At 38.6% G+C, this 127,067-nt stretch overlaps 5 protein-coding genes and 1 pseudogene across 8 annotated transcripts; 4 read left to right on the top strand and 2 right to left on the bottom strand.

The window, feature by feature from the left end:
- Positions 1–1,548: 1,548 nt before the first annotated feature.
- Positions 1,549–3,157, bottom strand: foxg1d (forkhead box G1d). Its single transcript, XM_027174563.2, has one exon. The coding sequence runs from the start codon at positions 2,882–2,884 to the stop codon at positions 1,820–1,822; it is 1,065 nt and encodes a 354-aa protein (XP_027030364.1). The 5' UTR covers positions 2,885–3,157; the 3' UTR covers positions 1,549–1,819.
- Positions 3,158–7,358: 4,201 nt separating this feature from the next.
- Positions 7,359–12,286, top strand: LOC113660765 (acylphosphatase-2-like). Its single transcript, XM_027174551.2, has 4 exons — positions 7,359–7,475; positions 7,850–7,866; positions 9,573–9,682; positions 12,050–12,286. Exons 1-4 carry the CDS (start codon positions 7,403–7,405, stop codon positions 12,162–12,164), a joined length of 315 nt encoding a protein of 104 aa, XP_027030352.1. The 5' UTR covers positions 7,359–7,402; the 3' UTR covers positions 12,165–12,286.
- A 1,089-nt stretch (positions 12,287–13,375) lies between these two features.
- Positions 13,376–14,362, top strand: LOC113660764 (annotated as a pseudogene).
- Positions 14,363–15,157: 795 nt separating this feature from the next.
- LOC113660663 lies at positions 15,158–20,587 on the top strand. 2 transcript variants are annotated; one of them, XM_027174333.2, is made up of 15 exons: positions 15,158–15,503; positions 16,210–16,253; positions 16,351–16,416; positions 16,537–16,626; positions 16,715–16,813; positions 16,920–16,967; positions 17,043–17,108; positions 17,307–17,420; positions 17,536–17,579; positions 17,659–17,728; positions 17,817–17,903; positions 18,078–18,176; positions 18,301–18,381; positions 18,512–18,610; positions 18,714–20,587. In XM_027174333.2, the coding sequence occupies exons 1-15, from the start codon at positions 15,344–15,346 to the stop codon at positions 18,852–18,854; spliced, it is 1,308 nt and encodes a 435-aa protein (XP_027030134.2). In that variant the 5' UTR covers positions 15,158–15,343; the 3' UTR covers positions 18,855–20,587. The 2 variants fall into 2 exon arrangements, with proteins under 2 accessions (XP_027030134.2, XP_047671605.1); XM_047815649.1 differs by lacking the exon at positions 16,210–16,253 and having other exon boundaries at positions 15,372–15,503.
- A 16,447-nt stretch (positions 20,588–37,034) lies between these two features.
- On the top strand, positions 37,035–113,286 carry LOC113660715 (spectrin beta chain, non-erythrocytic 1-like). Of its 2 annotated transcripts, XM_027174436.2 has the most exons (36): positions 37,035–37,205; positions 57,802–57,998; positions 78,983–79,134; positions 83,890–84,063; positions 84,323–84,414; positions 84,665–84,745; positions 85,429–85,544; positions 86,675–86,787; positions 87,584–87,771; positions 88,920–89,037; positions 89,212–89,370; positions 89,628–89,930; positions 90,038–90,191; positions 90,728–91,598; positions 91,912–92,049; positions 92,553–93,309; positions 94,065–94,267; positions 94,355–94,445; positions 94,670–94,816; positions 95,953–96,216; positions 97,086–97,310; positions 98,515–98,604; positions 98,776–99,054; positions 100,399–100,529; positions 100,777–100,981; positions 101,462–101,836; positions 101,927–102,171; positions 103,232–103,370; positions 104,016–104,100; positions 104,184–104,380; positions 105,999–106,102; positions 106,399–106,453; positions 109,866–110,065; positions 110,910–111,083; positions 111,176–111,218; positions 111,904–113,286. In XM_027174436.2, the coding sequence occupies exons 2-36, from the start codon at positions 57,854–57,856 to the stop codon at positions 112,087–112,089; spliced, it is 6,999 nt and encodes a 2,332-aa protein (XP_027030237.1). In that variant the 5' UTR covers positions 37,035–37,205; positions 57,802–57,853; the 3' UTR covers positions 112,090–113,286. The 2 variants fall into 2 exon arrangements, with proteins under 2 accessions (XP_027030237.1, XP_027030236.1); XM_027174435.2 differs by lacking the exons at positions 37,035–37,205; positions 57,802–57,998 and adding an exon at positions 63,168–63,613.
- A 1,118-nt stretch (positions 113,287–114,404) lies between these two features.
- On the bottom strand, positions 114,405–124,266 carry LOC113660674 (kelch-like protein 33). Of its 2 annotated transcripts, none has more exons than XM_047815683.1 (8): positions 124,130–124,266; positions 123,041–123,827; positions 122,215–122,657; positions 121,618–121,740; positions 120,232–120,351; positions 118,600–118,850; positions 117,740–117,910; positions 114,405–116,813 (listed from the first exon to the last, which is right to left on the bottom strand). In XM_047815683.1, the coding sequence occupies exons 1-8, from the start codon at positions 124,130–124,132 to the stop codon at positions 116,288–116,290; spliced, it is 2,424 nt and encodes an 807-aa protein (XP_047671639.1). In that variant the 5' UTR covers positions 124,133–124,266; the 3' UTR covers positions 114,405–116,287. The 2 variants fall into 2 exon arrangements, with proteins under 2 accessions (XP_047671639.1, XP_047671640.1); XM_047815684.1 differs by having other exon boundaries at positions 116,681–116,813; positions 117,593–117,910.
- Positions 124,267–127,067: the final 2,801 nt, after the last annotated feature.

The following is a 127,067-nucleotide window of genomic DNA, read 5'->3' as shown; positions in this document are numbered from 1 at the left end:
TTTTAGTATTTTTATAACTGCTGATATTCTGGGATTTTCACACACAACCATTTTTTTAGGGTTTACTCAGAATTGTGTAATTAAAAAAGTTAGTCCAGTTAGACTAATGTCCAGTTAGCAGCAGTTCTGCAGCTGAAAATTCCTTGTTGATGACAGAGCTCAGCAGAGAATGACCAGACTGATTTGAGCTTATGGAAAAGCTACAGTGATTCAGATAATTACTCGGTATAATTGTGTTGTTCAGTAAGCATAATGGACAACATGTCGAACGTTGTACAGAAGACTTCTGTCAGCGAAGGCTGCAGTGGGTACAGGTTCACTGAATCTGAATTGCTAAAGACTGGAAAACTAGAAAGCTTGGTCTGATTAATCTCAATTTCTGCCAAAGCACACAGATGGTATAGACAGAATTTTGCACTAAAAGCACGAATCCATGAGCCCAAACTACTTTGTGTCAACAGTCCAGTCTGATGAAGGTATTGTTACTGCCTATCTGCATTCTTTGCCACAATTTTCCCATTTTCTAACCACTACTTCCAATATGATAATGCACCATATCATAAAGCTAATGTCACCTCAAGCTGGTTTTATGAACAGGGCAATGAGTTCAGTGTTCTTCAGTGGCCTGCAGTCACCAGACATGAACCTAATAGAACACCTATGGGATGTGGTAGAACAGGAGATTCGCTGCATGAAAGTGCATATTGAATTTTCAACATGGACCATAATCTCAAAGCAATATTTTCAAAATCTTGTGAAATCCATGCCTTTATGAATTGAGCCTGTTTTGAAAGTAAAGCCCGGTCCAATCCAGTATTTTTGTAGTGTTCCTAAAGATGTTCTCAGTTTTCTTTGCAAAAAAGGGAGGTTCTGGTGTAATACTATTATTGTTTACAACTGTTACTACACTTAGGTAGAATTAACACAATTGTTTACTCAAATCCAACTAACAAGCCAGTATTTATCCCATGTAAAATATGAAATAAATTGATAATTTATAGGCATTTAAGTCATTAAACAAATTATAGGTCTAGATTTGCATAAAACTATAACCCAATATATACAAATGTCTAATACTGTTTAATAACAACAACTAAACAAATATTCAGGGTTTCTAATTTATATATACATGTATATATAAATTAGAAACCCTGAATTTGTTTAGTTGTTGTTATTAAACAGTATTACACATTTGTATTTATTGGGTTTTATATATATATATATATATATATATATATATATATATATATATATATATATATATATATATATATATATATATATATATATATAACTTTAATATATTTTAATATCTCTTTATATATCAAATCTCAGTTGCTGTTGTTGTTATTCTACAAAAAAATCGACTAAGGCCACAAGTCATATTTACATAAATAATTTATATTTTCATAGGATGCCTTATAATGCCAGGTTAATACAACGATTTAATCATTGAAATTGAAATACAATTTTACATAAATATAAGACCTCAATTGAACTTAAAAGTGTTTGAATTATTTGAACATGATATAAATAACATATGCGATATAGAATTTACCTTTGGCAAATCTAGATACAGGCTTTGAAACAAAGGTTTTTTTTAAAAAAAGGCAAACAGTCTGTGATTGAAAGGTTAAAACTGGACTTTTGGGATCCTACTTTTTTCCTGCGCATTTTGCTTGAATGGTCATTTGTGGAGCTGAAGTTCAGTTTCAGAAACAATTCAGTGACATTTTTTGGTTAGGTGAAAACTCCAGGAGCTCGGTGAAGTCTTTCGTGTGCGTAATTTCGTTATAATTCCTACAAAATTGCGCAGTTATCAGTTTAAATATGAATGAGGAAGGCCCCTTTTGTGCTGAGATAAAACTCCGGGGAAGTCGCTTGATCCTACGGGGCTGAAAGAAGGTAACGTGGCTCTGAGAGTGTCCGAGATCAGCGATCGCGCCGAAGTGGCGGAGACGCCGAACGGTGACGCGCTTTGGTGTAGGGGTGCGGGCTGCTGCCGCTGCTGCGGGCTTCCTAAGTAACTATGCTGACTCTGTATTAACCCGACCGGAGACGAACTCATCCCATAAGTGTTCGTGAAACCGAGAGGACCACCGGAGGAGCTGAGAATGGGCCGCGCAAGCTCACCGTTTCCAAGCTGATCCACTCCGGGGATGAGTGAACCATAAGCATGGCCGTGATTTAGAAATCCGGATGCTGGAGCGTTGTAAGACGGAGGCTGTAGGGATAAAAAGGGGGATATTTGCCAGTACAGAGGATTGCTCGATCTGTCGTTTATTCCAAACCCGAGCGGTGCAAATCGCAGACCCCGTTTCATGGCCAGCTTGCCTCGTGAAGTAGCTGAACGCCGGCGGAGTTTTCCAGTCGTCCCTCCTATAAATACCTCGTCACTTGAAGGATCCAGCATCCAGTAGTTCCCTTTCCCAGGGTCATCGTAATGCCTTGGGACTTTAACAAAGCATTTGTTTAGGCTCAGGTTGTGTCGGATGGAGTTCTGCCATCCTTGTTTATGCTCCCGGTAATACGGAAAGTTCTGCATGATGAACTCGTAGATGCCGTTCAGGGTTAGTCGCTTCTCAGGACTCTGGCGGATGGCCATCATAATCAGCGCGTTGTAGCTGAACGGAGGCTTGTCGAGTTTGCCGGTTTTACCGGATTCCCCTTTATCACTCACTTTATCATCCGCCTTCTTTGACTTTTCCGTTTGCTCCATGTCTCTTGTCTGATCTCTTGGTTTTTCTGAATCAGATCCTGCTGAAAACGCGCTTCTCTCGCACAGCTCCGCAGGACGCGCCTCGCTTTTAGACGGGAGCAGCAGACTCTTGATGCTGAATGAAGTGGATCTCTGGACCATGGTCACTTCCTTCTGATCCCCCATACTATTTTTTTACACGGTTTTGGTTGTCTATTTTTTAAAGAGGAGATCGGATCAGGGTATAACTCTCATGACTTCTCAGAGAAGAGCTTGCAGAGGAAGCACCAAGAATATGGACAGCAGTAATTGAAGGTGGATCTGATTTTTCACGACATCACCGGGGGAGGAGTTTGACACTGATATTCCCAGTATTCGGTCCTGCATCGCTTTGTTTTTTTGTGACATGCTGTGAAGTAAATATGCACAGGTAAAGTGTGCTAATATGAACGAAGGATTAACCGCAGTATAACTCTGTGTGTGTGTGTGTGTGTGTGTGTGTGTGTGTGTGTGTGTGTGTGTGTGTGTGTGTGTGTGTGTGTGTGTGTGTGTGTGTGTGTGTGTGTGTGTGTGTGTGTGTGTGTGAGAGAGAGAGAGAGAGAGAGAGAGAGAGAGAGAGAGAGAGAGAGAGAGAGAGAGAGATAGTGTTATATGCAGCTGTAAGCAATATATTTCAGTTAAACTTGATATATCTTCTACCTCACAGTGATGTGTAATAAGAAATCTTTCAGGTTTTAAGATATTAAGTTACAGTTAGAAACAAATAATATAATTCAGTTTATTTACAAAATGTTTTTAATAATATTTTAATATCATTTATTGTAATTTATTGAATAGAATTAATAAATTAATTAATTTAACTTAAGTAATAACATGGGGGGGGGTGTTAAGTGTTATTTCTGGTGTCTTTTAAAGTCTTTACAACCAATTTCTGGATTTCTCCTGATCTTTAAAATAGCATTACAAACACAACATTAGCAAATCGTGAATTTATATTGAGCAATCTTGTGAAATCCACATATGCTTTTATTATTGATAAATTATCAGATGAGGGTACACCAAAATGATCATCTTGCAAATTGCATTAAGGATTGGGGGGGGGGACGACATTCTTAACTCTTGTAAAATAGGTTTCCATGTTTCTTATCTACTGTCAGTAGTTGTCATTGCTGTACAGTATGCCCTGGTGAATGGAAGATTTTTACAAACATAAGATATGGCAGGAATTCAGCATTGAATAACCTCTTGTAAAACCCTGAAGGGATTCTCCTTCATCACCTGCAAACAGGATCATAAAAATGTCTCAGTGATGACAAGCATGCTTCAAAGTCAAGCCTAGCATATTCATGGTCTATCAAAGACATTACAGTTTCTTGTGGAGGAAATTGTGGATGGTGCAGAGCGAGGAAGCGTGTCAAAACATTATCCATGTCTCTGACTGCTTACTACAGTAAACAGTATATCACAATAAAATCAAATCAAAATGCATTTTAGGAAAATTAAAATGATGCATACATCTGAGTGCAAACATTTATTTGGTTTTTCTTTTCTTTCCTTTTTTTAAAGAAAAAAATAGCATTATACAATACATATAAGTATATAGTGTACAGAAGGGAAATTAATAATAATAATAATAATAATAATAATAATAATAATAATAATAATAATAATATGTATTATTGTTGTTGTTGTTGTTGTTGTTGTTGTTGTTGTTGTCAACAACAACAACAACAACAACAATAATAATAATAATAATAATAATAATAATAATAATAATAATAATAATAATAATAACAATAATAATAATTGCACTCTCCAGTGTCACCAAATATAAGGATGAGTTTCCTTTTATCAAGGTTTCTTCCTAGCATCACCTCATTCTTGTTCATTATGGATAAATTACAATTTTAATTTGAAACGTTATCATTTATATTCTGAATTTTTTTATTCCTCTAAAGCTGCTTTTCAACAATGCCCATTGTTAGAAGTGCTAAAAAAATAAAATTAAGTAGAATTTAAATAAGAATTTAAGAAATAATTTAGAACTATTTAACACATTTGACTATTTCTTTTATTTGTTAAATCGAACACACTAAATAATCTTAAGGAACTGTAAAAAAAATAGATATTTGATTGCAGTGCTAGAAAAGTGGATATTTCTTTAATGTGTTAAATTATCAACACAATTTTTATATAGCTTTCATATAGAGTCTTCTTTCAAAATGAGGTTAAATTACATGGATTTTCTTGTGGTTTCTAGACATGCATACACATTATTGTATATACACATTGTATATACAACGTGTTCATAGTCATCTGACCGTTATCTGTTAAACACTGCCCCCCGCAGGACGATGTCTGTCACCGCAGCGAGTTCAGGCACTTAAACCCCATCCCCAGAAATAATACTATTAAGTATATAAAATTAAGTTTAGATAACGTTTCAATTTTATTCAAAAGTGGAAGTAGCTAGCTTAAATTGTTGTGAAGTGAAAAAAATGTTGCTACTATTGAATATACTAAAGTATAAAAATGAGCAAGGATTTGAAGTTTTCTAAAAAATTTGTCATTAGATTAAAGCAGAAGCCTCTTCTTGGTCGTTTTGTTGACTTTAGCATAGTGAAAGATTTTTTTACTGAGGTAGGGCCAGAATGTTAATTCTCAAGTTCCACACACTAGCTTAATCGCCTTCAGATACATAGATGCTCTAACTACACTGTTTAGCATGAGAAGGTCACAACGATGATGAAGTGGCAAATTGTCAATAGCTTTTCTACACTGATGAACTTGTTCTAAACTGAGTCCATTTAATTGGCATATACAGTAGCATACAGTAAAAAAAAATTAACCTGTAAATGTAATTATGAGCATATATTAAATTAAGAGCATATATTTTCTCAGTGTATTATTGATAAACACAGCAAAATAATAGCTTATCTTTAAAATTAACAGTGCAATACTGTAAATTTTGTGCAATTTATGTATATATTATTTACACAGTTTAGCTAATCTGGGATTTTTCTTTTGTTCTCTCAAATGAATTGAAAAAAAAACTAGGCAAGGGATTGTTTAATAACAAAAGAATGTGCAAATTAAACTAACACAACATATTTTTTTAAGGTGAATAGCAAGGTTTTTTGTAATCAGGCACTTAACTGTTCCTGCCATATTTTTCTGCTTTCAAAGGGCTTGCCCACAGTTTACGTTTCTGTTCATATTGTGTACGGGTGCTTTAGTTACATGTGAGCCTCGAAGCAAGCACAGAAGTTTCTGGTAGCCTTGCTCTCTGTGTGAGATGACAATTACCCTAGGCAGAAACAAACCTGTGCACCTGAAGAGGTTTTCGAATTAGAAACAGTTAAGAACAGTGCACCATTCTTGTACAGTATGTCCTTCAACCTCGTGCTAAAATAAGATATTGTATAAGATTCATCACATCACATTATTTCCTCCTCCCAAACATTCTGTTAAGAGGTCTACTTTAGTCTTTCTGATGTTTTTAATTCACCCATAATTGTGAACACAACAGAATTCTTTAATGATGCCATCTGTGTTGTCTGAACAGTTATGAGTTAGCACTTTCCTCTGTTTGGTACCTTTTTTGGCTGATGATATCTAAAGTGAATGAATATGTTAATTTTATGACGCATCATTTCTGATATCTAATTAATATAATGAATAAACAAACAAACAAATAAATAAATAAAGTAAGTAAGTAAGTCATGGTAACAGTGTGCCAATAACAACCTTTATCTCTCATCATGGTCTACAAGATGTCATTGAGGAGCCAGACACCCCACATGTCTTTATTACATGTATGACCTCAGTACCTCATCTTTCATCAAAAAAAAGCCATGACAGTGCTTGTACTTTTGGAAGAGACCTTGTTCCTCAGGTCATACTGAACATCTACTGCAGTTCCAATGAAAGAACCCATACAAACTGCATTGAAGTATGGTGCAACAGGTAGAACACCACTCAACACATCACTTTTGCACAGCTGCCCAACTGGTATTTAATCTTGTTGCTTGCAGCAGGCAAGTGGTACAGTACCATCAAGAACACCTCCCATCCCCAACATGCAGAGTTCCTATCTGCTCTGTCAGACAAAATAACTCAAACAGCTTTTCCATTCTGTAATTTTCTCTGAAAATATTTCCCATAGTAGAAAAGGTATATTGTTAAGTTCTGAGTGTCTGCTGTAGACACCTCAAATAGCATTTAGAGCCTTTTCTGGTAATGTATTGTGTGAGTTGCACACAAACCTTCAGCACATAAACTTATCCTGATTCATTTCTGTAACAGTGAATGAATGAAAGGATATTTGGGTAAAGTTTAGTTTCCTATGTATACTGTACCCTTTTATGGACAACATAGGCCATCATTTCTATAATATAATTAAATGTACATTAAAATATTTAACTATTTTTCTCTGTATTCTCATGTATGAAATCAGCAACTATATCATGTTTATGAGCATGGAGAGAAAATATCTACAGTACACACACTGAACCAAGCAACCGACATCACTTGCCTGAAATGATATATGAAAGATGTCATGCATCACAAGGATCTTAAATACAACAACAATATCAGATGGGAGCTTTAAGTGTGGGACTTGCCCTTTAAATATGTTCAGTAATCCAGTCCAAGTTTTGATGTAACTTGATTCCAGAGCCTTCACAAGTCCAGTTGGCATTCACAATGTCTGAAGAAACTGGTTCAAGTGGCAGCGATCTCTGCTCTGTGGATTTTGAGATATTTGGCAATGTCCAGGGTACTGACTAACTTTTTTTTTCTTGCTATTGACTGCTGCATAACTGGCCAAGCTTAATTTTTGTACAGATTAGTTTAGAGCAGCCAATGTTCATTTTACATAAGAACAACATTTAGAATCTTTGCTTAGTTAAAATAGATCACTGTTCTTTGGCTTTGAGTAAAGTTATATATCTTAGAACAGAGAGGTTTGTTGATCTTTATATTTAGCTTAGTTGGCATGATATAATCCTGATTAATGGCAGGTGGCAAATTATTACTCCAATGATAAACTTACTAAACATGATTAACAATATACTCTATATTATGTAATAGCAAATTATGCTCATATTGTCTGCTGCTCCCTGATTTCTTTGTCTTTCTCTTTGGGCACAGGTGTCTGCTTTCGTATGGTAAGTAAACATCAGGATCCTTCATTTTTTTTTCACCCTATGTAGACTTACTGCATGTGAGTATTATATAAGTATTAAATTGCTCATCGCTGTCTGTATTAGGGCTGCCAACCCGTGTTACCAGAGAACTAAGCATGGGGCTTTCAGCTTCGTCCAATCCCATCAACCACAGCCCAGTCAGTGTACAAAGAAATGGATGTTTTATTTTAATGTATTTGTATTTTAAAGTTCAGCTGTTTTGAGTAGGAGTATGAAATACCACCCTATAATTATCAGTGGTTTTGGAGGGTTGTCGGAAAGAAGCCTTTTTTAAAATCATCCCAGAAAATAAAACTAAATTGGTGTTGTTGTTAAATGTCAATCTGAACAAGTGGCAGCAGCACGATGTATAAAATCATACAGATACAAGTCATGAGCTTCAGTTAGTGTTCGTGTACTCTATCAGCACTGCACGACTGGTCCCACCAACTCTTAAGTCTGTTCTGGCACTGAGGTGGTGGAATGAACTTCCCCCTGACTTCAGAGCATCTTCCAGTTGCTGTAAATTTAAATGCAAATGTTCACATCAAACATCAGAATGAAGAAAAATTCTGATATATGTGACTTTAACCATGGCATGGATCTTTATTTAGTTTTTCAGAACTAGAGGATCTGCAGGCTGAAACACCTTGTTGCTAAGAGAGATTGCCTCATATTCATGTTCGTAGCTGACAGGAGCCGAACCTGATGTGGCCTGCTGTTGTAGCCATCCATCTGAAGGTTGACATATTGTGCATGCTGAGATGATTTTATGAGGACCACGGGTGGAAAGAGTGAATAGTGTGGGTCATAGTGTTTGACCCACAGAACTGACACTCACTCATTGTTGTTTTCTACTCCATTCTGTGTAAAGTCTAGAAACTGTTGTGTGTTAAAATCCCAGAAGATCAGCAGTTTCTAAAATACTGAAACCAGCCCATCTGGTATCAAGGACCATGTGGTAGGGCATGTGGTAGCCTAGTGGTTAAGGTCTTGGGCTACCAATCAGAAGGTTGTGAGTTTCGATCCCAGGTCCACTAAGATGCCACTGTTGGGCCCCAGAGCAAGGCCCCTAACCCTCAATTGCTCAGTTGTATCAATATAAAATAATGTAAGTTGCTCTGGATAAGGGTGTCTGCCAAATGATGGAAATGTACTGTAAATGTAAAGGACCATGCTATGTTTAAAGTCACAGAGATCAGACATTTTCTTAATTCTGGTGTTTGATGTGACATTAACTGAATCTCTTGATCGGTATCTGTATGATATTATGCACTGACAATTGTTTGACTGATTGGATAAGTGCATGAATGTGTAAACACAAACACACACACACACACACACACACACACATACTTGTGTACTTTATTGCGCTCATTCCTACAAATATCCAATCAGCCAATAAAATGCATTCATGCAGTTACAGATGATTTCATGTTCGCATGAACCATCAGAATGAGAGAAATGTGATCTCAGTGACTTTGACCAAGGTGGATTTGTTGGTGCCAAATAGGCTGGTTTGAGTATTTAAAAAATGTTGATCTCATCGTATGTTCATAGGTCCATTGAGTTTACAATGATAATTTAAAAAAAATCCAGCAAGAAGCAATTCTGTGGATGATGGATCATTTCTTTGCTCAAACATCTACATAACATTGCCTTCAGAAAGTTCTTCCTGTGTCTGTCAGTATACAGAGAGGAAGGGACTCAACCTTGGTCTGGTTGGCTGGGTGAAGAACACAAACAAGGGGACAGTTGTGGGACAGGTTCAGGGACCACGTAATCTGGTCAAAGAAATGTGAGTGCTATAACCAACCCAAACCACCCCCCACACCCAAATACACACACATACACACAGATCTTACATAACACTATTACCGAGACATAATTTCAATTAAATTTTATTTGTATAGAGATTTTAACAATGGACACTGTCTTTAAAAAGTAGATTTACAGAAATATTAGGAAGAAACCTTGTGATTAATAAAGTGATTTGTTGATTAACTCAATTTTGACTCAGTTTGAACATGTTTATGAAAATGATTGTGAAATTACTAATATTTTAGGCATGAATTATAATTTTTTTTGCAAATAACATATAAATAACAACATAAAACAAATACAGGAATAAAACAAGACTTGGTTAACATGAGGTATGTGGCAAGTTAACTTGAAGTAATTTAACTAAAAGTACTGTCAAAATAATGCCGTAATACAATAGCATCCATGGTATGAAGTTCTCAAAACCCGGTATGAGTTCCATAAACTCACGACCAAACTACCACCTGAAAACATACGAATCATCAGTCATTATTGTTGTTCTCTTAGTAAACAGGGGAATAGATTTAAACAGTTTCTGTCTTTATTTCACCCCATTCACCTAACCACCAAGGAGGGTTAATTTAATCTCCTTATTTTCATTATGTATGTATGTTCAGTATGTATATATCTTTAGCTCAGACTGTATATACAGTTTTGTACCAGCAGGTGGCAGAATAAAACAAACTATAACCTATTTATGGGCGATGGACTTCCACCAAATAGATGAGGATTACTAGTCTAAATTATTTTATTTTTTTTAAACGAGGAAAAAAAATACATCTATAATTTCACAATAACAAGTTAAATTCTGTCTGTATTACTTCAGTCAAATAGAAAAAAAATAATTTTAATTTTAAAATTCGAATGAATTTAGCATGTCTATAATAATAATAGAAAATAATAGAACATTGCCGTTTTAGATGACTGTAAATAGAGCTTTTTTTTTATTTTATTATTATTATTATTATTATTTTACAAATATACACGTTTGTAATAGATTGAACGTAAAACCAGCAGGGGTTGATGGGTAATGTAGTTAAACATTGTATGGTATTTGGTAACATTTATTTGAAGTTATCTTCAATAGACTGTTAGAACTGATATCATATACGATAAAGAAGTACATTTTACTCTATTGATACGAAACCTCCTCGAAACTAGGATGATAAACACAATAATATAAGGTTTAGCACTGGGTGTTGTAGTCCGAGGCAGCCATAACTGTATGCCGTGGTGATTTCTGGGAGACTGAGTTCACAGATGGAGTTTGTATTATGATAAAAAATATGATTCAATGCTCTCAGTATTGAAATCTAAATAAAATACAAGACTGTATTTCACCTTGGAACAAAGGAATTGCTAATTAATACTTAAGTTCAAGCACAATTGCTTGTTATTCAGTATTTTCGAGCTCAGTGTATGTGCTTCTTCTTTTTCTCTGCCTTTCTGTGGTATCAAAACAAAACTTTTCAGGATGCAACCTGCTCAACTTTAACTTACTTTAGCATTGCCATATTCAGAGAGGTCCTGTGACCCACATTGGGCAGCAAATATACCGAAAAACGCAAGCGCTTGAGCAGAGAATACATAACCTTAATAGAAGGTATATTGTGCAAAACTGCAAGACATATACAAAACAACAACAACAACAATTATCCAGTTTTTAAAGTTAAATCTGTTTAGTTTTAACAGCCAGAATAACACGTTTATTGACATTTTTTTGGTTCGTTCATACACGAATATGCAGAATAGTTTACCACTAGATCATGAAACTATCGCTTTCCTCATGCTCTCGGTCTTACCCCAGGAAATGGGCAAGTTTTTCCTTGCCACCATCACCTCCGGCTTGATCATTAGGGATAGATATTAGAGATGTGAGATGTCTATTTGCTATTCATTTATATAATAATTAAACTTTAACATTTTTTAATTTTTAATTCTGTTTTTATACTTATGTAAAGCTGCTTTGAGACAATGTGAATTGTTAAATGCACCATACAAACATAAAATAATATTATATTTTATATAACACTTTATATAATACTATAAAAATTACAAATTGAATTTTAAACACATATCACTCTGAAAGCCAACAGAGTCCTGACTCATTGTAGATCAGACTCATTCATTTGTTTATTCTTTGATTTAAAATATTAGAGAATTTGATAGTTTAGGAGTTTGATGTAAAGTTCCAGTGCCAGTATGGAAGTTCTTGGATTTAAACACAAATCTTATCTGTTCTAAACCATTGGACTACTATCATATATCTTTTATTTAAATTTAAAACTTTTTTTATAAAATGTTTTATTTATTTATTTTTATTTTTTTTTGCTCTTTTTCACAGGAAGGTATGGCTAAGTAAGGAGGGAAGCCCCAGCAGTCGTATCACTCGGGCTGTTTTCAAGAATGAGAAGTCCATCCCCAAGCTGGAGCTCTCTGGCTTCTCCACTCGGTTCTGATGTACAACCTAACCTTTTGCTGGACTACAATATCTCACACTGTACACCTACTAATACTAATCCCACAACCAAAAAAACATCACTACATCCTCATTTATAACAAATAAAGCCATAAAAATAAATTCCTCGTTTTTGTTAATTCCTCTTGTGCTCTAAACAGATTTCTTAGACCACATATGGGATTGGAAATATCGTTTTGTACTAGCAGTTACTGTAGGGTGTAGCTTCTGACTGTAAATCTTTACAAACCAAACACAAAAATATATCATACTTCATAGGCACTGTAAATATTAGGTTATATTTTACTTTTTATATATATCCTGCAGAATCCTCAAGCCGTATGTAAACATTTGACAACCGTATATTTTAGTGCCAACAGTAATTTGTTACCATGAACTAATATTGCTTGATGTTCATAGCTTCAGGGTGGATTTGTGTTTTTGCCTGAAAAAGCCTGTGTCCCGTTTTGTTTAATGTTTGTAGCCAGTGTGCCTTTTTACTAAATAATGTGCATACATGCATACAATATGGTTAAATATGAATTTGAAGCCATGACAGAGGATCTGCTACAGACACATTACAAATTGGATAATATTCAGAAAACTGGAGTCTCTAATCCAAAAATTTGTAAAATAATTGGCTAGGTGTACATATGGACTATGGCACATCAGCTGCCCACTGTTACAATCTATCACACAAACTCACTTCATTTCAACTAGTTATGTTGTTTAGGCCAAAAGAAAAAATGAACAGTAAGTCAGTATACAGTAAAGAGCAAGAGCAAGTGTCCTGGAAACAGCATCTGTCCTTTCCACCCTAAAAGTTGTATTACTGTCCCGTCACTTGCTTTCCACTTAGTGTCCAATTAGTCCAGATGTGGCTATGTGGACAAAGTGACAGGTATTGCATGTAGCATTGGATGAGGACTGGACAGAGATACTGTATTTTAAGGCAGTACACACAGTGTGGAGGAGGGAAGAGGTGAAGGTTCATTCTGGCTCTGCCTGTCATTATAATGGACAAAATAAGTAGCTTGCAATATGCATTTTTTTTCTTCTAATGGGTTCTTAGTATAGACATTAACAGAGACTCCCTCAAAATGATCAATGGTTCAGGTAGTCTGCTCTGCTTATTTGAGGCCACAGAGACCCACAACTTGAGTCTCGAGGTAATAACAGACTTTGTTACTCCAAAGAAGGAAATAATAATGCTGTCTGCTCATCATCAGCTATCCCTTCACCTCCTTCTCCACCTCCATGGCTGAACACCTGGTGGAGTGCAGCATCGAGCTTGCAGAAAAAAATGACCTGTTCTTTGTGGAGTCTGTTTACAAGGTCCTGTGTGATCTCTGCAGTTACAAATCAAGTTGATCAAGCATATATTCCTGTAGATCGGTTTCACCAAAAGAAAGCTCTCTCTTCTATGCAACATCATCGGCTTTGTCCTGTACAAACACAAACAGCTCACTAAAGGCTCTACGTCTGTTGGTCTGCTGAGAAAGAGGCAGCTCTCTTGCAACGACTCAAAAACTGTGGATTATTCACCTGAGAGTCCCAGAAGACACCAAGCCAGAAAATCGTTCCGAGCCAGTCACTGGTGGAAAGGCACCCAAGTCTAAAGAGATCTCCAGCACACGGCAGCTTCTCCTCAGTTCAGGATGAGAACGAGGAGCAAAGGCATACACCTCACAGCCGAGATGTTCCTCAACCTGCTGCTCACACAGAGTGTGTGTCGGAGAGCAGGTTGCGAGCTGTGGAGGCCGGTCTGCAGCAGTGTGTGTAGGCTGGAGCAGCAGCTGAGCAAGCTGGACACCAGAGTGCAGGCACTGTAGAAGAGCACAGCTGAAAAGATCTGTATAGAGCGCAGTGCATGGGAGGAGCTGGATAACCGGGTACTGCTGCAGGAGACCGGACTGACGTTAACGCGAGCTCAGGGCCCGATAAAACGGGTGGGGTTAAGAGTGTGGAAGGGAGCCCACATAATGATGAGAGCGTTATGGAGAGGGTTAAAGAGCACCAGACCTCACCAGCCAACCAAATGTCATCATCTTCAGAGGAGAATATTAAAGAGAGACTGGAGAGAATAGCCAGTATGATGAAGGACACATCCAGCCTTCTGAAGAGTATTGAGTCGTCAATATAAGTTTAAAATCATCAGGTGTTTAAGACGTGCGTTAAAAATGAATGTAGAGGTGCATAGGGAAGGAAAAGCTCCTCAGGGGAAGTTTATCATTGTGCTATTTATGCTGAACAAGATTTAAGCTGCTTTAGAGTTTATTTCCATTTTCTAAGCTTGTATGCTGTTTTTTATGGCAATGTGACTGTTTTTATTCTCCGTTACGTTTCTGGTGGCTGAGGTTAAGTGCCACTGAAGTTTCTTGTCCAGTAGATGTCCCTGTAACCCTGTACCTCACATGAACGTGTCTCTGCTGCCCTCTATCGTCTATGATGTGCATGACCACTATGTTCTCTCAGCGCAGAGCTGCAAACATGCGTTCAGTTTGTATTATTTCTATCACCCAGGCTTTTAGATCAAAACCACACAAGTGATGAATGATGGCGTGTTAAAGTCTGTGTGTGTTTATATATTCAGGTTCCCGTGTAACATTTCCCAGTTAATTTGTTATAAATCTTTTCTTAAAAGAAGTTACTGGACTGATGGACGTTATTCGAGTTCAAATCACGCTCAGAAACAGAAAGGAAGAAAAATACTGACTGATATTTATATTATATAAAATACATCGTGTTATTTTTTTATTATTTGTTATTATTATCTATATTTATTATTATTATTATTATTATTATTACTACTACTATTTATTAGTATTTAAATATTTAATATTATATTTTTATTATTATTTATTATTTACATATTTATTGTTATTTTTACTATTATTATTATTATTATTAAAATATAAACATGAATATTCTTTGTTTTTCTTTCATTATTATTAAATAAATACAGTTTCTATGCAGGGACCCCAATCAGCATCTCAGACAATCCCACGTGGGTCGCGAGCCCCGGTTGGAGAACCTGTACTTATTTGTGTTTAAACTGTTGCCGTGGTCCTGCAAACGATTTTAAATCAAAACGCAACATTGAGTTCCTGCTTGACAACGGATCAACAACCAACATCGTCTATCAAGCTCTCAAGGAAAGAAAAAAAAGAAGAAAACACGATGGATTTCAGAAGATTTCTACCTGGACTGAAGACCTGGAATGTGCACGAGATCGCCTGCGCTGCGGGGCTGATTGCTGTGTGTGCGCGTGCAGGATACCTTGTTTACCGGCACTTGCGGAGACAGCGCGCTCCTCCCGACCACCCACAGCTTCGTCCCGGTAGGAGGATGTGACTTTAATCTGTAACTGTTTTTACAATAAATCACGGTGAAGTTACAGTGTTACAGTCTAATGTTATCCAGTTAATCAGAGATATCGTCTATTGGCGCTTATTAGCCTAATGCTAGTTACTATGCTAGCGGACTAGCGTAGAGCTACAAATTACAGCAAAAATACTAAACCGAATTGATGAGTTTGACTTAAGAATTTATTTTATTTCATTTTTAATTCATTTACTTTATTAGTAGGTCACTTTTAAAAACTTGTCTACTGTTTTTTTTAATTATGATCATGTTTATCTTAATGATTATCCTAATGATTATCTTAATAATTATCTAAATGATTAGCCTAATGGTTAGCCTAACGATTATCCCAATGATTAGCTTATTGATTTGCTTGATGATTTACCAGCTCTCGCACTACGGTCTTTTTATTACAAATGTGTTATCTGCCTATATAATGTATTGTATGGAGTAAAACATTAAAATGAGTAGATAGTAAAATAAAGCAACCTTTTCCCTGTTTAATCTTTTACATGTATTATACACTAATAATTCACTTAATGCTAGTGCTTCTGAAAACATGGCTATCCATTTTAAGATCGCAACGCAGTATTTTTTTTCCCTACTTTTACTTTATAAACTTTGTTGTTGGGTTTAAATTAAAAAGTTGTAACTGTGAGTCACATAAAAGTCATTTATTGCAGAGTCTGTTAACGTAGTGAGAGATCCTCCTCCCTCTGTCCTGCAGGTGTGTGTCTGTAAAATAATATCGATATATATATTTTTTTCATTTTATTTTATTTTAAAATTCAAAAATATGTGTGTGTGTTTGTGTGTGTGTTAAGGTCATCGAACCAAAAGTACAGCTGCCGCCCACCGAATCTCATCACGACACTTCATCTGTCGCTCTGGTAACTAATCTAATCATTTATTTGCTTAAAATGATCTCTGGATTTTTCAAGTGACAGAACATTAGTGTGTTCTTGTTTAACTGCTACGATAAAAAGCACTCATGATTTTTTTTGCTTTAGATTTCACAGCATCCCAGTGCTTGTGAGCTGAACAGAGCCTGTGGCGATGATCAGCTTTTGTCTACAAACTCCTTCAGCTCCCAGTCTGAGGTATTCTACAGTGCTGCAATTGAGACACACACACATATACACACACACACACACTTTCTAATATTTATTTTTGTTTCTTTGTTTGCAGTCAGTGGACATTAACAGAGACTTCCTCGAGATGATCAGTGGTCCAGGGAGTCGGCTCTGCCTATTTGAGGCCACAGAGACCCACAGCTTGAGTCTCGAGGTAATCACAGACTCTGTTACTCCGACGAAGTTAACTGACATCAAGGGTTATTACACAAGCACTTTAATCAAATAAATCTTGAGTTTTTTCTAATTGTTATTTTCAGGAATTCTTTCACATCCCTGACACTGAGGACTGTCTTCCTGACATACAGGTAAGGGATTATTCGTTGTGGCGTTACAAAATGTTGTCAACTGCAGTGACTCATTGTGTGTGTGCGCGTGTGAAGGTCCATGAGCCGTACCTTCAGCTGCCTCCCGCCGCATCGCACAGCGACCCTTCAGCCGCCGTTCCGGTAAGCAAACCACCCATTTATTTATTACTTAAGGCATTCACTGGATTTACAATTTTTTTTGTAAGTAAAGGACTTTAGAGATGTCCGTCATCCTGACACTCGATGATTACCTGGTAAATATATTACACTGGAATGAAGTGTGTATTGTAGATTGTAACTTTCTGAATTTTGTCTGTTGTACATTTATTCTTTAAAAAGGTGACCTGCACGTACCTTCATGCTGCCGCAGATGGTCAGCTGGACACCTGCACTTGGGAGAGCAAAGATCTTCGGTCTCCCCACGGTGATGCACAGAGTCAGTCTGACTCTGAGGTAATTCTGTGTTTCAGAACTGATGTGTGTCTACATACGCTGTTATTCCTCTGACTGAGAGGCTGTACAATTTACTGTATGAGTTTTAATGATGTGTTGCTAATTTGTCTTGCAGGAATGTGAGGAGACCCCAGAGGAGGTGGAGGTGCCCTTTATTAGGTAAAATTCTCTCTACAGTTTAACGGTGTAACGGTATCGTTGGTGTTTGACGTACACTAAGCTTTTCCGTTTTTCTTAGCTGCCATCTTTCCCAGAGAGGGGTGACTGAGGTCGGCGTGAAGCTGCCTGCTCTCCGCCAGGCATTTGCGGTGAGTAAAACCTCTGTGTAACCGCTGTTGTAGTGCAGGTGAAGTTTGCCCCGTTTTAATTTGTACCCTGTGTCGTCCCACATTACAGACGCTGCTTGCCAGCACTCACAATCAAAACTTCTTGATTGTGGCTGGGAAAAAGATTGTGATGCGACTGGCAGCAGCTAACAACAAGGTGACTTTATTTTTTACCCCCCCAAAATACTATCGGTCATGCCACGTATGTATCTTTAACGGAGAACTGGACGCTCTTCGGATTACATGCCGCTTCTTGTTAGAGTTTAAAACAAGTAGCTATGTTGAACACCGTGGCCGAAGTGAGTCATAAGAGATTTGCTTTGTTTAACAGGAAGCACGTCACGTGCGGCTGGCCTACGAGGCTCTGATCCAATTCCTGAGGACTCCATCTAACCAGGAATCCATTGCAGCGGAGCTCTCCGCGGCCAAAGTTAGTTTGCAGATGCCTCTGTAAACATAAAAGATTTTGATAACCCAGAAATCAGGACTCCGACATGTAAAATAACGTATTCATCATGTGAATTTCTTTTTAAAATTTGTTCTCCTTTGTGCAGATCCACCACTACAACTTTGTGGATGTGTTTTACGAGCTGCTCGTCTTCGGATATGTTATAAACGGCTCAGAACCTCAAACAGTAAGTGTCTCATGTAGAGATTTGAACATGAGAAGTGATGGTTATGAAGTGATGCTTGAACGTTTTCCCATATTGTTCACCCCGATTAGACGTGGCGTTAACGAAGCTTGTTTTCTTTGTTTTCTGAAAGTTTGCAGGAGCATTTTTGGAGCAACTGATTGCACTCGTCAACATGTGGGACTCAGATGTGTGGGAGCCTGCAGCAGCGCTTTGTTTCGCAGAGGTTATCGTAAGTGTCTAACGTCTTCTGATGCCAGGATACACAAATGCTCAGTGTTGTATCTTTACATCAGTGACACTTGGATGTGTGTGTGTGTGTGATTTGTTAATAGGACCAGCTGAAGGAGCTTTTTGACGATCTGTTTGCTCTGCCCCGGGACCTGTACTCCGACCCAGCAGCTTTAGCCCCTGCAGTTCGTCAGCTTCTCCTGCAGCATGTCCAGCTGTTGAAGGACACTTTGGAGACGCTTTGAGCTACGTGTTGCCCTCCCCTTAACACTTCCCCATTCCCTGCCACCCCTCACTTCAAACACATGTACAAAAAAAAAAAACACACGCGTACACACACACACACGCGTTTATTAATTATTACATTGTTAGATGACAAAATTATTTACCGTCCACAAACAGAAACACCTGTACACCTGCTCATTGGTGTATTTACCCTATCAATCATGTGGCAGCAGCACGGTACAAAAAAAATCCTGCAGACATTTTCAAGAGCTTCAATTAATGATTACTTCATACATCAGTATGTGAAAAAGTGTAATCTCTGTATTAATCTGAAGGATTTTCACACACCAACCCACCTGGTACCATCTTCCATGCCATGATTAGTCACAGAGATCAGACCTTTCCCCATTCTGATGTGTTATGTGAACATCATAACTGAAGCTCTTGATATGTCTGCATGACGGTATGCATTGTGCTGCTGCCACATAATTGGTTGATTTAGATAACTGCATAAATGTGCAGGTTTACACGTGTTTCTATTAACGTGGACAGTGAGTGTAAGTAATATTACTCTCGCAAGACATTTCAGGCTTTTTTTTAAAAAATTATTTTGGGACACTACTACACCACCACCACCCCCCACCACCACCCCCCCCCCCCCCCACACACACATTGCTGAAACACTCCACAGGTAAGTATAAATACATTTTGTTAGATTTTGAAAATGAATAACATTAAGAAGCAGATTTTGTCACCCCCTAATCCCTCATTGTAGAACTCCTCTGTAAAGAGTTCTGTGTCTGTAAATAGTTTTCATTTAGTGTAGTGCTTATAGAGTTCAATTAAGTTTATTTACTTCAATAAAATTTCATTTATTTACTTCAATAAAGAAGTTTATTTACTTCAATAAAATTTATTGAAGCCTCATTCTGTTTATATAGTTTTCCTTTGAAAAGCAAGTCAAACACAAAAAATGATTTTCTCACTAATATACAAGCTGTAGATTAAAAAAATCACCAAAGTAAGGAACATGAAAAAAATCAAACATATGGTCTTCGATAATTTGTTGAGAAACCGGGTCTGTAGAAAACTGATGGTAGACTTCAATTCTCATTGTAGATGAGCAAAATTCAGTCGGCTAAAAATCCATTGTCATAGCAGAATATCTTTATAGGATGCCATCATTTTGTTACTTTTTAAGAAGAAATGTGTTTTATTCGGCAATCATTAAGATGTTTCGCGAAACAGTGTTTCATCGATAACAACTTAAAATTCACGGTCTTTGCTCAACACTTTGTTGAAGCACCTTCTCCAGTAATTCCGGTCTCGGGTCGTTTTGAGTCTGATGCTACAATCTTGGCACAACCTATTTTTTTGCAGTTTCTCTCATTCTTCTTTGCAGGACCTCCCGAGCTCCGTCAGGTTGGATGGGAAGCTTCGGGGCACAGAAACATTTAGGTCTCTTCAGGGTTCAGGCCAGGCCGCTCAAGGACTTTCACAGTGTTGTACCAGAGCCACACCTTTATCATCTTGGCTGTGTGCTTGAGGTCGTGGTCCTGTCGGAAGATGAACCTTCGCCCCGGTCTGAGATCCAGGGCGCTCTGGAGCAAGTTTTCATCAAGGATGTCTCAATTTAACAATAACAATTTTATTACTCATGGTCTGAGCAGTCCAGGTTTTAGCTAAACTGTACTTGAACTCACCACCAGTAACGTACTGTATATTCAAATAAAATCTCACGGCATTGTGTGAACTCTGCCCTGTCTGGTGTCGTAAATATTCTCATTCAGCCATGTGGGATAAAAGTGATTGCCACAGCTAGTTTTCAGATGTTGCTGAGTCCGGAGTTGAACATGGTCATTGTATATGTTTACTTCTGAAATATGATATGTAAAGGGTCTACAGATTGGTTTATTTATATCCATTTGATATAAATAATGTGTGTGATAGAAAGAGAGAGAGAGAGTGGGTGTAGGAGCTATGTGGATATAAATTTCCACCAGGTGGCAGCATATAAACTGCAAATTGACATCGGCTCCAGAAGTATTGGCACGCTTAAAAATTGACAGAAATGTGCGTCTTTTGTCAATATTCTGTAGGTGGTACCTGGGTAAAGATCAAGATTCAAGAAGTACAGGTCTTCACAGATATCAATGCAATAGACAACAACATTGCTCACCAGGGGACAACAGGTTGGCTTTCCTGGACTGAATAAGCTTATTAAAATGCACTCAGGATTTTTACTTATTTTAATTACAAAAGCAGCTTCCTGAAAGTTGTGGATCTCTATACCTATACAGCAGCAGTGCATCATGGGAAGTATTGTACTCCTTTGTGTAGAAAAAAGTCCATGGGGCTTGATATGTAATAAATGTCATTGTCTTTTTTTGCAGCACATTTAAAAACATGTTTGTTCGCTCTTCCAGCTTATCAACAACAGAGGTAATGTTTCACACTGTGTTCCAGTGCTTTTGAGAGGGATGTCATCTTCAGTTATACAGTAGCCTGCTGAAATACGCCTTTAATGCATTAACCATAGTGTTAGCCTGGTAATAATGAACTTTAATGCTGAATGTTTTCTTATTAAATGTCATGCAGAAATGAAAAGAGGCATGTCGAAGGCCAAATTTAAATGGACAGTTTAAGCCAAAGTATAAAAGCTGCGTTGGTGAAAAGCCCTCTTTAAGGACAATGTTTATGCAGTGGCGTTTCTGAAATTTTATGTGAATTCATTATATACTGCAGGAAGGTGCCTAAAGTCAATGAGCTTAGGAGGCAGTTCAATGGTAAAATTGTGTGTGTGTGTGTGTGTGTGTGTGTGTGTGTATAAATTAGTATGCAAGGTCTCACCTTTTTTGTTCATCTTTTTCAAGCTAGCATAATGAGATAAGACAGAAAAGACAGAGACTCATAAATCAAATTAACATGGTGAGTGGTAAAATGTTTTCTACTTAATTTAATCAAATATAACATCAAATATTATAACAGTGGTATAACAAGTGAAACCTAACACTGATTTGTCCTGAACTGACCACACTGTCATGCTCACTAAGGGCAGATTTGCATATCTGCAGTGTGATTGGTCTACAGTCAGGTGGTGGATGTAGACTTTCAACCAATGATTACAGCAGAGTCTCTACAGTGGTGACCAATAATATTGTATAAACTGTCTACATTAAATGTAGTTTACTGAAGAACTGTAGAATTCCCCAAATGTGAGAACCTCCTCATGTGGTAGTGGGGGACTATGTTCACACTCTTCACTTATTTTTCTGTAGATTAGACAGCTAAACTTTCTTCTAGCCAATTTACTTCATGATAGTGTTAGGGTTTACTCTTTTAGCAGCACGTTGTTATCTTTGTTTAAAATGTGCATCCATTTATTCCACAGAGCAGCTGATTTTCTCTTTACTAAATGAATAAAAACGTTTATAATCCTTAACCTTTTTAAAGTTTTATGCAAAAAGCCGTTTATTTATTGTTAGTGTGGAAAATACTTGTGTCTGCGCTTTGTAACTGGCCCCTAAACACATCATATAATGCCTGCCAGTCAGGTACCTCCTCACATTACTGGTCCAGCCACATCACTGTTTTCAGCAGTGCCCATGTTACCTGCCAGTCAGACCACTTGCACATCACACAGTACTGGCACATCTGCAATCTTGAAAAGATCCACACGTTACAAGTGTCAGCTGAAACTGTCCAGAATATCCTATTCTGTACACTCTGGTAGCCAACCAGGCCTGGGACATAAAAAATGCAAAAAGAAAACACTACTGTATCTGCCCTGTAAAAATTGTCACCAACAAAAGGACTGAGACAAAGAGTGTACTGTATGAAATTTATGAAAACGTTACCTCTTTAAAAGCTGGAGAACTGTACAAACTAATGTTTTTAGGTGCACGTGTGTGTGTTCCCCAATATTTATTATATTGATGTGGAGAAATAAAATGACCTCTATTCTGCTGTACACAAATTTCGGTTTGCAAAGCAAATTTATTTGTTTGTTTCTTATGTGAATTTTTAAATTATAAATGCAGATTCTTTGATTTCATTTTAATGCTGAAATGATTGGATACAATAAGTGGAACACCACAGATTTGAAATACACACATTTGGAGAAAATACAATAAAAAAAAAAACTTTCTGCTTTTGGCCAATATAAACAAATGAGATCTGGCACATAATTATAGATGGTTATGAAGTCATGATATTTTTATTGTGGCTGCCATTCAAAGCCTTTATTTTAAAAGACCTGCATAATAAAAGATACCCACTGAACCACTTGATGAACTGGGATAAACACACTGCTAAAGTAACACTTCATTGGTTTAGGAAGAAACATTTAAATGTGTTGTGATGGCCAACCAGTAGAGAATCTGTGGTCTGACTTAGAGTGCTAAACTCATACAGACATACCCAAAGAGACAAAGGTGGCTCTTCAAAGTATTAACTACTTTGACGGGATGAATAGTTATGCACACCCAAGTTTTCTGTATTTTTTGGTCTTATTTTTTGTTTGCTTTACAATAAAAAATATTTTGCATCTTTGAAATTGTAAGAAATTGAATTACTAATGTGCTGTTGCGCTCTCTCCTGGACAGATTTGCTTCCATAGGACACGCTGCCTGCCTGCTGAGCCTGAGCCATGTTCCTGTAGAGAGTTGCTTCCCCTCGCTACTGCCGTCCACCCTAATGCTGCCTAGGCTGGGACCCTGGATCCCTGCACAAGAACCACTATCACCCTGGTAAAGGAGGGACATTTTCCCTGCTGTTTTCACCTTATCAGGGGTTTTGGTGGCACTAAAATTGCACCTTTACCTTAAAGTACAATAAAGCCACCTTTACTCCAGTCTCTGTGCTTGTTCTTCCGTGTCCCATCGCACTGAGTGCACTACACTGGTGGAGAATGCAGGCACCGGACACGGAGGAACATCCAGGACCTACAGTGGGGTAGTTCTTACAACATATTCTGCAGACCAGACTCCATCAGCACCAGAGATGAGGGCTGCAGATGGCCTCTCTTGGCACCACACCCTTTGGGGACAACTGCAGCCAGACAGGGGCAAGTGATGTTGCACACAAGTGATGAATGATGGCGTTAAAGTCTGTGTGTGTTTATATATTCAGGTTCCCGTGTAACATTTCCCAGTTAATTTGTTATAAAACATTTCTTAAAAGAAGCTACTGGACTGATGGACGTTATTTGACGTGGGTCGCGAGCCCCGGTTGGAGAACCTGTGCACGTGTCATCTGGTGCGTGTTTGTACTTCCTATAATTATTTGTGTTTAAACTGTTGCCGTGGTCCTGCAAACGATTTTAAATCAAAACGCAACATTGAGTTCCTGCTTGACAACGGATCAACAACCAACATCGTCTATCAAGCTCTCAAGGAAAGAAAAAAAGGAAGAAAACACAATGGATTTCAGAAGATTTCTACCTGGACTGAAGACCTGGAATGTGCGCGAGATCACCTGTGCTGCGGAGCTGATTGCTGTGTGTGCGCGTGCAGGATACCTTGTTTACCGGCATGTGCAGAGAGCGCAAGCTCCTCCCGACCACTATCCATCACTGTATGGTACAGAGGCTCCACTGTGTGTGAACATATAAAGCTATGCAAAGGGTGATCAAAATCACCCAACGCATCACTGACACCCAACTACCTGCCATTGAGCACCTTGACCACAGCAGATGTCTGTGCAGAGCTCACATCATCATCAAGGACACTTCACATCCCAGTCACAAACTGTTTAACATCCTTCCATCAAGAAGGAGATACAGGAAGATACGCACCAGAACCAGCAGGTTCAGGGACAGCTTTTTTCCATCCACCATCACACTACTGAACTCTACACCACACCATTAGAACACTGTAAAAAATACTGTATATAACTTCTGTACAATTATACACACAATGTACATATTGTATTTTTTATACTCCTCATTCTCTACAGATATTGTGACTTACATACATCTGCAAATTTTATTTATGTGTATCTATATATACTCTTTATATAATCTATATATACATTTTTTAAATGACATAACCTTGTACTTGTTCCTTTACAACAGTGTCTGCACATTTTTTTCAATGCCATAGCCTCAGAACCATTTACTTGTACTTTTCAACAATGTCCACATATCTCTGTACTGCTTTTGCCCAGTACTGTAAGGGCAATAACGCGTTACTAGTACTTTTTAAATAAATTAACTCAGTTACCATTACCATATGGTGCGTTATCCGTTACTTTTTAAATTAATTCATTTTGGCTGAAGTGTAGCCTACAGCCTAACCTGTTTACAGCAGCGACGCACTGTAAACCACTGTGGACGTGTTTCCGTTTATTCCAGTATGTGCGTCAGTGAGCGGTGTCTTTCTGGTTCGAAGGTCCCATCTTCTGCAATAAACAGCAACTCCAATCTGTCGAAGCACCTCTAGAAGCTACATGCCTCGACGAAGCTAGAATCTAACCCGGTGTCAGTGGACACACTCGAAGTGAGTCAAGCCCCTCCAGCCAAACAACAGTGACTAGATTTTAACCAGACTGTTAGCCAGGGACAGATCAACAAACAGTTTTGTGTTTGTATAGACCATAACACATAAAAGGGTATTAAAGAACGTTCTTTAAAAAAGTAACTAAAAATCATTCATTAATTGGATCAAAATTCTGTATACATTACCTTCAGCCACTGTCATCACCAATGGACTAACATCACATATCTTCACGCTGCAACGGGGGACTAGACAAGGATGCCCACTCTCCCCTTTATTATTTACCATTTTCATTGAACTATTAGCAGCAGCTATCCGTCAAAACAGCTACATTAAAGGAATTCAAACACTAAACGTGCACCACAAAATTAGTCTTTACGCTGATGATATATTACTATATTTACAAGACCCCTCATCATCATTACAAGAAGCGATTAAACTCATTGATTCATTCTCGAATATCTCTGACTACTGGAGTAAATCAGCCATACTTTCATTACATTCCAACAGCTCGGATGTGACATCCCAGGCATCACCTATTCCTTTGTGCACTAACTATATCACATACTTGGGCATTAATGTTTCCCCCAGGCTGTCAGAGCTGTTTGGACTCAATTTTACTCCCATTACTTAAAACAATAAATGATGACCTTCACCGCTGGATGAATTTACCACTATCCATTATGGGCAGAATATCAGTAATTAAAATGACTATACTCCCTAAATTAAACTATTTATTTACAATGACTCCAGCACTACCCACCCTCACCTGGTTTAAATCACTATATTCAATCGTCACTAAATTCTATTGGAAAAATAAGACTCAAAGGAATTAAACTGACTAAACTACAGAAACCAAAAACACAAGGAGGACTGGAAGCACCACATTTCTACCACTACTTTTTGGCCAATCAGCTCCAAAACATATACAAATGGATTCATCCTAACCCATCAGAAAGCACATGGCTAGATGTTGAACAGTCAATTTGTAAAGAGACTAACATTTCAGAATTACCTTTCTATAGTCAGGCAATCAAAAAGCACCACTGTTTTAAATCACCAACAATAGCCACAGCTCTGACAGCCTGGTGGAAATTTAATCAAATCACAAACACCCCTCTTGCATCATCTAAATACACCCCGATCTGGAATAACCCAGATTTTATAGTTAATAAGAAGCCACTCAACTTACGCACATGGGTAGATAAGGGCATCACACAACTTCAACACATCCTCCTTAATAACAACTTGGCACCATCTTCCCACTTGGTCCAGAAATAAGGCATTGGGAGTAATTGTTTTTTGGAATATTTACAAATCAAATCTCGATGGTCAGAGAACTAATCTAGACCTTTCGCCTCCAATTTCAGAACTAATTAATATAACCACCCCAAAAAAAATTACTCTCCAAAATATATAAAATAATATCCAAATCAGACAACACATTAAGCCTACCCAATACTAAATGGGAATCAGACTTATCTATTGCTCCCAATGCCACTTTCTGGACACAAATCTGCAAAAATATTTCATAGATTTCACCTAACTGGACAGAAATTATTTAAAATGGGTTTTACTTCAGAAACATGCTCACACTGCACACAAAACACCCCAGACACATATTTACACGCTATTTGGCAATGCACAGCAGTTAAAAAATTCTGGGAAAACGTTACTGACTCACTATCCAACCTTATGGGTTGTCACATCCCGCTGTCTCCCTCACTCTGTATATTAGGTGACATATCCATAATCAATTTAAACAGTACAAACAGTCAATTACTCCTAGTGGCTCTAACTATCACCAAGAAAACTATCCTCATGAACTGGAAATCGACTAACGCCCTATAGAGGACTGGAAAAGCAACAGTATATTAACAGCTCCACTACAGTCCCCACCTGGCATATTTTTTAAAATACCATAATAACATGACTACATAAACTAATCCTTTGGAGACAGAAGAAGGATACAGTCCAAAATTGGCCTAAAGAAGGTCTTTGTAGTCTTGTCACATGTCATTTTGACCATTTTGTCTTCCTGACAACAACGTCCTTACTTGTGAGAGTTTTCATGACGATTCCCATTGGCCATTCATTATTTTTAAGCTGCTTCTCCTTTAGAAGAATGATATCTACTTCCTTCAAGTTTGGCTTGCTGAGTTGCCACTTCTGCAAGTGTCAGCAAGGACTTGAACTCTCTTCCACTAATGTCTATACATGTCAGCTTTGAAGAGATCTCTAGGTGGACTTGCGATTTCTTTGGCTTTCTGGGCGAGTGGAGTCATAGGAGTCAAGATTAAGGGAGCTTCAGAATCTGAAGAAACTTGTACAGTATCAATGGCTTTGCATTGACAATAACTGAACTCTGAGAAGGTTTCATCCTATCAGCAGCAGTAGTCAGCGTTTGGGTCAAAGGGCGGTATCTCAGTGGCTATTGCTCTCAAATGAGGGTGATGTAAAGAAACTTTAGCAGCAGGAATTTCTTCCCTATTGTTGGGGATTGCATTGCACTCTATATTTTTATTTTCTAAAAATGATCTCTGGATTTATCAAATTACATAACATATTGACAAGGTCTTCTACCAGTCACCTGCATTACACCAGCACAAGTTTTTAGTGTGTATGGTGAGGTTGTGCTTTTTATATAGAATATGTCGAAAACCTCTGGCCTTGCAAGTGATTTGTTACTTTGATCGTCTATTATTGCGTACATCTTTCTGATTTTGTGTGGCTGACCTTTTGGGTAGACCTGCACCATGCAGATTTTGGAACTGGATTTCCCTGTGATTTAATTTCCACATACTGTACCTCTATACATGTGGAGGTGACATCTAAGTCCTGCGTGTTTGCTTGCACCTGCCATTCCCTTTGGGGAATAAAGAAGGCTTATACATTGATGGTGCCGTACCTGGGTGCAGAGCTGCCAGGGGTTTCTCACTGTTGCACTCTTCACACTTAACTGTTAGATTACAGTCCTTGGCTTGGTGGTCAGAGGAAGCAAGACAGCGATAGCAGATGTTAGGAGTGTATGGTACACTGTCTTCTGGTCACTTTGTAACATGTGTGAGGCTTGCTGCATTTCATCTTTCTGCTGTGGTTGCTTGGCGCCATCTGGTGGCTGATTCGGGTAGTGATTTGGTTCTTGTTTGAGATACAAGGGTGTGTATACATCAGCGATTGTTCTTCTTGATATGTGATTTGGTGAAATGTATTCCTGAGCCAAATCAGTTTAACTGTGTTTGTTTATGTATTCACTAACTTTTTGTTCTGTAGTTGTTTGTAGTGGTAAGAAGCTCTACTCTTCACCTTGCTCTGGAATGGCATACTGAGCTGCAACAGACTCCATCACCTCCTCTTTAGCAATGGGTGCATCTGCTTCTTTCTGAAGATTGAGTAAATCAAGAGCTATCTTTAACCGTGCTCTTTCCATTGTAATGTCTATGTCTTTCTTAGCATAGGCTAATCTGGCTTTTGCGGTCTGAGCTTCTGCATTTTGCGGCTTGAGCTTCTGGGCGTGTGCTGCAGCCATGCTGGCTCTGGTTGATGCTGACAACATTGAAGATCCTGCTGATGATTTAACAGTGATTTTTCCTGACAACCTTGAGGACTTTGCTGAGTTAGAGAAGCGTAATGATTTGTTTTCCTCATTGTTTTGCGCTTTAGCTTCTGTTTTTTCTATCTTGATGATATGACTGCTGACACTGAATGTGTTACTCACTTCCAGTCGTTTATTGTGCTCCCTCGCAGAGTGCTATGATTTCGCCGTACTGTTGCACCCAGTGTAACCCCGTGTCCTACATTGAGATTCACAGCCAGCTAAACTCTCTCTTCCATCACTTCCTCCAAGGAACAGGCAGTTGTTGTATTTGACCACGATTTAATGCAAAAAAGTAAGAAATTAAAAGATACAAATACAAAAAAGCATTTATTGATTAGAAATCAATGTCAATATAAAATAAATTGTATTACAGTTTCTAGAAAGTGCATCAATAAGTTAATGCTAAGTAGTTGAACAGAATGAATCTTTACCTAGACTTCACTATGCTGTAACACGTTAAGACAAATTAGCATCCATAAACACATTCTAACTCACTTCAATAATCAGGTATATCATGTGTAATATTACTATTAAACACAGAAACTTATTCATATTGCCACTCAAAAGGGCTTCAAACTACAGGATGACTTTAGAGGGAGAGAGAAACACCCCACCACGTGCTTGTTGCCATTCTAGAAGCACTTAGCCTTCTCTTGCCACATTGTAGCTAAAGTACTACTATAACTATAGAAACTAACGCCCTCTAGAGGACTGGCAAAGCAACAATATATTAACAGCTCCACTACAAAATGGAATTGACGAGTTAGACTTAAAATTTATTTTATTTAATTCTTTAAATATTTACTTTATTAGTAGCTTACTTTTAACAAACTTGTCTGCTGTTTGTTTGTTTCTTTTTTTTTTTACACTAAATCATGATTAGCCTAATGATTATCCTAATGATTATCCTAATGATTATGCTAATGATTAGCTTAATGATGAGCCTAATGATTAACCAGCTCTCACACTACAGTCTTTTATTACAAATGTGTTATCTGCCTATATAATGTATTGTATGGAGTAAAACATTAAAATGAGTAGACAGTAAAATAAAACAACTTTTTTCCTGTTTAATCTTTCGCATGTATTATACAATGTAATAGTTCACTTAATGCTAGTGCTGCTGAAAACATGGCTATCCATTTTAAGATCGCAGTGCAGTAGTTTTTCTCCTAATTTTTCCTTATAAACTTTGTTGTCGTGTTTGTAAAATATTATCAATATATTTTTCTTAATTTTATTTTATTTTAAAATTCCAACATATATATGTGTGTGTGTGTTAAGGTCATCGAACCAAAAGTACAGCTGGAGCCCACCGAACCTCATCACAACACTTCATCTGTCGTTCTGGTAACTAATCTAGTCATTTATTTACTAAAAATTGTCTCTGGATTTTTCAAGTGACAGAACATTAGTGTGTTCGTGTTTAACTGCTACGATAAAAAGCACTCTTGATTTTTTTGCTTTAGTTTTCGCAGCGCCCCAGTGCTGGTGAGCTGAACAGCTTTTGTCTACAAACTGTTTCAGCTCCCAGTCTGAGGTATTCTACAGTGCTGTAATTCACACACACACACACACACACACACACACACACACACACACACACACACACACACACACACACACACACACACACACACACACACTTGTATACAAGTTTTAATATTCATTTACTTGGTTCAGTTATGCCATTTAGACTACTATTGGTATATAACTTTATTTTGGTACTTAAAAACACTCTTTACTGTGCACAACTTATTAGAACAACCTAATAAGCACGTGTAACACTGCCATTCGACAACATTGTCATTTTAAAAATTTATTTTTAGTATCCTAAATTCGTAAAAAGGAAATAAGCCAATATAACTGTGTTAAACCAAAAACAAACAATCAAAAAAACGGCCAAAAATGACGTAGACATAGACAATAGTTACAGGGCACCGTGGAGAAAAGCACTGTTCGCTCACTTCCACATACTTGAGCTCACAGATGCGCTGTGATTTTCTACTCTCACTGTGATTGATAGCAGAGAGGGAGTAAAAGACCCCACCCACCCAGAGAGAGCAGCCAGTTTTGCTCTCTTGGACTCCTACAGTTGACCAGAATTCTGGGTAGTGAAGATGAATGAATAAAAATACAAGAAATTTAAAGCAACCTTTCATTTTATTCTGATACAGTAAAAATATTAATAATCAGTCTGTATCATTTTGGATGATGAAAAGATCTCATTAGGAGCTTTCATTTAAAATATAAACTTCTAAATCAACTATTTTATCCACACTTTCCATTTCAATACCATGCCAGGGCAAAACAAAAATCTGCCCTGTGGATATCTTTAGCAGTTTGATTAACATCTGAACTAAAACCTCAGACCTCCTATGATCATATTTCCATGTTTTCCCACACTTTAGGGAGCCTCTTTTTGCCTACTATCCTACTGCTTTCCAGAAATAAGTGCTCTGATTGGAGCATGCCAAAAACCACAGGATTTATATGCCTAGTGAAAAGGCTATAGAGATCTGTGAGTGCCAATCTGTCCCAGTTACATAACCACAATCCACCATTGATTGCACCCTCCAGCTTTTGTCTGTGTGTCATGGTATTCATCGGAGTGCCTGCGTTTCCATGGAAATGACTGGATGGGTACTTGATTCAAGGGCTTATGTAATATAGCCATACTTTATGTTACTGTACTGAAAACCATGGTGCTGTAGTATTGTACTGTAGCAAACGGGGGGATATTTAAATGTAAGGGGGCAAAGATGCTGCTGTACACTGAAACACGGAAAGCAGGGCAGACTTCAAGCTGTACGGTATCAAAATATAACTGACATGAGCACACAGAGAGCACACACTCTCACATGTCAGTGAGAGACAGCGATTGTCCGGTGGAGTTCATGGGGAGGCTGAGAGAGGGTCGATCCCACAGGCCCAGTTAACAAATAACAAAGTAGCCTTGTAGCATTGGAGTCTACAGCATACACACTGTTACACAACATAATACTGTCTATTCTTCTCGAAGTCTCCTAACACAGTGTCATAGATGCTGCTAGCATTTAATACACTACATGGAAGAGAAAAAGGTTAAAAGGGAGCGGCTTTGCAAGCTACTCTGAGACTATTTGTTCATCATTGTAGACAACGTGAACTTTATTACAAATAGGGCTTAGTTTAAATTTTTGGAAACGGTAAATTTCTGGGCACATGCACAGCACAAAACTCTAAAAAAGGTACAGCTCACAGCATGACATGACATGACAAGTTAACACAAACTAGATTTATTTTGCCTCATGTCAATGCCAGGAAAAATATATATTATTTAAAAGTGTAACTAACAACCCTTGAAAATTCCAATATCTGCAGTTGAAATATAGAAGTTGATTAAATGTCAATTAAGGTGAAACAAAAATGGGTTGACATAAAGAATCATGGATCACAGATGCCAAGCCAATCACATATGTCTATTTTTATATATTAAAAGCAAAGGGTCTTGGCAAATTGCAGGGCCAGAAATGTTCTCGAATACTAATGTGCAATCGTGATGCCATGTTGGAAAAGGAAGCGGGTGTGTAGGAAGTATATTATATAGTATTATACAGCACACCGGATATACAGCACACTAGATAATAAACTTGGTGCTTTTTTATGTCGTTTGTCATAATTTAAAGATGCATGTATTTTTACATATTTAATAATTTCTTATCTCATTTCTTTGTTATGGAATGACGGAGTTGTATATTGCAGTAATATAAGCTGATAGCAGTAAAATTAGCTGAGTACAATAACTTTAGCTTATAGCAGTAACATTAGATGATTACAGTAATATTAGCTGATTACAGTAATATTAACTTAGTACAGTAACTTTAGCTGATTACAGTAAATTTAGCTGAATGTACTAACATTAGCTGATTACAGTAACATTAGCTGATTACAGTAACTTTAGCTGATTATGATAATAGCTGATTACAGTAACATTAGCTGATTACAGTAACATTAGCTTAGTACAGTAACTTTAGCTGATTACAGTAATATTAGCTGATTACAGTAACTTTAACTGTTTACAGTAATATTAGCTTAGTACAGTAACTTTAGCTGATTACAGTAACATTAGCTTAGTACAGTAACTTTAGCTGATTACAGTAATATTAGCTTAGTACAGTAACTTTAGCTGATTACAGTAACATTAGCTTAGTACAGTAACTTTAGCTGATTACAGTAATATTAGCTAATTACAGTAACTTTAGCTGATTACAGTAATATTAGCTGATTACAGTAACTTTAGCTGATTACAGTAATATTAGCTAATTACAGTAATATTAGCTGATTAAAGTAACTTTAGCTGATTACAGTAATATTAGCTTAGTACAGTAACTCTAGCTGATTACAGTAATATTTGCTTACATAATTAAAATTTTCTTCCACTTAAGTTAGTTGGGTTTGTACTGTTTATAAATAAATATTTAAAAAAAAAGCTTTTTGGGGAACTATTGTTTTCACTGGGTTATTTTATGTGCCTTACTAATATAACCAATTTATAGAGATTTTTGGCATTTTTCTTTCTTCAGTTTAAATCCATGATGTTCACAGATCAATAATTTTGTGTATGGCTTTCTGCATTATTTTTTTAACTACATGGAGTGTAGTTCAAACTGTTCTGAGCATAGCAACTGATTACACTCACATACTATTGGATGGCCCCGGATGCCAAACGTGGGCAGAAAGATAAATTTGTGAGTGAGTGCAAGAGTGAGTAAACATCCACCCACCCGCTCACTTTCTCTTGCCTGAAATCAGGCTTATTTTTTTCCACATTGTTGGCCCTCCTCTTCATCATGGCCCTTTCTGCACTGACAGGAGCCCGGAAGACTCTGTGTCGTGGCCATAGCAACTGCTTTGCACAAAGCAGCCCTACACAGGAGAAATGCATCTCACACACCCCTGCCTACTCAACATGGCAGCACGATTGAAAATCCAGAAGAATTTCCTTGAATCAATTTTTATGTAAAATGATGGTTAAGGATAGGGCAGGGTTAGTGGTTGTATTTGTATTTCTACTTCATTTTTGCTATTTAAATATTAGAAATCAGCAGATTATTTTGTAAGTTGACCTTTCTAGGTTGGCTTTGAGCTTATTTTAATTCAAATTGCAGTTGAAAATAACCTTAATCCTAGTTCAAAATAACCCGGTACCCTCTATTAACTAAACCAGAACTTTGATGTAGTAAGTTTTCTCTAGTAAGTCAGACAAGGCAATAGACTGACTTTTAGCCGTCACTGAGTGAAGTTCTTTTTTAAACAAAGGGGAAAACATTACAATACCAGTGTGTAATGCCTTTTGCGGTGGTGGTTGTGGTGGTGTGTGTTTGTGTGTTCAGTTTTTTGGCATAGTTTTTTTTTTTTTTTTTTTTTTTTAAACGAATGAACAGTAGAGATGGACAAAGAAAAATATCATATACATTTGTTACCATTTGTAGTCTGCTAAGAAATAGTAGACCCACATCATAAAATCTGTATCTTAAGTACTATAACCATCTACAAAACATGCAAGTATTTAATTAATTAAATGTTTATTGTTACCATGACTAAAAGCAGTGAGACCTGATGATAGATACAGTACTCTGAAAAGGGTACCGTGATGTGAACATATTGTGATATCAATATACGATTACGATTTGTCATAGGATGAAGTGAGCAATGATTTGCTGAAAAAGAGTGCAAACCTTTTACAAGTATCTAGGAGCCAAGGAGACAGCAGCAATAAATCTGCTGTAAAAAAAACAACATTCGACTGTATTGCTCATGTAATAAATAATGACATTTCTCTGCCTTGCTCTTCTTTTGAAGTGTGTTGTAGTGTACTGTAGTGTATGATTGGACGATTGGACATGGCTTTTCATTGTGATATGAAATGTTGCAGCAATTAACTCATTTACAAATGTTTTATCGAAATAAGTATTTAAAAAAATGGAAGTTCTATAAAGAATGGTACAGTGTGTTATTATAGTGGCTGATATTTTTGTTTCTAACAATGTTAAACTCTATAGGGTTCAGCCACATACTGTACAGTATACCTGTTGAGTGTTTCTGGAGAGGCAGGAGTTGCTTAGCAACTATAAGACATCCATGACAACTTGGCTCCTACCTTAATGATTGAAATGTGAATTATTTCACATGCAGCATGGTTAAAAGCTTATGCAAAATATGGTCGTTAATAAGAATCACCATAATCTTAAAACGAAACCTATGCTCATTTACTGGTACTATGTTTTTGCTCAGATAATCGTGTATATGAAAGCATTTCACTGCTTATCATACCCTGTATGTATGTGTATGTAATTTGATCTGATATATTTCTGATATATTTCTTTGCTTTTATCTAACACTGACATAAGTGGGTCATAAGAAAATCTGAGTATGTATTAGCAATAGATCTTCAATTCGAATTAAATAACAGCACATGACAACTGTGGCACAAAACCTTGTTGTTTAAAATAATTTATGATTTCTTCTTAAGTTGAGGTTGAACGTACTGTATTCCTTATTAACGCTATTCCCCCCATGTTAGCTGGGCTTTTTCCCGACTGTCATTGTCACATCAAAAATATCCCAAAATCAAAGTATAACCAACATAACAGTAATGTTATGTAACCTTATGATATTACTAATAGAAATATCAACATGAGTGGTTCCCTTGCCTAATTATGAGCTACTGGTCTGAAGAGAATATGCTGCATGTTTATGTCATCCCACAATTCATTGCAAATATGTTAGTGTTAATTTATGTACATTATACAGTGGTGTTTCTTAAAGAGAAAAAACAGCATGAAATAAAGCCAGGGGGTATATTTCTTTACAGTTTGTATTTCTTTTACTGTTTTTTGCCTTTATATTTCATTACAAATTTAGTTACAGTGGTGGAAATCAGGGTTATCTAGTTTCTCATATCTGTTATTGAGTTCACAAAATGATTAGGCTACAGTATATGATTGGTCACATGGGTTTAATAAGTAAATGAGCTGCTACTCTAGAGAGATAGCCTCCTCCTGGGCAAGGACATAATAAGTCAAATAATGAGCAAAGAATATCTCCATTCAGATTTTTTCTAATAGATATGCTTTTGTATTGGTGGCCAAAGCACTAAGTGACAGATAACGAAATCTTCAGAAAAAGCTCCTGTTTTACTGTAGAGTGTCACCCAAATGAGGATGGGTTCCCTTCTGAGCCTGGTTCCTCTCAAGGTTACTTCCTCATATCTTCTCTTGGAGTTTTTTCTTGCCGCCGTCACCTCCTGCTTGCTCATTAGGGATAGGGATAGATATATAGTATTTTAAATTATGTTAATCTTTTTTTAAATTAATTTGAAACTACCTCGGGTCACGGGGAGCCTGTGTCTATCTCAGGCGTCATCGGGCATCAAGGCAGGATATACCCTGGACGGAGTGCAACCCATCGCGGGTCACACACACTCTCATTCAAATATCACTCAATATGAATATTTATTTTTGCTTGAATTGTCTTTTGTCCTGCACTGTCTTGTTTGTCTTGTTTGTATTTTGCCTTGCACTGTCTTTTGTCCTGCACTGTCTTGTCTTTTGTCTTGCATGGTTTGCACCAGGTTGCGCAGATGCACTTTATGTATCTAGGACTAAATTACTAAGTCCTTAGCTCTGTCATTGTTTTATGTAGCTTCATGGTCCTGGAGAACCGTTGTCTCATTTCACTGTGTACTGCAACACCTGTATATATTTGAATGACAATAAAAGCTTTTTGTTTGGTTAATAATAGTATTTTATAATCAATGTGAAACTTGGAAGCCAATGCAATGAGGATAAGATAGGGGTGATGTGTTCATATCTTCTGGTTCTAGTTAGGACTCTAGACTCTAAATATAAGCATAAATTTATTGTGCACATGAAGATGAAATAACGCTCTATTAAGTAGAATTTGGGCTGTTAAAGAAATTGGAGATGCATTTCTATATAAAGTACACAATACCCATAATGCCCCTTGGTGTATGGAGGACACATGGTGTTCATGTGCCTGGGTGAAATCAATCAGATGTGCCAGAATATGGGTGGGCACTGAGGCCCCGCCCATAACGTAGGCTAGCCTGCAGTAAGACCTGCGCTCTCTCTCTCTCTCTCTCTCTCTCTGTGACTCTGAGTGATGCTGCTGCTGGTGTCACAGAGACGGTAGATTGTGGCAACAGCGTCCATTCAAGGCTTCCTCGTCCAGCTGCACTCTCTAAGGTGAAGTTTGGAAGCAGTTCTTCCATATAGGTAGGTTTAAAAAAATCCTTTCCTTTCGACAGGTTGAGTCGTGCGCGTTCTCGTGATAAAAACGCTGCACAGATCCGTGTTTAGGGTTTGTTTTGCGTGCACGAGCTCAGACTTGACGCATTTGTCCCAGTCATTCCTCGGATAACTCATTTCCAAGACGGTGAAAACGTGAAAGGCGTTGGGCTGCCGGTGCTGAGAGAGAACACACGTTTTCTGCAGTATTGATTCAGTGCCAGTGTAGCTCAGTGTTTGCTTAGCACAGACTGTGTAGGCGCAGTTTAATCCCATTGATTAATTTGCATGCCTTTAAATCATAATTAAAGATTTCAACCTCCTGTGCATCATTCCTGCATTATATATCTTGGTGTATTTGTGTGGGGTTTTTTTTGTTTTAGTGTGGGCGTCCTGGCTTGCACAAATCTTCGAGCACACCTTGATCATGTAATGATCCTAACAATGTAGTAAAAAAAACAACCCTGTTAATAATAATAACTTGATCTGTCGTGTTGTGCGCTTTACAGCACGAACACGTCGCAGTGTTCAGTCCCTGGAGGTTATCACTGGTTTATATCGCTTGTTGCGCATGTTAAGGGAAAATGTGGGTCCATAAAATACATCTTAACAGCGCTGCAGTGTCAAGAAAGAGCTGAAAGTGGGAAAGGTTTCGAATAAAAGCACAGCCCTGCCGCAGTGTACTGTACTTACAGTGTGTACTGTCCGGTTTCTGAGCTGTTCTGTGTCCTTACAGGAGCAAACACTGGACACTACAGTGGCAGAGGAGCTGTATGAAATGGATAGATACTAGATGGATAGACAGATAGATACATGAATGGATGGATAGACAGACAGATAGATAGACATCCATAGATGGATAGATCCAAAGATGGATAGACAGATAGATACATGGATGGATAGTTTCATAGATACATAGATGGATGGATAGATGCATGCATGGATAGACAGATAGATAGACAAACATGGATGGATAGACAGATGGATAGATACATGGATGGATAAACAGACAGATAGATGGAAACATAAATGGATAGATACATAGATGGATAGATACAAAGATGGATAGACGGATAGATAGATACATGGATGGATAGACAGATGGATAGATACATATATACATGGATAGATAGATGGATACATAGATAGACAGACAGAGATAGATAGATAGATAGATAGATAGATAGATAGATAGATACATATATACATGGATAGATAGATGGATACATAGATAGACAGACAGAGATAGATAGATAGATAGATACATGGATGGATAAACAGACAGATAGATGGAAACATAAATGGATAGATACATAGATGGATAGATACAAAGATGGGTAGACGGATAGATAGATACATGGATGGATAGACAGATGGATAGATACATATATACATAGATAGATAGATGGATACATAGATAGATAGATAGATAGATAGATACATATATACATAGATAGATAGATGGATACATAGATAGATAGATAGATAGATAGATACATACATACATACATACATACATACATACATACATACATACATACATACATACATACATACATACATACATACATACATACATACATACATACATACATACATAGTATAGTGTGGTGGTGGATGGAAAGAAATTGTCCCTGAACCTGCTGGTTCTGGTGAGGATGTTCCTGTATCTCCTTGGATCAGGTTTCTGCTGTGGTTTCCAGCTGCTTTAAGGGTTTAGCTCCAATATATCTTTTTCTCAAAGGTCACATCTGATGGATTGGTAGCAAACTATATGTTAAAATACGATAACATCCATGTTTAGTATTCAAAATTGCTTGAAAGATAAAATCAACTCAAGTCAAGTAGGTTTTTATTATCATTTCAAACACATATAGCTGACGCAGTACATATTGAAATGAGACGTTTCTCCATTATCGTGGCGCTACATACTGTAGAACAAAAACAGAGCTACATAGAACAACATAGAGAGAGCCACATAAAGTGCATCAGTACAACCTGGTGCAAACAAACGATGCAAAACACTACAAGAAAATACACAAAAGCATCGCAGACCAGTGCGCATACTGTACATTATACAGTTATTGAGCTGACTCAATATATGTCATTGTTTCATAGGCAATCTGTTGCAATCTCCCTTGAACCTTGAGTATTAGGCTGATATGTTGCAATTTTATATATGTGGACTGTATTGATGAATTTTAGCTTAACTGAACACATTGAATGAAAATGTAATTTCATTATATCATCTTAAATTTATTATAGATTGAAACATAGATTGACAATCAATCAATCAATCAATCAATATAGAAATGCTGCTGTGTAAGTATTTAGTGGTAAGTGTTTGTCTATGGTAGCTTACAGTATGTGCTGCAGTGGCCAAGCTGCAGTACTGGAAGATTTAGTGTGTCCTGCAACTTACAAGGCTTTCTCATATGCAGAGTTTGTGGGTTTGACTGAATAGCTGTGTCATGCACAAATCTATGCGTGATTGGCTACAATTGCATACAATCCGAACAATTTTTTTTAAACTTTCTATTGCTTCTGATGTCTTCTGTTGGTTTTCTGTATCATGGCAGACCTGCATGATACAGAAAAGCTTTTAAATTAGCACAAAGACTACATTTTTTTTCTTAAATGATCAAAAGTTTATACACAGCAACTGGCTTGACTTAAAGAAAACATTTCACAGCAACAAATAAATCAGATAAACCATGACAGCAGCATAAATCTTAAGTCTTATGATTATAATTATTATTATTTTTGTTTTCCCATGGCATGATTTACATTTATTCATGACTTACAATAAGAAAACTGTTCCCAAAAACCAAAGGTACTCTTGGACAGTTGAATCTCTCCATGTGTTAAGGAATATTAGGGTCTAATTAATGTTAGTTCTGGTGTCTAATCAGACACTTATATTAATGACAGCTCCTAAATACAAGTTACAAATAATTGATTTTTTATCATCATTATTGATCACTTTCTTCACTCATGTGGTTTTTATCCCTTGTGCATCCAGCTGGGACTTTCCAAAAATTCCATAACCTGGAATCTCCCATAAACACACAACAAATATATATATATCGTTGCAATGAGCTTGATTGTATTTTATTATTCACAACAGCTATTAAACCCAGAAGAACATATCTTTTCACACTGAAACTAAACAAAAAGGCTGTCTAATTTTGGCTTTTCATTGCTGTGGCTCTCTTTCAGCGTGTGGTGATAATGTTGTAAATACTGATAATGCAAGGGAATTTATTGAAATGTCATTTTCAAAACTGAAAAAAATTAGAGGATTTGATCATGTTGTTTACTGTTTTTTTGGTTTGTCTGACTGTTTTGAACCGTGCCTTTTCTTGCTTTTGACACATTATTTTCCCGCTACAATTAACATCACACCAAGAAATTCTTGTGCTATAAACTGTAGGGAAGGAGCTTTTTTCTTTCTTTTTTCTTGAAGTACAGACTGTCAGCTTTAATTTGAGAGGTTTTTTTCCCCGTGTGAACTGAACAGTTTTTCAACATAATCCTGTTTTTTTTTTTTTTTTTTTTTTTTTTAGTGAGTGAAAGTGGATATTTCCACTAGTTCGAATCCCAGTAGAAAAGAGCTGGAGATGAGGGGCGGCAGTCTGGGGACTCGGCCAGGTTGTAGTAAGTGGAGCAAAAAGTAGACTGCTTCCTCCAGCTCCATGTTTACCACCTTCATCATTTATCATTCAGTAATACTTTTTAAGCTCTGCTAACACAATGTTTGGTCAATACCTTCCCTGAGTTCTTCTTAAATACTTACACTTTGTACTTAGTGGTTAACAAGGATGACTTTGTGCACCCAATGTAGTGCACTATAAGACAATTTGGAGTTCAGCTACAGGAACAAATGCAGTTATGGTGAGAAGAATAAAAAAAATAGTCTCATATATCAATTAAATGTTGCTAATTACATCTTACAGTGAAATTTCCCAGTTTAAATTCTGAGGAAACACAGTCCTGATTGTGTTTTGACTAATGGATGCAAAATTTGAATTTTGATGGACATTTAGGTGTGACAGGAATGGGGGAGTAGAAAAATATTGCAGTGAAGCGAATGGATTACTAAAATAAGAGAAATGTCTTAACACAGGAGAAATGAGTTATTGTTAGACATCCATACATGTTCAGGTCAGAATATATAAAGGAAATGATCTGTAACCGAGAGATAAATAACGGAGGGCAAGCGGAGATCAACTCTTCTTTTTAAAATTATACTAAAGTTTAAAAAGCAGCAACACAAACAACGTTAACTAGCAGTCAACATGATTATTTTGTCTTTGTGTTAATTACCTTGTTATCCATCTCACTAGTAGCTACATCCATGAAGACAAGGAATTGCTAGCAGATATTAGCTAGTTCTTCTACCTTATCTGCATTTTTTTTTTCATGGGAAAATTCAGACTCAATCATTTTCTTTAGCATCTTCTTTAAAAAAAAACTCTGCAGTAACTCTGCTTTCTAAACTCTTTTTTGAGTAAAGATCCCTGGCTATCTAGAGACTATTTTATTTCTGTAAAACAGCAATAAAATTTGTTTGTAAACAAAAGGAGGTTTCTAAACTGCTTAGAAAGAGACATAGTTGGTTTGGCAAATGAGCTACTTGGTTATAATCTGACTGAATTATCAATATTTTTTAGTATTGGCTAAAATGTTAGCCATGTATTATTATGGATTAGTGCAAAAAAACATTGACTATTCATCAAAACTAACACTTTTAGATGGTGTAACGCCAAACCTTATTTAGCATTCTGTCAGTAACGTAATGATGCTAAGCAGCAGGCTAGCATTCAACAACAACTGATGAGCGCTGTTTAACTTTCACACAGTGAGAATATTAGAGATTAACTAAATGCTAACCCAGACTAACAAGGCTAACTTTGCTGTTTCTGGACATGTTAGACTTTGGTTTACTAGTTATGCCCAAATAGATGCTATAAACTCTTGTAAGCTGAATACATTTGCACCAAAATATTTGGCAATGACTCTAATGAAGGTTGCCTCTTCTGTGAAATGGCTTTATAGGAGACTCAAGAGTATCGTGTCTCACTCAGAGGTAAAAATTGATCAGTCACATGAGTGCCTATCAATTCTTGCATTGCATTCTGAGTATTGTAGCATTTAGATGAATACAACTACTTCTATTTTCAGTTAGTGTATAGTAGCATGCACATAAGACCCAGAATGAAAAGAAGTATTAATATAACCCGGTGTATGAAAATGTGATGCAGCAGTTACAGTATACAGAAGTTTAGTGCATTTATAGTTGAAGTTTGAGGAGAAAAGGACAGTGCAAGTTTCTTATCCCTGTTTGATAGATGAGGTCAGTGATACATAGTCTGCTTTTTTTCACCACTTTATAGATTTTCATTGACATTTACATCAATAAGCCATAACATTATAAATCACTATCAGGTGAAATGAGTAGCACTGATTATCTCATTACAGTGTTACCCGTCAAGGGATGAGATATATTATGTAGCTAGTAAATAGTCTGTTCACGAGGTTGATGGTTGAGGGCCTCTCACAAGAGCCAAATTGTGTTGTCTAGAAGACTGCGTCAGAGCATCTCCAGAACAGCAGGTCTTGTGAGGTGTAATTGGGGTCATAGGTCATAGCCTCTCTAGTCAGACTGCGCAATAAGTTAATGCTGGCTCTGATAGAAAGCTGTCAGTACATCCAGTGCATTATAGCATGATGTTCATGAGGCTTAATGGCTACATACTGGTCAAACTGCCCATGCTGACCCTGTACAATGGTCACATGAGGATCAGAACCCAGAATAATTTTTTTAATTAATAAAAAAACAATAAATAATAATAATAATAATGTTGACAACCAGACAACTGAGATGGCAATATGCATTATGGGAAGAAGGCAAGTTGGCAGTGTGATGGCTCAGTGTGATGCTCAGGGCATTGTTGAAATGAGAAAAATTGGGTCCTGGCAGTCTTGTGAATGTTACTTAGTACTTGGATAGTACTTGAGTGTTGACTTGGTCTCCAAATTCTTTTGATCCCATTCTGCATCTGGTAGATCCATCGAAGCTCCACCTCACAACTTACAGGACTTAAAGGATCTTCTGCTAACATTCTGGTGCCAGCCACCACAGCAGACCTTAAGGGCTTTTATGGAGTCCATGCCTTGATGGGTAAGATCTGTTTTGGTGGCATGAGAAAGTGGGAGTTAATGTTATGGCTTATCTGTACAGTATATGTTAGATTTTAATCAGTCTTCGGTCATTTTGTCTGTCCATAATGAAGAAGGCTTTCTACCAAATATAGTTCTTGGTTCTGGTAGAAACAAGTGTTGTTCATGGCTACATTATCATGGCAGTTGCACATGCATTTGATATTGCTGAATGTTTTAAAGAAATTAGCTAGAAAATGTAAAAGAACGTTCTGCAGTGTTTATATGGTCTAAGGAATGCAGTCTTAAACAGTAATACTAAATCATTTTGGATGTAGAGACAGGATTAAAATGGAAGTTTTGTTTCCAGCAGAATTATATTTAATGTATCCTGACATCAGTCTGAGGGTGTTAGCAGTAGCTTTCGGCATAACAGATACACACTAACACTGGGAGTTAGTGTGTATCTGTTATGCCGAAGGCTACTGCTTTAATTCTATGTGTGTTCTTGTGTAAGGAGAGGCATTAAACCAAGCTTTGAAACAAACATGCATGTATGTGGGGTGACCAATATGACAATATCATATCTCAATATATGAATCTTCAATATATCATGTAATTAAAATCAGGATTTCTTTTTAGTGATATTTTAATTTAATGTTTGACAGTTAATAATTCAGTTAGGAATTCATTCCGTTTAATATCTAATCAGACGCTTGCATTCAGAGTTCGAAATTATAAAAAACATTTGAGTATACAGTATGTATTTCAGAAAAGTTCATCATAATAAAATTTATCACAACATTTATTTGTATTATGTTGCCAAGCCTTAACTTATTCAGAATCTATAGTATTGTTGTTAAAGCTCAACATAGACCTGTGTGTGCACGTGTCTGTGCATTTGAGTGTGTCTGTGTGTGCCGGCTCTTTGGCTTTAGAGTATTTTAAGCAGTAGATTAGGATGTGATATGGGGGGTATTAAGAGGATTTGATGTAGCATTTGTATGGCCAGAAATACAATGCTTGCCACTGCGTGGTGTAATGGCGCAGTATGAGTTGTGTTAAAAGACCTTGGGCTGTGTCCTTGAGCATGTGTATCTTACTGACCCCAATAAGCAAGACTGCAATAATGTGCTTTAGAGTTATGTAGACAGTTCATTCTGTTCATACTGGAGTCCACACTAGAGCTTGATGGCTCAACTGTTGTATAAGGTGTGATTATAAGTTATTTAATCCTTTCATTGCAGCCTGATCATAAAGATAAATTCCAGCATATGAGTATCATGAAGAAAATCAAGAAACATGGTACAGGTATATCTGAATTGTTTGATGAAAATAAAGTGGGAGTTGGCTTGAGTAATGTTTCTCCAAAATAGTGTCCTGTCATTACCTACTGTATTCGGTCCAGTACCTACCTAAATCTGCCAGTAAACTTTAAGATTTAGAAATAGAAGCTCTATCTATTCTTTTCTGTTTTTATTAGGTCATCCACCATTCCCCACCCTATAGGCACCTCTTAACAGCTACCAATCTTGCTGATTGGTAATCATACCAATTAGCCAAGCATGTTTCCTCTGAGATGATTGAATCCAGCTGCTCCACCTTTTTAAACTGTTGCTCCTGCTGCATCACACGGCAGCATAACACACACCTTGGTGAGCGTTACTGTAACTACCCTCTTCCACATACATTACATGAACTCACAGATATCCACGATAGCCTAGTGTCATTGTGATTGACAGGGGATAGACTATTGCCTTCCCTCTCATCTAGAGATCACACTAAAAAAGGGTAAAATATATTTTTCTGCCACTCAAGAATCAAGAGAATGGATTTCTAAACTTCTTGTTTAATAAAAAGGTGGTAATAAAAAAAAAACTTCAAAGGGAACAGAAGCTGTTTTAATATACTGTAGATTGTCTTCTTGTGAAACAAGGAACATGTGGCAATGGTTTCTGAGCCATGTTTTTATTATTACTTGTTTTTATCGTCTTCCGAAGTTTACAGTAGGTAAGCTTTAATTTCCAAAATGAAGAAATGAAGCTTTCCACTTCATACTGTTTGTGATTCATTAAAGGTTTATTCAGCTCTCATTGGAGAGGATAATAATTATAAAGTTGTGTTTCTGGTTTGTGTGATCAAGTGACGTTTATGAGCCTGAAACAAAGTTGAGTGTTCAAGACCATTTTCATATCAGGTTTCAAGAAACATAAAGCAGGTTTAAAGCAGTGGCAGTTCTAATGTGTGGTTGAGCTTTTAATCATCTCACAGTTAAACTTGTGAGCTCTTTATACAGAAAAGCCAAAGACCTCCTGTTAAGTTATATCAAGGGTGTAAACACCAACAGCCTTCATTAAAAAAAAAAGTTCAGCTCCCAGGGATGATGGGACATCTCTTCTTACCTCTTTCTACCAAATAGAAAATTACTGTCCACTTTATTAGGAATACCAGATCTGCACATTTATGCAGTTTTTCAATCAGCCAATCACATGGCATGAGATCACTCGGATACCGATGAAGAAAGTTCAGGTAATGATCACCTCAATCAGCAGAATGAAGAAAAAGGTGATGTCAGGGACATGGTTGTTGATGAGAAGGTCTTGAGTCTTACAGAAATCTCAAAGTTTCTATGGAACAATTAGGAAAATGTGAAAGATCCTGTGAGTGGTGTTTCTGTGTGTGAAAGCACCTTGTTGGGAAAGGTCAGAGGTGAACACGAATCAGAGGCAGCAGTGGATTCATTAACATTCATATTAATTAAGAAAGCCTCCATCATGCTTGTACCAAAGTAAATCGAACGCACCTGACATCATAATTATGACTTTCCAATTCGTAAATACCAAATTCCCAGGAAGACACTAATTATTTGTGATTTCTATCACTTAGACAATATTTATGTCACAGAGATGACTGTGTTGTTGATGGGTGTGGGACTGTCGCATTAGAATGTCCGTGTGAAAATGCGCCCCATGATCCGTTGTGTATGTATGTTACATTTATATCAACATTTTATATTGGATTCTATACATAAGTCTTGTTAAAAAAACAAATAAATAAAAAAACATTTTTAATCTGACATTAGACCAATTAAAATAACAGACATGATGAAATCTGTATGTAAAACCCCTAAAGTACACAAGAATTAACATTACTCAGGACACCTCCCATTGTAATCGATCCAATCCAAATAAGAATAAGGACTGATGAAGGATGAAGTACTTTTCTTTGTTTTTAGACATTGGCTATTTAAAATAGGCTGTTGAAGTTCCACAGAATAAAGTGTGAGAAAAGAGATGTGGATGATTACCTCTAATGTATTTACAGCACGAGCTTGATACAACACAGGTCGGCTATTTTCAGTAATGAAGCACCGTTAGCTATCTGATGTCTCACAGATAACTGAAAGAGCAGACCTGCATTGGGTACAAATGTGTATTTAGTCTTTTGATACACTGAATGCTCAACAATAGCCATGTGACTGATATGGTGTCTCTGGCCGGTAGTATGAGCTTCATCTGTCCGCTTAACCCCACACTCTCATCTATGCAGCTGTCTATTCCGTCTTTGAGAATCGCTAATTTATCTTGAGTTTGCCCTCATGACTCATGGCTAATTCCATTAACTCTACAGATTCAAGCTCACCAGGTGGCTCCTTCTTCACAGCCATCATCGTTCCTGTATTTCCTCCTTTTCCCAGTATTCACTTTTTTCCCTAGGAGATGCTTATGTACGGTGCAGAAGAGCGTGAAAGAGCAGTGTGTGCAGTGAGGGGGAGAATATAGTGAATGTTTGGATGCGGAGTGCTGCAGGACTTTCTGGCAGCCGCACACAGTCATATTGCATAAGCACAGGAAATCTGTGGGAGAAGATGATTTACAGGCTCAGAGAGAAAGAGGGAGAGAGAGAGACTGCGGCTGGCTTCTTGCAGAGCTCTGACATCCAGATTGCAGTCTCTTTCGATTCTTGTTTAGGACTGGAGGACTGGAATAAGTCTCTTTTACTATATTATTCTCTACCAGTATTTCTCAAAATTAGGGTCTGAACCATCGGTACAGGAAACATAGACATGGGGTCCACATTCACATTTGACTTTGATGGTAGACGTTAAAGGGTTGAGTCCAAAAGAGTTTCGAAGCAGCTTTACAGAAGTATGAAAACAGAAGAAAAATAAAATAAATATAATAATAATAATAATAATAAGAAGAAGAAGAAGAAAAATAAGGATAATAATAAAATAAATAAATGAAAAAAATATATATATATACAAAGTTTAAAATTAATTTAAAAATATAATATAAATATAAATATTTTATAATATAAAATTTGAAATACTATATATCTATACCTATCCCTAATGAGCAAGCAGGAGTCGACGACAGCAAGGAAAATCTCCCTGACATGAAAACCTCATCCTGATTGATTTGGGTGATAATGTACAGTGAATAGTGTAAATGTAAATAATGTCCATCCTACAACGGTTTATAATAGTGCAACCGAGAGCACCTGAGGAACTAATGGGTCATTGCAAACTCAGTTCATCACAGACCTGATTGCCAATAAAGATCAATTCTTATGTGGCCTGTCGTTGTAAAGTTAATGGAAAAAAGCAACAATAAATAGCCACTATCACCAAGATATTATATACACTCAGAGATCACTTTATTAAGTAATTATTGACCTAATCATTGACCTAAATCAGCGGTGTCCAATCTTATCCACAAAGGGCTGGTGTGGGTTCAGGTTTTCATTCCAACCAAGCAGAAACCACACCTGATTCCACCAGTTTAATCAGTTGTTCTTGGCTTTTAGTTAGACATTAGTAGAATGAAAACCTGCACCCACACTGGCCTTTTCCGGATTAGATTGGACACCACTTACCTAAATAATGACCTAATCATTGTTGCCTGTTTTTTCAGTCTTCAGTTGCCCATTTTAAGTCACTGTGTGACTTTAAATCCTTGGTGTGTTGAAGTACTGTAATCTGCCTGGAGGTTTGACTGCTTGTGAGCTTTTAGATGCTTTTCTGATCACTACAGTTGTAAAGACGATTTTTTCCTTGTGATGTCTATAAATGAGTTTCCGTTTGTTTTGTTTTGTTTTTCACTTCGTTCTGTCAAGTGATTAGTAGCTTCTGAATTTCTCAGTCCATTACAAGACCATCAACTAGCAACAGACATGCGAGTCACTGAGATGCATTTTTCCTAATTCTAATGTTTGATGTGAATGTTAACTGAAGCTTTTGACCTGTATTTGCATGATTTTGTGCATTGTGCTATAGCAATATATTTGGCTAATTGGAATAATTACACAAATCAGCAGGTGTGAATGTGGCAGCTCTGTGTATATTGAATAGTCAGATTTGGTTCAAAAATAGTCTGTGCCGAGGGGTCTGGGGAATTTATTTTACTATTTATTTTATTAGTCACATACACAATCATACAGAGGATGAGATGCAGTGGAAAGCTTTTTAGGACTTTCTGTGTTATAAAAAATGGAGCTAAAATAAAGATTAGGTCAAAAATGGTATTTATAATTAAAATAAAATGGAATTGGCAGTACAATGCATCAAAATATGAAAATATAAACAGACGGTTAAAGGAGGCCCTGACTGGATGTAGTTTAGTTCTGTATGAGTTGTCAAGTTCGCTCTAATTCAGGGGTAACATAGTACATGCTACATTTTTCCAGAATTTATAGACAATGGTATAACAAATGTTTTGCTTCGTCAGGAAAACTCCTTCATTATGCCACAAAGGCAATTGCATTGATGAGTAGTAGTAGTAGTAATAATAATAATAATAATAATAATGTAAAGCTGTTAAAATGTGCCATGCTAGTATTTGAAGACTTCAGCAGGAAGAAATTAGTGTTAAGTCTGTAATGATCTCAAATTATCCTGACCTGTTAGTTCCTCAGAAGCTCTTGTTTGCAGAAATCGACTCGATTATAAATCAATGTGGAAATGACATTTTTTACATTTACATTATTTTATCTTCATTGTCACCCAAATAATGATGGTTTTTCTTCTGAGTCTGGCCGCTTTGAGACAATCTCAAGTGTTACATGTTCTATACAAATAAATTGAATCGACTTGAATGGGACCCTTGTTATTGCATAATGCCAGGTGGAGTAACTCTTACTGTCTGTATACATAGAAACTTGTACACTGTACTATATTCTTCAGGACATTTGCTAATTTCTTTGCTAGCCTGCTGTCTAGTCTGGTCATAAGAGCAAGTTTGTTTTATATAAATGTCATAGGTTTCATATGTATAAATTCTTCTGTTATAATGTTTCCCTGTCCGGTTTTAGTCACAAGTTTGATTATGCTTGACTAACATGCGCGTTGAAAGGGATTTGCGAGCCGGTTGCATTATGAGGCAAATATGATAAGCATTCTTGTATTTCTCTCAGGGGAACAATAACACAGCTACACATTAAAATCCCATTACTAATTCAGACACTAGAACAATAGTAATGAAGACTGTTGTGTGAGGTCTGTTGTGTGGAGAACACCAGCAGTCACTCACGTGTTGGAATCTTTCTTGTCTTCAACATGTTGCCTTCGTTTTTTTAACCAATTTAGCCGTTACTGTATGGCGGTCGAGATGAAGTGCTACTACTAGCGGTAGGAGTGAAAATGCATCTTGCACATCTATTCTCAATCTTTTTTTATTTGCACCTCTTGAGGCCCCTTCTATGCCTCCCACTCTCCTTATGTTGATTCTCTTACCATTTTCTTTTCTGTCAGATATTCTTCCTCCCACACTCTTAGTCTGACAGACCTTATAGCTCTCAGTATCTCAGGCATGGTTACTGAATGAACGACTAGAGATTTGTTTTCTCTCTCTTACAAAATGGGCTCTTATTTGACCTTCTATAAGAAAACCTGCCAACCTTTATGCATTTTGTGTAGGAGTTACACATTTTAACAATGGAGTACACTGAATTATGAGTTATCACTCAAAAATGAGACAAAAAAAGTTTTTTTCTTTTTTTCTTTTCTTCCTCTCAAAAAGAACAGCAGATGAACCAGCTGACATATGAATCTGGAGTGAATGACAGTTGTGTAGGTGTTTTGTTCTCTCTCATAACTACGGAGTTATTAACATCAGTAGGGATGTGATGACGTACCCTGGTTCCAGTTTGATTCAGATTATTATACTGGCTGCACAATTCAATTCAATTTGATTCTGATTTTGATTTTGAAGAATATAATGTTCGAAGGAGGAAACATTATGACAAAAGATTATTTTGTTAATTAAAAACAGTAAAAACAGTTCATTTGTTTTTTTCTGGACAAATATTAATAGTGTAAACATTACAGTTTGACCATGTCTTAAAAATAAAAAAATATAAATAAATTCTCCCCAGAATCTGACAAAATTAACTCCTTTTTTGGGCACTGTATAATGCAATGGCGTAAAGCTTGTGGCATCTAAAAGCTACCAAAGAGCCTTTTTTTAGGATATAACCTGGTTTTCTAACCATCCAACCCATAATTCATTGTAATGCAGAGCTATCCATGGCCCAGCTCATGCTCCATATATTTGTATATATTTTGGGTTGGAGCAAACTGGGACTCGGAAACCGATTTAGAAGTATAATTAAACAAATAAGTAATCATCCGTTATTGAACCTTTATCCGATGCACGTTATCAGGTGCACGTTACGGCTGCATATTTCTTATTCTACTGGATTTATACAGTATTTGATGACTGAGAAGGCCACTGAAGAACACTGAACTTACTGGCATGTTCATGAGACCAGTTTGAGATGACTTTTGCTTTGAGACATGGTACATTTATCATTTTGGGAGAAACCGTTAGCAGATGGTTCATTTACAAACATTCTCCACAGCATTACACCACCTCCACCAGCCTGGACTGTTAACACAAGGTGTTTTGGGTTTATGGATTCATGCTGTTGGTGCCGTATTCTGACCTCACCATCTGTATTCCTCAGCAGAAATCCTGATTTATCAGAGCAGGCTACGTTTTTCCAGTCTTGTAGCTGTCCATGTTTGGTGAGCCTCTGCTACTGTACCTGCAGTCTCAGATTTCTGTTCTTGGCTGATAGAATTGGATCCCGATATGGTTTTAAGTGGTGTTTTGCCTCAGGGTTTGGTACGTTTGTGTTCTGAGATGCTTTTCTGTGAGTTATAATCAGAGTTGCTGTTGCCTTTCTGTCAGCTCAAACCAGTTTGTCCATTCATTCCCTGTTGATCTCACATCAACAAGATGTTTCTGTCTGCAGAACTACACCTTATTGGATGTTATTTTTTTAACCCATTTTGAGTGAGCTCCAAAGTTGTGTGGGAAAATCCCAGCAGATCCACAGTAATACTCAAACCAGCCCATCATGCCACTGTAAAAATCAGAGAGATCACATTTTCCCAATTCTGATGGTTGATGTAAATATTATACAACACTTTTGGCCCTCACCTGCATGCTTTTATTTGCTATACTGCCGGAAAATGATTACTTGGTTAGATAATATAATAGATAAGTAGGTGTAAAGGTGTTCCTAATAAATATAATACTGACAAAGGATGACCAATTAAGTTTGATTGAATATCTTTTGCAGCTTTAAAACTTTAACCTTGCCCCGCCGACAAGTCTGCTCACTGTGTGTAGTCCCTACATACAATCCTAAGGTTTTAAGTAGTAGACTTGCACCAAAGTGTGCAGTAAGAATATCCACTGAGAGTGCTTGTAACGCCTTAAGTAGACCAATTTCAAGACCAAGACCAATTTCATCCAGATAACTGCATTAATATGTTGATTTCAAATCTACTTTTTATGGATGTTGCAACAGTATCGCTTAAAGCAGCTGTGATCGTTGTCGGATCACATGACCATTGTGCAGAATATCACTACAGTTGTTGTGTAAAGGAATTGGAAGGAGACAGCTACATCCAATCAGCTGCTCGAGTTTGTGCAGTAATTTCAATTCAACAATTTTGAAATCTTTGCAGTCTTATTATTAGAATTTTACTTGTTGCTTACTCTGAACTTGTGAACAATCTGCACCATATTTTAAATGACCAATGGTACACGTGAGCCATTTACTAAATACAGCAGAATCTCTTGACTGGAAATAAAGCGTGTGCGTGTGCGTGTGCGTGTGCGTGTGCGTGTGCGCGTGCGCGTGTGCGTGTGTGTGTGTGTGTGTGTGTGTGAGTGATAAAATCCTGTTATATATATTATGTCTCTCTCTCTGTTTATCTGCAAAAAATATAATTCCAAGATTTAAAATCTGAAGCATATGCCAGCATCAACATAGTAATATTTTTGAAATATGTTTACATTGGTCCTGATAAAAAGAAGACCGTGTATGGTCTCTGAGAATTTTAACGATTGTCAGCTTGTGTTGTATGTTTACGTGAACCAACTAAACGTTTTCTAGGTTTGTATTGAGTTTTTTCGTTGCTGGAGAATTGTTTGGAAATGCCTAACAATCCTTTTAGTTGGTACATTTTTTTACCGCTCACTTTATCCAAGCACAACAAGGAGCTATGAGATCGTTATAAGACAATGTTTATTCAGGTCTGAGAATGTCCAGAATGTTGACTAAGCTTCTGAAAATGATGGCTCGTTTGCATTACTTGGCAACATGATCTAAACCTTGTACTTACCAGAGCACTCAGCATTTAACAGTCCACTTCACATCACATGGAGCTTGGACTCAGGGTTCAGGATGGTGTGATGCATTGTGCCAAACCAGATTTCACATACTGACCGTTCTGTTAGACTTTCACATGACCAGATGACTGTCACTACTGTATGTATCAGTCATTCTCCAGCCAGAGTTTGGTACAACCTCCATGTACAGATGTCTTGATTTTGTTTATGATCTCAAGGATGGTTATATTAAATTGTTTTTTGAAAATTACCCTTTGCTACCATTTCCCTTTGCTAATGTAATGAATGCTGATGTATATCTGTAGTGTGTGGTTAAGAATGTACTTGAATCAAGTTTACTTTAATGTTCTGTTCAGATTTGTAGGAGCTTCAAGTCTTCATTGATCTCCAAAAACTTAGTGTAACCATCCTTTGCCTTCAAAACAGCATTAATTATTCTAGGTACACTTGCACACAGTTTTTGAAGAAACTCAGCAGGTAGGTTGTTTTAAACATCTTGATAGACTTTGGATATAGATGGACTCAAATCCTTCTGTTTCTTCATGTAATCCAGACAGACTCGATGTTGAGATCAGGGTTCTGTTGTGGCCAAACCATGACTTCCAGGATTTCCTTTTCTACTCTATGTTGAGGATAGTTATTTAAAGACTTTGGCTGTAATTCTGGGGTCATTGTCTTGCTCGCGAATAAACTTGAGGTTAATCAGACACCTGTCTGATGGTACAGTACTGCATGCATAGGATAAGTATCTGATTGTACTTCTCAGCATTGAGGACACCATCAGTCCTGACCAAATCTCCCACTCCATTTGCAGTTGAACCCCAAACTTGCAAGGAACCTCTATCATGCTTCAATGCAGACACTCTTTATTGTTTTTCTCTCCAGCCCTTGTTCGAATAGCCTTCTGCTGCAAATTTCTTGCCCTGGTGTATGTCCTGTGACACAAAACCATCTCTCACAACCTCACCTTGGTAGCAGAGTTTGGCTTTTCCTCACCCAGTTTAATCTCCTAAGCTGCTGTGTTTAAACCTACATATCAAATTAATGATAATTAGCACCTGTTTGGTGTTATTGGTTAATCATACAACTGACTCTGAGACTACAAAAAAAAGTTTACAACATGTGTAAGATGTTGGTTTGGAGCTGAAGGATGGTCACGTGGAATATTGATTTGATTTAGATTTTCCTCCGGAATTGTATTTCCTGCTGTAACAGTAAGAAAAGAAACAGGGCATTGCATTCATTCAAATCGTGAATAGTTTTAGAACTAAAGTGCAGCATTATAGATAAGTGGTCACATGCTGTGGGCTGTCGCAGAGGTCAGACTCTGTGATCAGACCCTGTGGTCTGACCCTGTGTTGAGACGCTGAGGTCTGACTCTGTGGACGGATTACGTAAACAGACGTTGTGGTCTGACTTTGTAACCAGACGCAGTGGTCTGACTCTGTGGTCAGATTCTAATCAGATACAGGGGTCAGCTCAATTGCTTACACTTTAAGGCTTCTACCATCATTCCTCTGTCTATTAGCAGGTGATGATTTTAAAGCCGTAAATAGATATAGCCTGTCTCTCATTCTGTTTCATGGCACAACCAGCATGACCGTGTACCACTTAGTATGTATTGTTAATCGTTTCCCAGTTGTGAAGTTGTCTAAAGAGGCTTTTTGTTCAGCTGGTCAAATAAGCAAATATACACTTATTTTGTTCCCTGATGCTTTTTTTTTTGGTGTTTGGTACAGATCTCTTTAAGGGAAAGACTATTGCTGGGTTGCACAAATGCTCGCCCCCCACTGTACTGCAGCGTCAGTATTCACCCTATGCCACTGCATCAGCTAAAAATACCTTCTCTCTCTCTCTCTCTCTCTCTCTCTCTACCATGACACAAAGACACTGAAAGGGAAACAAAAGAGGAGAAACATACATATGCCAACACAGACATTCTTTGGTTATTAATTAAAGCAAAGCCTCCTCATTACTGCATTTTAATACTGAAACACAAGATGCAAGATGTAGAGTTAACATCTCTTTGCAAGACACTTAAGAGAATTAATGTACATCTCCTCTAACTGCAGTAGTAGAAGCATGCTACTGAGCTGCTGAGGAGACACAGTGATTAGTTCTAAAAGCGTGGCCTCTAATTTCATATAGTGAACTACGAACCATGAGATACAAAAGGCAAAAACATACAAAAAAGCTCTGATTATTCTGACACAAGTTAACAAGCTAATAGCACAGCCATGTCCCAAGCCAGGAACTTCACTGTGTTTTCATGCATTAACATTATTATTCATGTCTATGCTTCTATATGCATTCTCTGGCCAGTGGTCTGACTCCATTGATTTCCCTGTCTTAAGCATTTTAAAACATTAAACAATTCCCACTAGTTAAGTACTTCACAGCTAAATAGTAACTGTTCAATCAAGGATTTTCTTTCACATAATACGTCATAGCAAATAATTGCAGCTTGATGAATTATGCATCATAAGTCGGCAATGCAGTAAAGAAAATGATTATACAGTCCAGGGAAATCCTTCCAGCTAGGACTTTTACACAAATATGGATAAACTTCATCACTAATAAGAACATATCATTTCCAGTGAGACGACAACACACACAGTATAGAGAGACTGAGACTGTGTGTGTTGTAATGCTGTCACTGCTGCTGCAGAGTTAGCTGCTGATGGCCTCATTCATGGCTGCTGAGTTTGCCGGTCCCTACAATCCTGTTGGGAAAGTAATGACCTTTCACAGTAATGACCTTTTGCAAGTGTAATATACCCCGGGGGTCAAACGTACAGCACATTAGGCTAATCCAGCCCACCACATGGATTTCAGTTTGTGTCGAAAAATTATCATCCTTGGAAAAATAATATTTGAAAGTTAGTTTCTCATTCCAGTAGGTGGCAACATGGAGCAATTGAATCATAGCCATAAATGCAGCTACTGACACAAATGTGTTAATGATGTGGAATACTTCATTTGCAAGCTCAACTTCTGAAGTTGCAACCAGGTCTGTTTCTGAAGAGACTGGATATTAATATTTATTTTTGGTTCTTAAATTGGTCTAAGACAACAGTTCTTAACCTTTGTATGAACGTGACCCACTTTTACAAAAAACTGATACCCTCCATTCCCTGATTCAGAGGCTACTCACTCACTGGGCTTTGATAAAGGATTTTCAGTCATGAGTCATACTCGTACTTGTCCTTGGAATGAAATCACTCCTTGTGTAATCATTAGTCTAGATATGATGACCAAATAAACCACTAACTGATGCCCATGTCTTTCAGTCGGCTGATTATAAGTTATACCATGTCATAGGTGGGTGGTTACATTAGGTGATGTCAGGAGTCATCCCTTCTTTAAAGCAAGAGATATTTTAAAATTTCACCTGAATCTATCAACTAAAGCTGGGCCCCAAATATGGCCTGTTTTTTTTTGTTTTGTTTTTTCTTTTTAATTTTTTTTTTAAAATTTTTTCTTTTACCTGCCATTGGCAGCACACAGCTTAACCCCTTTTTAGTTAAAACGCAATGTTTTTTTTTCTCTGCCTACACCTGAACGATATTTAATTATAGCAACAAACAAAATGCACGATCCTCACAGTTGACAGATGTGTGAGCCTCGGTGTGTCAAGAGACTTTTGCAGAAATAAAGGAATTAGATAACTAGAGTCTTTAAGAAACATTTCAGTGTAATAATAATTCAGAGGATGAGCGGGCAGAGAGCATGAAGCACCTAGAAGAGCTCCTGGCTCTTTTATCCGAGCAAACTGGGAACAGAACATTTGGTTCGTTCATGTCATGTCGGAATAATCGAGTTGAACGCAAATGAATGCCTTCACAAAGGCGTAATTACAAATGGGGGAAACTCTGGATTTTTTTTTTTTCTTTTCAGTTATACAAGTTAATTGTCCACACAAAATACTATAGCACTGCAAAATTACATTGTATTATGGAACAACAACGTTTACGGTACTTTCATAAATTGATTAAACACAACAACAACAAAAAACCTAACGCACATTTTTTGTTTTCATTTTTTAGAAGTAGAGTTGGAAAAAAAACTTGCTGTACTTAGTTGTAGCTAATTAGGAGAAGCTACACCTCTCTGGTGCTCCAGCCAGTCACTTGAATACACCTGACATCATAATTTCGACCTTCCATCTCGGAACTACAAACTTCCCAGGAGGATTTGAACACATGGCTAATAAAAGGCGATGATTCCAAGCACTAAGTATGGAAAACCTTTCGTGGGTTATTGCGGGTCCTTAACTAAGTAGAGCCAAATATTTAAAATTATCCATTTCATGAATGATTGATAGATTAGTTTTGTTCTCTGTAATACCTACTGTACATCTTTCACCTGATTTGGTTGAAACATAGTTTGCATAAGTCAATATTTTGGCTCTCCAGGTAATTTTAGATATTCTAATCTGGCCCTAATTGAAAACAAGTTGGTGGTGATAACACTGGACCGTTGTAGTGCTTCTTTACCAACAGATGGTGCTCTAATCCATCTAGGCTACATTAGGACATGGTGAGAAAGTTGGTGACCCTAGGTCTTAGGTAATAAACAGAATTTTCCAATAGCATGTTAGGCATTGTTAATAAATTAAGTACAAGAATATTATAGAAGTGACTATTTTTTCCAGACGAATATTTTAAATACATGTTACTTGTAGTTAATGAGCAGGTTTTAATTTCAACCTTTTATTTAGTTGTTAATGCTAAATACCTTGAACTAGAGTTAGTGACTATATTTCTTTGTCTTTTCAGGTGTTTTTCTGAAAAGGGGCTGATGAGTAGCTGCAAGCCGTGAGGGCTCAATATGACGTCAGTAGCCGCAGATTATGACCATATGGAGATCCAGCAGCAGTACAGCGACGTCAACAACCGCTGGGACGTGGAAGAGTGGGACAATGAGAACAGCTCAGCCCGTCTGTTCGAACGCTCCCGCATCAAGGCCCTGGCAGGTTAGTACAATAGAAAATCACATTTGTCAAACTAGTTCAACTTTAACCAGATGAGTTGTAAAAGTGATTCGTTTTAGACTCTCTTACAGTTTCCACTATGATGGTCCTTGTAAAAAAAAAATTCTATGTTAAAATAATAAACATTATGAGCATTACATGTGAAATCTCTAGAGATATAGCTGCACGTTTTTAAAAAAAATTAAAGAGCCCTTTGGTATCTTTTTGAATTTTGGGACAGGCATTTGGTATGTTTTAAAATATTTTAATGGTGTTTTAAAGCATTTTGAACATTTCGTGGCATTCTCGGGTTCACTGTAGCACCGGGTTTAAAAACTAAGCCAAGAAGACTATGTTCTTTTATAAGGGAGATTTTGTTAAAGGTAGGGTCTCAGACTGAAAGCCAATGTTGACATATAAAATCACCAAAACAAACATGTCCCTAACCCAAATGGGTCCCACCCCTGTATTGATAGCTCCGCCCACACATACATAGGTAACCCAGGCAACTAATGGAAAGAAATGTGTCTTTATCATAGCTGAAGGGAAGATTGCAGATAAACAAACAAGCAAAAATGACACACAAGCATAATCATGCAAAGGACGGCATATATTAGTTCTGTGAAACAAAGCAAAACCAACGTTACTCATATATCGAGAAGGAAATAAATAACCTCGGCGTCTTAAGTAAAGTTGGCCGCATATTCACAGATTCGAGTTTCCCGAGTCAATAACTCCTGAGCTAAATGTTGTTACTAGCAAAATGTGGTTGTAGCTGTCTCTCTACATTACTACGATAGAAAAGAGGTGTTATTTGTGTAGTAACAGCGTTTACATCAGGAGTTATTGACTCGGGAAACTCCAATCTGTGAATATGTGGCCAACTTCCCGCTCCTTCAGTTCTCTCCAGCGCTGGAAAGCTGATCCTATATTAACATGGGTCCTACTTCTTGCCTTATCGTAAGCCTTTCTTCGCTTTCTTTCTTTCTTTTTATCCTCCATGTCAATGTTAAAACCGCTTTCTGCTAATGTCACACATGCGCACTGAACACTCTCTCCGCCCATGTTGACAAGACCCGCCCCTTTCTGCTCATTGGCTACACGTTTGTTTTGATTTTTTGTTTATTATTTGGCCCGACTCAGTTTTCTGAAGCATTTCTCAAAACTCGGAGACCCTACCTTTTAAGTCTGTTTGTTACATTTTATAAAGATTCTTGTCTTGTTTGAACAAAAAATAACAGCGATGGACATTTAAGGAATTTATATTTTCTAAAAAGTTTTTTTCTTCAGCTAAATAGTTTAGGTGACGTTTCCTGTGCCCGTTGTAGCATCCTGTAGTCTCCTGTACTTGACTGACTGTGTTTATGCATTCTGAACAACTTTACTGTTCACTGTGGTTGTATGAGTGCTTATTTGAGCCACTTCCTGTCAGATCAAACCAGTCTGGCCATTCTCCTCTAATCTCTCATTTTTTAGGAATTTTCTTCTGCTCCCTGGATCTTTTTCTCACAATCATTTGTAAACTCTAGAGACTGTTGTGAATAAAATTCCCTGAATATCATCAGTTTCGAAATTCCCAAGCCATCCCATCTGGCACCAACAACCATGCTGAGGTTTAAATGACAGACATCATGCTTTTCCCCAATGGGATGTCTGATATGAGCATTAACTCTTGATATGTACTGTAGCTACATGGTTTTATGCATTGCCATGTAACTGCATGACTGGACGATTAGGTGAATGTTCCCATTAAAGTGGGATGAGGTAAGTGGTTAAGTTATTGGACTATTGATTAGAAGGTTGTGAGTTCAAATCCCAGCTCCAGCAAGCAGCCACTGCTGGGCCCCTGAGTAAGGCCCTTAACCCTCAATTGCTGAGGTGTATAAAATGAGAAGGTTGCTATGGATAAGCGTCTGCTAAATGCTGTAAATGTACAGACACGTATCTTAAATTAGAGAAGAAATTGGTTCTAAGATGTAGATGTAATTGAGGTCCCTAAGGCTCTGTAATCATGTGTGTACTCGAACTTTGAAATGCACGGTAGTATTTCGGGCACAAAGGGTTTCTAAAATTGGCCCCTCGTCATTCATGCGCTCGCTTGCTAGTGTCACAACCAGGTTTCTGTTGTGTAGCTTCTGTATATCAGCTCACTGAATAGCAGACGAATCTACTCAAGTTCCATACAGGAAGCTAAATAATTCACATGCTCCTTAAATATGCAAGAGTTACTGAAGCTTCATGGCTCACTTCATGGTCTCACACTCTGCCAGGGCCTTTCACTGCCACATGGTGCTGGACTCTGTTGTTACTTAATGAACTCTTCAGCATCTTTTATTTTCTCTTCTGTCATTTCAGCTTTGAGTCTTCATTTTCAGGCTTGTTTCAGGCCTTGCTTAGTTACTGTAGACATGAGTCGATCTCCTTCAGCTTAACAACTGACTTTGTGTGTTCTTGAACTTTGTGTAACTGGCCAAAATAAATAATTGAAATAAACTCCTAGATTAAAAGTTCACTAAATATTGCTGCATGTATTCATAGTAGAAGGCTATTTTTGTCTTGCCAGAAATCTATGTGAGGCTGAGGCATTGATCTGTTTTGTCATCGTGTGGTTTTCTTTTGATGCTACAATTGATCCGAAATCAGCTCATTCCAGAGGGGAGTGAGTTCAGTCTGTGAGTCACATGCGACAAGGCTATGTCAGCATCCGGGGTGCTCTTGGAGGCTATCGCCACATTCTGCAAGGCCGGCTGGGCCGTGCTGAATAATTAAAACCAGCCCACAAAGACGCTTTATTCTCCTGCTCACCAGCCTCCTGCTTTTCCTTAAACATTCCCCTCAGTCTTTTTTCCTGCTATTCTTTAAACAAACGCTTTAAAGGCAGCTGCCAGTCATGACCTGGTTAATAACTTTAGAGCGATCGGGGAATTGGATATTAACCTGTTTCTTAGCTGTGGGACGCTCTGAAAGTCAGCTAAGCAAGTGATCACACAAGGTTACAGAAAGGTGAAGATGAATTATGGTGTGAAATTCTTCAAGAGAGTCCTACATGTTTGTTGCTGGCGGTCATGTCGCGGGCATATGAATCCACATTGATACTAAATGAAAGATGTGTAAAATATATATACAGTAGTCTTAGTTGCTGACTAAGTGAATGTGAATTATGTTAGTTTGTAATTTTAAACTGAGTGAATTATTTGGTGTCTTTTGGAACATGTTAAAGTTTTGCGAAGAATGTATCGCTATATCACAGAACGATTTTTCAGGTTTAAACATCATTAATGATATTGATGTTCTGTGATTTGCTATTAATTCATCAACATAATGCACTACGTAATTTAATCATAAAGATAACTAGACAACTTCCTGGCTAGTTCTCTATCTATCACACTAGCCATGTATATAACAAGCTATCATATGAAATTAGGGATCTTTTGTTTGTTTCATGTGATGTTCAACTAGAACCTCCCAATTTCTCGATTGCTGTTAATAAAACTATATTTATTCTTTTCCACTATTATATTTTCTCTCTCCATAGCTGGCTAACAAGCTAGCGAAGTTATCTATTTTCTAGCTAATCCTATCAAGTTAGCAAGCTACTTTTTATTATTATTTTTTTTTATATAAATGTATGATACCTTGTTTACTACCATTTAGTTTAGGTAGTTGAAGAGGTGGCAAATAAAAAAATATGAATTTTTATTAAGTTTTTAATGAAAATAAATATTTTTCACATGTATCTGTTAGATTTTTTTCCCCTCATAACATCCGTCAAACCTTTATTTATTTATTTATTTATTTATTTATTTATTTATTTATTTATTTAATTTCTTTCGGCTGCTTCCGGTTCGGGGTAACCACAGCAGATCATGTGGTCCACAAATAAGATTTGGGACAGGTTTTATGCCAGATGCTCTTTCAGATCTTCCATTTTAAAAAAACTAAAACATTTTCAGTTTTTTCTTCTTGTTATTGAAATTAGTTCAATAGATTTTTGCTCAAAGAACCATAAATTAAAACGATAGGATAAAAATCTTTTCACAATCAGTGCATAATGTGTAACAGTTTGGCTTCAGCCTGCACTGCTGCTCGGGTCAGACTTCAACGGCTGAAAACACACCCTGCTGTTTGGAGGAATTTAAAGATAAATACTTGCTGAGGGCTGAAGTAATTAACAAACCATGATGTGTTTGTCTTTAGATGTTTCCCACCAGCTGATGTCTTTATTTTCCATCACTCAACAGCAGCATTTTAATATTCCAATTCAGTATAATTATTTATTATGATGATGATGATGATGACGATTATTATTTTACTATGGAGATGTATTACTAGAATTTGTTGCATTACTTTTTCATACATTGGGTTTTTAGTGACATGCATGTAAATATAAACAGATACCTGAGAACATTGCTGTGTTGGTGAGCAAAAGCTCATGGTTTCACCCGAGATGTAACAGTAATTTTTTTTGACATAAATTGGACCTGATGGCAAGAAACTGGAAACTGACAGGAAAAAAGAGACCCAGGAATGAGTGTGTTTGTTCAGGAGAACTCGAGATGGTGACTTGTTTTAGTGGGCTGGATACAAAAATATGAGGTTGAGGGGGGATTGACTTTCCTGAAAAGTGCAGCTGAGGCAAGCTGAGTGTGGGCTGTTGTGCTGAGCACATCACATGAAAACTGTGCTCAATAATTCCCCTGCTTTGTTCCACCACTCAAAAGCCACTGCATTTTTGTCTGTCCCACATATTCATGTGCAGCCGTGGCTAAAAAAGCTTCTTGCTCTTCTTTTGTTGCCCCATAAAGGGTTTGTCAGGTCCTAACTTATTCAGTTACAGAGTCTTTTTTTTTTTTTTTTATAACCACATGTTTTATAAACATTTCCTGCTGTCAAACATCAAAAATAATCTTTTTGTCTCTGTTAAGAGCTCCAGCTGTGTTTGGCATCAGTGAACATCCTGCTCATCTCCCCCCATAATGACAGAATGGTGTAGCCCACCACCTTCTCCTTCTCTCTCCCTCCCACCTCTCCTTATGCTAATACGATGCTGACATCACCATGGAACACACTGACCGTGATAGGCTGCCTGGGCCAATGCCAAGCCTCAGTCTCCACCCCCTACTTCCCCATGGCTTGTGAAAGGTGTGCTCTGTTTTGTTCAGGGCTGTCTTCAGTGTATGCTTGAGCCTACAGCACATGCTCTCTCATTTACTCTTGTCTCTCAGTCTGAAGGTCTCAGGGATGACAGAAAATGAGGATAGTCTGTTTTGAGCGTTGCGGGAGAGGAAAAAATCATGCTGTCTGGCTGTGATTATCAGTTACATTAACAAGCTGGATGCTTGGACAGCCGCAAGTCTGGTGTTTGTTGGTTGAGAAGGGTTCGTAAGAAGACACATTACTTTCTAGCACACTGATGGAGCTTCAGAGAGCTACCAGTATGCCTGGACCCCTGACCCCTGGACCTTTATCTCCTGGAGGTGTTTCTCCTGAGCATCTTTCCCCTGAGCACCTGTCTCCAGGGGCAGGACCATCGTACCAAGTTTCCAGTCCTGGCCCCAGTTATGGTGCTGCCGCTTTTAACTATAACATGCTGGAGGGTCGATTTAAGCAACTGCAAGGTAAGTGACCTAGACTTTGTTCAACTGTAACTACGGATAGATGAACTTGACTGTACAGCACTTATAATCCACCTTTACCATACTGACACCTTAGAGAGTGGAATGAGCGACACAGAGCACCAGGATCATAAAGACCTAACAGAGGAGGTTTATCAGCCTGTGAAATATTAATGAAAAGTAGGAGAGGATGAGGAGGAGCTTGGTAGTTTTCTGATGTGTGTGTGTGTGTGTCTGGTGGAGGTGGAGGGGTATATGTGCTCTCACATGTCAGGTTATCTTTGTTGCCTAATTATCATAATGTTAATCCCTGAGAGAAACCTTATTTTATTGCAATTGCTATGGATTTCAGAGCAGTTTTCCACCCTGCTGTTTTGGCTTGTCTGTGACAACAGCAGAAAGGTTACAGGAGAAGGTATTTACCTTCACACTACTCTGTGAAGAGGCAGTAATTCAGCAGAGGTGCACCATCATAAACTTGCAGTTAGAGTACAGTAAAGTTCCAGGTCCCCCAAGCTGCCACTGCTGGGCCCATGAGCAAGGCCCTTAACCCTCAGTTGCTCAGTTGTAAGTCACCCTGGATAAGGGTGTCTGCTAAATGCCGTAAATGTAAAGTTGGAGCTGCTTTGTTCGTACTCCTGTAGATGAAATAATCAAGTAATCTGTAACAGTATTGTGAAAGTCCATTTACAACTAGCATGACAACAACAGTTAATTTCAATATAATGATTATAAATAAGATGCAGAAGTGATTTTATATATTTATTTTTTTCTAGGCATCAAATGCTTTAAGTGACTATCGCCAAAGAACCGATGTTTTAAAGACACACTTGGCGAACGCTGACTCAGTTAAAGATTTATATTTTTTTTGTATATATTGCTTTTGCTTGTTAAAAGCAACAAAATCATACACAACTGAAACCACTTTGCTGAAGGGTAGCAATTTTAATTTCCCTTCCATATCCTTGTGATTAAAATGAAGACCAGGAAATCAGTATTGAAACATCAAAATGATCACATTCAAGTCTCCACTCTTTTCCGAAATGGATTGTGGCCCTTTTCTGTTATAACTCCCCCAAAACTTCTCTTAGTTGTAATATTTGCCCCACATTTCATCATGTCATTTTGACATGAGGGCTCTAATTAATCTTCGCCCTTTCTTCTTGACACATCCGTTCGAACACTGCCAGATGTCTTCGAGTGCCTTCCTAAAATCAAGTCTGAAGTCTGAGGCAGTCATTATAACATAAAGTCTTTTGTAACTGGAAGTGTTTGATTTGTGTATGTTTAATTTTAAGTTGTAAGAAGTTGACTGGTACACACTTTCAACAGTTTAATAAATGATAAGAGAGAATAGAGGTAGGAAAGAAAGGTTGGCATGCCCGCGTTGTGGTATATTAATATATTGATAAGATAAGGCATTATAATTATAATGGTAGTTTAGTTGTATATTGAAGGCTGGTTGGATCAGACCGATGTCTGACAGCTACACTTAAGTTTAAAAAGCTTTTTGGTTCTGCGTAGAACTCTATATCTAAGCGTTATCCTATCGGAAAGGATCTCGAGTTAAATAGTTTTTTGACAGGTGAGTGCAGATGACTTTGAGTCTCCGCTTGTATTAGTGATATCGTGTGAACCCCTGAAGATGTCTTAAGTGATTGGTCATCCATTAATGAAGGTTTGTCTCAAGTTACACCCAGTTGTCTGATTACTATTCAATTCTCATCCCAACACCAAGAAGTCCAGAAGACTGAGACAGGCGTTCTTGCATTTCTTTACTGTGCCTCTCTTTTTCTCTCTTTCATGAATGGAGCCTTTTGCGAACAATACTCCACTTTGTCCACCTGACAGCCTGGTTCATAATACACAGTGGTAAATTCCTTCAGTTAACATATTATAGTATATTATTCGTTTTCTTCTTAAAAACGATAAAAATATGTTTAAATAATAATAGTTATAGCACCATTATATGGTGTCATATCATCTAACTTTCAACTAATACAACAAAGAAATGTGACCTGTGGATGTCCTGCAAGAATTCAGAAATCACCACCACTTTGTTCACATTTTCTGGACCTGGATTTGTATGAGATTAAGATATCTCGGAGGCCAATCGTGTGGCAGCACCGCAATGCTTAAAATAATAAACAGAAACTGCTGATTTCTGGTGATTTTCTGGTGATTCCAGGGTAATCAGTGAAATTGGACAGATGTCTCTCAACAACAAGGTGTTTCAAACTGCAGACCCTCTGCTCACAGGAACAATATTTTTAACCATATATAACATTGTGCATTGTAACATGGCCATTGTGCAGAATCTTTGTCTAACGTTTAAGAAAATGTGATCCTGACAGAATGCACAAAAAAAACAGTGAAATGGCAACCCTTTTTTTTAAATTGAGATTTGATGTATTTATCACTACAGTTACAGACATAATTCATCAAAATAAATTGTAGTTTCTAAATGTGTCTCGTCTTATCTATAGTATAAAACTGGCCATTTGCAATGTTTTATTAATTACGCTTCTAAAATACTGGTTCTCATCTAACCATATCGCAGCACTGTTGTGGTACCTCTCCTACAGAAGCCTATAAGCAGCTCATGTTTTTCCCCAAGTCCAGGATTGAAAGTCTGTCCTTTGGAATATGTAGTTAAATGCTGACTTTCATTGGTGGTTTCCCATGTCTTTATCTGGATATGTGAAGGCGATAAGGTTACCAGCATGCATTCAAATAGGCTACGAACAAAGTCCTAACAAAGTTGACACTGACAGCTAGATCATGCAGAGTTCCTTTTTTTTATGTTGTTGCTGTGCCAGATCTGGACAAACCTTTCATCATTCTTGCTGGTCACTACGCAGAGCCAAGCTGGGCACGAGGGGGGCGGAAGTGTCGCGTTAAAAGAGGCGATTCTGTGTAGCGTATTGTAGCGGCAGCCAGAAGCAACCCGCTGCTAACCAGCTCAATGACCTTCTGTTCCACGCTTGGCTTTGCATTTGTCCTTTCATTTCATTGCTTGAGCAGGAAAGATTAGCACTGGTTCTTGTCAGAATTTGAATGGAGCACCCAATCACTATCGCAGGATTTATCAGATCAATTTGAAGATAAGCCAAGCTAACAGCCATGCTTTGATTACTACCATGAGTCTATGTTCAGGATGGTTTATGTTGAGGTATTTCTTTTTTTTTACCTTGATATGATGCTCATTTTTTAAAATAAACAAAATCTTGATTGCTCAGACATGCATGAATTAGAAGAGCAGTCAGAATCATTCAAGCATCTGCAAGTGAATCATCCAGAGACATTGCATTAGTGAGTTTTCAGTGCTGTAGCCAGGAACTTATTACAGCAGGATGATGAAATATACTAAATAAATATCACATGGCTAGGTGCTTTTAAATGGAAGCGTAGTTAAAAAGCTTGATTCCAATTGGTTAATTCCAAATTTCTCACCATAGCAGCAAAAAACCTTTTGGTTTTACAAGCAACCCTACTCTAGTGTTTCTGTTCACTGGAACTTGTGAACTTGTCATCGTAAGTCCTGCAGCTTCCACTCCTCAAAACAGCGACTGAGAACCAAATCTGTTGTCACTAGGTGTGAGATGGTTCACATACTCCGGCCTGCCCACGATTAAAACATGAGGTTCTCACTGTGCGCCCACCCTGCTTTATTTGTGGTGAAAATTAGTCACAGATGTTGTATGCAATATAGTAGCAGTTAAAGAGCATGGGCAAGGTGTATAATCTCTGAGATATAAGACAAGCCAAAGTGTCTTTATGAGCTTGTGTAAAATAACAGAATCAGAAGTTTAATATTTAGACTTTTGGCAGCCTTTGAATTGCCTGTAATTTCAAATATCTAGCTTCGTAAGATCCTATAATTTTTTTATTATTTATTTTTCTTTTTTTAAAATGATTACTGTTCGAACACATGACTAGGGGATACTAGATATAAATGTCAAGGATAAAACAGGAAAAGTACATTAAACCAGGAGGCCGGAAGACATCTTGTTCCGCAATGCTATGATTAAACCAAAGAAACTGGGTTTTTTTAAATGACCTGAAGTAAAAACAAATGTTTGAGGATTAGAATCTTGGATTGAATCATGTTCTGTTTGTTCTGGTCCTGAGTGTGTGGAGGAGTTTCATATTTGCTTTGAAATCTTTTTCCCAATCCTTAAAGCAACACAGAGAATGTCCAACACAGAAACTCTACATCTTTACTACCGCTTTACTTTTTGTACATCTCAGCAAATACATTCTTTATTTCCATGTCTTTCATTTTCAGTTCAGTTTCAGTTTTATATTACGTTTTTAAACAATGGAGATTGTTTAAAAGCAGCTTTACAGAAGCAAATACACACAGAATAAACATTTTAAAGTTTAAAATTAAAGTTACTATTTATATATAACATCTATCCCTAATGAGCAAGCCTGAGGTGAAGGGGGTGATGGTAAACTCCCTGAGATAATATGAGAAACTTTGAGAGGAACCGGATTCAGAAGGAAACCTATCGTCTTTTGGGTGACACTGGGGAGGAAATAATGTAAATAATGTCCTTTCTACAACAGTTTGTAGTCGAGTCAAATTGTGCAACCAAGAGCTCCTGAGGAAATAATGGGTCAGCGTAATTTCTGAGATCATTACGGACTAATTCCTTCCTGCTGAATGTTCACATGTGAAGACCAGAGCGCAAAGATGATCGGCGCAAAGACGGCTTGATAGTCTCCAAGTGGTTCTATTCACAGCAGTCTGTCTTAGCATCTTTTTATAACCACTCACCATTTTTATTCAGGGGAGCCGTCACACTTGCCAAAGGAAATGAAGCTCTTCTCAGCCAGTACGTGGCTGGAAAAATATTGTTTCTTGTCTACTTGGAGTGAATGTGAGCAAATGCAGACACTTTGAAAACGTATGATGTATTCAGAGGTGATTATTTATTGTCCTCCACAAAGATTCAGTACATTCCCTCTGATAGTCATCATTGAGAATTGAGCCTCTCAAAATTCCATACCATATACGACAACTCGAGTTTTAAGTAGAGTTTAAGAGCCAATGTGTATGCCTATATCAAATGTGCACTAATATTACAGAACTTGATTTACTTGTATTTAATCATGAACAATACATCAGTCCCCATCAGTGACAACTTCTATTAATAATATTTCCACATTCGAGGACTAGTTAAAAATTAATAGTGCATATCAAGTCTACAACAGAAATGACTAGTCATACTTCCTGGAAAACATATCCGCAATGTAATTTGTCTAGTCATATTATTTAGGGAGAACAGCAGCATTTCCTAAAATATCACTCTTTTTTAAAGAGGATCTTATTATTTTAATGCTCCTTATATTCTTTTCTTTATATGGACTTGAACGTTCGATCCAAGCCACAGGATTTTGGTAGGGTTCAGATCCAGAGACTAATTGCGTATTGTGTTTTTTGAACCACATTGGTTTTGATTTGAAAGTATGATTTGGACATCTGATTGAAAGCTTTATCTATGACCAAAGCCTGAAGCTGGGTGTATGTCCTCCTGGCAAAGGTTAAATTACTTGGTTACCTTCAATCTTCACAAGTGTAAAGCATCAGCAGTAAAACAGCCAGTTATGCATAAATCCCTCACCAAAGTATGACCCACTGCCATATTTTACTAGACAGTTTTGTGACTAACATTGATGAGCTATACAGAACTGCAATGGTGATGGTATTTCCCAGAATTATAATGATCAACACTGTGAGAACAAAACCTAACCTCAGGATGGTAAAGTTAGAGCAGTGAGAATTTACATTCATGATGTAATTGTAGAGGGTTGAAGCTAAGATTTTAATATTATACTTCAGCAATGCTCAGTTTTGTATGTCTAAGCTCAAGAGTGGCTGCAGAATTTCATCCCAAATCAAGTGTGTGGAATCAGGTGAATCCTCATGTTCAACATGAAATAGACTGATACACCGTCTATGTGCAAAATAGAAAGTTTATCCTTTTTTTTTTGTTGTTGTTGTTGGAATTACAATCCATTTTTATTATAAAGACTCTTCATAGACTCTTCTTATCTTCAGAGCCTCAGTAACAACTGATGTGTTGGTTGAGGGCCATTCATAACACAAAATCTTTGCCCATGTTGTTTCCAGCTCATAAACTGACGCAAGTCCTGATAGTAGACTTCAATTAAACTGTCAGCTGTTTGTCTTTTATGTAATGATTAACATGTTTATCTTCTTTGCAGCCCAATACATTTTTAAATCTCCATTTTTATCAAGCACTAAGCAGCCAAGCACACAGTCATCTCACACACTAGCATGTATACAGTATGTGTAGTCAATTTGAACACCAGGACTACTTTGAGAATAAAATATAAGGAGTAATGTGAAGCAATGATTGGCTAAAGGCTAGAAAGTATCTCAATTACTGTTCTGCTTACAGACCTAAAAAGATGCGAGTCAAAAGGTGTGTCCCAAATCGCATAATTAGTAATAGCATGAGTTGTGTGAACACTGAGAATTAAAAGTTTAAAAATGTACTGTAAATAAAAATGGTAGAAGTGCAATTCAAGAAACCCACATTGATACACTTGTGATGAAGCGTGGCATGTTGGACGCTTCATACACTTAAAACTCACAGCTTTGCTGACGTAGTAGAAGAGGGTGAATTTCTTTGAAATTAGCTCACATTGTGCATTTTATTTTTCAATATATCAAAAAATTCCAGAGTTTTTCATCAACTAGGAAAAACAGCTTAAATCTCTGCATGGTAAAAACTGTTAAAGAAGCAGATGACTTGTCTATTTTTGTTGCAAATCCAGAGCTCAGGGTCAGCCATGATCCAGCACCCCTGGAGCAGGGAGAGTTAGGGGCCTTGTTCAGGGGCCAAACAGCTGCAGCTTGAGGGTGCTGATGGGAAACCAGTGTTGCAACTGATTTGCAAGGAGGTTGTAGAAATAAATAACCATACCTTCAGGAAAAAAGAAGTGTTTTTGGGATGGATAAAGTTTTTGATTTCCTAAGATTTTTTTTTTCTTTTTTCTAAGCAACTCACTATACTACAGGATATTATATATGACCTTTAGAGGTTACCTGTGGTGATTAATCGCATTGGTTATTGACACTCTTCCCCTCCCTGCACAGACAGCCTTGTGATGTGTGTATAAATGGAGAACTTATATAAATCTGGACAGCCACATTGACAATAACCTTCATTATCTTGTGCTTCAAGGCTAAGAACATTCAATACATTAAAGGGATCAATGTCCTTCTTAGCTTTGTCTTTTCTCATTCTCATGTTCTATTGACACTGAGAGATTTCAGGTACTGTACAGCAGTTCGTCCTTTTGTCGTATGATCTCATGATAAGAAGTCGAGGGTTTTACGTGGCACAGATAAAGTTAGGCGAATTCCTCGAACTCATCGTACTTTGTTAAAACTCGCACTGTGCTGCGAGATGTGACTTCGTTTGCCTGTTTCATGACATTTTGATTTATTGACTGCTGGTAGTGCCCTATCTATTTGACCGTCTGCGAGCTATAATAAGATCTCTGTTTGTTAACGACAATCTGAGATATTTGGCATCGGGGTGCTACTCAATAAACCGCATGTGATCGCTGTGATGCATATGTGTCTTCATTGCTTGGAGTTCAAATGAAGTATCTTGTGCCTGCAATTTCACTAATTCTATAATTACAATTATAAATGCAAAAAAATAAAAAAATGCAACACTATATTCTTTGGGGAAAAAAGCAATTATTTGTTGCTGAAAGAATAAGAAAAAAGCTCTAAAAAATCCTAGAGAGACTGGTTAAGTAATACTACAGTATTTAGATTTAATCCTCATACCTCAATCCTGTTTCCCTGTGTGTTTATTTATATAATAATTATTATACAACCCAATATCTAATCTTACTAATCTAATAAAAATTTATCGCTGTCTCTAATTGATCAATACTCAAACCACTGTGTTATTGTAGTGGTGGTTTTGGCCGGCTTTAACATGATGCCTGATTTGTTTGGAAACCATCATAGCAGGATGCTGACTGTATAAATATAAGATTCTTAACTCTAACTGTATACATGGGGATCAGGTATCTGTGGAGTAAAAAAAAAATTATTTCTTTTTATATAGCTGAAATACTGTTTACCTTTTACATGTACAGTATTTCAAGTCACAAAGAAAGTCCTAGAATCTCAAGAAAAAAAGGTAGAAATTGCATTTGAATCGTGTATATATGATATGCAGTGGGAAAAAAACATTCACGCTGTTAGCGCATCATAATGCTGTGATCAAATTGTTACATCAGTGGAGCGCGTAGTTACGGACGGAGCCAGAAATGGTGTCTCATTAATGATGCACAATGTCCCAGCGGCAAGGGTCAAGTTCAAATTAAAGAGCTTGAGAGGAGGGGAGGGGGGGGGGGAGCACACAGCTTCTTTAAACTCCACTACCACCATTAAGCCAGGTGGTAAAATACAGGCTTGATGCAGCCTCCGGGCAGTTGAGTATTGATTAACTGCAGCAAATTGATTGTTGATGCACGCTGTTGTTTTTGAGCGAGCTGCAGAAGCAGACACTTTGCACCACGTCAGCATAACTGAAGAGCTGTAGAGGCTTTTAACAGCATAAGGATCCTTAACTCTGTAAATACAATCCTTGTCTACTGTTCCCTGTTGGCTCTCAGAATAAATTGACCTTTAATGCGTTAAATCTAATACAGACTAAATAACTGCTGGGTCTCAGAAAAGGAAGAGGTAAATGGTTATATTTGGCAAACATTTTTTTTTGCATTTATGCATCTTATGTTTGTATTTATAATACACTCAGCAGCCACTATATTAGGAACACCTATACACTTGGTCATTCGTGCACTTATCCCATCAGCCAATCATGTGGCGGTAGCACGAAGCAGAATGTCACAGTTAAGGATTGTATAAAAGTATTGCTTGCACTTTTTCTCAGTTTCGGTGTGCCTGTCTAGTCTATGAATACGGTTCTATGTTGACAGGAGTGGAAGCTGATGGTCATGCGCCTCAAGGCTGTGCTTTTCTGTTCATTGAGCGCTTATATATGAGTTACTCGAAAGCATTTCTGTATGTTTTTTTTTTTTTTTTTTTTACACCATCCAGTGTAAACTCTAGAGACTGTTGTGTGAAAATGCTCAAACCAACCCATCTGGCTAAAACCACTAACAAAGGCACACTTCTCCTCCCATTCTAATGTTACTGTTAAGTGCACTTGTGTCTGCATCTGATTAGATATCTACATCAATGTTCAGGTGTTCCTAATAAAGTGGCTGGTAAAGTCGCAATATACTATTTCTTCCTACATGGTAGCAGCAGTACAGTAGGTTGTGTTCCAGGTTTGATCTTGTTTTGGCCTTTATCATGATGCCGTATCAATCACCAGCTCCTGTAGAGCATGTCCTGGCAAAACAATGAGACTTTTTTGAAGTATTTGTGTAATTATTGTGAAGTTGGAGCAAGAATATTTATCAAGATAAATTTCATATCTACCAAATGCTGCTGTAAATCTTTAGGAATGAGGAAATAATCCTAGACAAGTAAAAGTTATTCCTACATTCCTGTTGTACAATCACATGCTGTAGGTCTCCTGGGTTTGCCCGGTATCTTTACTCTCTTTAGGGTTTTTTACACTGACCTCCAGGATGCCATACTTTTAATCCCTGCTTTAATCTAGATGCTGTGTTAGCACTATTATATAAACATTTTTAAAACCCTTTGTAAGCAGGAGTAGCAGTGTTAAGTGTACATTGGGGTAACAGATATGTTCGGTATCTAAAATGATGTTACAACGTTAGAAACTGCCATTACTTGCAGCATTTGAGGGAAAACATTAAACAATAATTATGCCAAATGGTAACTGAAAATGTGCCAATTGAAGAAAAGTCTGTTCAGAACAAACTGGAAATCAGTAATCGGTAGTATCAGCAAAAGGCGGTATCTTCCCGGCCAAGAAAGATTCGCTTTCCTTTTACTGTATACCGTAATTTAAATTAAATTAACTCAATAGAGCATGTAGTTCAGACCAGATATTGCAGGTACCTTAATTTGTGAGCGATGCTCAGAGACAAATCACCTGTGGCTCAAAATTATGACATTTAATGAATGAGACAAACACAACATAAAACTAACTACACAAACAAACAAAAGAAATAGGGAAAATGAAAATAAAATAAAACAAAAGAAATTAAAATTGGGGAAAGGGAGGAAGAGACTGGAAAGAAGAAACTAGAGATAGGAAGGAAAGGAATGGCAAGCTTAGACTCAAAAATAAATCACACCCTAACTGGGAAATCGTCACAAACTTAAATTCACCTCAAGATTCAATGAAAGATTCCTACTTAAAATTACGCATCTAAATTGGTTGGTAGAGGAAACGGTTACTTGCATTGGCTTACTGAACAAGAGTCCGGATGCAACAGAGAAATCTCTGAAAAGTCAGTTAGGGTGGGGTCAGACGTTCTTCCAAGTTCTCCTGAAGATCAGAGCAGTTGTCGTTCTTGGAAGTGAAGCTTGCTGGAACTTCTTTGAAGGAAGATGGAGTTGTCTTGAAGCTGCTCCTGAAGTCTGACCACGGATTAGTGGTGTTTGTGACAATTTAAAGGTTGCGAACTCCACCCATCTTTGGGGAGATGACCAATACTTCGGTCAAGGTTTTGGAGGGAAAAACTCCCTTTGTTTCAGGTGTCTGTGGGCGTGGTTTAGCTATCAAACTTTTAGATGACTTTAAAGTTTGATCCAGGGTGTATTAAGACGGTATGGCGCCTTTCGTGCTCAAATAAAATACACCAGTGCTTGAAAAATGAGTAACCGATAATTTTGTGGTCATTTGGATACTAAACATGAAGGGTAATGACGGTATGAAGGCAGCAGTACATTACATATATAGATCATTAATCAAAGTATAACTTATTTTAAAATACAATGTTGTTTTCTGACACATGAATAAAATACACCCTTGTCAGGAAATTAAGGAGCAAATAATTTTAAGTCAGGAAAGCCTTAAAAGAACACATTACAAAAAGGGTTATAAGAATGAGAACTTTAGAGTATCTTATCTTCGGGTTTTATTAGTAAAAGGAATGTCTCATTGTGTGAGTGTGTGTGTGTGTTCTGGTTTAGGGCCCCTATGAGTCGTTTAGGGCCGCATGGGGTTATCTGGTCTTTGTGTAGGTTCCAGACATTCTGGAGCCAGGTGTGTGTGTAAAACTGGGTTGCTCATCGGTTAATTGAGGAGTAGATGTTGAAATTTAGGGTGCTACAGACGCTACATATCCATCCAGTTGCAGATTTCAGAAATGATTCAAGACGGTATCTTAAAAAATGACACCAGAATAGACTGATATTAATCTAAAAAAAATTGAGAGCACATGTTTTATAGTACTAGTAATTAAAATTATAATTAGCGTTTTATTTGTCATGTACACAACCAATACACAGCACGACATGCAGCAAAATGTTTTCAAATTGGCCGTGTTGAACTGAAAACTACAAATAAACAAATAGTCAGAATAATCTTTTTATTCTTAATTATTGATTCATTCATTCATTTTCTACCGCTTATTTGAACTTCTCGGGTCATGGGGAGCCTGTGCCTATCTCGGGCGTCATCGGGCATCAAGGCAGGATACACCCTGGACGGAGTGCCAACCCATCGCAGGGTATTCTTAATTTTATTTATATATATATATATATATATATATATATATATATATATATATATATATATATATATATATATATATATATAAGGTAGGGTCTCCGATTTTTGAGAAATGCTTCAGAAAACTGAATTGGGCCGAATAATAAACAAAACAAACGTGTAGCCAATGAGCGGAAAGGGGCGGGGCTTGTCAATATGCGGTGGAGAGAGTGTTCAGTGCGCATGTGTGACATTAGCAGAACGCGGATTTAACATTGACAAGGAGGATAAAAACAAAGAAAGAAAGCGAAGAAAGACTTACGATAAGGCAAGAAGTAGGAACCATGTTAATATAGGATCAGCTTTCCAGTGCTGGAGAGAACTGAAGGAGCGGGAAGTTGGAGCATATTCACAGATTGGAGTTTCCCGAGTCAATAACTCCTGAGCTAAACACTGCTACTACACTAATAACACCTCTTTTATACCTTAGTAATGTAGAGAGACAGCTAAAACCACGTTTTGTGTAGTAACAGCGTTTAGCTCAGCTCAGGAGTTATTGACTCTTTACTTAAGACACAGAGGCGCTTTTTTCCTTCTCGATAGGTGAGTAACGTATGTGCTTGGTATGGTAACATTTCCAACTAAAAAAAGAAATTACTTTTCCAAATCCAATTTCAGCCATTTGTTACAGGATCCAATATCCAATATGCTTTCTTCCAAAATCTGATCTGCAGTATCTTGGATAAGTATTCACCACCATTGAACTTTTCCATATTTTGTAATGTTACAGCCATCTCATTTATACAGTTAAGGGGTAAGGGCCTTTCTCAGAGGCCCAGCAGTGGCAGATGAATGGCCCTGGGATTTGAACTCACAATCTTCTGATCAGTAGTCCAGCACCTTAACCAGTAAGTTATTACATTCCACTCTGCAGCCAATTTGCCTTAATAGTTCAGTCCACATGTGTGCTGGTAAAGTGTCACATGATCTTTACATCAACACATTGTGTAATTCAGATACTAATTCTGTCTATTTTACCGTCTGCTTGATTTATAAAATCTCAACATCTAGAAATGTTCAGGGGCAATTACTTATGCAAAGCAGTGTAGCTTCTCTGCCTTTGAGTGCAATGAGTCACTGGTGGGTTTTAGAGCACTTGAATGTAGGAGTGAACACTGAGCCAAAGATCATTTCTCTGACCCACACACAAGCACAGATTACTGCTGCTTAGCCCTGACTTCAGTCTTCTCACTGGCCGTGTGTGTGTGTGTGTGTGTGTGTGTGTGTGTGTGTGTGTGTGTGTGTGCGTGTCTGTCTGTTGGGCAGTATACGTGTGTGTAAGTGTGTGTGGTTGTGTGTTGGGCTGTGTGTGGTTGTGTGTTGGGCTGTGTGTGGTTGTGTGTTGGGCTGTGTGTGTAAGTGTGTGGTTGTTGGGCTGTGTGTGTAAGTGTGTGGTTGTTGGGCTGTGTGTGGTTGTTGGGCTGTGTGTGGTTGTTGGGCTGTGTGTGGTTGTTGGGCTGTGTGTGGTTGTTGGGCTGTGTGTGGTTGTTGGGCTGTGTGTGGTTGTTGGGCTGTGTGTGGTTGTTGGGCTGTGTGTGGTTGTTGGGCTGTGTGTGGTTGTTGGGCTGTGTGTGGTTGTTGGGCTGTGTGTGGTTGTTGGGCTGTGTGTGTGTGTGTGGTTGTTGGGCTGTGTGTGTGTGCGTGAGTGTTGGGCTGTGTGTGTGTGCGTGAGTGTTGGGCTGTGTGTGTGTGTGCGTGAGTGAGTGTTTGGCTGTGTGTGTGTGCGTGAGTGAGTGAGTTGGCTGTGTGTGTGTGCGTGAGTGAGTGAGTTGGCTGTGTGTGTGTGCGTGAGTGAGTGTTTGGCTGTGTGTGTGTGCGTGAGTGAGTGTTTGGCTGTGTGCGTGCGCGTGAGTGAGTGTTGGGCTGTGTGCGTGCGCGTGAGTGAGTGTTGGGCTGTGTGTGTGCGCGTGAGTGAGTGTTGGGCTGTGTGTGTGCGCGTGAGTGAGTGTTGGGCTGTGTGTGTGCGCGTGAGTGAGTGTTTGGCTGTGTGTGTGCGCGTGAGTGAGTGAGTTGGCTGTGTGTGTGTGCGTGAGTGAGTGAGTTGGCTGTGTGTGTGTGCGTGAGAGTGTTTGGCTGTGTGTGTGTGTGCGTGAGTGAGTGTTTGGCTGTGTGTGTGCGCGTGAGTGAGTGTTTGGCTGTGTGTGTGTGCGTGAGTGAGTGTTTGGCTGTGTGTGTGTGCGTGAGTGAGTGTTTGGCTGTGTGTGTGCGCGTGAGTGAGTGTTTGGCTGTGTGTGTGCGCGTGAGTGAGTGTTTGGCTGTGTGTGTGTGTGCGTGAGTGAGTGTTTGGCTGTGTGTGTGTGTGCGTGAGTGAGTGTTTGGCTGTGTGTGTGTGTGCGTGAGTGAGTGTTTGGCTGTGTGTGTGTGTGCGTGAGTGAGTGTTTGGCTGTGTGTGCGCGCGTGAGTGAGTGTTTGGCTGTGTGTGCGCGCGTGAGTGAGTGTTTGGCTGTGTGTGTGCGCGCGTGAGTGAGTGTTTGGCTGTGTGTGTGCGCGCGTGAGTGAGTGTTGGGCTGTGTGTGTGTGCGCGTGAGTGAGTGTTGGGCTGTGTGTGTGAGTGAGTGTTGGGCTGTGTGTATTTTAACTTACTATATAAATACAGTGACAGTGTGAATGTGTGTGGAATGTCTGTTGGTCTAAATTTATATATAAGGTGTTGTATCAGATATTAGGTGTTGACAGTGGTCTGAAACTTGGCCTTGTCCTTAACTGCTAACATCTGTATTATTCAGAGCTGTTGTGTTATTTGTATAATTCTATCACTATATTCTATTTGATGTGTGTTCTACGACTTTCCAAACGGCACTGATATGTTAGCAGTTGATAGTTGTGAGGTCTGTGGACCAGTCTGCACAAAGAGGCTGCAAATCTTTGCTCCAGATTTCTATGGCAACGGGTTTTGGAGAGCTTTAAGCAAATGCTTCATCCAGCAAAGGCGTTGGCGTTGACACACTTCATTGAGCCAAGCGGGTGGGTGGTTGTGTGCGTATGTGGGAGGTTGGATGTATAGGTGAAAGCTTGATTTATGGCCTTACAGCTCCACCAGACCACCCAAAAAGCCTGAGAGAAAACATGTCGAGTGATCAGGTTGGCATTAGATTGGCATCAGCCGTATTAAAATAATTGCGTTTCTGCTAACGACCGCTCGCTGGAAACAAGAAGCCTGCTCAGAGAAATACAACAGTGGAAACAGGAGTGGGTTGTTTCTCTTTTTGGCATATTGTAGTTTGGATTGTTTGTAAGCAATTTACAGGAAGAAATGAGCCCATAAACTGGCATTTAATATCAAGTTAAAAAGCAGCAGCTTCTAATTTGCACCAGCACCCTCTACTGCCTGTGTGCTGAATCTCAGTTGTGACTTGTGAGTTGAAGCATTTTCTTATCATTCAACCATCCCACACTTCAGGGAAAAAACAGATTCTTTATCATGCCACTGATGTGGAACCCTCAACAGTTACACCATCTTTACCTTTAGTATGTACGTTTTACTTACAAAAAGACCACACGTTGCAATCGTGTGCCGATGTAGGATGGCTCCTACTGTACGTTGGAGATGGTAGAGATAAGTGGAGATCATTTATATATAGGTTCATGGGGTTTACATAGTAATATAGAACTCTTTCGGGGGGAAAAAAATCGAATTCTTTCTTTTCCTCTGCAGATGAGCGCGAAGCGGTGCAGAAGAAGACCTTTACAAAATGGGTGAACTCCCACCTGGCTCGAGTCTCCTGCCGCATCACAGACCTCTACATGGATCTGAGGGATGGCCGCATGCTCATTAAGCTCCTGGAGGTGCTTTCTGGAGAGAGACTGGTACGTAGTGTTTGCAGCCTGTAACAATGTTCGGAGGTTCATTCACATTCCTTAAGTGTTTTTATTTTAAGCAACAATTTCATTATTATTAGCTAGATCAACATGAAGTCATGGTGACAAAAAATAAGAGAACTGGGTTCTATATCTTTGTGATGTCAGGTTCAGCATCTGGGTGCTCCCTGCAGCTTCAGCAGCTTCTATCCTTATGAATCATCTGGGTGGTGGTACAGGGCTCTAGTGGCTAGTTTAAGGTTATAGGCATGTTCATAATCAGTCTGTTTGTTGGAGTTCATACCTGCTGAAGCTTGCTGGAGAATAATACTAGTGGTGTTACCTGTTTATTACATATTTGTTGGCAGCATACTAAAGATGAAGAAGCCTTTACTTGTCACACGTTTATTATAGCACACTGAAATTCTTCTCTTGTAAGGAAGCTGAGGTCACAATACAGGGTCTAAGCATCGAACATAAATAAAATCATCTAATCTACACAAAACATCAAACAGAACACCACACTGGGTTCCACTGAGTTGCTATTTTCTTTCTGCCTGCTTCTGTCTGGTCATTTTTCTCTGATCTCTCTGATCAAGAAGGTGTTTCATCCCAAAACAGAAGAGGGTTGCTCAAGGGTCCGTCAATGCTGTGGATTTAAACCGCATCTTTCTGATCAGTATCCATTAGCTTTAACCATCGCCTAGGGTTGGGTAACTCCTGAGAGTGCACATATTTAACACACAGCTTGTGCTCTGTTTTTGCACTTTGGGATGCAGCCAGTGACAGGAGGTGAAGCTGACATTAAAAAAAGTTATCTATGTATCGCTGGGACAGGAGCAGCCACATGGAGTCACCCAAAAATGGTGAGAAATGTAAATAAGCTCACATTTCTCACAGTTTTGATCCATATGACCAAACGTTTGTGGCCAGCTGACCATCACATTCATGCGTTATTTGAACATCACGTTGCAGATTTAGTCTCCGCTTTGTTGTCATTTACTATACTGGAAAGGATTTCTACTAGATATCCGTTAGGGGTTTGGTTGGTTCAGGAATTGAGGTGACTTGTGCCCCCTTTCCACCAGAAAGACCCGGGTGCTGGTTCAGAGCTAGTGCTGGTGCTGGTTCGAAGTTGGTCGAAGTAAGCTATTTTAAGTTCATTGTGTTCTTATTGATTTTATTTTTATTGTTTCATTCAATTTCAATTTGATTCATTGATTGAAAAGCGGCGAATCCTGATTTAAAAATAGCGCTAAAAAGGCTCTTATGCATTGTTGGTCTCATTAGCCCCGCCCCCAGCCCCTGACTCAAGTGGTTCTTAAGTCTAGACCAGCAATGTTTTTGTGCTACTTAAGAACCACTTTTCCTGGTTCAGAGCCGGTGCTTTGGGTGTCGAAAAAGAAAGAACTGATTTTAAATTCGATTTAAATCTTCCTCCGAACCAGCACTCAAACTGCCTTGTTGGAAAAGTGTCATAGTTCAGAACAGCTGTGTTAAGTGGGGTTTAGTTTTGTGGCAGTCTAAGTCTTCATGGACCTCGCTTTTTTCACAGGGGCATTGTCATGATGAAGCAGGTTTCAAAATGAGGTCTAGACCCTTTTCTAATGCTGCAGCAAATAAAGACAATTTTATGATTCCATCTTGGTGGCAGGTTTATGTTTTGGGAATATCTGGATATGGGTTTGATTGTCAGGTGTCCACATACATTTGCCATATCGAGCATGTTTTTATAGGTTGCTTTAAAAATCACTAGAGTTTCTTGATGAACTTTTAGAGTATCTGGGTAAACCTGTATGGTGAAGTGTCCTGAGAACTAAAGCCAATCGAATTCTTATACTAGCATTGAGATATTGGTGTTAATATTTTATTTCTTGAATTTTAGAGTTTGACTCTTTGCAGTAAGCAGTTGTCTGGATGGTGGATATCAAGATGAGTTCACACTATGTGCTGTAGTCATGAAAAAATACATTTTCTAGATGATCATTTCACAAATTAGTTTTCCAATGTTAACATGGCCAGAATTTCTCTTCCATAAACTTATGAATTTTCGTTTTCATGACGTGCCTGAGCTCTGCAGGGGAAAGAAAGTATATTTAAGCATTTAATAAGAATCAGCAACTGTAACATCATTTCCGTGTTGAGAGTGTTAGATGTGACACGTCCTGTAGGCTTTCTAATCCTTATAGTGAAAAAAAACCCCAAATTGTTTTGACCATTTCCATCTTTTTAGTGCCCTCTCTGATGAATAGAGTTAACTGGCAGGACTGCTGATGTAATATAATTGGCAGAAACAGGATATTGTAGAAGTGTAATATCATTTAGAGACAATAAAACCGTTGTATTGCAAAATCCGACTCTATTGAAATCACAGTGGAGCGCTCCAGCACAGCCAGGCTATTAATCCCCCAACCTCCAGCTCCACTGGCTGTTTAGACATTATTAGTCTAGAAAGCAAAGGGAATAGTGTTGCGTGTGGTGTAACACGTTGCATGAAACACATCCTATTTGACGGATGGTGAGGTCATGATACCATAGAATCAGGTCTTGTAATCAAGAGTCAAAGCCAAGAAGAACAAAAATGGGCTGGAAAATTGATATACAAGCTGAAAAATATTCAAAATACCATTCATGCTGAAACATGAACAGATACTTTGGCATAGATTATAGAGGCGGAAAGAATATATCTGTTTATCTGTCTGTCTACATGCGTATACACACACACACACACACACACACACACACAGATAGTAGATCTGATGGGTAAATCTAAATCTTCGACTTGTCAGTTAGACCCTCTACCAACTCCTTTAGTAAAAGCTTGTTTACCAGCCCTTTTGCCGTTGATTACCAAAACTGTTCATGCTTCACTTGGTTCTGGTTTTGTACCTCCATCTCTTAAATCTGCTATTATCACACCCATACTTAAGAAACCAGGGGGTGATCCATTCAATTTTGAAAATTTTCGTCCTATTTCAAATTTACCATTTATCTCTAAGGTAGTGTATTGAAAGTGTATTAAAAGTGTATTGCAACTCAAATTCATGAACATCTGTCCAACAATAACTTGTATGAAACATTCCAATCTGGTTTTCGTCCCCACCACAGCACTGAGACTGCTCTTGTCAGAATAACCAATGATCTACTGTTGGCAGCTGACTCTGGGCTTTTAACTATACTTGTCCTTCTAGACTTGAGCACTGCCTTTGATACTATCTCACATAACATACTTATTGACAGATTAGTTTCCATTGGTATTACCGGCACTGTTCTGTCTTGGTTTAGGTCATATATATCTGGGCGCAGTAAAATTACTGGTGTTCCCCAGGGTTCTGTCTTGGGCCCACTTCTTTTCATTATATATATGCTTCCTCTTGGTGTCTGCCTCCTCTACCTGTCTGCCAAACCCACTGGTAATTTTCCTCCACCGTCTTTGTCAAGCTGTTTAGCTGAAATTAAAGACTGGCTCTCAGCTAACCTTTTGAAGGTAAATGGCAATAAAACTGGGGCTCTGCTTGTTGGCACTAGATCTGTTGTGTCCAAATCTAACTGTTTCTCTTTACATATCGACAATACTGCAATCTGTCCTTCCTCTCAGGTTAAAAGTTTGGGTGTCATCATGGATAGCACACTATCTTTTAAAGCTCAAATTAATATCATCACACGGATTGCATACTTCCATTTGCGCAACATTAATAGTCTCCGTCCCTTTCTTTCTAATAATAATACTGCAGTTCTCATTCACGCACTAGTCACTTCACGTATAGACTACTGCAATGCTCTTCTTACAGGTATTCCCTCCAAATTGCTGCATAAGCTTCAACTGGTTCAGAATTCTGCAGCTCGTGTTCTCTCTAGAACACCCTATACTGATCACATTTCTCCGGTTCTCCAGCAATTGCATTGGCTTCCAGTAAAATATAGAGTTTAGTTTAAAATCCTGCTAATCACTTACAGTATAAGGCACTTCATAATCTTGCACCACAATACCTTACTCAACTTCTCCAGGTTTACACTCCTTCACGTGCACTCAGATCTTCATCTTCAATTTCTCTTGTGGTACCTCGGATTCAACTCACTACTATGGGTGCCAGATCTTTTAGTTATATTGCCCCCCGCCTATGTAATTCTCTTCCCCTCGATGTTTGCAATAGCGAGTGCTTGTTGACTTTTAAAACGTGTCTTAAGACTTATCTTTTTATACACGCTTTCTTATAACATGTTTTATTGAAACTTAAATGCACTTTATATGTATATGCTGTTTGTTTGTGTTTTGTTTTATGCAGTGACCTGTATATTGCTTGTAAGGTGACCTTGGGTGTTCTGATAGGCGCCATGAAATAATATGCATTATTATTATTATCTCACACACACACACACACACACACACACACACACACACACACACACACACACACACACTATAACTAAAAACCTGAAATTTTTTTTGTTTGAGAAATTTAATGGCAAAAGTATATAGTATATAGACTACATTAAAGTGAACTTGAGATATGCGTACAAAACGACACACGCAAGGACTAAAAACATAAGCTGTACATAAAGGCCAAAAATTTGAAAATAGCAAATTTTTTGCAATAAAAAAACAAACAAAAAAGAAAAAAAAACAGAAAGAAAAGCTGAATTGTACAGTTTAATCTCTTAAATAATCAGAAAAACTATCTATCTATTTATTTATTTGTTTGTTTGTTTGTTTAGAAAAGTTCCTGAGGTCTTCATAAAGTTAATGATTGGTTTTCTCCACAGCCGAAGCCGACGAAAGGCCGTATGAGAATTCACTGTCTGGAGAACGTGGACAAAGCTCTGCAGTTCCTCAAAGAACAGCGTGTTCACCTGGAGAACATGGGATCTCATGATATTGTTGATGGCAACCACCGTCTCACGCTGGGCCTCATCTGGACCATCATTCTGCGCTTCCAGGTCAGCTCACCATGGTGGTTTTCCCCCATTGGTTGATGTGTTTCTCATCAATTTACTCATCAGTGCGTTGTTGTGAAGAATGAATAATATGAGAGGAAACAAAGTAAAGAGCTATGAGTCATCATACAGCACCTATAGTATATTATCAGGAGTATGAAGGGTTTTACAAGTAAGTGGTTGTGATTGGTGTTTGTGTAAGCTGAGAAGTGTGTGTGGTGCGTGCACATGAGCAGATCTCGGTTGGAATTCTGTCTGACAGATTCAGGACATTAGCGTTGAGACGGAAGACAGCAAGGAAAAGAAGTCTGCCAAGGATGCTCTGCTACTCTGGTGTCAGATGAAGACCGCAGGGTGAAGACACGCACATACACACACACACATGCACACACAGGTTTCAGGTAATCAGCCTTGTTCCTGATTTAAAAGCAGGCTTTATAAAGAATTCAGCTAAAGTCGTGCTGTTCATAACATCACAGATTTACCATGATGAGCTTCTGAGTTTTTCAAGCCTGATAAAGTTTATCACTGTGTGTTCTGATCTGACCGTTCTCACACGCTCCTGTGTCTGATTCTGAACTCGGACCTTTCTGTTATGTTCCAGTTATCCAAATGTCAACATTCACAATTTCACCACGAGCTGGAGAGATGGCATGGCCTTCAACGCTCTCATTCACAAACACAGGTAGAGAAACTACATTAGAGTTCACTATGCTGCACCATGGAGTGTGCTCTCTCTCTCTTTCTCTCTCTCTCTCTCTCTCTCTCTCTCTCCATCTTGATTTACCTTCCTTTGTTTTTTCTCCTCCACCCTCTCCTTAACTCAAAACATACATAGTACATAGTGCCAGATAAGATTTTTTTTTCCATCTGTAACGATAAGTAATTTCTTTCTTTTTCTTTTTCTTTTTTTTTCTCCCTAACTCTCTCCTGACTCTAACCGTGACTCATTCCTCTCGCTTTCCTTTTTCCCTACCCACTCACCTCTTTCTTTTCTCTCTCTTTCACTCATTCACCTCTGTTCTTGTTTCTCTTTATCTACCCACCCCTTCCTCTCTCACATGCATGATCTCCTTTTCCTCTCTTACCTCTCACTTTCTTTTTCCCCTGTCCTTGCTTTGAATCACACTCATTTATTGACAACTCACTCACTCACTCATCCATTCATCTCTCTTGTTCTTTTTCTTCCTGTTTTTCCCTTCGCTCACATCCATGGTCTTCTCTTTGTCTCTTACTCACTTCCTTTTCTCCTATCCTTGCTTTTTCCTCACTCACTATGTCTCTCTCTCTCTCTCTCTCTCTCTCTCTCTCTCTCTCTCTCTCTCTCTCTCTCTCTCTCTCTCACCCCCCCATCTCTTTCTTTCACAGGCCTGACCTGATTGACTTTGACAAGCTGAAGAAATCCAATGCCCACTATAATTTGCAGAATGCCTTTAACCTGGCTGAACAGCACTTGGGCCTCACGAAGCTGCTGGACCCTGAAGGTTCGTCTCTACAAGCAGTTAAAACTGCACATTTTTTGTTCTTTCTTGCCCAAAACAAAACCCCATGACACTGACATTGCCTTGCTATGACCGGTGATCAGATTACAGCAGCGTGTGGACTGCTAACGTTTGCTGTATCAGAGAGTTTAATATTTCAGTTCTTCGAGATTTAGCTTCCTCTATAGATAGAGGTTATTTTTTTCTTTTTCTTTTAATATTAACGCCATCTGGTGTAATAGTTCAATTCCTTCTTACTCGTTAGTCAGTTACGTCTGTAACCTACTGTTTGAGGCTTCTTGATGCCCTATATCTGCAAGTAGGACAATGCTGTTATAGCCTTGCAGCTGAGGAGCAGAAGGCCGAAAATAGATTCTACTGACACGAAATCAGGACATCGCAATAGGAAACCTTTTTTTTGGTTGTTGTTGTTAAGACAATGATTTTACACGTTATTTTTTTATATAAAAAAACCCCCCCTGTGTTACCAAAAATGGTATCTGACTTGAAGGTTGGTCATGTTTGTTAATCAGTTGTTGACCTTCCAGGTGTGGAGTAAAGTGACGAGTAAAACACATTGGGGATCAACCCCAGTCACAAGTAAAGCACAATACCTCATAGTGCCTCATAGCCCCTCCCTTCTTCCTCTACATAAGCAAAGCTGTGAACTTTCTATAGTGATATTTTTGGTTGAATAGGTCCATCATTCAGGGTGATTAATGTGAACTTCTTCACACCGTTTATACTGCAACATGGAATAGCGTATGGCATACGTGTGAGATTTGGGACGCACCTTAGCAATATAGGCACCGCTCCATCTATTATGTAATCAGAGATGATGGCTTAAAGTTTTCTGGTTGATTATTGTTGTGTTGTGGAGTCAGAATTCAGAAGTGAGAGCTCAGCCGAGACCTTCAGAAGCCTGCAGAGAACAAAGACAGGAGCGTGATAAAGCATCAGGACACATCCGGCATGTAGAAAGCTCAAACTTCAGACAGCACACTTCCCTTTTTTGTGTTTCTGAATAAAATAAGGAAGCCATGCCCTTGTGTTTTGCCTGAAATTTGGCCTGTTGTTTGGGATTTGGGAACACTGATGCTTGTGTATTACACGTGTGTTTTTGTCTAATGCAGATATCAGCGTTGACCATCCTGATGAAAAGTCCATCATCACCTATGTTGTCACTTACTATCATTACTTCTCCAAGATGAAGGCACTGAAAGTTGAAGGCAAACGTATTGGGAAGGTAAGACTCCCCAGGATAGCTGTGTATACCTCTGGGCTGTTTAAGCTGGAAGTGTCATGTTCTATTTAACACCATGTAAGAGACAATTAAAAAAAAAACATCATCAAAAGAATCAACATGAGAAGAATCATCACGTTAGTCATCGTGAGTTTGGTGTAAGTTTTTAATTTAACAGCATGGCTTCCTTCCTCGCTATTCAGCAGTTCAGCAGTTAATAGCATGTGGTTCAGAACATCTTATTAATTTGCGTCTCATTGTTTGTTTGTTGTTTATCGACCTCCGTGAGTCGAACTGTGCTCTTAACTAAATGAAGCATCAAAGTCATGAAACTGGAATACGTGCACAGAATGGAAACCATTTTATCATGGTTTTAATTATTCATATCTAATTATTAAAATGATGCCAGTGTTCAGCTAGGTTTGGCGCACAGTGAGAATGATAAGCTGACTCAACAGTCCTTTCAGAATTTTGCAATCTCAGAAATAAATGAGAACTGAATTTTTTTTTTCAAAATTATTATTCCAAAGAATTCACAAAATTTTGTCTTCTGTGCCTTCAGTCCACCAATTCTAGTTTTCTGCTAAAAAGTATAGTTCAATACAAAGTTCAATCAAAATCAAGATTTTTGTCTGTACCAATCACAAAAAAAAGCTCCACTTCAGGAAATTGATTAGAACTTTACCGCTTACTGGTTTTCCAGACTGGAAATCTGGAACCTTTTAATATCTTATTATTGTCTTGAAAAAGGGGAAAAATAAGCTTTTGTATACTTTTTCACCACATTTCTTGTGCATAGGTGCTAGATCATGCTATCGAGACTGAGAAGATGATTGAGAAGTATGAATCTCTGGCCTCGGACCTGCTGGAATGGATCGAACAGACCATCATAATCCTCAATAATCGCAAGTTTGCCAACTCTCTGGTTGGAGTGCAGCAGCAGCTTCAGGCATTTAACACCTACCGAACAGTGGAGAAACCTCCTAAGTGAGTTCACCATTAAATCCTTATTCCTCAGTAATGTCTTTAATCTGATATTCATTCTTATTCTAATATCTCATGTTTCTGAAATGACTCTACTGTCAAAGTTGAGTAGAGATTAGATCAGCACTAAAGTTTACAGACGTGGTCTGAGATCCGACCATTTTTTTGTGCTTCATTTCTATGCAGATAAGAGATAAGAAACTTGACACTTGCTTAACACGTACTGTATAGCTCCAGTTTTTCTGTTAAGCTCAAATGCCTCTACAGTGCTGGCTTGTAGCGTAGAGATAAGCTAATAGAGCCACCGTGGCACTAGCAAATAAGTCGTTTATTGTGCTGCAATAATAGAAGCATTGTGTCAGTGTCAGGAACTGAAGTTACTATATAATAACTTGGTACACAGTTTACATTTAGTGTCTGGATGTCATTTATCAACCACTAACAGCAGCCAGTACTAGTCAGTAGATCTATAGTATTGAAGCGCGATTTGATTTTAATGGAAATCGAAAAAAATTGTCAAATACGTTTAGCCAAATCAGGGCGAAGTCACCGTTTATATGGCACTAGACTGTGTTGGAAATATTCAGTATATTAATAATATAATAAACTTCCTGAAATAGAACAGTCTCCTTCTGAGTCCACTTGCACTGTTGAGCTGTAACCAGTAACACCTGCACAAGCCACCTGGTCTTCCACACACTGACTCTGGACTCTGATATCAGACTCTAACTGCTTTCATACTGTATGTGTAATATAAATGTGTGATATGTGTAATATCTCCCACTCCAACACTTCTGGGCTGTGTACAATGTTTCCATTGTTCATCATCATTTTTTACTCCCTAGAACATTAATAATCTAGAGTACAGTGTGTAATATCTCTCTGTCTCACTGTGTGACTGCTACTTTTCATACTACATACTGTAAGATTTCACTCTCTGTATGTCTGTAGATGCTTTTTCACTCTTTATGCAAATAGCAAAAAACTAATCTTCAAACCTGAACACTAAAAGCCCTAAGACCATAATGCAGCTAGTTCCTGGTCAGGTCCTCTTTAACACGACTTAAAGAATGAAGTAAACTATATGTGAAAACATCCTAAAGGTGATAAACGACAGGTGAATTGCGACTTGACTTGTTTTGTTTATGCAGGTTTACAGAAAAAGGCAACTTGGAGGTGCTGCTGTTTACCATTCAGAGCAAAATGCGAGCCAACAATCAGAAAGTCTACATACCTCGAGAAGGAAAACTCATATCAGACATCAATAAGGTAGCATTTTATCCATATTACTTGACCGAAAGAATGCACGTCTGTACTAGGGGAATAATAACCGAGCGCTGATATTTGATATTGATTGAATAAACTTGATAAAAATGCTGAAATGTAACTTAGTTAATTGATACTTTAACCTGGATTCATCAACACACACGTATATGTATGTAGGGTTGGGAGCGGTTGGAGAAAGCAGAGCATGAGCGGGAACTGGCTCTGCGAACGGAGCTTATTCGCCAGGAGAAGTTGGAGCAGCTAGCCCGCAGGTTTGATCGCAAGGCAGCCATGAGGGAGACCTGGCTAAGTGAGAACCAGAGACTCGTCTCACAGGTATGTCTTGTACACACAAGTCATGCAGATCAATTCGGCCTTGTTTTATATGAAACGTTTCTCTTGCGCTTGTGTTTAATATTTTTTTAGGTTGTAGCATCCCCTTGTGGCCAGTTGTAGTACTGCAGCGTGTTTTGGAATATATTTGTGTGTAGTTTTGGATGATCTAAAAAGCATAATGACAATTACACTGAAATGTGATTAATGCCATTGTTGCACATGCTAATTCCTTCTCCCATGTTGCTTGAACCTTCCAGGACAACTTTGGTTTTGATCTGCAAGCCGTGGAGGCGGCCACCAAGAAGCACGAAGCCATCGAGACAGACATCGCCGCATACGAGGAGCGTGTTCAGGTGGTAGTAGCTGTAGCCTCTGAGCTGGAGGCAGAGAACTACCATGACATCAAGCGCATCACAGTGCGCAAAGACAACGTTCTGCGGCTGTGGGACTACCTCCTGGAGCTCCTGAAAGCTCGACGCCAAAGACTGGAACTCAACCTTGGCCTGCAGAGAGTCTTTCAGGAGATGCTCTACATCATGGACTGGATGGATGAGATGAAGGTGTGACTTGGGCCTAGCATTTTGTCATGGTTTGTCAATATTCAGTAAAAATGAATGATGAACGAAAAAGAAAAAATAACACAAGTGAATTGCATGTGTCTGTGCAGATGCTGCTGTTGTCTCAGGACTATGGAAAACATCTGCTTGGTGTAGAGGACCTGCTGCAGAAACATGCTCTGGTGGAGGCAGACATTGCCATACAGGCTGATCGTGTCAAAAATGTCAACGCCAATGCACAGAAGTTTGCTGACGACTCTGAAGGTAAGTAATACTGAACAGCTAAGAGTGTTTCTTAAGTACTTCATTTTAGTCTGAGGTTCTTGGCCACCATTAACATACTAGACTAGAGAGTACTTTATTCCTCCACAAGGTGATATTTGGTCTCACTCTCATACTGCATCATGGTACAAATGTTGAAGGTGTTTCTGAGAATGTGTACCTGATTTCAGATCAGTGCCTACATCTATTGAATTTGTAAAAGGTGCATAGGCTTTGTGTGCACTGTACAACAATTCCAAGCAAAATAATTAAGCAAATAAATAACCAACCATAAGCTTTGCCTCAGTTCATAATTCTGCTGATTTGTTTTAACATCATCAGGTCACTCCAGTGTTGAACATTTGTCATGAGGTTCTTTGTCCCATTACTGAGGCGAGATATGAGAAACCTACTGTAAACACTAATTATAACTGTTTTTTTTACATGCAGAATAAAACAGACTAGAAGGAAACACATCATCTTCTACAGCTTTATAAATAAAGTGGACTAACATTATAGCATTTTGCATTTCTGTGCAGGCTTTAAGCCCTGTGACCCGCAGGTGATCCGTGACCGCGTGGCCCACATGGAGTTCTGCTACCAGGAGCTAACACAACTGTCAGTGGAGAGGCGCGCACGTCTGGAAGAGTCTCGTCGCCTCTGGAAATTCTTCTGGGAGATGGCTGAGGAGGAAGGCTGGATCCGTGAGAAGGAGCAGATTCTGTCATCAGATGACTGTGGTAAGGACCTGACAGGGGCACTGCGCCTCCTCAGCAAGCACAAGGCCTTTGAAGATGAGAAGAGTGGCCGTGCCGGACACCTCCAGCAGACGGTGCACCAGGGTGAGGAGCTGGTAGCCGCCGGCCATTTTGGTGCCGACAAGATCAGTCAGCGTATCGCCGACGTCCAGGAACAGTGGGTGGCGCTGGAGCAGCTGTCAGCAGCGCGCAAGATCCGTCTGCAGGAGGCCTGTGCCCTGCACCAGTTCCAGGCTGACGCTGATGACATGGATGCCTGGATGCTAGATGCATTGCGCATTGTGTCCAGCACTGACGTGGGCCATGACGAGTTCTCGGCACAGGCTTTGGTGAAGAAACACAAGGACGTGGCTGAAGAGATTGCCAGTTACAGACCAGTGCTGGATGCTCTTCACGAGCAATCCAAAGCGCTACCTGAAGAACAGGCACGCTCAGCAGATGCAAACGGACGTCTAGCAGGTATAGAGGAGCGATATAAGGAGGTGGTTGAACTGACCAGGTTGAGGAAGCAGGCGCTGCAGGACGCACTGGCATTGTACAAGATGCTAAGCGAAGCAGATGCCTGTGAATTGTGGATCGACGAAAAAGAGCAATGGCTTAATGGAATGGAGATTCCAGAGAAACTGGAGGATCTGGAGGTGATTCAGCACAGGTAAGCATGTAGTTAATTGCAGTTGTGTACATCATATAGGTTTGCCTTAGCGGTTAGCATGTTTACCTCACACCTCAGTGGTTGGAGGTTTGATTGATGCTTCAGCAGTTTGTTTGTGCTACTAACTGAATGTTGAGTTTTTAAACACTGCTGCTGCCGATAAACCCTAAACTTAGCTATATAACAAATTTACTTTGGTTAAATAAGTCATTAATTTATTAACAATCCAAAACATTTTATCCTTTCTATGACGTGACATCATTCACAGAAGAAAACAATAGTGAACAGTGATTTTTGTCTTCCTCTGTTACAGATTTGAGAGTCTGGAGCCAGAGATTAACAGCCAGGCCTCTCGGGTGGCCGTGGTGAACCAGATTGCCCGCCAGCTTATCCACAGTGGGCACCCAAGTGAGAAAGAGATCAAAACCCAGCAGGACAAACTCAACACCAGGTAAAACTCAACACATTCACCCTCATATGCTGCTCCAGGGACAAATGGACCCAATCATTACCTATAGACTTCAACTTGTTTCACAGACTGTCAGAATATTTAATAAGCTACAGTATTTTCCGCACCATAAGGCACACCGTATTATAAGGCGTATGCTAAAACATACGGTCCACACGGTATAAACCACACAAAATGAAATCTTAGCAAGTGATATCTTTAATCGGGTCAAATTCTTCTACTATTTCTCTGAGTTCTAGGCATATTTTTTCAATTTTAAGCTTTATATTTTCTAATTCTATTGATCGATGATTATCTCAACGCTTAAAATTTGAATCTGCGCGTCGAACAAGAAAATCTAAAGCTTTTCAAATGTGCGTTGAGAGACATAGATGTTGTTAGATAATTTGTATAAATTTCATTTGGGTTTTCTTAAAAGTTTTAAAATGAGTGCTGAGAAACCCCACTTCTATAATTTAGATATATTTTGTGTTGTCTTTTTCCAGGTGGAGTCAGTATCGTGATTTGGTAGACCGGAAGAAGGATGCTCTCAACTCTGCTCTAGGAGTGCAGAATTACTACCTCGAATGCAACGAGACCAAGTCCTGGATTCGCGAAAAGACCAAGGTGATCGAGTCCACCCAGGATCTAGGCAACGATCTGGCTGGCGTCATGGCACTTCAGCGCAAGCTGACTGGCATGGAGCGAGATCTTGTTGCCATAGAGGACAAACTGGGAGACCTTGGAAAAGAGGCTGACCGATTGGCCGAAGAGCATCCGGACCAGGCTTCTGGCATCAAGAGTCATTTGGGTGAGATCAAAGATGTGTGGGAGGAGATGAATGGTACCATGCATGCTCGTGAAGAGTCCCTGGGAGAGGCCAGCAAGCTTCAGCAATTCCTCAGGGAGCTGGATGACTTCCAGGTGTGGCTTTCACGCACCCAGACTGCCGTGGCTTCCGAGGACATGCCCAACACTCTGACTGAGGCTGAGAAGCTCTTGGCACAGCATGAGGGAATCAAGAATGAGATCCGTAACTACAAGGAAGACTATCAAAAGATGCGTGACATGGGCGAGACAGTGACCCAAGGCCAGACAGATGCCCAGTACATGTTCCTGAGTCAGAGGCTGCAAGCACTGGACACTGGCTGGAACGAGCTCCAGAAGATGTGGGAGAACAGGCAGAAACTCTTGTCGCAGTCTCATGCCTATCAGCTCTTCCTCAGGGATACCAAGCAGGCCGAGGCTTTCTTGAACAATCAGGTGGGGAAACAAGTACTAATACTAAGTTTATGGAGTGAAACTTTATGCTGTGGTTGATGTAGTCAGAACATTCACCAGTCTTCAGATTTTAGTGCTAAAAGGCTATAGTACTTGCATTTTTGCTGCAGTATTATTTTATTCAATGCAATAAGTTAATACAGTGATGCAAAAAATCTGTCTGGTCCAAAGGAAACCATGGTAGAGAAACATATATCGCTTAGAGTAAGTAGAGCAGGAACTCTACTTTAGGGTATGTTTTTGAATTTAGGTTTAGTTGAGGAGATGCTGAAGACACAATAGTTATTTATATATGCAAATAAAGTTACAAGATTGCTGTCTGTAAGGAGTATGGACATAGAGCATACACTAGTTAATTATTGAAGCTACAATCGCAGTTGCTGTAATATAAAGTCTCCAGTAGGTGTTCCTATAATTGGTTGCCATAGTAATAACGTTTTGCAGCAGGTGGAGCAGCTACCATTCCGGATCATGTGAGCTCTACTGTCTTCACTCCGAATGGTAGTTACTGCACAGTGTCCATATTTGCATACATTTCAACAACTAGTCTCTAAAGGTTTCTGTCACTTAAGTCACTGGAAATTTGTCATCAATCATTGCAAGGTGCTGCTTGTGTGAATATAGTGTAAGAGCAATGTAACAGGCAATGTAAAGGGAAAATGTCATTTACTGTATATAATGGGATTCATGGAGTTTTTGGGCAGTTAAAGTAACACTGGTTCTCCTGTTTCCTCCAGGAATACGTATTGGCCCACACAGAGATGCCAGCTACCCTTGAAGGAGCAGAAGGAGCTATCAAGAAGCAGGAGGACTTCATGACTACCATGGACGCTAATGAGGAAAAGATTAACGGCGTGGTGGAGACCGGCCGCAGGCTGGTCAGCGATGGGAACATTAGTGCCGAACGTATCCAGGAGAAAGTGGTCTCTATTGAGCAAAGGTATAGTGATGTACTTTCTAGACTTATAAATATCAGTGTATGCTGCCATAGTAAATAAATGGCTTGGGATATGGTGTGTGTTTACAGGCATAAGAAAAATCGTCAGGCAGCCAGTGAGCTCCTCACGAAGCTGAAAGATAACCGAGATCTTCAGAGGTTCCTCCAGGACTGTCAGGAGGTGAGATGAACACTCGAACACAAAAGCATGAACCCCCATATATACGAACACATGAATACATACACACACTCAAACATTCAAACACACACCCTATTAGAACTTTTTCATAATGTCAATGTGAACATGTATGTTTGTGTGTGTTTGTCGTTCTATGTTGGTGTGTGTGTTCATGGTTTGTGCACATTCCTGACCTGGTTGTGTAACTGTCGCTTCCACACTTCCAGTTGTCCTTGTGGATCAGTGAGAAGCTGTTAACAGCACAGGACATGTCCTATGATGAAGCACGCAACCTGCACAGCAAGTGGCTCAAGCACCAGGCCTTCATGGCAGAGCTGCAGTCCAACAAAGAGTGGCTAGAGAAAATTCAGAAGGTATAAAACCGCTAATGACATTAAATATCATATTCACATAACATGAGCTATGGGAATTGACTGTAAAAGAGAAGTAAAACACTGTACACTACATAAAACTGCCATTAATTGCGAGATGACGACTAAAGATCAGTCAGTAAAAGTACGGAAAAACAGGAAGTAGATCCTAAGCATTTAAATATAATATCTATGACCATTTATTGTCATTTATTTGTTGTCGGTCAGCTTTGTGGTTGGGCTTCATCAGCCATCATTTGAGGACGTCGGCAGGAAGGAATTAGTGTTGGGTCTGCGGTGGTCTCTGACCTATTAGTTCCTCAGGAGCTCTTGGTTGCTTAATTCCACTTGACTGTTGTACTGTATGAAGGACATTATTTACATTTATATTATTTCCTGTCCAGTGTCACCAAATGAGGATGAGGTTCCCTTCTGAGTCTGGTTCCTCTCAAGGTTTCTTCCTCATATCAGCTCAGGGAGTTTTTCCTCACCACCGTCACCTCTGGCTTGCTCATTAGGGATAAGATTAGGGATCTTAGAGATAAATAGTAATTTAATTTTAAACCTTACCATTTTTATTCTGTTCCTATACTTCAGTAAAGCTGCTTTGAGACAATGTCAATTGTTAAATGCGTTATACAGATAAATTGATTTGAATTGACTTTATAAAATGAATTATATATTTTATATTTACACGAGTAACAGGATTTTTGGATGCACAGGAAAAACTGTATATTATCACGTAAACGTTAATATAGAAGAAGGTGGCTAATATTTTATACTACTACAAAATGTATATGTGCTTATTAAATTTTAAAAATTAACTTTGAATGTTTTCTGAAAATGAAAGTTTAAACACTGATCAGTAGAACTAGGGAATTTTGAGCTTGTAAGAAATTGTGTAAAGTCATCTTTTATATTTGTTTTTCTATCATTTCATAAAGAATAATTAAATCCACCTGTTTTTTTTTTACTTGCCAAGTTGTCAGAGTAGGAGCATGAAAGGTTTAAAGCAATCTGTTTACACAATAATACACATACGCTTTATTTTCCAATGTTAATGGTGAGGTAGATTGCTAGAGGACAATATATTTAAAGAATAGCTTTCTCATTCCTCATATTTTCTCATCCTCATACAGGATGGCACAGCACTGGTGGCTGAGAAACCAGAGACTGGGCCGGTGGTAAAGGAGAAACTGGAATCACTGAAGAAGACATGGGACGAGCTGGAGTCCACAACCCAGACCAAGGCCCAGTGCCTGTTTGACGCTAATAAGGCCGAGCTGTTCACACAGAGCTGCGCTGACCTGGATAAATGGCTCTCTGGCCTGGAGGGTCAGATACAGTCAGACGACTTCGGCAAAGACCTGACCAGCGTCAATATCTTGTTGAAGAAACAGCAGGTACTGCATACTGTATGGTTTTAGAAAAGTGAGAATTGGTAGCTGTTAGACTACCAATCAGAAGGTTGCGAGTTTTAATCCCAGGTCCACCAATTTGCCACTGCTGGGACCCTGAGAAAGGCTTTTAACCCTCAATTGCTTTACTTTTCACATTGAAGGAATGTACATGGAACCAGTCAGTTGTAACTGCAAATTTCAGGTTCTTTAAGGAGAACTGTTGAGATTTAAAGGACTACGTTCATGTTCTCTGCTGTAACGTGCATGCTAAAAGTCTTATCTGTATACCACAGGCTGCATGTTACTTATTGTCCAGTTCCACTGCAGTACTGTAGAGCCTACAAGCAGGGCATGGCAGCTGAGAATCAGTAGAGAAATGAATGAGAAATGGAAGCTCCAGGTCTCTGAGTCTCAGTGTGGCTCATTCATATCTGGTGCTCAAGCATCACTAAAGCAGTTCACACTAGCGATTGCGTAATCACACCCTCCCCTTCTTCTCATAGTTATGCAAGCTCTCTTTCAGCATCTCTCAGTGATGCTGTGTGAGAGAGAGAGAGAAAGAGAGAGTGCAAGGAGAATGCTGAGAGTAAAATGTGAATATGTGTAAGTCTGTCTATGGTATAAATCCAATGTGGTATAGTCTTATATTTACATGATGAGGATATGATCTTTGCATTGTGTAAATTAGTGCAGAAAGCTTCGGGGTGAGAGAGCAACTCTGTGTGTGTGTGTGTTTGTGAGAGAGAGAGAGAGAGAGAGAGAGAGAGAGAGAGAGAGAGAGAGAAAACATGCATTATTTCATGTGTGAGGTATGGGGAGAGGTTGCTCCAGATTTTCATTTCTTCATTCCTTTCCTTTCTGCTCTTCACCAGATGCTAGAAAGTCAAGTGGAAGTGAGGCAGAAGGAGGTGGAGGAGCTCCGCACGCAGGCCCAAGCACTCAGCCAGGAGGGCAAAGGCTCAGATGAGGTGGATGGCCTACGCTGCGGCGTGGAGAAAAAGTTTCATGAGATGCAGGAGCCACTGAAGAAACGCCGGAGCAACTTGATGGCCTCTCGTGAGATCCACCAGTTCAACCGTGACGTAGAGGATGAGATTGTGAGTCAACCTGCGGGTCTAATTGTTAAGGAATTGTTAGCTAAGGTTTGATTTAAAATGAGCCCTAAGTAATACTATACCTAAACCATGTATACAATCTGTATATAAGAATTAATTATTGAAGGGGGATGGGATTTACAGTGGCTTAGGGATAAGAATATTTGTCTCCTACCTACAGATTTAAGGGTTCATTACCACCTCTACCCTGTGTACATGTTCTCCCTAAGCTTCAGATGTCCCTCTACTCATGCCCCAAGTCTCCTGGGATAGACTCCAGGCTCACAACAGGATTGTGTGTAGAATTACATGTAACAAATGCAATGACATGTTCCTTTATCACGTATGCATTCGTTTTGCTACTGAAATGAGACAAAATCATTTTTTATTTCCTGTACCTTCTGGACAGGAACATGCAGTAACTCTGCCCCCTAGTGGATGTGTTTAGTATTGTATATTAGAGGACTTTTAGAGGGATGTGATAATATACGGAATGAACTGATGTGTTCTGAACAGATACAAATACAAAACACACTATTTGTTGTTGTTCGTTCTTGTTGGAGTCTAGAGAAGTGTATCAGTTCTGCTAGATACAGAGCCAATACTTTATCTGCTTTATTATTTACTTTATCTTTAGTAAATGCTTGATCACTAGTTTTGAAGTAGGCAGCTTGAATTTTGGGAAATATAATAGAATTATATATAATAGAATTCCCTTAAAAAAATTAAAAAAATCACAGGCAGGTACAAACATCTCTAGCAGACGGTGAGAAGCTGCATAGCCTGAAATCACAGACTATGTTGACAGTGCAGGATTTTTTTCCCCCATGGAGCATAGTGGTAAGGTTCATTATGACGCCCACGTTTGGTTTCAGAGTAAGTTTCAGTGTAAAAGCATTACATGCACTTGTATTTGATGCTGATTTCTACCTTTCCATATACAAAACTGCAAACCTGTGCACATCAGCATGACACTAACTGATGAACGCTCAGTAATTTAGAACTTTTTTTTTAATTCATTAAAAATGTAGTGAATGCTTTTGGGCACGTGTAAGGGGGAGCAGCAGGTGATTTATTTTTCTACAGTAATGACTGTTACTGTTTTCAGGCAGAATAGAAAGCACTTGTTTTTCCACTGTGCATCCCAAATCTCTATTTCCTTATTACACAAATTCATGTTTAATATTTATTTGTTTGTTTATTTAAGCTCTGGGTTGAGGAGAGAATGCCAATGGCCACATCTACAGAGCATGGCAATAATTTACAGACTGTTCAGCTGCTCATTAAGAAGAATCAGGTAAGTAACTAACCCTAACGGAAATATTGAAACTATTAAAAACACACAAATCGGATTGTCTTTTAAAGAAATCTTCTCCAAGTGTCTACACTACGTATTCTATATAAGCAGCATATATTGTATATATTCTATATATTGTCACCTGTGCCTGTATTTCCATCATCTCACTAGACCCTTCAGAAGGAGATCCAGGGTCATCAGCCACGCTACGATGACATTTTTGAGAGGAGCACGCACGTCTTGAAGGACAACAGTCCCGTCAGTGCAACAATCCGGCAGCGGTTAGATGAGCTGAAGCGGCTATGGAGCTTAATCCAGGAGGAAGTCGAAAAACGCCACAGACGCCTGGAGGAAGCACACAAAGCCCAGCAATACTACTTCGACGCAGCGGAGGCTGAGGCCTGGATGAGTGAACAGGAGCTGTACATGATGTCAGAAGAAAAGGCAAAGGTGAGGAAGGCAGTTTATAGTATTTCTGATGCAATACTGCTTGCAGTCCCTTGTCAAAAAAAATCTTATAGATTCCTATAGACAAGATGTAGAAATATCCAGTAGAACCACTTTGACAGTTTTCTACATGGGATTCATTTGGGTTCCTATTCAGGTCTTTATGGAAATTCAAGCGACAGAGAGCTTGAGGTACAGTAGCATTATTGTTTTGGGTGTTGATCGGAAAAGAAATCAGTTAGAGGCAGCAAAATCTATCGGTGTAATAATTTATGTTCGATAACACGTACCCCAAAACTTCTCCTGACAATTCTGCCATACATGGGATGTTAAACCCTCTGGGGATTAATGAAGTATTTCTGATTCTGATTAAAATACTCAAATATTAAAGAAAGTCCTTTAGTCCCAAAAGTCCTACAAAAGATATTCAGATCAGATACACTTGTATTAGATTCTCAGAATAAGTATTTGCAGACCCTCTTTTAATAGTAAAACAGTTTGTAGCAGATTTCTGTTTTGGGGTATATTTAAGGTGTTCCTTTTGTGATTACTGGAAGTATTTAAACCTGTTTGAAAATAGGGAAGGAGGAAGAAAATGCTGACAAACAAAATCACCGAGTAGTAAAGGATTGAGTTAGAACAGGACTTACAACTTATTTACTTAGTTATCAGTGCGTCAGGTCTGCTGCCTCAAAGTTGCTAAATGAAAATGTCCCTCATTATTCATGATCAACTGTTCGTTTATTTTATTTATTGTTGTTATATTAAAATGGAATGCAAGTCTCTTTTTGGATCAGTACAAAAAAAGAGGGCACAGTTAATAGAAAATAGACAGAGGCTAGATGCGGCCAAGTAAAAATCAGGCAGAAGCTATTCAGCTACCTAGCACTGTGCTAGTATTTCCAGTGTATTGCTAGGTAGTTACCTTGGCTGATGTCTTCTCTATAACATTATTTGCAGAGTTCATTCACAAGCTAGCTATTGTTAGTCAAAGCATTGGATAAAAATGGTCTATGTCTTAGTCTCTTTATTATGTAAGCACTAATGTGGCTCACATTAAAGGGTAGTTGCTAAGTTTTATAGCAAACTAGCTAGAAAATTTGTAGGTCACATATTATTTACAACAGTAGGAAATATTGCTAGATAGTTATTGTCTAATTAGCCAGTTAATAATTTGCTGTGAATAAATTGGATACTAACAGCCTCTGCTGTGAAGTGAAAAGAAAAACAAAGACCATTTTAAAATTGGACATTTGTTAGTTGAAAATGAAGGTCTAATTTCACCTTGCTTGTCACTGTCTCTTTCTTTCCTTCTTTATTTCTTGCTCTTTGTGTTGTTCGGAGCAGGATGAGCAGAGCTCTGTAGCTATGCTGAAAAAACACCAGATCCTGGAGCAGGCGGTGGAGGACTATGCTGAGACAGTGCACCAACTCTCTAAAACCAGCAGGGCATTAGTGGCTGCAGGACATCCAGAAAGGTGAGGATTTGGGTGTTGTGTAATATGTACAGAGCGACAGAAGGATGATTAACAGGGAAAAAGAGTGCAGGTCATGGTAGATCTTGTTAGAGTCTGATACTAATATTGAATTGTTGAGGTGTTACGGTTAATTGTGCCTGAGAGACGCTTTTCCGTTCATTTATTCTAGATATGTTTTAGGCACAAATCACTTATGCGTCATCATAACGAGAAACTAATGTTAGTTAATCATTGTAATATTCATTAGTGAGAGAATCAGCATGCGTCAGTCTCAAGTGGACAAGCTGTATGCCGGTCTGAAGGACCTGTCTGAAGAAAGACGAGGAAAGCTGGACGAGAGATCCTGCTTGTTCCAGCTGAACCGTGAGGTGGATGATTTGGAGCAGTGGATTGCAGAGAGAGAGGTGGTGGCAGGTTCTCACGAGCTCGGCCAGGACTACGAACATGTCACTGTAAGACCTCTGACATATATCCTAGCACATAGTGCTTCTTTTTTTTTTATCATGGGCTTCATTTGGGTTTGTATTTGCATATAGATTTGCTAAAAAGACAGAATACAGTGAAAGACAGCTACATTTGTGGATGATTTATTTGTCCTTGATTCCAAGGATGAGGGACTGAGGAACATTTTGTGAGGTTATGCTAATATGAAGATATTCGCCCACTCTATTATGACATCTGCACACTCTTACATGTTTCCACATCCTACAATAAAACATGTATGATGGACATACACTTCTGTTGAAATACTTTTTTTTTGTAAGGAAAAGGTGTCCACTTATTATGCTGGAATTAAAATCCTGACAGAATCGAAGTATTCATGAAAAAACACACATTAAGCAAACATTTTGTTTAGATTCGGTCATTTTAAATCAATCAAGCTCCACTTAATTATTCCTGCTCTGTTGTTTCATTATTTTTGTAACATACAGATGCTACAGGAGCGTTTCCGAGAGTTCGCTCGCGATACAGGAAACATCGGGCAGGAGCGCGCTGACGCAGTTAACAAGATGGCAGACGAACTGATCAACTCTGGTCACGTAGATGCCGCCACCATCGCCGAGTGGAAGGACGGACTCAACGAGGCTTGGGCCGACCTACTGGAGTTAATCGACACCCGCACACAGATCCTGGCTGCCTCCTATGAGCTGCACAAGTTCTACCATGATGCCAAGGAGGTGCTTGGACGCATCTTAGACAAACACAAGAAGCTCCCAGAAGAGTTGGGCAGAGACCAGAACACAGTGGAGGCGCTGCAGAGAATGCACACCACCTTCGAACATGACATACAGGCTTTGGGAACGCAGGTGAGGGAATATAGAATTTTTCTAACTCAATCTGGCATCCACAAGCTTTAGCATGTTTTTCATGCGAGTGCTTTGCTGTCTGTGACACAGGTTAAGCAGCTGCAGGAGGATGCGGCACGTTTGCAGTCAGCCTATGCAGGAGATAAGGCTGAGGATATCCAGAGGCGTGAGGCGGAGGTGCTGGAGGCCTGGCGTTCTCTTCTGGAGGCGTGTGATGCCCGCCGCGTGCGTCTCATCGACACCAACAACAAGTTCCGCTTCTTTAGCATGGTGCGTGACCTGATGCTTTGGATGGAGGATGTCATCCGACTCATCGATGCCCAGGAGAAACCAAGGTATACTGCATGTTTTACACAATGAGCTGCTCACTATTACTTTTTTCTTCAACAAACCTTAAATAAATGCTTGATGTTCAGTCTGGAGGATTCATGAATAATAATAATAATAAAAAAGAAGTGAATTATTAGTATAAACTAAATAATTAGCACAAGTTTTTCACACTTGAATTAGTTAACTGTGAGTCACTAGAAACCCTGAGGAAACAGAATCCTGTGGTGTCTTGTTCAGCATTTCACCCTGCTCATACTTTACCCAGGGTTAACTATAAATCATGAAAATTTATTATCTGACATTTTACACTGTACATTCTTAAACCGTGGGTTCACCTGCTCATTTGCATACATGTGCCTTTAATAAACAGGATTGGAATACATTTAAATAACTGCTCGTCTCACACTTTCACATCAGATTTCACATCACATCACCCAGAAACAGGATGGACTGCAGGTCAGACCAAGAAATTGGCCAAGAAATGCGGCTAAAATGCTTGATTTTGCTGAAGCTCTTTTTTTTCACCTTGTAGAGGATTTTATACTTTTATACTCTTACCAGTAAAGACACACATATGTGATTACTTTCTATGATTATTGTGCTCATTTTTCACGCATATGAATTGAAGAAGGTTTTCGCTGATCATGTGCCAAAAACTCTGTCCAATCTGCCAAAAATCTGTGGTCATTTTTAAAAATGGAAAATCCCTCAAATCTCTCAGTGTCTACTCGAATTTGTGTTCAATTCAACACAAGGGGAGACAAGGGGAAGAGTAATGTGGTTGAAGCTAAAAGGACATGAACAAGAGACAAAGCAAAACATTAAGACGGTGTCATCATTATCTGTCTGCGTCTGGATCCTATCCTAATGCTTATTAGATTTGGGTTTAAGATGCAGAAGCAGAAATGTCCTAATGTAAAACATCACTGACGTGTCGGCCGTTCATTCTTGTTCCTGTTCGAAACACGACTCACCAAAATCTGTTTTGATACGGAAACCAAGTATTTGAATTGTATCAAACCATGCAGTGAAATTAAGAAATGATTTTATCATCGTTTCATTTAGGGACGTTTCATCTGTGGAGCTTTTAATGAACAATCACCAAGGCATCAAGGCTGAGATTGATGCTCGTAATGACAGCTTCACATCCTGCGTGGAACTGGGAAAAGGCCTGCTTTCACGAAAACACTACGCATCCGAAGAGGTGAGAATAACGTGTGTGTTTCTGTATCTCTGCTCATTACTGGTTCTGTCACAAGCTGCTCTAATGGATTTATCAATCTGTAATAAAGTCAGAAATTATGCTGATGCTCAAAATATAAGATCAAAAGCTCCACTTGATCCTTTATACGATATGGAGAAAAGGAAACGGATTTATAATCACACAGTCCGGTGTCACCCAGATGGGTTTCAAGGTTTCTTCTTCATATCGTCTCGGGGAGTTTGTTTCTCATCTCCGTCAGCTTTGGCTTGCTCATTGGCGATAAATATCAATGAATATTTTAATCCACTTTTTTTATTCAGAATTTTTATATTTCTGTAAAGCTGCTTAGAGACAATGTTCGTTGTTCAAAGTGCTATACAAATAAAATTTTATTGAATTGAATTAAATAGATGACTCCTGCATCCAGCATTTGTGAAGGCAGGTTGAATTTGGATGTATGTAAATTTTTATTTTTTTATTTTTTTAAATCAAAGTAATTCATTACATTTCACTGCGAAAGTGTGTAAAATAATTGTGTTCACACTAATTATCGTTGTTGACTCCATGCAGTGTTAGCCTAAAATGAATCCCCATGGCAACTAAAGTTTGACTATACATCATAATTATTTTCTTCTGTTTGCTCAGATCAAAGAAAAGTTACTCCAGCTGACCGACAAAAGAAAAGAGATGATTGACAAGTGGGAAGACAGATGGGAATGGCTGCGACTGGGTAAGTCCTGTTCGATCTGGTTTAACAGAATACACTTGTGAGGTGGTAATCTGGTTGTTTGACTGCATGTGACTTGGCATCAGTTCTGGAGATGCACCAGTTCTCACGGGACGCGGGCGTAGCTGAGGCGTGGCTGCTGGGCCAGGAGCCTTACCTGTCCAGTCGAGAGATGGGTCAGAGTGTGGACGAGGTGGAGAAGCTCATCAAGAGGCACGAGGCTTTCGAGAAGTCGGCTGCTACTTGGGAGGAGCGCTTTGCTGCCCTGGAGAGACTTACCACGGTGAGAGAGAGCTGAAACGAGCAGTCACTGTGAAGGAGAAACTGATTTTGAAAGCAGTGGTTTTCCAGAATACGAATATAACGTGTATCTGTCTGTGTGCGTCTGTCTGTCTCTCTGTGTATGTTTGTCTGCGTCTGTTTGTGTGTGTGTCTGCGTCTGTCTGTGTGTGTGTCTGCGTCTGTCTGTGTGTGTGTCTGCGTCTGTCTGTGTGTGTGTCTGCGTCTGTCTGTGTGTGTGTCTGCGTCTGTCTGTGTGTGTGTCTGCGTCTGTCTGTGTGTGTGTCTGCGTCTGTCTGTGTGTGTGTCTGCGTCTGTCTGTGTGTGTGTGTCTGCGTCTGTGTGTGTGTGTCTGCGTCTGTCTGTGTGTGTGTCTGCGTCTGTCTGTGTGTGTGTCTGCGTCTGTCTGTGTGTGTGTCTGCGTCTGTCTGTGTGTGTGTCTGCGTCTGTCTGTGTGTGTGTCTGCGTCTGTCTGTGTGTGTGTCTGCGTCTGTCTGTGTGTGTGTGTCTGCGTCTGTCTGTGTGTGTGTGTCTGCGTCTGTCTGTGTGTGTGTCTGCGTCTGTCTGTGTGTGTGTCTGCGTCTGTCTGTGTGTGTGTCTGCGTCTGTCTGTGTGTGTGTCTGCGTCTGTCTGTGTGTGTGTGTCTGCGTCTGTCTGTGTGTGTGTGTGTCTGCGTCTGTCTGTGTGTGTGTGTCTGCGTCTGTCTGTGTGTGTGTCTGCGTCTGTCTGTGTGTGTGTCTGCGTCTGTCTGTGTGTGTGTCTGCGTCTGTCTGTGTGTGTGTCTGCGTCTGTCTGTGTGTGTGTGTCTGCGTCTGTCTGTGTGTGTGTGTCTGCGTCTGTCTGTGTGTGTGTGTCTGCGTCTGTCTGTGTGTGTGTGTCTGCGTCTGTCTGTGTGTGTGTGTCTGCGTCTGTCTGTGTGTGTGTGTCTGCGTCTGCGTCTGTCTGTGTGTGTGTCTGCGTCTGCGTCTGTCTGTGTGTGTGTCTGCGTCTGCGTCTGTCTGTGTGTGTGTCTGCGTCTGCGTCTGTCTGTGTGTGTGTCTGCGTCTGCGTCTGTCTGTGTGTGTGTCTGCGTCTGCGTCTGTCTGTGTGTGTGTCTGCGTCTGCGTCTGTCTGTGTGTGTGTCTGCGTCTGCGTCTGTCTGTGTGTGTGTCTGCGTCTGCGTCTGTCTGTGTGTGTGTGTGTCTGCGTCTGTCTGTGTGTGTGTGTGTCTGCGTCTGTCTGTGTGTGTGTGTGTCTGCGTCTGTCTGTGTGTGTGTGTGTCTGCGTCTGTCTGTGTGTGTGTGTGTCTGCGTCTGTCTGTGTGTGTGTGTGTCTGCGTCTGTCTGTGTGTGTGTGTGTCTGCGTCTGTCTGTGTGTGTGTGTGTCTGCGTCTGTCTGCGTGTGTGTGTGTCTGCGTCTGTCTGCGTGTGCGTGTGTCTGCGTCTGTCTGCGTGTGCGTCTGTCTGCGTCTGTCTGCGTGTGCGTCTGTCTGCGTGTGCGTCTGTCTGCGTGTGCGTCTGTCTGCGTGTGCGTCTGTCTGCGTGTGCGTCTGTCTGCGTGTGCGTCTGTCTGCGTGTGCGTCTGTCTGCGTCTGTCTGCGTGTGCGTCTGTCTGTGTGTGTGTCTGCGTGTCTGTCTGTGTAGATGGAATTATTGGAAGTGAGAAGACAGCAAGAGGAAGATGAAAAGAAGAGACAGGCTCAAGCTGCAGAAGCTCCACCTCCCGAGACTGCATCAACACAGCAGAGGTGATTTGAATTTGACTTGAAGCTGGTCTGGTTTGACTTGAACATCATGAAGTTGTAGGTTATGCCTTAGATAAGGAATTCAAACTTTTAGAAAAATGTTTTTTGTCCCTAAATGTTAGTGCTCAATTTTAATGCTCAGTATATATTACTTTAATCACAAAATGTATTTTAATGATTAGAAAATCCAGAATTTACTTTAACCACAAGTATACAGTATATGTAGATTGTCAGTTTTAATAAGTGTGTGTTTGTGTGTGTGTGTGTGTGTGTGTGTGTGTGTGTGTGTGTGTTTCCAGAGAGAGCGAGCAGGTATCTCAGAATGGGCCACCACCAGAGCAGGACTCTCCTCGGGTTAGTTACCGTTCCCAAGCCTACCAAAGCTACTCGAGTTTTCACAGTCGCCGAGGCACCACAGGACTGTGAACTCACCTTCGACGGGAAAGCGGGAAATATGTCCAGTCCACCTTGCTTATTATCCCACGCATTCCCAGTTTCTCACCATTTTTTTTCTTCTGCTTTGTCTGCTTTTTAGCGGGTAGACCGCTTTCAGATCGGTAGCTTTGTTGCAGTTGGGTCCATGTAGTCTGTATAACCTCCTCCTAGCAGTGTATATGATTCCAATATCTTAGCTTTTTTTAGTTTGTCTCTCACATAACCTGTTTATAAGATGATGACACTGATTCCCATGGTGCTGCTTTGAAGCCAAAAAAAGGTGGCCTAGGACGGGGGTGTCTAAGTTAATCCAGATAGGACTGGAGATTGGACACCCTGGAACTGAGGAGATATCTAGCAGTATCTTGCACTAACTGGAGATAAAACCTGGAGACGGAGGCCATGCAGTAGATAGTAGATTTTGGAGCTGAGTTCTTCCCACCTAATATTCGCTCATGTTTGTTATGGTGTTATGGACACACCCATTTTTTTTTCCTCAGCTTTTTCTACAACAAGCAATACAGCTATGCCATGTTCACAAAAGTGACACCTGCTTTAAAACAGCTATAGTAATGTCCTGACACAATAATGTCCAGATATTTATCACAGAGAAAAAATGTTGTAAATATCGAGGAAACACGTTGTCCATCTTATAAACGGTTTATGGATCGTCTCTGATGTATGATGTAATGTAGAAGAGCAGTAATATTGCTGCTTTTAAATGCGTAAGAGCCACATCGGTTGTTCTGTACCCCAGGCACACATAACCTGGCTAACACTAGTTAGGTACTGAAGTTATTGAGAATAGAGAATAAGAAAGCTCTTGCACTGGTTCATGCCAACTTATAATCATCTCTTCTGTGCGACTTAGGAGACACCATGCACTTCTCATTCCAGAGAGATGAGCAGCTGAGCCATCTGTTCCTGTTCCTAAGGAGTTTCTTATTGAGCTTGGTGATCGTGTCCGTTGTAAGGGTAGCGTACCTCTAAAATACAGTCGAGCGCTAAAATTACCATCGTTTAACCTGTGCATCAATGCTCAACTATGCAGACCAAAAAAACCTATTTAAAAAAAAGGGCTAGAGCGCTATATTTGGCAACTTCTTGACTTGACTAGAATAGGAAAGAATAAGGCAGCAGGGTAATTTATAGGCTACATGTGTAAGGTTAGTCACAAAGTGGCAGATTTTCTGTTGGTACAAGAAAATAATAACGAACAATGTACAAAAGTGTATCCTACACAAAATGTAAACGTGCTCAAGCTGGACGTCATCGGGTTTTGTTAGCAGTAATTACATCCATTGTTGCTGTGTCACATTTCTCTCATTTATTTTAGCCTTTTTTATTTTTATATCATCACCTAAACCCAACCCAAGTAAAGTTTTCAGAAGTCTGCGGGTATTCAGATGACCGTGTTTTGTTTGCATTCACTTTAGTACAAACATGACTTTTAATTAGCGCTAACATTGTATGTACATGTAAATATCTACATGTATATTGAACATTTGTTTTTCCAGCAATTTCAGATCATTTATTTCAAAATTCTGCTTGTACAAAGAACAGACGTAGACAGGAGCCCAGGGTGTTTGAGTAAGGCATGAAATGTCCCTTACCAAATTTTTGGTTCAAATTCGATTTTCACTTGTTGTTTTTGTTTGTTTTTAAACTAACTCTTCAAACCATTATCTTTTTCAAACTAATATTTGATCCTAAAACCACCTTTTCGTGTCCTAGATACTAACCTTCCCCTCTAAATAAACCCCCTGTGAGAGACTCAGTAACCCCTTCATGTTTGCTTCACCAAGATTTTTGTTGCTCACGTGGATTTTATGTTACATGCACGTCATTGTTACCATGGTGATTATTTTATGTTTACTCTGTTTATTAATGTTGGTCATTAACATTGTAATCCGGTGTCATTCTTGGGATTGCTTATGGGTTGTCATCAATTTTCCTATTAATACATCTTTCATATTCATTTTCGGTTATCATCATCATCTTTTTTTTTATGTATGTATGTGTGTTTATTATTTAATGCATATTTTTGTGTCTGTTCTTTTAGTGTCAAACTTATAGTATACAGTAAAACACAATAGAAATACAGTACAATTTTTACTTCACAATCTCCGTATTAAATGCTAGGACGCTTTCAACACCGTTATCCAGTTACTGCTCAAATTTTAAATGGAAATTTAAAAACATATATTTATGTAACTTAAAGGGATTTAAGAAAAAGTCTACTGTATATCGACGTCTTTTGTGGTTCCGTCTTATGCACAATACAGCCTTCACGGTTGAGTCACAAAAGAGTTATAGACTTATGTAGAATATTTAGAACATTTAGGAAGTGTGTGTCGTGTCGAAATGCCCGGAAATGGTGCCTAGGATTGATCCAGCCTCCGAAAGGCTCCGTATTAAAGCAGTTGGGATTGGTCCTGTCCAGGAGGAGCTCAGAACGGGGTAATAAACTGAAAGCTTTGAGTGGGTGTGATGCTGTAATCTCTTTCACTTCCTGTGCCAATGATATGAACAATTACTGATGTACTCAAGCAATTTCAGAGATTGTTTGCCGTGTTGTTTTTTTCCCTGCTGGCTGCCGTCTTCTGCTATCTGATTGCCAGTCGAGTGGCCGCGACTTTGTGCTGTGCTGTTTTCTAACGTCCTAATCTGATTTTGCATGTCGCTTTCTTCTGATCTACTGTTTATTTCTGGCTATAATCAAATCTAATCAAAGGCACCTGCACTGTTTCTGCTGCACTGGGAGCTCACCTGGTTTGAGAAGCAGAGAATAAAGTAAAGCCGCTCTCTGTTATCCTAACAGAAATGAGCAGAATGGATAAATTGATTTAAAAAAAAAAAAAAAAGAAAGAAATTAAAGCCAACTTTAATTGTCTTTGTTCAATTCTATATATAATATATTGTTAAATTCAGATTTAACAATTGGAGGTTGCTGTAGCAGCATTAGTTTACACTCAGTTGCAGGTCAGATAATATACAGTAGATCATTTTACTTATTAAATTTAAACATTTATAAGTGAACTTTGTAGGTCTGTAAGTACTGACTGTGCTGAAATAAAGTTTGTCAGTCCCCTTTATTCTATGCATTAATGGAAACGCATAGAAGGCCAGATTAGGTTTAAGGAAGTGAACTAAACAACTGGCAACTGAGTGTAGCTTCACAGTTTGGGGCATGAATTACCCCGATGTTTCTACACAGCCTCAGTCTCTGATGCATACTGCTTTGCTCAATAGACTGTGTGTAAGCATGGTGTGAGTTTTTTTTTTGTGTACTGAAGAGCACAATGTCTAATGTTTTCTCTTTATATACTAGGAGGACACAGGAGAAAGTGATGTAGTTAATGGTGTGGCAGAGTCCAGTCCAGGATCCTCCCCGACAGGAAGCCGTAAGGGGAAACTGGGTCAAGCTGCTACACTACCGACCAAGTCCCAGGACACAGCTGCGGTGCAGATCGAGGGCTTCCTGAACCGCAAACATGAGTGGGAGGGCCACAACAAGAAAGCATCCAATAGGTGTGAACTACAATACATCTTCTGAGCGCTATAGAAAGTGAAAGTGACATAGTGACATACTCAGAATGGGTCACGTGTGTCCACACCGTGGACACAAACCCAAAGCAGTGGGCAGCCATTTATGCTGCGGTGCCATGAGAGCAGTTGGGGGTGCCTTGCTCAAGGGCACCTCAGTCATGGCTAGTCTGAGACTCGAACCCACAACCTTAGGGTTAGGTTTCAGACACTCTAACCATTAGGCCACAACTTCCCCAAAGCTTTATTAAATCTCACCGTGCACTAGCAACACCAATCCATGTTGTCTCAATTTACTACCACTGCGGCCTGGAGTTTAGGTCACATGGATGAGCTTAGTCTTAGTCCCTAACCCTAGTGCAGTTTGTATGGGGGCACTTCCTTCCTTCCCTCATTGCTTCCTTGCTTTGGCCACAACAACGAACCTCATTCACAGTTGACCAATTTCCTTTTTTGTTTATTTAAACTATTTATCAAGATGTGTTCATTTCCATATGTTGAGATTTGTCCCGTAAGTGTTTTCTTAAATTATTGGTAACTTTGGTTCCTCACAGACTTCACAGTCCCAGGTTCATTCCTGAGCTCAGATTACTGCCTCTGTGTTGTTTCTACACATTCTCCTACTATGTCTGTGTGGGTTTCCTTTAATTTCTCCACCTAATTTCCACCTTTACAGTGGATGGGCACATGTGTCCTTAAGTGGCTGTAATGGTGTCCGTTAAGGGTACTTAATCCCCACCTTACTGGTTAATCTCTGGGTTCATCAGAGCCAAAGCTGATCAGTTAAAAAAAAGGTTCATTGTAATCTCTTTTTGAATGTTTGTTGCAGATCTTGGCACAATGTCTACTGTGTGATAAACAACCAAGAGATCGGCTTTTACAAAGACAGCAAAAGTGCCAGTCAGGGAATCCCGTATCATGGCGAAGTTCCCATTAGTCTGAAGGAATCTACATGTGAGATTGCCCTGGACTACAAGAAGAAGAAACACGTTTTCAAACTCAAGTGAGGCATTTCGCATTTGCCTCAATATTTGATGTTTCTATTAGAGAAGCTGTAGATTTTGTTAAGCTTTTCTTTCTTTCTTTCACTTTCAGAGTTTCAAATGGAAATGAGTATCTCTTCCAAGCCAAAGATGATGTAAGTTTTTCAGTTCTTTCTATAGGTGTGAAAGTGACTACATTTAATAAGGTGCATGTTATGCTATGTCAGCATTTGCACTATATTTTGTTTATACAACACGTTTAATATAAAATAGCTAGTGCATAGTGCTGCTCGTATATGCTGGTATAACTGCAATAGACAAAGATAGAAAAAGGGAAAAATAATCTTTTTGCACAACCCACTTTGGCCTGTTTTTGCACAGGTTACCTCACAGAAAACACTTTGCACAGAAACTTTGCACTTTACTGAACTCTATATTCATACTCATGGATATTTAATCATATCTACATCTCAGTCATTGTGTCACATGCTGTATATTTTTTTCTCCTTTTTCATCATACAGTAGTTTATCTATTTCACCTTGTACAGCCTCCCACTTCATTGTTCAGTAGATTGCATTTATTTCCTTATTATTTTGTTCCCAAATCCTAATTTATTCCTAATAATTGATTGTTTTTTAACTTGATTTCTTTTTATTTTCTTTTATATCTTTATCTCAATTTCTTTTATATAGTCACGGTCATAAAAAGCATTTCACTACATGTCATACTGTTTCTAATTTGAATTCGAATCATTTTCTGTATACCGATTGCTATAACAAACAAAGGCATGATATACATTTGACACCTTGTTCTCTCTTCCCATCTATCTGTTCTCTCAGGAGGAGATGAACTCATGGATCCAAGTGATCTCATGCAAGACACCCTCCGAGATCAGCAGCCATAGCACCCCGGCCTCGGGACGCACCCAAACCCTGCCCACCTCTGTGAGCATGGGTGCTGAGTCCAGCCCAGGCAAGCGGGAGAAGGACAAAGAGAAGCGCTTCAGCCTCTTCAAGAAGAAATAAATCTTTCCCAGCAGTTTATTTGGTCAGTTTTTTTTTCATCCTCTTCCTGAAGCGGAATACCATGCAAAAAGCTCAGAGACAAAAGCCCACACTTGGTGCGTGCATTTGGAGACTCCTCTGAGTAGGCACTTTTTGTTTTTGTTTTTTGGTTAAAAAGGAAGGAGCTAGCGAATATTTTAGGGTTCTTAGGTTTATGAGGTGCTTTGAGCAGTTATCTGTAAATCGTTCCTAAGTCTAAGAGACAATTTCTTATAATTAGTAAGCTTTCTTTCCACCTATCATCTCTTCTTTGTTTGTACTTGCTTTCGTTCAGTATATCTGCTTTAGTGCTGTAAAGTCTCGCTAGTCTCTCTCTCCCTTTCTTTCTTTCTCTCTTTCTCTCTCTCTCTTTTTCTCTCTCTCTCTTTTTCTCTCATTTTGTAAGTGAGTGACGTTTGTAGGATCTGCCCTCAGTTTTTGTGAGGCATTTACCGATGGAGGGCAGTGGTGCTTTAGACTCCGTTGAGTTGTTAACCTGCTGGTGAATTTTCAATACTAATAAAAAGCATTAGTCATTATAAGTTTCCTTAAAGGCAGTCTGCCTCTGTATTAAAGAGCTTAGTATGAAGCAAACGTGTCTCGATGCAAACCCACAAAATAGTGGCTACTATTTACTTTTGCTGAAATGTTTGATATGTTAATGATATGTGAATGGTCAGAATGTTGGCTTTGTATGAAGGAATACTTTTATCAAATATTAAAAAAACTTTTTTTTTTTTAATAGTTTTTCTTCTTGTTTTTGAGTTGCAATATATTGTATGTTTAAAGATTATTTAGAGTAAAATATGAAAATAAATGTAACTCCTAAAAGGCGTAATTTGTTAAGTATAGAAATGGATTGTGTTATTTCTTTTTGGGGGGAGAGAAATCATATGAATGAAAAAATATTTGCTTGTTGACTATAGCACCATGTGTTCTCATCTCGCTACTTTCTCCGGCTACCTGATAAATAGTGCGCAATCTGTCGGTGTAACTATTGTAACAATACCTTTTCAACATTATTGCACAATCAGAATAATGCCATATTGCCTCTGGGGTTCAGTGGTTCTTATGTAAAACATGGAGCCAGACCTCATGTGGATGGAACTGCACCTGTAGCCTTTTAGCCTATCTGTTATAAATACGTGCAAAGTCATTAAAATGCTTTTGAAATTAAAATGTTTGCTGTTCTTACTTGTCTTGCTTCTTTATTGCGCATCACATCCAACAACAAGACTTTCTGTGAAGGTTTGATGCTTGTTTCACGGTTTAGTACAATAAAGGAAAACAAGTTGGAAGAACATTAGTAAAAGATGGTTATCCATTTCATCACCAAGGTTTTGAGCACAGTCATATGGAGTGTTCAGAGATTGGTCCAGGATAACACCTTGATCTGTTGCATTTTCGGTACATTTAAAATGATACCCTTTATCCCTTCATTCACTTACACAAGCGTCTATGTATAGTCCTCAGCAAGAACATATTCTTCATGCTAGTTCACTAGGTCAGGAGTCAAGAAAACAATTGAAAAGAGAACACACAAGAATTGTTACACAGATTAGCAAATGCTAATAGGTGTTCTTAGGTTATCAATATGATAAATAATAAAAAATGGTGAATATGTAGGTCTTTAGTCTTAGTCTTTAGTGTTTGAAGACAGCCAGTTACTCAGATGTTCAGACAGCTAAAGGTGTTTATCCAGAACGACTTACCTATATACAGTATCATCGATACAGCCAAGCAGAAGTATTACAGTATCTGCTTTCTAAGATTTCTGAACCTACTCTCGATAAGAACAATCTCCAAGTCAAGATCTGGATCAGGTCAGTGATTATTAGACAACATGGAGGAAATCCACACGGGAGTCGGATTTTCTAATAAGTAATTAGAATTCACTAATCAATTACATAAAATGTAAATTCCTATTTTTTATTTATTGTGAATTGTTATTTATACCGTTCAAAACTTATTTGATTTGTAATTTGGGGGTCGCCCGAGTCACCTCAGGTTTCACTGCTTCATTGGGGATAAATACAAATACATTTAAATATGTCTAATATTAATCTTGAATTTTTAACCTTTTGTTTTATGTTTATGTTCTGTAAAGCTGCTTTGAGATGATGTTCATTGTTAAAGGCGCTATACAAATAAATTTGAATAAACACAAAAAATTTCAGAATGGAAAGAGAGGTGATGTACTGTGTATACACACACACAAACTACTCTTTTTATTCACAATGCTTTATTCAAGTAGAAGCCATGTCCTGCCCCACTGACACCATGCAAGGGAAGGAGAGTGAGACACTCCAAAGGGAATTGTTGTCTAAATGATGAGAAATTTAAATTCGCACTTTTCTTTTTTACATAGTGTCCACATAAAGTTCTTTATAAATTCATAAACACTACGATACTTTCCAACAGCACATAACAAACTATACAGGATTTAACCATAAAAGAACAGCACATCATTACCACATATTAACTTCTGTTTCATTAATTAATTAGTATGTTAATAGGACTTCATTATTTTCTAAGCAGTATTTACAAGTCTCACAGCCACGGTCTAGGTTCGACCCAACCATTGAAGGGTAGACTCTCAGTGCTCGTTCCAAGCCTGTATAAGGAAGGGCATTCAGTGTCAAACGTGCCAAAATCCCGATATGCGGATCAGGTGATTGCGACACTTTACAGGCAGCAGGACAAGGACAATAGTAACAACAACATCTGAGTCTTGTGCAATACAATAACAATTGTAATTCAACTGCATTTTATTTGTATACCACTTTTAGTAATTTTGCATTTTGCAGAAATTAAAAAATTCTGAGTTTAAAGTTTAACATTAACATTTATATTTATCCCTAATAAATCCCAAATACATACATCTTTAATGACCACATTGACATAATTTCTGTCCTCCAGCAGAACTAATACATCATATACCTCAATCCCTATATATAGTGCAGGATCTGTGTGTTGAACTTAGATGTCAATAATCGAGAAAAGTAGAAGGCTGTAATGTAGAAAAGAATAACAAATGTCCTTCATTAAAATGTTCTCAAAAACTCTCTAATCAGTTTCTGTATGCAGTATTTTTAAAACATTCTTATGACAAACAACACAGTAATACTTAAGTTATTAGTAATGATCTTTTACTTTATTGTTTTAACTAATATCCTTGTATTTAATGAACATGCAAAAAACATTCTGTGGTTCATGCAACTTTGAGCTTTTATAACGGTACAAACCAGGGCTGTCTTAATTTAAATCTTAAGTTACAATCCAATTACTCAATAAAATGTAAATAATAATAATAATTATTATTATATATGATTTATTTTGGTGTTTGAAGGATTATAATTTATTTGTGCGAAGCACCAAATGTAGGCATCTGCTGTGTTTGTTACTGCTCTAATTATTATTATTATTATTATTATTATTATTATTATTATTATTATTATTATTATTATTATATGTCAGCCCTTAGATGTTATAGAACTTGGCACACTGACTGAACTTAGCACCAAGTCACTATACCATTTTCTTTTTTTAAATCTCTTTTTCCAAATAAATTCCTGGATCATGCTCATCTCAAAACACCCTATGACATTATTTCATGTCTGAACTGTAAACTGGTAAATGAGAACTTCACTGACATTGAAACCAACAACAGGAAGTGCATATAGCATGCAAACAATTCAGAGAGTAAAAGTCAAAACAGGAAGTGAGATTGTATTTCGAAAACGTGTACATGAAATATATTTAAATCTAGCAGTGTATCAAACTTTTACAGCAGGTAAATAAAAAGCTGTGGTTACTCTGCATATACACATCACACGCTGGAAAAACCTTGCGCATTTTCATCGGCCATGAATTTCTATGAATTTTCTTTCATCTGTGTATTTTTCTGAAGTAAATCTAGTGAATAAAATTAGTCCTGATGTGGCTTTTTTTCCTGCTATAATTTGTTGTAAGGCATTTAATGAAACTGCATGACCTCAAGACTCAAACTGTACATATTTAAATCCTTAAATTTTCAACTGGTCAGACTTTACTTTACTTTTAACTGGCCATGTATTTTATATTATTGACCTTTCATGTACCGTACCATGCACAATTTATGCTATTTAACAAACACTTTACAGTTTTCAACAGAATATTATTCTGGAATATTCAGAAAACATTAACCCCTGAGGCCTATGGGTAATTGAAGCATGCATGCTGCAAGGTCAGCATAAGCATGAGGCATTGTCCCCAGTTTGTCCCAGAATTTGTCCCGTGGGTCATATCGATAAACCCATGGTGTGTCATATCCTGAATCAGATGAATACCCTCCCAAGACATATAGCATTCCATCCAGAGATGTGGCTGCAGGAGAAAGATGGGGTCGTGGCAGAGGGGGAAGAGGCATCCAGCAATTATGCAACACATCATATGCCTCGCATTGTAACTGGTCCCCAAAACCTACTTGCAGCGGCTGCAGCCCTCCAGCCACGACCAGTTGATTTCCTACAGCCAGCATCACATGACCTGCACGGCCAGCTCCACTCTCCATCGGAGCCCTGTTTGAGCAGCCATAGACAGGATCATAATGCCACAGAGAAGGAAGACAGTGTAGATGAGAGTCACAGCCTCCTGATAGGAAAATCTCACCATCCAATATGGCAGCAGCATGGCCACAAATGGGTGTGTCTAAAGGGTGAGCCGACCTATCACAGAGCACAGATGCAGAGAAAAAGCTGAAAAGTGAAGTTAATGCCTGTTTTTCCTTCCTTAATTATTGACATTTCAAATGAAGTCAAAGAGCTGAACAGGAAACTAAGGTCGAGAGGCCATATGTATGACTGGGGCAGTGATGCAAGGTCATGTTAGTGAGCATGTTGTTCTGGCAACACTGTTGTTCTATTTCACTGATACATACATATACAGTAACTGCCTAGTGTTTAGCTTTTACAGTGAAGTAACAGCTCCTCTTTATAGCAGTTTGCATGTAGAAAACTAGAAGAGAATTCCCTTGTTCCTTAAACCTCCAGTGGTCAAGTTATCATATCTGATTATAGAAAGGACATTATTCGTAATAACACTTTCACTGTCACCCAAATGAGCTTTTGAGTCTGGTTCCTCTCAAGGTTTCCTCCTCTTCCATCTAATGGAGTTTTTCCTTGCCACAATCACCTTATGGCTTGCTCATAAATATGTCTAATATTGATCATGCAGTTTTGTATCTTTGTATAATAAACTGTGCTATGTTTGTTATGTTCTCTAAAGTTGCTTTAAGACAATAGCCATGGGTAAAAGTGCTATACAATTAAAGTGGAACTGAATTGAAAGAATTAATCAAGTTGAAAGAGAGCGGAAACTTAACGATGAAGCAGCCACATGAACTGGAGATGTTGTGTTTCCAAAGAGTGGTTTATCTGACCAAGTAAACAGAACTAAGAAAAGCAGTAGGCGGTTACTGGTGTTCCAGACAGCTGGACCTGCTTACCTTTATCTGATGTGTTCATTTTTAAGGTAAATAAGTAGCCCAGATGTCAGGTGAAAACTGTCACTTATGAGAATGTATAGGAATGTATAGGATGTTATTTTACTATATAGCAAACTGTAAAATAATTGATAACAGGCAAAACTGTACTGCCAAGTATTGTCTTCAGGTGTGTAATACTCCACAGAATCCAGGTAAGTTGTGTCATCACGGTTGCCTCCCAGGACAAACACCTTGCCTCTCCAACACACAACAGCAAAGTAGTCTCTGGGACTGGCCATATCAGGCAAACACTCCCATTTACAATGTGCAGGGTTGAATCTGAAATCATTTAACACAAAAAAAAAACACATTTAAACCCTCTGTATATAATTTTACACGGCCTTTGACCTTCTCTATACATTTTTTTGAAGAACTGTGTGAAGATGCAGCACTCCGCTCAGAAGATTAATGCATCGAGACAAAGACTGCATCCTGTTGGTAGAAAAAAAGCTAAATATACCTTTGAGATAGGAATATAGGTCATGTACCCTAGCAACGGAAGAACAATCCAAAACAAGGCAACAAAAAAGACAGAACAAGAACATGTACAATATAATGTATGATGTAATTAAGAACTGCTATGACAAGACAAATGGGTAAAGTTTGGCCAAGCAGTTAGACTTCAACAAAAAACACGAGTTAAAAATTATGATGCTGCAATATTAAAATGTAAATATTATATATAATATTATAAAGTACATGATATATGTGCTGAGAAGCAAGATTGGTTACAAAATGTGTTACATTTAGGAAAGCAAATGAAAAGATAATTCTTTCACTATCAATATTCACTATGTAACCAATTTCTTATTTAAAACACAATTGTGACTAATGTTTGTCATTTTTCATGCACAACTACTTAATCTGCTGTGTTTGTTGCTGTTTCCTCTGCACTTCCTGTTCTTACAAATGTTTGCAGCACTTGTTTTACTGCTAAATGATCAAATAGTGACATGCTTTTGTTTTACCTCACCACAGACTTGAGTATATCCAGTTTTCCATAGTACTTGCGGCCTCCTAGTATGTACAAAAAGTTATTGAGCACACAAACACAGTGGCGAAGTCGTGGAGGGTCTGGTAGCTGAACCAGAGGTTCCCAGTCTATAGTCCGCATGAGCCCTTCTCCTCTCAGAAAGCGCTGAGCAAACCACAGGGTCCGGTTTGGTTCCCGCCGCTCAAAGTTATCATTCACACTGTCCCCTCCCACCAACACCAAGACCTTTATGTGAGAAAAGGACATTTATTTAATTTGTGTGTTCAGTGTAGTTTCACGTAATTAGTATAATAATAGGCACCGATCAATACTCAATAATAAGACGATAAGAACAACACTATAAACAACAGCATCTGTGAATTCTGCAGTTTTTACATTTAAACTTCTGAGGTACACAGAAATGCTATATTCTTACACCGGTTCATTTCTTCTGATTTTCTTAAACAATACACTTTACTTTAAATGTCCATCGGTTTCCTCAGAAAATGCTGACAGACTATTGAACCAATTATATTTGTATAATAGTTACATAGCTTCAAATAATCACTAATCATAGTGAAAAATGCATCTGATCGGGTAGAGTTGCCCTAAAATCTATACCATTTCAACTCAAAGATGATTTGCACTCTTTATTGAACCCTTGACAAAAACAAAGGTCTTCAGTCAAAGTCACACCACAATAAAATGAGTTTATTTACCATATTATGATTAAACACTTTAGCAAGGTGTCTGGTTACTTCATTAACTGCTCCAAAACTGAGGTTCTATCCAAACTATCAAGACACATTACTGCTATATATACAACCCAATCAATATCAGCCTTAACAGCTTTATGGAAATCAAATGTAATCCTTGATTTTTTCCCCCTATAATTATGCTCCATTATGAAACATTTCTAATCAACATCAAGCTCAGCATGGAGAGGATTAACCAGCATGAGACAGCTATTATGGTTATTGATGGCTTTTTCGTGACCTTATCAAATATAAAAAAGAGAAAGAAAAAACATCATTCCCAATTACATCCAGTACAAGAAGCTACAGTAAAAAAAAAATACTGCACAACAAATACATCATATGCTACACCTTTACAGATTTAACTTAACCTGCCTTAAATCTCCAACTTTTTATAATAATATCACTCACCAATCAAGTTTTTCAAACACTAGACTATCCTCCTGGTACAGCACTCTACGTTGGAAAGATTTAACTAAGATTTAATTAAAAAAATAAATCTAACAATACCATGTTTAATACAGTACACCAAGATCTATTTTCTCTTTTCACAACTTCCTTTAGGTAAATAATTGTTTTCATATACCTTGTTAACTCAGCTTTATTACTATCATTATTAATATCATCTTGACGCTTTCATTAGTAGTAGTCACCACATGTATTTGACTTTTATTTGCTTACAGTTTACTGTGATGTCTGCTCACTTGTGTAAATGAGCTCAAGACCTATTTGAACTAAAGAAATCATAACTTTGAATGTATGTATTGCTTTTTACACACATGAAGAAGAATATTCTACTTATAGTTACTTAACTAAAATACAAACAAAATACAAATGATCTCTGCTGGCATGTGTCCCCATGCACATGCTACCTGATTTGGGTTACGTGGTTTACATTCTATTGCTCCCTGGTTTTCTTTGAGAAGCTTCCTCACTATCTGTAAGGCTTCCCTTCCTTCTGCATTTCTACTTAGCAGTCTGCAGTCCTCAACCTGAAAAAAAAAACAGAAGGGAAAATAGATGGCTTGTGCTAGTTGTTGATTTGTACCCTAAACCTAACCCAGTTGTAGATTTGGCACAGGTATTATGCCAGATACCCTTCCTGATGCAACCCTCCCATTTTCTTCCAGGCTTGGGACTGGCACTGAGAATGAACCCTTCAGTTGCTGGGTTAGATTCCTGTCCAGGAATTGAAACTGGGCCGCAGGAATGAGAGCATGGAACCTGCTGCTGGGCCACCTGGGAGTCATTCTGATACATCATGTATAGAAGAATTATTTAGTACTAATGTAAATATGTATAGAAATACTTTGTACATATGTGCATTATCTACAGGGGAAATAATACAGCAATAGTAATTATACAGAAACTATTAAATACATCATCTGTGGATAATACGGTAAATATAACTGTAACACTGTATAGAACTGCAACACAATAAATTGTATACAATATACTGTGTACAATACACTCTATTCGTTTTCACAGCGATTTTATTATTAAGCCTTTTACAAAAACTCTATGACTATGAATAATTGTGACAATAATTAAAAACATTCAGCAAAAAGCCAAACTAGAGTCTGTCTAAAGTGTAAAGTTTACAGATTAATTCAACACGGCAAAAGATGTTTAGTGTTTCATTCATCATTATTAATAGCTTTATTTGTAAGAAGTGTTGATTGGTTAGCACTCTAATTGGAAAGAGGTCCTGAATCTAATTGAATTATAGGTCCTGACACTAGAAATGACTAACAAGAGTGAGAGCAGAATAGATTTGTTAGGAAGTCTGTGTGTCTTAGGTGGAGATATCGAATCCAGAAGTAGAGCTTTCACAGCAGGGTGAATGGATAGATAAGTCTTTTGTGGCCTTTTAGGGCAGGATGGCATCCATCCCTTTTTTTGTAAAATTGCTTGTAGCCTAACTTAAAGTATCAGAACAGGCCTAGCTAATCGATGACAGTCCAGAGGTGGAGACCAGTAGCAGATAATTAGTCTAAACAGACTGATCTCCTAACTGCTGTGAGTCTTCACACAGTTTTCGTTTTACAATTAATGTATACCAATTTTAGAGCATTTTGCTTTCTAATTATTTGTAATAAAAAAGCTCATTTGACACACATTAGTTACATATTATTGTTACATATTGTAACAAAACATCCAAAAATATACAACTGTGTGTATAATTTCTGGTCACAGTACATATGATTAAACACTTATTTAGGCAATTCAACACTGTGTAAGTTTTGCTCTAGCTTTACCTCCTCTAGCTCTGTTGGACTCATTAAAGGGAAGCGGACTCTCCGGAGAAGTTCTGATAAATTGGGCAGATTGTATGCTTTATTCTCCTCAACCCAACTCATTAAGGCCCTGAACACTGCCACCTTTAGAGAGAGAGAGAGAGAGAGAGAGAGAGAGAGAGAGAGAGAGAGAGAGAGAGAGAGAGAGAGAGAGAGAGAGAGATTTGTCTTTGTTAATATTAGTAATTCATTCATTCATTCATTCAATCATCTTTAGTAACCACTTTCTTGTGGTAAAGAATGATACCAATCAGTGGTGTTTGGGAGGTTGGAGAATATTGTAGTTCTGGGAGAAATCACATAGACACAGGTAGGACATGTGAAACTCAAAGATTTAGAATTGACTCAAAGCTCAAAATTGAACCATGGAACTGAGGCACCAACTGTACCTGTTGCTCCACTGTGTTGCCCTGTAAAAATTTTACTCTTCACTGGTCTGTTGAAACTTTATGGCTATTTTACATTAGTCATATTTTGCCAATTCTTATGAGAGAGAGAAAATGGATCATACTGTTCCTAATGGTGACCTTTAGGTTGTCAGTTAGTCAGTAAACTCACCTCAGAGTCTACTCTCAGTTCATCTTTTCCTAGCAGACGCTCCAGTAGGGTACATGTGAGATCTTTAAAATTCTCTCTCTCTGAAACCTGCTGAAAGTGGGATAAAGCATACTCTTCTGCTGCCTTACCAAGATGCTCCAGTCCATATGTCTCAGCTAGAAACAGAGTGTCTAAACAGGAAGCATCATTCATATGGTCATGTAGAAATTGTGAGCATAGTGTGTGTGCCCCTTGTAGCTGGAATTGCAGAAACGCTTCAGTGAGGTCCCAGATATTCTGCCAGCCCAGCTTTAACTGTCCAGAGTATATGAACTCCAACAGGGATTCCAGCACCCACGATGCAATGCCTCGCATACACACCACCTTCTCTTTGGACTCTCGTAAGCCACTGCAAAAGAGGGCTCTAAAGTAGTCTCCTCCAGCAGCAAGTATAACACGATGGGCTGAGAGCAAGTTAAAAAGTATGAGAGGGATGAAAAATAGTAGATCATCATATATACAGTCATCATCATCATATAATCAGCACTTGTTCATTGTCCAAACATTTAATCTGCATTTAGTAGTAATCCTGAGATTAAAATAGCCAAGAACAAAAATAATAGCTGGTTACATAGCTAATGAGTTGTAAGCTAATGAATTGTTTTTCAATGACTGACTCTGTGATTTTGTATTTTGCTAATAGACTCGAAAAGTGTCCAAAGTACTAAATGCACAGTACTTTCTGTAAGTGTTCCTGTATGAATGTATGTACAAAACTGTTATGCCTACATTAGAGCTTGTGCAATAATATGTACAATATGTTCCCTTCATTAAAAGCTATAATTACCAGGGAAACGTTCTCCACTTTCCACCTCCATGATAACATCACAGCCAACATGCCTCTTCCACAGAGTCCTTATAATCTGCAGGCTGTGTTTTCTCTCCACTCTCCCTGAGGATGGATCTTCAGCCTTGCACACCTCTGCGAGTCGATCCACTTCTAAGCACCTGCAAGCCATCAGAATCTCTTCCAAATTTCTGGCCTCAGGGTAAATCATATTCACTTCTCCACAGTAAGCAAAGTTCAAAACAGCTTTCAGTCCTGCATAAGTTATATGACATGCAGATCCTCCTAAATTATCCAAATTCACCTCCATGTTCTTGGAGCACAGCCACGCCTCTGCTTTTTGACTGACAGCAGCAAGCACCAATTGGTGAGCTTTGTGAGAATTACCAAGAAGTTGTAAGCTGCAGTCTAATAGTAGACCCTCTTCTTTTAAACTACATATTGACTTAAAGAGAGAGTCACAGTAGGAAGGGAGCAGAAATGAGATGAGCTCTTGACTATTGCAGGGGTCAGAGGGTGGGAGGCATGAGGTAAACATGGGAGTTTCATTGAGGTGATTATTACTTAGGGTAGAAGAAGAGCAGGCTTTGTATTCATTGACTTCTTTTTGAACACGAAGAGATACCGAGATGGATGTTTCTGCTACACCCTTTTTGCTTTTACACGTATCACTTCCTTTACAGCTTGTCTGTCTGTCTGTAGGACTGGCCTGAAATAGTGCCATCCTCTGACGGAGGGATAACTGTTGCTCTTGCTTTTTGCTTGCTTTTGCCACAGAGGCATTATTCTGTGAAAAAGACAAAAGGCAATGCATTTAGAGCAATGAAACACATTTGTTTCACACTTAAAGGAGAAGAGAAGAGAAGAGAGTCACAATTTTAATCATTAACTAAAAATTCCTGTGCAAATGTTATCATTTTCTAAATGTATCATATACAATATATAACAATTTTCAGTAATGCTATGGTAAGTAATGTCAGTAATGTCATTTCGCAGACAAGGTGACCTTGTAAGAAATAGAAACACATACAAGGTTGTGCAAGACTGTTCAGTATTTCATTGTTTTCAATGATCAAATTTGAAACTTACCATTTGGCTGCTGCAGGAAGGTAAAATACAAAAGCGCGAAAGTCTTTGTTAGCTTTGACAATTAAATGATCTCCATGAAAAAAGACAGTTATTAATATCTCAGCTCTAGAGTGTATCCAGTCACTTTTATACACCACAGGACAATGGGAGTGTGCCAGTGTTGGCATGCTAATAATAGACATTGGCACTTACAGTATAAGGTGTATATTTCCATTAGGCTAACAACAGAAGACAATATATCAACATTATACCTCCTCTAAGTTTTTTTTTAAATTGGTAATCCTATGCAAATTGTCTAGGAATTACTAGCAATGTGTTACTATGCAATGTGCTTCTTGCTGGTGGAATACAAAAGGTGACTCAACACGCTTTGGTGAAGGAGTTATATGTAGACCTATTTTACACAATACAAGAGAGGGCCAGTTGTCTGTGGGCTCCATATCGATACTCTGTGTATGACATGAGTATTGATAGACTGACAATTACAGTAAGCTCCATGTATGTCAAGGCCAAGTGTGGGCTGCAAGTGGGGCCCATTTTTATCCCTTTTTTATTTTGTCCCATTATGTGGGCTGACCATGTGGTACAGATGGGGCCCAATGGGCCAGAAACATAATAAAACTGATTATAAAAAGGGGACAGATTCAGGCATTGGTGCTAAAACATGTGATGGAGTTTAGCATAGTAAATTAAAAAAAGCTCTAAATCAGGCAAAGGGTCAGGAATGGTACACTTTGTGCCAGCTGGTAAAACAGAAACTAATAAAATCAATAAATAAAATATAATAAAACTTCTCTGAAATGATCATTAACCATAAGGCTGAATTGTAATACTGAAAATATTGATTCTAAAATAATGACTTACAAAGTTCCCGATGTTCCAGCATTGTGTGTTATCTGAGTAATCTCTTAAACTCTCACATTTGCTTTGATGAACAATAAGTGCTTCTTCTTCCAGCTTACAAGGAACTTAGATTAAGAGGAGCTTCCTTTAAGAAGGTGAAGACACGACAATGCGAGGCTTTATACGTAAAAATGAGCAGTTTGTTCTGTGTGTATAAGATAAAGCAGGAAGGCAGTTTATTCAATGAGCTGAAAGGACATTGCGTTCTGCTTTATTTTAAATGCAATGTCATTTTATCAGTTGTATATCAGTTGTATTTTTAAAATACTAGGAATCAAATATAGGTTAATCATGAATAAGACTTACTTACTTCATGTCCCAGTTGTAGGTGATGCTCTCAGGTAGTTGGTTAATATCAAAATCTTCTTTTCCTCTGAAGCTTCCACTTGCAGGATACTTCAGGGCTCCTGGTTTTGTTTATACTATAGATGTGTTTGAATGAAATGAAATTATTCTGTAAAAGAATAACACTTGTTTTCACTTCACAAGGTATATGCAGTCAATCAAAGTACACCAGGTTTCAAAATACTGGCTATTGTTGACATTAGAAAAACTGCATAGACTTTTATGTTTCAGGTAACATGCAATCCACCTTTTACACAAAATTTCTTAGTTGGGAACTGTATGTCCACATGTACAGTAATGTTCACATTCAAACGCATTCCAGTAAAAAGCAAATCAGTTATTTTTTTTCTTTACTGTTTACTAAAGGAGGTACAGTAGAAACACAATATAATTGAACAGAAAAAGTTTTACAGTATTGCTTACAGTGAACAAAATATCATATATAAGAGCATTCTGAAAAACAAAAAACAAAACAAAAAACAAAACAGCAAAAAGCCCAGATAAGAAGAGGGGAACTAAAAATAGCACAAAATTAATGTATCTAATCCCTGCAATCTTCAGGGTTAGGCCACATGTTTTCGTCAACATCACATCTGATATCATCCAAGGCAATGCACCTGGGTTAAAACCGCTTGGTACAGTATGTCAGATGCACCCTTGGCAATCTTGAACTGTGATGTCCGGTCATGTGGCTGATGGTCATAAACCTTCCACCTCCATGCAGAAAAAAATGCAATACTTACCTGTTGGTTTGTTGATAGATGCTAGTAATGGAGGCAACCATTGACCGTCTCAGATTGGGTTGCACTCTTTCACCAGCCTCTCTTAGTGAGAGACCGTGGTTGATTACATGGTCAATGATAGTGGCATGAATTTCATCACTGACTACTGTTCTTGCAGCCCTTGGAATGCCACCACCATGCATTCTTACACCTCTACCTTGCCCTCTCCTCTTCCTGCACTTGCACCTCTCACTGCACCTGCACCTCCTACTGCACCTGCACCTCCTACTGCACCTCTCACTGCACCTCTCACTGCACCTCCTACTGCACCTCTTACTGCACCTCTTACTGCACCTCTCACTGCACCTCTCACTGCACCTCTCACTGCACCTCTCCCTGGCCCTGCATCTTTCACTGGAGCTGGTCTTCTCCCTGGGCCACTTGCTCTTCCTCTTCCACATCCAGACATTACACTGTTTGTCTTTTTCTGTTTCTGTTTCCAAAAACATCACTCCTCAAAGTCCTCATTTTATAGTAATAGAAAAAAATAACCCCTGCCACTGAGTCTAAGCCAGACTGGAATCAGCTGTGGTTGGCCCAATTCACCCAACATTCACCTAATTCACCCAACCCAATCAGCTGTGTGTCAATTATTCAATTGTTTGTTTATTATCAGCTGAGATATATTGTTTTTGAACTGATATCATTGCAGAAGCAGAGGTTTTTATACTGTATCTAAGGTTTGGAATATTGTTGTTGCTATTGTGGGATGTTGTGTGTTAACATTCGTGAGTACTACAAAAACAATCCATAATTTTGTTGGAAGGTATAGCTTGTCTGTTAAGAAAATGTAAGCATTGTGGAAATGTGTTCACTGATTGCATATTGTGTGAAAACGACATGAAATGTGTGAATGGTATGGCCACAAAAGACTGATGCTGTGCTAATTGTGTTTAGAGTTTTGAAAA

This window comes from Tachysurus fulvidraco, chromosome 7 (assembly GCF_022655615.1).
Source record: "Tachysurus fulvidraco isolate hzauxx_2018 chromosome 7, HZAU_PFXX_2.0, whole genome shotgun sequence".
NCBI classification, from domain to species: domain Eukaryota; kingdom Metazoa; phylum Chordata; class Actinopteri; order Siluriformes; family Bagridae; genus Tachysurus; species Tachysurus fulvidraco.
This window is presented reverse-complemented; position numbering and strand designations above follow the sequence as displayed.

Coding starts and splice junctions, on each gene's coding strand:
- foxg1d (XM_027174563.2), bottom strand. CDS start 2,884: ATGGGGGATCAGAAGGAAGTGACCATGGTCCAGAGATCCACTTCATTC.
- LOC113660765 (XM_027174551.2), top strand. CDS start 7,403: ATGTCTGAAGAAACTGGTTCAAGTGGCAGCGATCTCTGCTCTGTGGAT. Junction 9,683..12,049: donor CGTAATCTGGTCAAAGAAAT/GTGAGTGCTATA, acceptor TCTTTTTCACAG/GAAGGTATGGCTAAGTAAGG.
- LOC113660663 (XM_027174333.2), top strand. CDS start 15,344: ATGGATTTCAGAAGATTTCTACCTGGACTGAAGACCTGGAATGTGCAC. Junction 16,627..16,714: donor CCTTCAGCTCCCAGTCTGAG/GTATTCTACAGT, acceptor CTTTGTTTGCAG/TCAGTGGACATTAACAGAGA. Junction 17,729..17,816: donor CTCTCCGCCAGGCATTTGCG/GTGAGTAAAACC, acceptor CCCACATTACAG/ACGCTGCTTGCCAGCACTCA.
- LOC113660715 (XM_027174435.2), top strand. CDS start 63,409: ATGGAGCTTCAGAGAGCTACCAGTATGCCTGGACCCCTGACCCCTGGA. Junction 86,788..87,583: donor AAGGCAAACGTATTGGGAAG/GTAAGACTCCCC, acceptor TCTTGTGCATAG/GTGCTAGATCATGCTATCGA. Junction 96,217..97,085: donor TCTTGTTGAAGAAACAGCAG/GTACTGCATACT, acceptor GCTCTTCACCAG/ATGCTAGAAAGTCAAGTGGA.
- LOC113660674 (XM_047815683.1), bottom strand. Junction 121,741..122,214: donor AACTGAGAGTAGACTCTGAG/GTGAGTTTACTG, acceptor CTCTCTCTAAAG/GTGGCAGTGTTCAGGGCCTT. Junction 118,851..120,231: donor AACCACGTAACCCAAATCAG/GTAGCATGTGCA, acceptor TCTCACATAAAG/GTCTTGGTGTTGGTGGGAGG.